This window comes from Tripterygium wilfordii, chromosome 17 (genome assembly GCF_013401445.1).
Source record: "Tripterygium wilfordii isolate XIE 37 chromosome 17, ASM1340144v1, whole genome shotgun sequence".
In the NCBI taxonomy this organism is placed as follows: Eukaryota; Viridiplantae; Streptophyta; class Magnoliopsida; order Celastrales; family Celastraceae; genus Tripterygium; species Tripterygium wilfordii.
Genome location: NC_052248.1, coordinates 10052570 through 10159456, shown reverse-complemented (window position 1 = coordinate 10159456; position 106887 = coordinate 10052570). Strand labels below are relative to the sequence as shown.

General features: G+C 36.2%; 5 protein-coding genes and 1 non-coding gene across 13 annotated transcripts; 5 read left to right on the top strand and 1 right to left on the bottom strand.

Moving 5' to 3' along the window:
* Positions 1-14305: 14305 nt before the first annotated feature.
* LOC119983221 lies at positions 14306-14412 on the bottom strand. Its single transcript, XR_005464570.1, has one exon. It is a non-coding gene; the product is annotated as a small nucleolar RNA R71 (small nucleolar RNA).
* Positions 14413-37368: 22956 nt separating this feature from the next.
* On the top strand, positions 37369-43145 carry LOC119982827 (DNA-binding protein BIN4). Its single transcript, XM_038826404.1, has 11 exons — positions 37369-37519; positions 37602-37651; positions 39304-39553; positions 39668-39729; positions 39871-39924; positions 40383-40500; positions 41935-41981; positions 42067-42093; positions 42296-42371; positions 42495-42634; positions 42753-43145. Exons 2-11 carry the CDS (start codon positions 37637-37639, stop codon positions 42855-42857), a joined length of 894 nt encoding a protein of 297 aa, XP_038682332.1. The 5' UTR covers positions 37369-37519; positions 37602-37636; the 3' UTR covers positions 42858-43145.
* A 17123-nt stretch (positions 43146-60268) lies between these two features.
* On the top strand, positions 60269-63436 carry LOC119983013 (probable E3 ubiquitin-protein ligase RHY1A). Its single transcript, XM_038826653.1, has 3 exons — positions 60269-60653; positions 61605-61792; positions 62714-63436. The coding sequence occupies exons 1-3, from the start codon at positions 60426-60428 to the stop codon at positions 63147-63149; spliced, it is 852 nt and encodes a 283-aa protein (XP_038682581.1). The 5' UTR covers positions 60269-60425; the 3' UTR covers positions 63150-63436.
* A 954-nt stretch (positions 63437-64390) lies between these two features.
* LOC119982921 (probable protein phosphatase 2C 63) lies at positions 64391-69159 on the top strand. 4 transcript variants are annotated; one of them, XM_038826524.1, is made up of 5 exons: positions 64391-64830; positions 65488-65861; positions 67527-67763; positions 68136-68421; positions 68997-69159. In XM_038826524.1, the coding sequence occupies exons 1-4, from the start codon at positions 64572-64574 to the stop codon at positions 68403-68405; spliced, it is 1140 nt and encodes a 379-aa protein (XP_038682452.1). In that variant the 5' UTR covers positions 64391-64571; the 3' UTR covers positions 68406-68421; positions 68997-69159. The 4 variants fall into 4 exon arrangements, 3 of the variants coding, with proteins under 3 accessions (XP_038682452.1, XP_038682451.1, XP_038682450.1); XM_038826523.1 differs by having other exon boundaries at positions 68955-69159; XR_005464531.1 differs by having other exon boundaries at positions 64392-64830; positions 68136-68542; positions 68955-69159.
* A 2071-nt stretch (positions 69160-71230) lies between these two features.
* On the top strand, positions 71231-73100 carry LOC119982836 (zinc finger SWIM domain-containing protein 7). Of its 2 annotated transcripts, none has more exons than XM_038826412.1 (5): positions 71231-71386; positions 71523-71550; positions 71638-71755; positions 72568-72675; positions 72753-73100. In XM_038826412.1, exons 1-5 carry the CDS (start codon positions 71326-71328, stop codon positions 72852-72854), a joined length of 417 nt encoding a protein of 138 aa, XP_038682340.1. In that variant the 5' UTR covers positions 71231-71325; the 3' UTR covers positions 72855-73100. The 2 variants fall into 2 exon arrangements, with proteins under 2 accessions (XP_038682340.1, XP_038682341.1); XM_038826413.1 differs by having other exon boundaries at positions 71234-71386; positions 71650-71755.
* A 20233-nt stretch (positions 73101-93333) lies between these two features.
* LOC119981649 (thiamine biosynthetic bifunctional enzyme TH1, chloroplastic) lies at positions 93334-99650 on the top strand. Of its 4 annotated transcripts, none has more exons than XM_038824724.1 (10): positions 93334-93399; positions 93844-94149; positions 94365-94439; positions 95241-95316; positions 95405-95480; positions 96249-96383; positions 96572-96636; positions 96753-96880; positions 97314-97570; positions 98853-99650. In XM_038824724.1, the coding sequence occupies exons 1-10, from the start codon at positions 93355-93357 to the stop codon at positions 99382-99384; spliced, it is 1695 nt and encodes a 564-aa protein (XP_038680652.1). In that variant the 5' UTR covers positions 93334-93354; the 3' UTR covers positions 99385-99650. The 4 variants fall into 4 exon arrangements, with proteins under 4 accessions (XP_038680652.1, XP_038680650.1, XP_038680651.1 ...); XM_038824722.1 differs by having other exon boundaries at positions 93351-93399; positions 93826-94149; XM_038824723.1 differs by lacking the exon at positions 93334-93399 and adding an exon at positions 93430-93565.
* Positions 99651-106887: the final 7237 nt, after the last annotated feature.

Here is a 106887-nt window from a genome sequence, read left to right as displayed (position 1 = left end):
ACTCAAACAACATCTCAGTAGTTCATCATTAGTATAAACAGAATATAGGCATATAAATGTCTCTAAAAACCTGAACAATATACACACACATATATAAACAGGAGCGATCAATATAAACAGATTGTATAAACAAGAACCCATATAAACAGATCCAAAAGAGCCAATATAATCATACAAACATATAAACAAGAACATACAGACAATATAAACAGAGGTCATCTAAACAAGCATCTGAGCCAGCAACTTGAACATATAGAACAAGTAACATATGAAACCTGAGAAATCATAGAAACCAAGGAAACCAAGTCGGAGAGATGCAAAGTATGAATGAAAGATAGAATCAGAGAAAAATAGAGGGATACAAAGATGTGTGCCGAATATTACCTTCAAGAGTTAAAGGAGGAGACACTCTTTTCTCTTCTTCTTCTCTTGTTCCTCTCTTTTCTTCTCTTGGCTTTTTTTCCGTCTCACCTCTCTTTCTCCTCTCTTGATGGTCTGTGTTCTCCCGCTGCTCTCCTTTTTTCTTTTTCCTCTTGGCTTTTTTGTTTCATCTTTTCCTGCTTGTTCTCCTCTTTTTTCTCACACGAAAAACCTCTCTTCTTCTTTTTCCTTCTTTGCTCTGTCTCTCCTCCTTTTACACACTTCCCCCTCACATTTCTCTCTTTTCCCTGCAGCTTATCTCTTCTTTTCTTCTGCCGACATCCCTCTCACACGCCACCATCTTAACCACACGCCATCTCTGTCTTACCTCTCTCCCTCAAATAAAATAAAAACCAAAAACCCTTGTTTTCTCCTTTTCTTTATACACGACACTCCTTTTATTTTCTTTTTTCTTTTTTTTTGTTTCCTTTTTCTTTAATTCCAAATCTCCTCTTATTATTATTTATTTTTCTATATTTTCAAATATCTTTTTGTAGGGTTTTGATTTTATATGGTTTGGGCTTGAGTGGGTAATTAGGTCATTTAGGCCAAGATTTGGGCTTACTTGGGATTGGGCCTTAAGTTTTGAGTTCATGGGCACACGGGCTTTTAAACAAGGGAAATTATCGAGGTTCTATTTTCCTTGTCTTAATGCTATTTCCGATTTCCGATTTCATATTTTATTTTTTTTGTTGTTATTATTTTTGACAGGACGAAAATCGGTTACTACAAGCATCATATAAACTGTTTCATTCAACTCTCCATTTAGAAAAGCATTGTTCACATCAAGCTGTTCAACATGCCAATTATGCATGCTAGCTAAGGCTAGAAATAACCTTATTGTAGTTATTTTAACAACTGGAGAAAATGTTTCCAAATAATCAAAACCTTTGCATTGGTTGTATCCTAATGCCACTAGTCTAACCTTATCTTTATCCAATGATCCATCTGGATTGAATTTAGTTTTATATACCACTTGTATTGTTCGATACTTTTTATTGCAAGAAATACTTGCAACTCAATACCGACGGGTTTATCCCAATCGCAAGTGTACGTGCCAACTGACAGTATAATAGTGAAAGGGGTCGAATCCACGAGGACTGTATTAATTACCAGCTATAACTACCAACAATAGTGTAAATTAAATTCAGACGCTTCTAATATTAATCTAGCAATAAAATTAAGCTAAATATCAATGGATGAAAAACTAGCTTGGGTTTGGTTTGCCAACTACCTCCACCTGTGCACACATATTAATACGCAATCACACAATTTAAAAGTTTAACAATGTCAATTGAAAGGCCTTGGTCCAGCTGCAGTCAATTAGATTTCCCTAAACAACGATCCTGACTTTGGTCCAGTTGCAAGATCTTTTCTTATCAAAGGAGTCTTGGTTGGTCTATCCTAAGAGTTTCCTAAGACAAGCATAAGCACTAGGAAATCGACAGTTGCACAATCTAGGATAATGGTCTATTACCCAATCAATTATGTCCTATGTTCCCAAAACTTGAATCTTACGCAAGTTCTTGTTACTTCGTCAAACACCGGGTCATGGTCAGCCGAATATGTTTAACTAACAATTCCTAAAATTATGATGTTGATCAGGCATGCATAAAAATAGGAAATAAGCAATCAATCCAGAGAACAAAGAATTAAACTTAGTCTGATTGTCAATCAAATCTGTGCACAAGGTTTATGGTAGAAGAATCACCAAACCCTAGCTAGAAAAGAGTTTAGCTACACATAATCATAATAAAAATCATAAAGATACTCATCAACAATGTTCAAATCAATGGAAGAGTAGAGATTTGCTGAAGAATTGATATGCCCAGCTTTGATGTTGCTTCTCCTCCTTCCTGCCGACACCCTCTCTTCAATATTTGGTCTTCGGCTGCGCAAAGTAAAGTCCCCTCTTTGTCTCAGCTTAACACTCTTTATATAGTCTTTAGCAAGCCCTAAACTGGCCCATCTATTCTTGCCACGTCAGCAACTCAATCACACAAGTCTGATTCCCGCGATTTGCGGCCGCACAGGTTGCGAACAGGTTACAAATTCTATCCAGTAATGAATTTATTCTCCAGCAGTACCTGTTCATAAAAATACCAATATGGGCAGTATTTTGCACTAATCAACATAGAAAAATAATACTTTTAAGCCCATAAAACTAGGTGTATTTTACACCTAACAAAATCCCCCAAACTTCAACCTTGCTTGTCCTCAAGCAAGCAATCAATCACGAGAAAGTTTAAATCATTTAAGCATCAGTTGAAAAACTTCAATCAAGAATTGACACTACAAGTACTCTCTCATTATTGCAATGCAATATTGACATCTAGTAGAAAACTGCACAGCCCTAACTCTGCTCACAACCACTTTAGTTTACACAATTATTCTCACACACCCTCACCAAGGTACACACATAATATGTAGAAGAAAATTTTCACTCTAGTGTATAAGGGTGGTGTTTACTCTCTTATGAATTCATACCCTGTAGCCATATGTTTGCATGTCCACCAACCTTACTTCACACTAAAATTCTCATTCATTGAATCAGAAGGACTTTATTGGGATCACGAAACTTGGCTAAGGAAGGCTAAAAAATGCACAAAATCAATATAAATTGGATTCAAACTAAAGTCATCATAATCCAATCACAATTAAGTTTAATGCAACAAGGATAAGCTTCAAGGAATGGCATAGGCTAGATAAAGGTATGGTTCAAACAAACAAAACATGTGATGATCATGCCATATATCACAAAGTCTCAAAAATAGGCATCCATCATAAGACTAATCCTAACTCCATCTACCCAACCCACATAATAGAATAACAAGAGCTTCCACTCCTCCAAACTAACAAGTCAAAGTATCACCAAAACTAGTTAGATTATCATCATATCAACCAAATAAAATCAGGGCAAGGTCCCGTCACAAATCAAATCAAACATCTCCCTCTGTTGAGCCTCAAATCTCTGCTTTGCCTCCTTGTTCCTCTTTCAACTTCTAGTATCCATAGATAGATCTTGAGTCACGTGCAAACCTTATTAGAATTTTGTTTTCTTGAGAGACTTCAGCTTCTCTCTCTTTTTCTCTCTCTCTCTCTCCTTTTTTTTTTTTTTTTTAACTGGCTGCTTCAGATTTGAGTCGCCAATTTTTGTGTGAGCTTCAGGTAGCACTTAGGTCGCAAATAGGTTGCAAATTCCCCAGAACTCAATTATACGCATCTTTTAATATTCAGAACTGCTTCTTTCAAACACCACACTTAAACTCCTCATCATCTTGTCAATAACCTTCAAAACACCTCAACCATAGCCTCATGATGGAATTCTATTTTCATGACTTATATGACACAGACATAATACATCAAAAAGATGGGAAAGTTTATCACAAGAGAAGAATATGCAATCAAAGGACTGGGAGTAAAAGTAAGGTTCAAGGTAGGCCAAAATTTACAAAGAATGCCTCCATCACTTCCAAAGAACAAAAACATAGTATGTACTTCAGATGGTCTAATGCAAGTTCTAGCTATACACAGTCATCAAATTCATAGCACACAAAATTTCTGCAGGCTCCTCACAAGCTAAGTGGTGTTGCAAATAATTTGTAAACTCAGCAGACATTCATTGCAAAAGGTCATGCAAATAATCACACCATCAGTCTCAAAAGCACTTCATAACAATTAAGCACAAGTATGCCAATTCTCTTCTCAAAACAATTTCAAAATTTTTTTTTTTTCAAAAATTTTCGGCAAAAGCAAATTCCCTCTCCCCCAAACTCAGATTTGACATTGTCCTCAATGTTTAAAAAGAAAGAACAAAAAGAAAATTTACAATGACGAAACCAACTAACACAATTAAGTGAAGGAAAAGGAAGAGAGACTTAGCTGATTCAAGTTGTCAAAATTATGCTTCCCTTCCACATGGGTTACCTCCCATGAAGTGCTAAATTTATTGTCTTCAGCCGGACATAGTCTTGAACGCTGTCAGAGATCAGTTGAGTGGAGATATACCACTTCATCCACGGTACTTTGTACATTTTCCCAATAAGGCTTCACTCGATGGTCATTAACCTTGAATGTGTGATCAGAATCTTGATGTTTTAACTCTAATGCACCACGAGGGAACACAGCTTGTATCACATACGGGCCATGCCATTTTGATTTGGGCTTTCCCGGAAAAAGTTTCAACTGAGAGTTGTACACCAGCACCTTCTGCCCAACAGAAAATTTTTTCCGCACAAGCTTCTTGTCAGAGTGCCTCTTGGCTCTCTCCTTATATAACTTTGCATTCTCATAGGCTTCATGCTGCAATTCTTCAAGCTCGTTTAGTTGCAAGCGACGCTTATCTCCAGCTTTGATAACATCTTTCAGATGCAGATTCGATCGCCTTTGTGCTCCTCCAGTGGGCTTTGCATCATTCTCCAATAAAATCGGGTGCATACACCTAGATGTGTTAATCCCCTTTATGTCAGCGATGGTCCACCCAAGAACTGTCTTATGCTTCCTCAAAATTTGGATCAACTTTTCTTCCTCCCCCAAACTTAGATTCGCAGCTACTATCACCGGTACAGTGTTGTTCTCACCCAAATAGATGTATTTCAAGTGACTAGACAACTCCTTCAGCTCCAAATCAAGAGCTTTAACACCATAAGGTCGGTCCAACTGGAATGCTTGGAAGGCCTCCTCTATATGGTCATCATTCTCCAAAATTCCTTCAGAAATTGTTTTCTCATTCAAACCAGACGCCACCACTGCTTCAACTGGATCAATACTAGTAACCTGAAACACCTCACTCTCAAGATCATGTATAGTATCACTATTAAAACAATCACTATGATCATCATGAGATTTGAGAGCATCAAACACACGAAATTCCAATTCTTTGTCATTCACCTGCATAGTTACAGTCCCCTTTCTCACACTAATATTCATGTCAGCGGTAACCATAAAAGGTCGTCCAAGAATAATAGGTAAAGATGAGGATCTAGGACTATCCTCCATATCCAACACAACAAAATCAGCAGGCAAGATCAAGTCATTCACAGTTACCAAGACATCCTCTAAAATCCCCTTGGGTCTTTTGACACTACGGTCAGCTAGTTGCAGTGTTATAGAAGTCTCTTGAAGCTCTCCTAACCCAAGTTTTTCATAAACAGAGTAAGGTAACAATTTAATGCTGGCCCCTAGGTCCAGCAATGCCTTTTCAAAAAATTGATTTCCCACTTTACATGGTATGGTAAAATTACCAGGATCTTTAAGCTTTGGTGGGAGTTTATTTAACAGCACAGCACTAACTTCTTCTTTCAAAGCAATTTTTTCATGTGCAGCAAATTTTCTCTTCTGAGTACAACATTCTTTAAGAAATTTAGCATAAGATGGAATTTGTTTAATAGCATCAAGCAATGGAATATTAATTTCAACCTTACGCAAATTCTCAAAAATATCTATTGCCTTAGAATCAGTTTTCTTTTTGGCAAACCTTTGCGGGAAAGGTGGAGGATCTCTTTCCCATTCTTGTATCGCCACTGGTGCAGTTTTGCGGCCCGTTTGTACCCTGTCTGTAGCTTTACTGCAGTTTGTAGACTCTGTTTGTAGTTGCTCTGTCTTGTTGATTTGCTTGCCACTTCTGAGAGTAGTGAAAGCTTTCAATTGTTCTAGTTGCCCAGCTGGGTTATTCAAGGGCTGTGAAGGTAACTCTCCCTTCTTTCTTTCACTCATCTCCTTAGCCATTTGTCCCACTTGGGTCTCCAACTTTTGAATGGCTTGAGTTGTTTGCTGCATGAATTGCATCATTGTGGTCTCCAAGTCACTCCTCTTTGCTGGTTGCTGTGCAGGAGCTGCTGGTTCAGTCAAATTTTGTTCATTCCTCCATGAGAAATTTGGGTGATTACGCCATGGGTAAGCTTGATTCCTCATGTTAAAATTTCCTTGCCCCAAGTAATTGGCTTGTTCTTGGTCCGTCATAGAAATCAATGGACAGGCTTCAGTCACATGGTCATTATTTGAACAAATAGCACATACAATAACTGGCTTTGTTGGCATCGAAGCTTTCACGTTCATTCCCTTCATGGCTTCAACTATCATGTCAATTTTTCGATTGATGTTTCCCATCTCAGCTTGTACTATAGTGTCAGCACTTACTTCGTACATGCCTTGCTTCCTTATTGAGCTTCTACACCGTGTAGAAAATTGTTGCGAGTCTTCACTCAATTCTTCGAATAGCTCCATCGCTTCCTCACTACTTTTCCGCATCAACACTCCGTTACAAGCTGAATCAACCTTCATCCTATTAATTTCATTCAACCCTTCATAGAAGTGCAACACAACATCATCCTTATGTAGATTATGAGTTGGGCAACGAGTTAGGCGGCTCTTGAAATCTTTCCAAGCCTCATAGAATAAATCACCATCTTTTTGCTGAAAATTTTGAATTTCTCGCACCAGCTGCTTGGTTCTATGAGCTGGAAAAAATTCCCTTAAGAACTTAGTTGCCATCTGCTCCCATGTGCCAATAGTACCTGCTGCAATAGAGTTGTACCACATCTTGGCTCCTCCTCTAAGAGTGAAGGGGAAGAGTACCAGTTTCAGATTATCAGTAGACATCCCTGTCATGTGTTGAGTTCGACAAAGATCAGTAAAATCCTTCAGATGTTGGTGTGGATCTTCATCAAACCGCCCCTCATAATGTGGTACAGAATTCAGCAGTTGAGGCGACAGGCTGACATTGGCAGCTCCCGTAGGTTGATATGTAATACATGATGGCTGGGCAATGTTCTGCGGAATGTATCTATTCATCATGGGTATACGTGCATTACCCCCAGCATTCCCAGCACCACCAGCAATTTGAATTGCCTGATTAAGTGGATCTTCAGCCATGCTTCTCTTAAGAGACAATTTTGTATCTGCACACGAATTTTTTTTTTTTTTTTTTTTTTTGAGGTAAGTTTCAGTAGTAAAAAGAAACTAAAGAAATAAATAAATACACACTATTGCCTTAAGAAACAACCGATAATAAACTTAACAGTCCCCGGCAACGGCGCCAAAAACTTGTTCGATACTTTTTATTGCAAGAAATACTTGCAACTCAATACCGACGGGTTTATCCCAATCGCAAGTGTACGTGCCAACTGACAGTATAATAGTGAAAGGGGTCGAATCCACGAGGACTGTATTAATTACCAGCTATAACTACCAACAATAGTGTAAATTAAATTCAGACGCTTCTAATATTAATCTAGCAATAAAATTAAGCTAAATATCAATGGATGAAAAACTAGCTTGGGTTTGGTTTGCCAACTACCTCCACCTGTGCACACAGATTAATACGCAATCACACAATTTAAAAGTTTAACAATGTCAATTGAAAGGCCTTGGTCCAGCTGCAGTCAATTAGATTTCCCTAAACAACGATCCTGACTTTGGTCCAGTTGCAAGATCTTTTCTTATCAAAGGAGTCTTGGTTGGTCTATCCTAAGAGTTTCCTAAGACAAGCATAAGCACTAGGAAATCGACAGTTGCACAATCTAGGATAATGGTCTATTACCCAATCAATTATGTCCTATGTTCCCAAAACTTGGATCTTACGCAAGTTCTTGTTACTTCGTCAAACACCGGGTCATGGTCAGCCGAATATGTTTAACTAACAATTCCTAAAATTATGATGTTGATCAGGCATGCATAAAAATAGGAAATAAGCAATCAATCCAGAGAACAAAGAATTAAACTTAGTCTGATTGTCAATCAAATCTGTGCACAAGGTTTATGGTAGAAGAATCACCAAACCCTAGCTAGAAAAGAGTTTAGCTACACATAATCATAATAAAAATCATAAAGATACTCATCAACAATGTTCAAATCAATGGAAGAGTAGAGATTTGCTGAAGAATTGATATGCCCAGCTTTGATGTTGCTTCTCCTCCTTCCTGCCGACACCCTCTCTTCAATATTTGGTCTTCGGCTGCGCAAAGTAAAGTCCCCTCTTTGTCTCAGCTTAACACTCTTTATATAGTCTTTAGCAAGCCCTAAACTGGCCCATCTATTCTTGCCACGTCAGCAACTCAATCACACAAGTCTGATTCCCGCGATCTGTGGCCGCATAGGTTGCGAACAGGTTACAAATTCTATCCAGTAATGAATTTATTCTCCAGCAGTACCTGTTCATAAAAATACCAATATGGGCAGTATTTTGCACTAATCAACATAGAAAAATAATACTTTTAAGCCCATAAAACTAGGTGTATTTTACACCTAACATGTATCCAATTAGTTTTAATAATGCTTCCATTTCAATTCTCATGGCTTCACACCATTTTTCATCTCTTGATGCTGTTTTGTATCCTGCTGGTTCAGAATGTCCACAAATGTTATTAATGTACATGATGTGTTCTATTGAAAAGCATTTATTTTCACTGACATTATTCATATACTTATCTTTCACAACTAGAGTGTTTATATTATAATCATAGTCCTGTAGATATACAGGCATTTTCCTAACTCTCTTTCAAGGCTTTTCAGTTTCATTTGAATCCCTTATTTCTTTAGACCTTGGATCACTTTCATTAAGTCTTTCTTGAGTAGATTCAGGATTATAATTTGCTGGACTACTTTTCTTTTGTTCATTTTTAAGGGGAAAATAATTTTCAATAAATTTAGCATCCCTTGAAATAAATATTTCTTGAATTTCTAAATCTTGTACCTTATACCCTTTGATCCCCAACTGATAACCTAGGAAAACGCATTTTCTATCTCTAGGATTGAATTTAGGATCAAAAGGTTTATTGTCCTTGGCTACACAGTAGTATCCAAATACCCTAAGGTAGCTATAATCAACCTTCCTTCCATTCAAATACCATGTAAACTTGATATATTTAATAGCAGATTGTAAGAAGAAGGAGATGAGAAGTTAGAGAAGAAGGTGATGAGAGTAGGAAAAATGGTTTGAATTCATTGAATGACCAAAAAGTGACTTACAAAGAGTCTGAGAAAGACATATATACAGCTGAGGAAGTAATGATCCTAAGAAAAACTAGTCGTTGGAAGCAACCAGATTGAGCCAATAAAAAAGAAACAACCAAACAATATATTACATGGGCCGAGATGGCCAACACAAATAAAGACAAAGACCCAGATTGAGATACTAGCAATAGGTCATAAAACCAGCCCAAGAACACAAGCCCATATTAGAAAACAGAGTTAGGGCATCTTTTTCTTCAACATCTTCTCCTTTGATTTCAGAGAAACTTCATCTTCTGCTTCAATTCCAGTCAGTTTAGGGATGTTTCCTTCGTCAGTTTCAACAAGATTGGAGAAAAGTTGCAGTGAAATGAAGGATTAGGGGTTTAGAGAGTGAAGAAGAGAATGAGAGGTCTTGTCTCAACATTTGGGGTTGTTTTAGTTTTTAGAGTAATGATTTGGGAGATTTAAGTGAATAATGCTTTATATGGGTTTTTTTTAATTTTATAAAATTAAAACAGGGTCGTTTTATGCTCATCTGTTAGTCATACGACGGTCAATAGATGGAAAGACCAGTGATAACAAGAAATCAAAGTATAAGGGGTCCAATTCCTACGAATTCAAAAGGAGGGGGTGCATGTAGAAATGACTCTTACTACATGGGGTGTCTGTGACATTTACCCTTAAAATAATTAAGACAAGGGAATCGAGGCATGAGACTATTGGATCAGAGAACCTTTTTATATTTATATTTATATTTTTTTAAACTTATGAGGTACCTTAGACGAGTAAAGTGGGCCGCATAACGTGGGTCCAAAAAGCACGGATACCATATATAACGGGCCTTTTTAGATCCCGCCAAAAGTAAGTGATATTGATTGGGTAAGGAATTTCATCCCTAATGAGCCTGCTCGGTCTGGCTTGTTTAACATCTTGTGTTGTGCTGGCCTGACCCGTCACATGGCCTGCTTGCCTATGTAGGAAAAGTTTTTGAATTTTTTTTACAGATAAAAATGCCCCCAATAACAGGTATAAACAGTGTTTTAAATAATCGATCAAACTGGCCAATCAGATCGGTTGTACCGGATACCATAGGTATCTCCGATTGATTTACTTAATAAACCGCCTAAATACCAGGATTGGTCAAAATAGATCAAATACCGATTTTACCGACGGTATTTCAGTTACAATACCGAATGTTCGATAATTTCATCACTGATTCACCGTTAAATGAAATCTCGATACTTCCAAAGAGGCAAAGATCCTAGGAAAATAAGCTACAACGACACATCTGTCTTCATCTGCAAGTTCTTGATCTGTCTTGATCTGCCTTCATCTACATGTTCGATCATATACTGAAACGTAAATAAAGATTTTGGGGAAACGTTTTGCATTTGCAACATTTGTATCGGTCTAGAAAAAGACTGTGTTTAGACCAGAATGACCCTTAGTTGACGTCTGAGTGTGAATTGGGACCCGTCGTAGCCCAATAGCACTACAGCAGCTACAGGTGCATTTTCTAGGAGTTAAACTTCAAGGGCTTTCTCCTTCTCCATGAAAGATTAGTAGCAGCAATTTTCCTTATCTAAGAACGTCCATCAATTTCGTTTATAAGGGATGAGGAGGCTTCACGATGTGTATTGAGGAAGATATATATATATAAGATTTTAACTCGAAAATTGTAACAGATGACACCTAAATACACTTTCTACAAGGGCCCAACAAGTTATCAAAAGAATATAAAACGAACTAGAGAAGAACTTGCGCGTTGCTGCTGTTTTTTTCTTTAATTTTATTATTTGTCTGTTATTTATGCTTTTAGCATGAAATTGAAACATTAATTGTTTATTTGAAATGGAGAGCGTTTTGAGTGTTGTCCGTATTTTGGAGGTTTTATTTGAGTCCTAAACTGGCCCATTTTTTAGCATTAGTGTTGGGCCGATTTGATAAGTTGTTAAAGCCATATCCAAGTTTTTTATTCCTTTGTCACCTTGTGCAACATGTAGTTTTTGAGAATGGATTTTTTTTGTTATTTCTTTTAGTTCTTTGGTTAAGGTTTGTCTGAATTTTGACATATGAATGTGTTAAGAGTTTAAATAGGGCTTAATATTTTGTTGTTTTGCATATATCCTAATGGTCATTGATATTGTAGTATTGAAATGATGTGTTTGTTCGACTATGTGCAAGAGTTGGATCAATTTGTAGACTAATCTACACATCATTTTATTTATTACTAAAGTGTTGTAGATAACAAAATGTCTATCTAAGGACTTGTAAGTATTTTTGTTAGAGCAACATAACAAAATGACTATATGAGGACTTGTAAGTAGTTCTCCGGTCTCTATTCGCAACAGATTTTTTGAATTTGTAGGCTTTTTTTCTGCAATGATGACACGGTTGCTTTGTTGGCAAAATATTGTGAAGAGCTTCAACGTTCTTTAGACAAAATGTCATATTTTACGTCTTCTATTTACACCTACATTATAGAAGTAGTGATTGCAAAGAATGTGATAAGGATAAGGATTGTAAATTGTTAGTGGTGGGTACTTCTTCAGGTGTTGAGCTTAAGTCTGTTAGTTTTAATATTGATGATGCTAGGGATGCTCTAGCAAAGATGGTGATCATTGGTGAGATGTCATTCAGGTCTGTAGAGGGTGAAGGGTTTAAAAAGTTTGTGGAGTCACTCCAACCATTGTTCAAGGTCCCATCTAGGATAATGATAGGTATGATAATACCTATTATTTTTGGTAGAAATTTCCCCCTCTTAAGCTTCCTTTTGATAAATAATGAGTATGTTTATGTGTTGATTTGTATTTTTTATAGGTTAATTGCGGATTGTAACAAAAAGTGGTAAAAAGGGGGCTGAAATAAGCACGACTGGAGAAAGAACAAGTGTTCAAGCCGTTCTGGGCGGATTTTATTCACGCCGAGGCCTCATCATTTGCGCCCAGTCCAGGAGGAAGAGATTTTTGGGTGAAGAAGTAGGCCTAGGCTTACGCCTAGGCGAGGTGCGCCTAGGCGCACCATTTATGCACGCCCAGGATAATTTCACTCGCCCAATCCAGGTAGCAGTGATTTAAAGTGAACTTAACATACGAGACTGTGCCTAGGCACACGCCTAGGCGTGAATTCAACACGCCTAGGAGCACAAAAACAGCTTTTTTGGGCCAGCTTTATATCACGATTTGCCCTAGCCGCAACGCATTGTGGACACTTCGAATAGATTTTTTGGAGAGCGAAAAGAGAGGGGAAAGGTGATTCTTGGAGCTAGGAGGAGAGATTCTTCAGCCCAACTTGGATCTTCTCAACTCATTGGGTTTATTCATACTTTTCTCATCTATCTTCTTGTGTTTTTCACTCTCTATGTGTAGCTAAACTACTTGTACCAAGGCTAGGATGAAGCCTTGGGTTGAATGATTTGTATTTGACTTTGATTCACATATATAATAGTCGATTACTGGGTATAAATCTTGTGTTTCTGTGCTTGATTGCAAATTCTTCATACTCATTGTGTTTGATCACCACTTAGGGTTTGAATGAAATTGTTTGTTGAATCTACTTAGATGGTAAAATGTCAAGTAGGTTATGCTTCATGAAACTCATGATTATGAATGCGTCTCCCTTTAATTAGGTGACGTTTGTATGAATCCTTATCTCCATGGAACTTCATTAATTCTTATGCATGTTTAGACCAATAGGATGGCTAAAATGTGTTAGTAACATCCAACCTAGACCAATGAGATGGCTAGTAATTGATTTTAGGGAGATTTGACCTAGGTGCGCTAATACCGACCTAGGTACGGGTTCGTTATTCCCGGATTGCTATTTGCGTGTGTGAATCGATTTTGTTACAAATCAGTTACCCTTGGTTGATTCCGAAGCCTTGGTGCTTCTTTCTCATCTTGAATCTTATTCCATTTCTTTTAGCTTGTTTAGTTATAAATTGCATTAGCGTGATTTGCATCCTCATTCCAAGAAAACACCAAAAATACTTTATTATTCGCTTGTTTTTAGTTTAATTACTAAACCAAACAAACTTGAGTTGAATTTTACTTTGTTTACATTGTCCATACATACATACAAGTATACATTTGGATTAGACATAACTCCGTCCCTGTGGATTCGACCCTTGCTTATCATTGTGCTATAGTCGCCGACTAGTACACTTGCTAGTAAGGTTAATTTAGATTCAACAAGTTTATGGCGCCGTTGCCGGGGATGGTTGCTTATATTTGATCCATTTTAGTTTGTATAAATAGATACTTAGATACTTAGTTTAGTTTTTATTTAATTGATAATTAACGATCCTTATCCTATTCCTTCTTGTTTGTAGTTCATGCAAGGAAGACGTTCTCAAGATACAGAAATTCTTCATATTGATCTACACTTGGAACGTGCACGAAGGAACAAGAGAGATAAGGACCCTGTTGGGGAGCACTCTCTCACTCAGTCTATTTCTCGTTCATCCAGCTCTTGTTCATCTAGTGACAACACTTTGGGAGAACATTCTGAACAAGCGAGTATGGCTGAAAATCATGAAGAAGTTGACAATAATGCAAACATTGCAAATGCTCCTGTCACCATCGTGAACTACTCTATGCCACAATTCTCTACTAGACAATCATGCATCGTCTATCCTACTATTCCTCCAAACCTCTTCTATGAGCTTAAATGTCATGTGATCAACATGCTTCCATCCTTTTCAGGAGCGGAGAATCAAGATGCCAGTGATCACATTGATAGTTTTCTGGAGATTTATGACACTCAAAAAATACAAGGCATATCTGAAAAGTTCATCCGGTTGAAGCTATTTCCTTTTTCTCTTAAGGAGAGTGCTAAGATTTGGTTCAAGACTCTGCCAGCAAATTCTATCACTTCTTGGGATCAACTCTCCGCTAAGTTTATTTAGAAGTTCTATACTCAGTCAAGAACACAGAGGTTGAGAGATCAGATTTTCCATTTCAGGCAGAACAAGGGAGAACCACTCTTTCAAGCTTGGGAGCGATATAAAACTCTATTGATTGGTGGTCCCCATCATCAATTCTTGCCATGGCAGATTATCTCATACTTTTATCAACATCTGTCTGATGATTACGGCCATCGGTTAGATGCAGCTGCTGGAGGAAATATTATGGCTAAGGAACCGACAGAGGCCAATGAAATTATTGAGACTGTGGTAGCAAATTCCTCACAATGGGATAGTCGTGATCCTAATGTTCTTAGACACACTATTTATGAGGCTAGTGCTTCGAATTTAGAGATGGCATCTGTGGCTAGGAAACTAGATGCGGTAGTCACTTTGTTGAGTAGAAATTTGGAGCCATGTGGTATTCGTGGAGGCACCGATCATCCTACTCATGTATGTTCTAGAAGTGGAACATTTCCTGAAGCTGAAGCTAATGCAGTTCAACCTTTTCATAGGCAGCAGAATGACCTATTTTCTCACACATATAACCCAGGATGGAAGAATCACCCCAATTTCTCTTATGCTTCACTCCAGAACTTCAACCAAGGGCCCAAACCTTGGCAAGCTCCACGACAAGCACCACCTTCTCAAGATGCAAGGAAGTCTACTGTAGAGGACCTTATTTCCCAACTTGCTCAATCACAAGTCACAATGCAACAGTCCTAAGCGGAGATGAGCAATTCAATGACTCAGTTGCAACAAACTGTTTCCAGTAATACTCAACCCATCTCAAAGCTGGAAATGCAAGTAGGACAACTCGCTAATGCCTTGAGTGAAAGACAGCTGGGAAAGCTTCCAAGTCAACCTGAGGTAAATCCCAAGCAGCATGAAGATGCTAATGCCATTACTGTTTTGCGAAGTGGGAAAAAGGTGGATAACAAGATTGAGTATCAAAGGCTTGAAGGTGAGAGTCATGATGAGCCTACAGTGGTGGAGCCAAGTGCTTCCACCATACCTCATGTTAAGAAGGAAAAGCCGGAAGTAGAAGAGGTTGTTCCAAAAGTGCCTTTTCCATCTCGTCTTGCACCGGCTAAGAAAAGCTAGTATAATCAGGATATTTTTGAAGTTTTGAAGAAAGTGGAGATTAATATTCCACTCATTGAGGCAATTAAGTCTATTCCCGCATATGCAAAATTTTTGAAGGAGTTGTGCACTAACAAAAGGAAGATAGGTGATCATAAAGAAGTATTTCTCTCTGAAGAGACAAATGCTATTTTACAAAAGAAGCTCCCACCCAAATTAAAAGATCCGGGTAGTTTTACCATTCATTGTATTATTGGAGAGAAAGAAATTGAAATGCCCTTGATGGATATTGGTGCAAGTGTAAATATCATGCCCTATTCTGTTTACACTACTTTGAAGATCGGTGAGTTTAAACCAACTTCAGTCACTCTCCAATTAGCGGATCGCTCTCTAGTGCATCCTTTTGGGCTAGTTGAAGATGTCCTAATGAAGGTGGGTGAGTTTGTTATTCCGGTGGATTTTCTAGTGCTTGATATGGAGGGTGAACCTAATCCGGGAAAATATGTACCACTTATTCTAGGCCGCAGTTTTATGGCAACCACCAACACCATCATTGATGTCAAGATAGGAGTTCTTACTATGACAGTTTTTGATAAAACTATTCAGTTTTGGCTCTTTGAGGCCATGAGACATTCTAATGATGCAAAAGCTTGTTTTTGGGTGGATGTGGTGGATAGAAGAGTTGACATGGAGCTGCATAGAAATGATAAAACCATTGCTTTGGAAGTTTTTCTAGTGGGAGACAGTGAGAGGACTTTGGACAATGACACTCAAGAAATCGTAAACATGTTTGAGGCTTCTCCTAGTTATCAATACAAGTGGCATCCGACTTTTGAAAATTTGAGGGACTCTCCAAATCTTGAGAAGCTAGCACCATCTATTGTGAGTCCGCCAGAGCTAGAGTTGAAGCCTTTGCCCGCACACTTGCGATATGCATTCTTAGGTAACTCTAAAACTCTTCCTGTAATTATTTCTTCTGATCTTTCTCTCTTGGAAGAAGAGAAATTGCTCCGTGTTCTCAGGGAATATAAGAGTGCAATTGGGTGGACGCGGATATCCGTGGCATTAGCCCCTCTATGTGCATGCATCGCATTTTGATGGAGGAAGGAACTAAGGCCACTAGAGAAGGACAAAGAATATTAAATCCCAACATGAAAGAAGTTGTCCGGGGTGAGATTTTGAAGCTCTTGGATGTAGGCGTTATTTATCCTATTTCTGATTCCGAGTGGGTGAGCCCAGTTCATCTTGTGCCGAAGAAATCTGGGATTACTGTAGAAGCCAATGAGAACAATGTGCTTATTCCTACTCAGAAGGTCACGGGATGGAGAGTTTGTGTTGATTATCGGAAGCTGAATTTAGCTACCCGAAAAGATCATTTCCCCTTACCTTTTGTTGATCAGATGCTTGAGAGACTAGCAAGGCATGAGTATTATTGCTTCCTGGATGGTTATTCTGGCTATAACCAAATTGCCATTGCTCCCGAAGATCAAGACAAGACAACTTTCACTTGTCCATTTGGAACATTTGCTTATCGTCGGATGCCTTTCGGCCTTTGCAATGCTCCTGCAACATTTCAGCGTTGTATGATGAGTATCTTTTCTAACATGGTGGAGCGTTTCATTGAGATATTTATGGATGATTTCTCTGTCTTTGGGTCAAGTTTTGACAATTGCCTTCAAAATCTGTCTTTTGTGTTGAGGAGGTGTGAAGAAACCAATTTGGTTCTAAATTGGGAGAAATGCCACTTTATGGTGCAACAAGGAAATGTGTTGGGGCATGTTATCTCCAAAAATGGGATTGAAGTTGATTCGGCTAAGATTGAGCTTATATCGAAGCTTCCACCTCCAATCAATGTGAAAGGAATTCGCTCTTTTCTGGGACATACAGGGTTCTATAGGAGGTTCATTCAAGATTTTTCTAAAATTGCTAGGCCTTTATGCAACCTTTTGGCCAAAGATGCAGTTTTTCTATTCGATGAAGCTTGTATGAGGGCATTCAATTTGTTGAAGGAGAAACTTACCACCGCTCCAATTATGATGCCTCCGGATTTTTCTTTGCCATTTGAAATTATGTGCGATGCTTCTGACTTTGCCATTGGAGCGGTGCTTTGCCAACGAGTTGACAAGAAGTCTCATGTTATATATTATTCAAGCCAAACACTCAATGATGCTCAAGTCAATTATACCACCACCGAGAAAGAGTTGCTGGCCATTGTCTTTGCCTTGGACAAGTTTCGTCCATATTTGGCACGCTCTAAAGTGATTGTCTATTCTGACCATGCAGCATTGCGGTATTTGTTGTCAAAGAAAGATTCCAAGCCAAGGCTCATTCGTTGGGTACTTCTCCTCCAAGAGTTTGATTTGGAGATTCGGGATAAGAAGGGGTGTGAGAATGTAGTTGCTGATCATCTCTCTCGGCTCGCTATCAAGGAGAGTGGTGAAAGAGATATGGATTTCAAAGCGACCTTTTCCGATGAGCGTTATTTGAGGTCGAGGAGGTTCCTTGGTATGCAGATATCGTTAATTACTTGGTGAGTCGGAAGTTACCTCCCGGCATGACTACGCATGAGAAAAACAAGTTTCTCTCCTCCATCAAATATTACTATTGAGATGATCCTTATCTATTCCGGTGTTGTTCTGATCAGATTATTAGGCGATGTATTCCAATTAATGAGCAAGAAAGTGTTCTTCACTTTTGCCACACTCATGTTTGTGGAGGGCACTTTGGGGGGAAGAAAACTTCTGCCAAGGTACTTCAATGTGGATTTTATTGGCCATCTTTGTTCAAAGATGCTCATTCTTTCTATTTGACTTGTGATCGATGCCAACGAACCGAAAATATTTCAGCAAGAGATCAAACGCCATTGAACAATATTTTGACTATTGAGTTATTTGATGTGTGGGGGATCGACTTCATGGGTCCATTCCCCAACTCCCATGGAAATCTATATATTTTGTGGCGGTCGATTATATGAGTAAATGGGTGGAAGCTCTACCGTGCAAAGCCAATGATCATGGTGTGGTTTTGAATTTCTAGAAGAATATGATTTTTGCAAGGTTTGGAACCCCGAGAGCTATTATTAGTGATGGTGGATCGCATTTTTGCAACAAGCCCTTTGAGAAATTGATGAAAAAATGTGGGGCCATTCACAAGGTTGCTACACCTTACCACTTACAAACGAGTGGCCAGGTGGAGATATCGAACCGGGAGATCAAGCATATACTTGAGAAGACGGTTTCTTCTAATAGAAAGGATTGGAGCATTAAGCTTAATGATGCTCTTTGGGCTTATCGAACCACTTTCAAGACTCCTATTGGCATGTCTCCTTACCAGTTAGTCTTTGGGAAGCCTTGTCATTTACCGGTGGAGCTGCAACATCGAGCATACTGGGCAATCAAGGTTCTGAACTTTGATCTCCAACAAGCTGGCCATTTGCGGAAGTTCCAACTTAATGAGCTTGATGAGCTTCGGAATGACTCCTATGAGAATGCTAAAATCTACAAGGAAAAGACCAAACTCTTTCATGATAAACATATCTCAAGGAAGGTATTTGAACCAGGTCAAAAAGTCTTGCTTTATAATGCTCGCCTTCGATTTTTCCGGGAAAGCTTCGATCAAGGTGGAGTGGTCCGTATGAGGTGATTAAAGTTCTTCCTTATGGATCTATATTTATCAAGGACCCTCACACAGGTTTTGAGCAACAAGTAAATGGTCACCGCCTTAAGCCCTATTTCGAGACCTCTTTTGATATGGAAAAGTACAAGTTGCGTTTGGAAGACCCTCCATCGCTTTGATTATCTAAGGTGGTTTCGTTTCTTGATCAATTTGTTTTTACTATCCTTTTAAGTGTGGGGTGGGTGGTTGTATTCATCTGTTAAGTTTTGATGCTTGTTTGTTTAATTCTATAGGTACCGCTACGTCTGGCTGAAGACACTAAACTTAGCGCTACTTGGGAGGCAACCCAATGAATCATATCCTTTTTGTGTATCCTTTTGTTCTTCATCATTCCATTTTTATTGGCAAAATCTTGTGTGGATGCTAGTTTGAATGTGTTGGAATCTGGCTGTAGGAAAGTTAGAATTTCTAGGCATTATGTTTACAGCTAGACTGTTTTGGGCGCTCGTTTAACACACCTAGGCGAAGCAAAATTGTACCCCGCCTAGGCGTGAATCCTACACGCCTAGGCGTGAGTAAAAAAAAAAGTGATTATATATAAACTGTACATTCATTCACACACCCACGCCGAGTGCCTAGGCTTACCTCTCCAATCCTTGCCTACGCGACAGTCTAAGCGCCCCAGGTATGTAATCGTTTCTCCCACATCTGGTCTTTTGCTATCTTTGAGTTCTAATCTTACTCTATTCTGAGTAAGAACTGAAGTGAGAGAATTGATGAGTTCGATAATGGCATATCCTAATTTTTGGAGTTTAGGGCTAAAGTAGGGGATATCTTGGTTGATTTGTCATTTTGAGTAACCTAGGAACTGTGTGCTGCCTAATATGATGTGTTTAAGTGCCATTTGTGGGATTTTGGAGCTTGAAGTTCGGGTTGCCATGGCAACCCGTGCGTGTTGGAGAAGATGAAGTCACGCCTAGGGGTGGCTCCTGCACGCCTAGGCGTGTTTCGCCTAGGCGTGAAACATCCACGCCTGGGCGGCCCAAGTCATGCTCAGCTTCTGTGCTTCTGCACTTTGATTCTGCCATTTCTGTTCATCTTTATGTGCAGTACTGAGTTTATGATTCTCCCTGCTATTCTTAATTGTTGTACTTTTCTTTTGCAGGAATTATGCCGCGACAAAAAATTTTGGCGACCATGCGTAAGAAGCGCACTTCTCAGTCTACAACACCACAACCACCTCTTGTAGCAGAGGGGTCTACTTCTGGTGCAGCCATTGATCACTTTGAGACTGCTACTCTTGTGCCTGAGGTGTATTTATTAGCTGATTTGTTAAACACGATTGGGAAGAGAAGTGAGCCTCTCGGCCGGCTCCGCCAGTTTTGTTCTTCCATTGCTACCTCGGATGCTTCTGCCCATGATGTCCCGGTTTACCCAGAGCTGGTGCGTGCCTTCTACCGCACCGTGCAAGCAACAGGGACTGGCACATACCAAGCTTTATTACCTTCAGGGATGATTACTTTTTCTGCTGCAGATGTCAGTGCCAGTATTGGACATCCTACTTCCTAGCCTCCTGATAGTGGTTTCCAGCCACCTATTCCTTCTTACCAGCTGGAGAACCATGATTGGATTGTCCACTAGTTTACTGGTCGACGGGGCAAATTTGTTAGGAAATCTGCTCTTCCGCAGGTTATGTATCTCGTGGACCGACTAGTGCATGGAAACTTATGGCCAACTGGGCATCAGAGTGAGTGGAGGGAGGATGCATTAGAGATTCTTTATTGTATATGAATTGGTACTTGGTTTGATCTAGACTACTATTACATTCTTCCCTTTTGGCTATTCGTAGGAGCGTGGAGGATACCAAAGTCACAGTGAAGTGGCTCTTTCTGTCGCGGATCATCACTTGCTTGCTGACATATCTCCAGGTGCTCCCTCAGTCTATGCAGTCTATTCCTCTTCCCTTGGAGGTGTATGATTTGAGCAATTGGCGTATTAGTATAGCTCATATTCGCTCTATCCCCGCTGGGAGAGCTCGGCTAGCCCCTGGTGTTCAGCATTCAGAGGATGAGGATGAGGAGGAGGAGGATGCCGTTGAGGGTGATGCTGATGCAGATGCTCAGGATACTTGGATCAAGGACATGAGCGACCAGCTGACTCGACTCGAGCAGAACTTCCAGTCTCATGCTGAGTATGTCCATCAGCAGTTCCAGACTCAGGGTCAGCAGATTGCAAACGTCTTATCCATGCTCCAGGAGATGCGGCGTGACAAAAATCTCACTTATGTTCGCCGCAAGACCTCTAGTGGCCCCTCTCAGTAGTTTCTCCTACAGGTTGTATTGTTTCAAGCTTGTCCTTCATTTTATGTTGTTATGATTCTTCCTATCTTATGCTTTGCGGACAAAGCTTGTTCTAAGTGTGGGGTGGTAGGGTACTCTTATTTGTGAGCTATTGAGGTCATGTACTATGGATGATGCTTACTTATGGTTTTCTGTTGAACTGAACTGGGATGGACTCCATTATGTTTCATATCTGAGTTGTGAACCCATCTTGTCCCCTTATATGCTTGAGGAATCATTGATGCCTACTTGATTACTTATGAAATTGATTCACTTGCACTGAAATGTGGTGGGGTATGACTTGGTTGGGTATATGTGTTGAATGTGGACTTTCTCTTAGATGAGCTAGAGCATCATGTCAACGATATCATTGGCACTAGTTATTTGTGTACAACTTTCTATGTATTAATAAAAAATAAATAAATAAAAAATTAAAATTGATAAAGATCATGTTCCGCTCATGTGTTTTTGCTGAGTAACCGGGGCTCTTGTCTAACCAACTCGAGTTTCGAGTAAAAAGGTGAGGCAATCATGATGAACATACTAGGCTAGCTTAACTTCGAAACCTTTTCAACTCGAGAAATTGATCCGAGGGGTGCTTTGTCATCTAATGCCCTAAACCAACTGGTTGGGAGTCATTGGTCTAGAACTCGCTACATGGGTTGTCTAGAAAGTTTAATGAAGTGAGCATTGCACGGTCCTAGATTCAAAATAAAAATAAAAAAAAAAGAAGAAGAAGAAAAAGAGAAAGACATGTAGATAGAGCAGTATGTTTATAAATAAATGTGCATTGGTATCTTTGCTTGGTTGTTCTTGGGAGTCTTGGAATGTGACTATGTTTAGCATGTATAAACTCTTGGAAGTCACACTTTTATGCATTTCCTCTTAGCACTGCATGCCATCTAAAAAGATTAATTGGGTAGGCTGAGAATTTTCCATGAGTATATAGTGCGGATGAAGTGTGGGGTGTTTGATCTCTTGAGACCTAAAACGTTTGTGGGTGTCGTTCTTATAAGCCCTCAGGAGACAAAACTCCTCCACTGGGGACACCTAGGGGTTTAACGGCTTGTTGCATATGCTAAATGCAATCGCGATTCCTGCGTTAGTGAGTTAGGATGTTAGTTGGTAGATGTACTTAGTTTAGTTTTATTTGAGGACAAGTAAGGTTTAAGTGTGGGGTGTTCGATAGGTATGATAATACCTATTATTTTTGGTAGAAATCTCCCCCTCTTAAGCTTCCTTTTGATAAATAATGAGTATGTTTATGTGTTGATTTGTATTTTTTATAGGTTAATTGCGGATTGTAACAAAAAGTCATAAAAAGGGGGTTGAAATAAGCACGACTAGAGAAAGAACAAGTGTTCAAGCTGTTCTGGGCGGATTTTATTCACGCCTAGGCCTCATCATTTGCGCCCAGTCTAGGAGGAAGAGATTTTTGGGTGAAGAAGTAGGCCTAGGCTTACGCCTAGGTGAGGTGCGCCTAGGCTCACCATTTATGCACGCCCAGGATAATTTCACTCGCCCAGTCCAAGGAGCAGTGATTTAAAGTGAACTTAACATACGAGACTGTGCCTAGGCGCACGCCTAGGCGTGAATTCAACACGCCTAGGCGCACAAAAATAGCTTTATGGGCCAGCTTTATATCACGATTTGCCCTATCCGCAACGCATTGTGGACACTTCGAACAGATTTTTTGGAGAGAGAAAAGAGAGGGGAAAGGTGATTCTTGGAGCTAGGAGGAGAGATTCTTCAGCCCAACTTGGATCTTCTCAACTCATTGGGTTTATTCATGCTTTTCTCATCTATCTTCTTGTGTTTTTCTCTCTCTATGTGTAACTAAACTACTTGTACCAAGGCTAGGATGAAGCCTTGGGTTGAATGATTTGTATTTGACTTTGATTGACATATATAATAGTCGATTACTGGGTATAAATCTTGTGTTTCTGTGCTTGATTGCAAATTCTTCATACTCATTGTGTTTGATCACCACTTAGGGTTTGAATGAAATTGTTTGTTGAATCTACTTAGATGGTAAAATGTCAAGTAGGTTATGCTTCATGAAACTCATGATTATGAATGCGTCTCCCTTTAATTAGGTGACGATTTGTATGAGTCCTTATCTCCATGGAACTTCATTAATTCTTATGCATGTTTAGACCAATAGGATGGCTAAAATGTGTTAGTAACACCCAACCTAGACCAATGAAATGGCTAGTAATTGATTTTAGGGAGATTTGACCTAGGTGCACTGATACCGACCTAGGTACGGGTTCGTTATTCCCAGATTGCTATTTGCATGTGTGAATTGGTTTTGTTACAAATCAGTTACCCTTGGTTGATTCCGAAGCCTTGGTACTTCTTTCTCGTCTTGAATCTTATTCCATTTATTTTAGCTTGTTTAGTTATAAATTGCATTAGCTTGATTTGCATCCTTATTCCAAGAAAACACCAAAAATACTTTTTTATTCGCTTGTTTTTAGTTTAATTACTAAACCAAACAAACTTGAGTTGAACTTTACTTTGTTTACATTGTCCATACATACATACAAGTATACATTTGGATTAGACATAACTCCGTCCCTGTGGATTCGACCCTTGCTTATCATTGTGCTGTAGTCACCGACTAGTACACTTGCTAGTAAGGTTAATTTAGACCCAACAGATAACAGTAGTTAGGAATTGTATGAAAATTTATGTGGAAGAGAGGGAGAGATTGAAAAAGGTTTTAAGAAATGAAATGGTGTGTATAACCACTGATACTTGGTCATCAATCCAAAACATCAACTATATGTGTATTACAGTACATCGGATTGATAGTGACTGAAACTTGAATAAAAGACTCATAAGCTCTGTTCAAATTTGAAGTAACAAGGGAGAGGTAATTGGATTGAAGTATTGAAAAATTATTTACTGTAACCGTAGATAATGCAAGTTCTAATGATACAGCTCTTAGGCACTTGAAACTTGTTTGTAAGGATTGGAAGCACACTGTGCTAAATAATAAGTATATGTAAATGTGTTGTTGTGCGCACATTCTAAATCTTATTGTTAAGAATGGTTTAGATGAGAATGATGAATCCATTCTAAGGATTCGCAATGCCGTAAAATATGTGAGGTCTTCATCAACTAGGTTAAGTGCTTTTAGGAAGTGTGTGGAGAAGGTGAAGGTAGATTGTAAGCAATCTTTGTGTTTGGATGTTGACACATGATGAAATTTCACATACTTAATGTTAGAGGTTGCTTTGAAGTATGAAAAAGTCTTTAAAAGGCTTGGGATGGATAATAGACGTTATTGTTAGTATATTAGTGAGTTTTGTGGTGATGGGGTAAGTGCAGGTAGTGGGAGGCAAGGGAAAGGTAAAGGGCACAGGAACATTGGGCAGCCTAGTGAACAAGATTGGAAGTATGCTAGGGCACTTGTGAAGTTTTAAAACTTTTCTACCAAATGACTTTGAAGTTCTCTACTTCCCTTCATATTTCTTCAAATACATTTTTCATTGAGATAGTATCATTGCATAGTAGACTATTGGATATGTGCAAAGATGATAACATCGACATGAAACTTAAGGTGGAACGTACGAAAGCAAAATTTGACAAATATTGGGATAACCTGGATAACATGAATTTTTTGTTGCATGTGGCTACTGTCTTGATTCCACATTATAAGATGACATATCTTAATTATTGTTTTGAGGAAATATATGATTCATTTAAGAGGAATATTATGTTTGCGAAGGTGAAAGAGATATTGACAAGATTGTATAATCACTACAACAATGGGGTTAACGGGATAAAAGATAGTCCTACAGAGTTTCAACCACCTTCAACAAACATGAGGGTGGATGATAATAATGATGATTGTGTGAAAATGTTTGCCTCAAAGGTGGCCATGCGTATGAGAGCCGATGAGAGTGTGGAGAATATGAAAGAAATTGGGAAGGTATTTGGAAGAATCTTGTGAGACTCTTAATGAGAAATTTGATGTGTTAGCTTGGAGAAAGATCAATGGCAGCAAATATCCTATTCTTTCCCGTATGACTAGAGATATGTTAGCTATTCCGGTGTCTACAATTGCTTGAGTCAACTTTCAGCATTGGTGGTAGGATTCTAGGACCATATAGGAGCTCATTGTCTCCAAAGACAGTGCAAGCTCTCATATGTGCCTAGAATTTATTAAGGGCAAAACCAATAGCAATTGATATTCAAGCATATTTGAAGGATATTAAAGCTATTGAGGAAATTGAGAAAGGTATTTAATTATGTATATTGTGTTTTATTTGTGTGTTTTCATTTGAATAACGATGAAAGAGCTACAAATTTTAATTTTAACAGAAATTGGTTTATCGGAGTTCACCGTGGATTGTGAGTTTGTGACTACATCACTTGATCTTACACCTAGTAATGCTTGACATCTTCTGTGTAAATGGTAACTTATTCTGTTTTAATTAATTGCAATGCATGGTGACTTGTTGTTCTAATTCTAATGTGTATTTCCAAATTTTTTGAGATGCTACTGTAGAGAGCTTTTGGTTCCTGCTGGCTACTGGTAATCTAATATGACTCTTGCTACTAGCTACTAGTAATCTGGTATGATTATTGGCTGAGAAATGAGAATCTGATGCCTATTGTTGTTGTTAATCTTGTTGCTTGGGAATGGTTGATTTCAATGCTTTGTTTTGAATATTTTGTTATTTAGTTTGGGATTAATGGTATTGTCTAAGACTTGGTTTGGATGTTGGATTATTGGTATGTAATATGTCTAAGTTAATACTCATTTAGTATGTGATATGTATTGTATTAGACTTGATTTTAATTTTGGAATGTCTGAGTCTCGGTCTCACTAAGACGTACTTGTTAATTTGCATTGTCAATTTATATTTTGTAATGCTTATACAGGTAACCCGTTTTAACCTAACCCTACCCATCTGACCCGAGCAACTTGACTTGACCCTAACCCAACCCTGTCCAGGTACAGTTAAGGATTACAAAGAGATAACCTATAGTTTGAGTCAGATGATATCTTTAGCCAAATCCGACCTAAACTGGCCCGTGTACAGGCTTGTGCATGTTCGATTACAATGTCGATTTTGTCTGAGTAAAAAAATAATAATAATTTATTCTTGTACCATATGTTAAGAATGTCTGTAAAATTACTAATATATGTACAGTGACAAGATTCTGATTGTAAAATATTATGTGTGAAAAATAAGGTCTTGATGATATTTTTAGATGAACATTATTTGCATCCCGTTTTTTACTAAGTACACCCCATTAACCCTTTAAAAACACACTAGAGTGGAGTGTACTTAGTAAAAAATGGGGTGCAAATAATATTAATCTATTTTTATGGTATAGTTTAAGGCTGCACATGGGTCGGTTTTGGGAGAATATCTTATCCGACCCATATAGGTTCGGATTACACTTCATCCTACCCTTAACTGACCTTAGATTGATACGGGTTGGGTCGGTTCGATTTCATGCGGGTTTGGGGTCGGATAGATATGGGTTAGGGTCGGATAGAACATTAGACCTTGTCATTTTGTCAACCTATGTTTATAAACAAGCAAAACAACTAATAATGGCAATAAAAATTCACATTTACACATTCCATACTCCATACTCCATCAACTTGTGTTTAAAAACAAGCAAAACAACTAATAATGACAATAAAAGTTCACATTTACACAATCCATACTCCATACTCCATCAACCTGTGTTTATAAACAAGCAAAACAACTAATAATGGCAATAAAAGTTCACAGTTACATAGTCCATAGTCCATACTCCATACTCCATAGTTACACTTACACACAATCCTAATAAAAGTTCAACATGTTCAAACACATATTACAATCTCATAAAACAACAAGTACAAACTCTGAAAAAATATAAATAACATGAACAAAAGAAAATAACATTCTGGCCATGCTTTGATGCTTCAAAGAAAGCTCTTCATCTTCAATTCTTCACCAGTTCACCTATTGTAAAAATCATTTATTAGAGTTGAAAGTAGTAATTACTACTTATTGGTAGTCCATAATGACAACATAAATCAATTTACCTTGCATTGCTTACCACACATTACGTGTCAGGAAGATCACACTCAGTTGTAGGTTCAAGCAAACCCATTTCTAGGGAAAACAATATAGAATAAGTTAATAGTATACATCCGACACATTAAAACAATTAGAACAAGAAAAAAATATTGAAAGTTAGTTACCGTTTTCATGTTCTTGTCTTTTTTCAACATCATCCAACTCAGCTTGAATGTCAATGGATAATGGTTTTGCCCTCAACCAATTCTGAGCACTTATCAGAATCTCCATTGTTTTTGGTGAAAGCGAGCTTCTGTATGGGCTAATAATTCAACCACTAGTACTGAAAGTGGTTTCCGAAGCAATTGTGGATACTGGTATGGCTAAAATAGCCCTGGCCACTCGAGAAAGTACAGGGTACTTGCTGCCATTTAGTTTCCACCAAGCCAATATATCAAAATTTTCATTATAGTTCTCACAACTCTCTTCCAAATACCTTCCCACCTCAGTCATGTTCTCTGAATTCTCAGCTTCTCTCATTCTCATGGCTACCCTTGAAGCAAATATTCTTACACAGTCTTCTTCATTATCCTCCACCCTCATGGATTTACTAGGTGGCTGAAACAAATCATCACTCTCTGCCAACCTTGTCCCATCTTTAAAGTGATCATACAACCTTGTCAAGGTGTCCCTAACTTTATCCACCATAAATTCCCTTTAAATGAATCATAAATCTCCTCAAAACAATATTTCAAATATTTCAGCTTATAACGAGGGTCAAGGACAGTAGCGACATACAATAACCAATTCACATTGTCCAAATTATCTCAATATTTATCAAATTTTGCTTTCATTCATCCAGCCATAAGTTTCATGTCTACGTCATTGCTTTGGCACAAGTGTAGCAATCTACTATGCAATGAGACAATCTCAAGAAAAAAAGTATTTGAACTCACTTGTAAAGAAGTAGAGATTCTCAATGTCATATGGTAAAAAAGTTTTAAAAACTTCACAAATGACCTAACATTTTTTCAGTCTTGTTCATTGGGAGGCCCAACTTTCCCTTTTCCTTTTTTCACAGTTGTTGCACTTGCCCCAGCAACCCCAACAGCACCTCCAGCAGCCCCATCACTAGCATCTCTACTGCCAAAATATTTCAAGAATCTCCTATCATCTTGTTCAAGTCTCCTAAATGCTTTTTCATACTTCATAGCCACATCCAATATCAAATAAGTAGAATTCCAGCGATTATCTACATCCAAGCACAAAGATTGTTTACAATCAATCTTTACCTTCTCTACACATTTCTGAAAATTAGCCAACCTAGCCAGAGAGGACCTAACATAGCGAACGACATTGCGAATCCTTGAAATGGACTCATCATGCTCATCCAACCCATCCTTAACAATAAGGTTGAGAATGTGTGCACAACATCGCATTTGCATGAACTCATGACCTAATACAGTCCTCTTCCACTCCTTAGTGACTATTTTCAAGTGCCTAATTGCTGTATCATTTGCACTAGCATTGTCTACAGTGGCAGTGAATAGGTTATCAATTCCCCAATGCAATAACAGCAATTCTATGGCCATCCCAATCACCTCTCCTTTGTGACTTGGAATTTGTACAAAGTTTATGATTCTTTTGTTCAAATTCCAATCACTATCAATCCAGTGAGCAGTAATGCACATGTAGTTAATATTTTGGATTGATGTCCAAGTGTTGGTTGTGATGCACACAATTTCATTTTTCAATAATTTTCTCCAATTATCCCTCTCTTCCACAAATATTTTCATACAATCCCTAGCAACTATCATCCTAGAAGGAGGATTGAATAATGGTTGTAATGAATGCAGAAAATTTTTAAACCCTTTACCCTCCACACTCCTAAATGGTAATTCATCAATGAGAACCATTTTTGCCAACTCCTTCCTTGCAACATCATGATTAAATGTGACAGCCCGGAGGTCACCCGTACTAGTACCATCTTCCTTCTTAATAGGTTTCAAAAGAAGAGCCTTTTGACCTTTAGGTAATTTTCTATAAGGGGACTTCGTGCACTTGTTAAAATGAGTTTTCAAGTTTGATATGCCATGTGTTTTCGAAGAGCACAAATATTTAATCGAACAATAATGGCATTTGACATATTCGGGTGGACCTTCAATGTAATTATAATGTTTCCAAACCCAGGAAGTACGCTTACCCTTGCGTCCGCTATGCTTCGGAAGGTTGTCCCCCTCCTTGTCATCATCCTCTTGATTTTCATTAGCTGACAGTAGGGTTGGGTCTCCTTCAGCACCTAGATTTTGAACAATTGGATCATCAGTCATGACTACATCAACAAAGACAATTGAAACATCAATTACAAACTTAATTAACATGAATATAAACAAGAAATAAGAGCAACATACAAATGAATACAAATTTAAGACAAAATGAAACTTAAGTTATGCATAGATCAGAATTTATCAAAATAAACACAGAAATAATAGTGAGACCCTAATACCCTATCACGAATTTCAAATACATAGGAAGCAAACCATTCAATGGGGAGAGGTGCAGATACCATGCTCTGTATCCAAGGGCTTGGACAACGTACAATGGTTTTGTCTCTTCCCTAATACACTTAGAATTTATAACAGATTCGCAAGTTTGTACATTTTGTAATGATTTTTGCCAAAGCATGTGAACCTAACCCAGAAGGCTAGAACTTAGAATTGTTTGTCATCAAATTTCACCTTTTATTCCCCACAATTATAAAGAGAGCAACTTTCTCGTATTAGCATGAATAGCAGTAGGATTTTGAGATTTTCAATAAACATGAATAGCAAACATTTATGCAGGCCAATAGAGAAAAACAAGTAAATCAACAATTAAACAATTAAATAAGTAAACAACCTTGAGAAGCAATGACAGGACTTGGGGTTGGGGTTACGACAGTGCTTTCTGGCATCAACTCACTATGGGCTTACGCCTTCTCCTATGACATCGTTACTCATCCGTGGCCTTGAGAGACTTCGATATTCGCCTTGAGACTGACTTCGTGAGAGACGGAGAGTGAGAGACTGAGAGATCGGAGAGTGAAAGGGATGTCGTGAGAGTTTGAGTCTCTGAGAGAGTGAGAGACGGAGATCTAGGGTTAGGTAAGTTATTTGATATTTCTATTATTTTATATATGTACACTAAAATCATAAAAGGATGACGTTTAATGTATATGAGGTCGGATCGGGTTCATACGGATCGGTTTAGACTACATACATATCCGATCTGTTTTATAAATGGGTAAGCTATTTCAACCTATACCTGAACTGTTCTTTGCGGTTTGGGGTCGGATTTACTATGGGTTGGGTCGGATTAATGGTTTGGGTCGGGTTGGTTACGGGTTTTGTGCAGCCCTAGTATAGTTAATGCGCTCCACAACTAGGCTTACGGGATATGGATCTAGGTAACTGGGAATGTACGGTTAGTCACCGTACCGTGTAATGACCCCAGTAAAAATTTGGGGTGTTACAAATTTTGACACAATATTTGGACAATTTCAAAATTATTGTTTAATGGACAATATTGAGACAATTTCATCTTTCATTCTCAAAATATCTTCACTTTTACATGGTCAATGAAGATGAAGAAAATTCAGTGATTGTGAAGGATCGTGCTTAACACAAGAGGGGGTGAATTGTGTCCCCATATTCTAATTGGAATCCCTTTTACAAATTCAAACAAATTAACGACAATTAACAAATAGCACAAAAATTTGGACTCTAATGATTATACTAATCAATATTCAATCCAATGTAAGATGTGATACAATATGGTAATGATCAAATATCAAATAATCAAGAATTGTTCAAAACAGATTTTTCAAACAACACACTGCGTACAGATTTTGCAATACAAATTTCACCTATCAAATGATGTCTAAATGCAACAAAAATTTATATGCAATGTCATAACACCTTGATAAACACTATATCAAAATTTCAAATTAAAATTCAAATATTAAGTTAGCCTGCTAATCCCAAACAGATTAGGGTTTTGTGAAAATCCTACAATATGAAACAAGTAGCAAATAGGAGGAAGTAAACAAGCAAAATCAACACAACGATTTATAGCAGTTCAGAGACCCTTCTCCTACGTCTATTACCTAGATTCACCAACCTAGGATTTCCCAACTCCACTAAGGTGTGGTTTTAAGAGACTCACAAAACTCCTTACATAAGTGTTCTTTGAACACCCCAAACTCAACAACACAAGTTCCCCTCTCAAGGGACTTTGTACAGTGGTTGAAGAGCAAGGTTCACACAAGGCTATTTGGTGTGTAACTCTCTCAATACAACAAAGACCTCATGGGTATGGATGAAATTTAGGTTTAAGGAGTGCTTTGGTATACACTCAGCCTAAAAGGATATAGGAACTTCTCTTTGCAAAAGCAAATGTAGTGAGAAGACCTTGAATATAGTGGCTCGGTTGGAGAAGATTTTCAGTAGCAAATGGGTGCATGATTCACAAGTAAAAGCTTGATGTAGCAATAGCAAGGTAGCTTGAAGATTGATGAAAGTAGTAGCAAGAATTTCTCTAGTTTTTCTCAATAGCTTCTCGAAGTTTTTCCAAGTGAATCTCCACCATTGGATCAATCTTCAATCTCTCAATCTTGGCCCTTAATATGTTTGAATTAACAAATCCTAGACATAGGATTTCTAACCGTTGCCCACTTCTCCAAAGGTGAGAGCTTGGCACATTTTGATATCAACCATTGGATCTACATGTACTTGCAAATGTTGACCATTTAAACTCTCTTTAATTCTCAGCCAGGGATGCACATTGTACTATGACATATTGTCCCTTCATTTTTTGCTCCAAGAATCAAGTAAGATATTCTTTTACTAAGTCTTGTTTGGTTGCAACAATGGAATCCCCATAAAGCTCAAGTCTTGAATAAGAGAATGTCAAACAAGAAATATAGGTGATGTGGCCTCTTCTCCTCCAAGTATCTTTCTTCTCTCCTACTTTTCTTGACATTCACAAAATGGTGCTCCTGCACGTGTTCCGATCGATCGGACTTGGTCACCGATTGATCACGAATCAACTCTATCATAAAAGATGAAGTGCTGCCATCCACTTCTGATTGATCGGGAACCCAAACCGATAGATCGGTTTTCTACTTGGGTATAGAATTTTGCACATCTTAATTTCATGCCTTTTTGACTCTAATAACTACTTGAATACCTCCCATATGACCCCAGTGCTTAGCCCTAAGGCTCGTTTCAATCATCACTCAAGTCCTTAGTGGTAAGTTGGTGAAAATAGGATTTTCCATAGTTTTCTAGAGCGCCAAGCTCATTCTTAGAAACCGGACTTCAAATCTCTTGAACATACTGAATTCTGAATCATATGAGACAACAATGATGATTAACCTACAAGGAAATAAGAGGTAGAACTCCTCAATTGCATGTAAGCTCAAAGAGCTTCATATGAAGATCATAGGTTAATTATAGTTAAAAAAAAGCTCAAAAAATTCATATTACTGCATGATAAATCATTTTATACGTATTAGAATGCCCATTTAAAATTTCATAACAATCGGAAATCATTTGGTCACTCAACAAAGCAAATAGGTCACATATGCACAAAATTAGGATAAACCTAGTTTTGACGGAATTCAGACATATGACCAAATATATATGTGATGCACTTAATTTCTCATGATTATTGTCCTAGAACATATATTAGACCTTCATGTGCATTTGGTTCAAGTTTCAAGTCATTTGGACCTAAGTTAGTTAAGATATGATAATTGGAGAATTGATATTCTAACTTAGTCCATTCTAGTTCATTTGCAATTCTGAATTTTCAGCAATATATCAAGCATGAGTTACATGTCAAATTTACATAGTATTAGGCAAAAACCTCACTTAAGGCATGTGATAATGTAAGATAATCAATGAGATACATTCATTCAAATTCAATTAACATAAATCAAATATTGCTTTAATGTTTCAATATCATTTACAAATGATTTAATATCATCAAAATTTGACATGTAGGACCATATGTCCAACATATTGATGACGCAAACATGGTTCAATTTTGGGATTTGGTTGTCCAACAATTATTTAGCACTTCATGATGGGTTTTTTTTAACATTTTCATTATATGTAAAAAATGTGCATGATATAATTGTATAATATTAAAAATATTAATATTCATGTGTATAAAATATGAAACTTTTAATTATAATTATTTATATTATTTTTCTTTATTTTCTAAATTATTTGTTATTTATTTCAATATTTATTTACATATATTACAACTTAAATGTATTATACCTCTGTAAATAATTTGTCACCACATTTTCAATGGCTTTATACTACCAACAAAAATATAACCAAACACCATCAACATTTCAGGCAGCATATATGCTATCATTATTATTCAGCATATTTACTACCACAATATAATTAGAATATATGCTACTGTTAAAATTGTCTGTCAAACGGAGACATTGTCTCGGTATTCCAACCAGGATATGGTTGTTTGGTTAGACATGAACATATATGCTACTAACTAGCATATATGCTGGACAAAATGGCTTACCAAATGCAACATAAACATGTTTATGAATAGGAAGATGCTTGATACCCCGAGATGTGGGGATGGGGGCTGAAATGGTTTTTCCGAAATTGTGTGGTATTTTAATAAAAACAAAATACCTCATAAATAAATTTGTAAAAAACATAAATATAAACTCTCGTGCCTCGGTTCCCTCATATTAATAATAATATTGTGACATTTCATGAGAGGTTGATATTAATTTTTGGGCGATTGAGAATAAGTTGACATCCCAATCACTTATGATTTGACATCACAATTTATGAATTATCATTTTTTTTGAAAGATCTATAGGCCACACACACTAAGTCATACCCGCCGAAGGGTATGAAGGCCACCATACCCCTGGTGAAAATGGAACCATGGACCTCAAGGTCTTGGATAGACAATCTGACTAACCAAACTACCTCCTATTCTCATTTATGAATTATCATTATTCTATTCATCTCGGTACACCATATCAGTACGTGACATGACATATAAGAGCCACTAAATATTTTCTCATTACTTTTCATGGAGAAGCCCCACAAAACCTACGCGAACGTAATAACGTACAGAAATTGTCGTTAACCTCTAAATTTAACGTATTTCAAATTTAGCCCCAAAAGTTAATATATTGAGTGGATTTTGTAATTATGGAAGAGAGACAAAAGCTAGCTCTACTGCTTCCCCACGGAGGCTTTATTAATATTTTCCAGACTTAGTGCTTAATTCATATCCAGTACCTTCATTAATGTCCTTAGTTATCTTTTTGATAGTAGTTGTATAAGTGAGAACTTTTGATTACTCCACCTCTCTTATTTTATATGCATTTGGATCTTTAACTAGTCATATTTTGATCTCATCATAATATTTTGCCTAATTCAAAGTCTAATTGATTTTGATTAAATCAATTATTAATTGGACATGCTTTTGGAGTTAACTCACCCTCGCGGGATTGCTACCCTTGTCCCGTCTATTGTAGCACGTGTGTCACCCATAACACAAGGGGTTGGTTGTCGGCATGATGACTTGACGTCATCCTCACATTCCTCCAGCTTATTATCGACAATCTGTTCAGGGTTTGAAACTCAACCGTGGAGTTTCAATATTTCTTCTTCTTTTTTTTTAAATGGGGAGGGGAATTCGAACATTGGTCATCAACATGATACACACCATTCTTACCATTCCAACCGGGGACTCGGGTGTTCAATATTTCCTCTTAAATACGTTTTGTTCAAATTGTTATATCCTCCTAATCTGCCTCAAATGTTATTGTAGTTAAACGGTTACATTTACACCTACCAACTCATACTCCAATTATGTGTTGGTAGACCACCTTAGTGAGAAGTATGAAATGATATGATATCAATGGAGAAGCAACTGCTTAACATTTTTTTACAAAAAAGAGAAGCAACTGTTCTTTGTTCAACCCCAGTAGTTCATCCCACCTGAAGTAGTCAGTGACACTGCATCATTTCCAAGTTGACAAATATAGAAAAAGGTGATGACGACTCATGATATATATATATATATATATGGAGTTATATAAAATGTGAACTGTATAGATTACAATTTTTTTCCCTACAAATTAATGGATCGTGATGTGTGTGAGGATGCCACAATTTCTGCACCAATAGTTTGTTCATAACCCAATTCATTAGTTCAAACTTGGCAAAATTTGATTTGCTTAATTAGATTAGACAGTATCTATGTAGTGTAGCTATCACCTTTTGTGTGGGTGGTTGAGAGGCCACCATGCTCTGTCGAGCACTAAATTAAGTTTGTTTTCAAGAAATGAGAGATGAGAAAAGGTTTGGTCTAATCCAATCCACTTGAAGTAGATCTGTCATGAGCTGAAGGTTGGGATAGTTTTATCATTTAAAATCACCCTAAACTAAAGTGTTTCACTTCATCTTATAAACTATATCATTTTACTTTAATCAAGAGATGTGGGAGTTTTAGTCTTAACACTCTTCCATACTTGTGACTTGGTTATGTGAGACCTAATAATTAAATTTTACGGGGTCAGGGTCCTTGTGGTATCCCTAACCTTGTGGATTGATCTATACACAAAAGACATCTGAAAAGTCCAATAGATGACCCAAACGAGTAAAAGGTCTAAATTCGAATACTCCAATATCTTGTTACAAATATTCTATATGTTTCTCTATTTAATCAACATAAAACTAACAAAAAGAGTTTATTTACGCACCTTTTTTTTGCAAGTGTCTCTTACATACCTTAATTTGTAGGGTAACACACACCAACCAGACATACTATCATTATATTAATGATTGTGGGCCTTGTGGCCTTTTTTGCATATCGGTCCAAAATCTCTGAAGTATCCCTTGACTCGTGCAGATTTATTAGCAAGCGGGCCATTCGAATTGGACCGCCCACATACAAAGTGGCCATAAATTCAACAGGCCCACAAAATCAAACAAACTCACGACCAATAATAAAACAAAAAAAAGCTCAAACGACCGTGTTGAAACGACTGCGTTTTCAAGCACGCTCCCATTTTCCAAACGATCGTGTTGTCTCTAATCCAGTCACTGTTGTTGAGACTCGTTTGGTATTGCGCTAGCTGGAGTTTTTCTATACGCTCCTACCGTTTTCCCTCGCTACCCCTCACGTCTTCTTCTCGATCCCCGATCAACGTCGTCTCCCAACCTCTCCTTCTTCGTCGACTACGTTGAAAGGTAATCCGTGTGCCCTAGTTTTACGATTCGTAGGTTATTCTTGATTCGTTTCATCTCTTGCTTATGTTGGTTCTATTGGTGAAGAATTTATGCTATCCGCAGTTATGCTTAATTGGTCTATGTCGTTTTCAGTGAGGAACGTCACATTCCTTGCAATTCCAAACTCGTTCTGTATTAAAAAATAAAGGAGGACGTATGACAGTAAAATGTACATCGCGTCACACTGGACAACTCCAGTGCCGTTTTTACCAAAACTGCCCTTTCTAATCTTAAAAGGGAAATATTAATAATATATTAAAAAAACCCCTAGTTCCCCCAGCGTGACTCCTGCGTTTCGAAAGGATCCCTCAATTCCATCGAGCCAAGCTCTTACCGACAGTGTGATTCAGGTAAATCGTAGATGTTAATCGAATTTCAGTTTGGTTGGTTGGGTAATTCACGTCTACGGATCTATGCTGATTTTATGTTCGTTCGAGTGTTTTAGTCTTCGTTTTTCTCGCTCAGATTGTGTTAGGGTTTTTATCACATCGTCTTCGGTTTTCTCGTTGTCTTCTATTACTATGTATGTATGGGTCCGATTGGTCCGAAATTGTGTGGTATTTTAATAAAAACAAAACACCCCATAAATAAATTTGTAAAAAACATAAATATAAACTCTCGTGCCTCGGTTCCCTCGTATTAATTAATTATTCTAATTTGTTACCAGACTCCTTTTTCGACCGCAGTTCTTCCCTTAAGTACCCCCAACGACCGCTACCACCACCACCTCCTCTCCCGGCACGCTCATCCAAGCTCATCAATAATCCGTGGGAGGAGGCAACTGGCAGAAAGCAAAGATGGCTCCTCGGTGATCTACGGAGAAGCAAAAAGCTGCCAAAGGTAATTCTCTTCGATCTTGCTGCTTTAATTCTCTCAGATCCATCTGATATGTCTTGTTTCCTTTGTTTTGATTTTTGTTCAGGAAGCCAGCTTGAACTTGAGTCCAACAAGAAGGCCATGTCCATCTTCATGGTTTTCTCCTTTTATCTCTTACATCTCTGTTCAATTTAGTTCTTTAAAGCATGTATGTTGATTTTATTTTCCCGTTTTTATTTGGAGTCAGTTGGTAATGATTTGGTACTATTGCTCTTCTATTTATTTTTTCTACTACAGTTTGGAAATGCTATTATGCTCTGAAAAAAGCAAAAAGACAAAGTAAAATTGTGAATGGATTATGTGTTAATTAGGAGAATCTTCCATCTACTTCTACTATCATTATGTTCATTGTGATGGTTTATTCATCAAATTGTATTAAAACAATTATCCTTGATTTGCATAATTTGTAAACGCTCACATGCTTTTCTTCTTCTAGCTGAGAAGCTTTATCCTGTTATAACTAATGTGTAACGTCTGTTTCAGAATGAGACCTCCGGTTAGAGTTAATGGGACAAAACCCCATTGCCCTGCCAATGGGTTAAACCACATTTTTGTATCCTTTTTTAATATGGCACTTATATTTATATCACTAATAAAGGGGTAAATTTATTTTCAGTCAATCCAGCAGAAACTACCTGGAAAATAGGTTGTTAGTAGGAATTTGGTCAATGTCAATGTGCATTTCAGTAGATCAATATCACAAAGCTAAGTTGTAAAATAAATGTATGCAATCCATCTTTTAATTTGACAGATTTTTAATATCAAACTAGTTGATCTGGTTGTGAAAAAGGAAAAGGAAGCAAAGACGAGGGAAAAAGAAGATACTCCATTTTTTGTTGCACCATGTTCTAATTTTTTACAGCAAATCAATGGACGAAACTAGAGCCAGTTAAAAAGTCAAAATTTTAAATTTTATTTGAAAACCTGTTTTTCCTGCATTCAGTTTAACTAGTATTCTAGTTTTGACTTCGGAACTGGTAAGGATTTTTAGAGGGTTCTTGTTTACTTTGACAAGCCAGGCTTCTTGTGTTAAGATTATTTTTGGATTTTGGGGAGGTAACAGGTGCATAACAATTAAAGCTAGGATTAATAAGAACTTTGGTTTTAGTTCTGAAGTTGAAATTTATCAATGTTTCATAATTGAATCTTAAAGGTTTTGTATGTGCTCTAGCGAATGTAGACCTGTTTTATTTCTCCCTTGTTTGTCCCTAAAATGTGATTGGTTTGGTTTTTTTTTTTTCAAAATGCATTTTGAGCCTATTCTCTTAAAAGTCTCAAAACATCAAAGAGGCATTTTGGACATTTTGAGGCCAAAACTCAAAACACGGAAAACAGAAAATTGAAAAAGGACATAAAACAGAAAATGGAAAATGGTGTTGCAAGCCAAATGCATGCTAAAACTTTGGTGTAATGCTATTTTTTTAAAAGCTGCTGTGATGCCATTGATAGGAACTTTTTGATGGTATTAGCCTCTCTATCTTGTAACTTGTTTGGTTGCACCTCCTTGGTACTCATTAATAATACTCTTTTTGCATTCAAGAAAAGGTATTCCTTGCTTGTTCTACCACAAATATGGTTCCCTGAATTCAGTTGCCAAATTAATCTGTCATGATCTTTTTACGATGAGATAGCAGAACTTATTTGTGATGCTGTTATATTGTTTTATTTTATCATGGATTTTAATATCAAGAGAATGTCTAGTTTTCCATCATTTTGTGCTGAATGTATATGCGTTTGTTGTGAAACAGTTATCCGATGAATCCGTGAGGACATTATCGCCAGAGCCTCAGTCTTTTCCTAATAATAGCCCAAAAACTAAGAGAAAGAAATCTCAGTTGAAAGAGACTGGAAAGAGTGTGGGTCCTATTCTCATTGACAGTGATGAAGCATCTTCTCTAAAGAATGCCTCAAAACAAATATCTCCAAAGGAATCACTAAATGTCGACTCACAAACAACAGCAGAAGAGAAGAATAAAGACGATACTATGCAACAGAAAGGTATGTAATGGAGCGGCAAAGATGAATGCAAAATCTGTTTTCATTGATGTGACAGTTAAGGACACAAAGTAATTCTTTCTAGTCATTATGCACACTATTTTGACAATGATTCAGGAAATGGAGGTGATTTGGATATTGCTGAAGAAGAAACATCTGAGAAGCGTATTGAACCTCATGTAAGAGTGACTGTAAAATTCATGCTAAATAGAGCAAACAGGAAGGAAAAAAAAGATGAGAGAAGATGATATAGTAGTAATCGTGATAGCTTTACTAGTCTATGATCCATTGATTTGCCTTAACAACTCAAAAAATTACAGGTTTCTAACTCTAGGTTGCCGCTAGTGCTGTCTGACAAGGTTCATCGTTCAAAGGTCGGATTTTTCTTCCTTCATCATGTGTTTCTCTCTCTCTCTCTCACACACACACACACTGTGTCAATCAAGGAACAGCCTGTTTTTCTCTTGATGTTCATCAAGGTAGGTATGTCTTCTCTTGTTGTTATCAAATAGTTGAGCTTTGACCAGCAGAAGATCCAAGGAGTATCCCTAGGAAGATACAATTTATGTGCTGCCAGTTGTCTTTTTTACTAATTATTAGTCGTTGCCGCTCCATGAAGGATTATTTGCATCTCTAGCATTACTGTCAAATTTTGGGTTACCTTATCTTTTGGTGTCTCCCTCTGTTTTTGATTGAAAAGCCAACTGTTGGCTACTGCTGCAGCAGTTCCGCCCTCATCATTTTATCTATCTATACATCACATGAACACACAATGCCTCTCTTTCTCTCTCTTGTGAGTCGTGATTAACCGGGGCTTTACTGGGGTTTGCAGGCACTTGTTGAATGTGAAGGCGAATCCATTGATTTGAGTGGCGACATGGGGGCTGTAGGACGAGTAGTGATCCCAGACAGCCTGTCTGGAATTCAAGAAATGCACTTGGACTTAAAAGGCATGTTTCATTCATCATATGTTGCTTTATTGGAGAATGTTTGTGACTCTTCTTGTTCATTAAATTGTCATTTCCATATATTATTGGAGACACCAGATAGGTTGACCAATCTCTGTAACTAATAAAAATTCAGGAATGGAAATTTTCTCCTAAAATCACTTTGCATGATATCCAGAGATGTACTTCGACTCAAAAGCGCTCTTACTACACTTAATGTTAACTATACGCCTCCTACTTTATTTTGTCATTATTAAGCCCTCCAACCTTTTATTTGAAGCAAAACAAGCCGTCAATGTCGGTTCCATTAAAATTCCGTTAATGTTGGCTCTTCCTTCTCTCTCTAAGAACTGTTATTTCCTCTCTATTCACTCTCACCACTACCGTAGCCATGATGATACCCCTCTGGTATTGCAGCTTGAATGCATCAGCCTCAAATGCAATTACCTTTACTTTCTCAATCCCCGAAATCAGCAATACCTTGTTGCTTCCATGATCTTTTGACAATGCCTTTCCCATATCCATCAAAATCTTCTGGAGGATCTTGGCATTTCAAAATCAATACTTGATTTGATTGTTAAGTTCCAAGTATTTTGCTTCAATTTTTCCTCATTGATTTCACTTATTGCCGATTTGGTTTTTGAGGAACAGTTGGAAAAACAGAATAACTCTAATTCACTTTATCTTTTTCTCTATTTTTTCAATTGAATTTCGTGACACATGAAGTGTTTGGATAAACAATAAAAGCAATTCAATTGTTTTTTCTCTTTCATCTGGTTCACTTTTAATCTAATCTACATACATATATTTTGACTTGTTCAAATTCATAAAATTATGTGCAGTGAAAAACTGTGTGAAAATGGGGGAGATGAGAGAGGAAATATATAGAGAAATATTGTCAAGAAAGGTTTAGAGAGAGAAGAGAGAGCGGAAAGAAGAAGAAGTGGAGAGAGGAGAGAAAAATAAAATTATTTATAATAAAATGATAGGTAAGCATTTGCCTGACTGATGCTAATGGAATTTTAACGGACCTGATTGCGAGGGCTTATTTTGATCCTAGCAAATGGTAAGAGGGCTTACTATTGCCATCATAAAGTAGGAGGGCTGAACTTTAATTTTGGGTATAGTGAGAGGGTTTTTGAGTTACTTTTTTTTTTCTTTTTGAATATAGCTTTTGAGTTACTTATCCCTTCACTCAATGGTGATGATGGTTGGTTGGAGAATGCTTTGCAGCTCTCCTATTCCATTGTATTTACATGTCCATATGTTTCTATTCAAGGCACAAGATATCTCAACGTTTCTCTGTAACTACTTAACTTTTAGATATCTCAGCATCTTTAGCCCCATCTTTTATGTGCCTCGATGGTTCTGATAATCATTGCTCGCTGGCCTGTCTATCAGCTACTGCTCAGTAGTTTGAATTTTGGGTTGTTTCAGGAACCATATACAGGACAACAATACTTCCTTCCAAGACGTTTTGTGTGGTACTTCATCAATCTCCATTTGGGTATTGCACACGGTATTAACTGTTTGAATTATGTTAATAGCATAAATCTTTTTTCCCTCCAGGTTAGCTTTGGTCAGTCTGAGGCAAAGGTTTCCAACTCTTTACCTATTCCTTTGTAGATTATCTCTTTCACATTAGAGGCTCTGCATGTTCACTTTGTATATGTAATTCTAGTATGTGCTTTTCGCATCATTCTTCTTTTTTGCTTCATTAATTTCTCGTACGGTAGCCGGAAATCATTGAGGAAATAACAATATTCTTTGTTAATTATGATTTGCATCTCTTAATCAGATAGAGGCTGTCATGAATGATTTCATTCAACTGAAACCATTGTCTAATGTTCATGAAGCTGAAACTATGATTGAAGGTCAGTATTATTTTTGGGTAGTCTACTGTGGTCTTTTGGTTCCAATAATTAATTAGTTTGCGTCACCCCTTTGCCTTGGCTTTTTTGCGCTTTCCTCGCATTCTGACTGCTTCATACCAACAGGGACACTGGATGGTTTTTCATTTGATTCTGAGGATGAGGCTGAAAAGATACCTAAAACTGTTTCTCATCAAACTGATACCAAGGAGGGTCTTGAAGAACAAGTCAATGGAAAAGGCAAACGAAAAGCCGAGAAATCATCTGTATGCTTCCAGATTTTCCATAATTCGAAGTGTTTCTTCAATGAATTCTCAAAACCTTGATTTTGTTGTAACTACATGGTTTATCTATTCTCATCTCATGGAGGCTGGATGGATGCAGGGGGTGACACGGAAGAAAAGCAAAGTGGCTGGAGGGAAACAACAGCCAGTGAAGAAAGTGGTGAAGAGAGCACAAATATCAAAGAAAGCCAAGTCCAAGAAATGAGAGACCAATGTGTTAATGGTTTTTAAATGTGCTATAAATGACGAAAGACTTGCGCTGAAGTGTTTTTAGTTGAGGAGAGGAGAGAAATCATACAGGGATAGATAGTTCTACTGACCAGGATTGCGTTTTTGACAAGAAAAATGGCTTGTTCCACTTATTTGATTTTAGAAATTTATCATCTTGCTAGAAGAGGATATGTGTATGCGCCAAGATTTTATGAATTTCTAATTAGGTCAATGAAACATTTCAAATCAATAAAAGAAAACTCATCTTGAGGTTGGCTTATTAGTTCATGCTTTCAACAATTATCCGCTCCGTACTTGGCTATCCGACGTTTACCGTGGGCATAATAATTGGTACACCAGAGGTGCCTCCTTCACAATCCTCTCATACTAGGGAAAGGTTCTCTCAAGTCTCCATGCTCTAACGCCCACACCAGATATGGATTGAACTATCTCACGACGTTTCGAACCCAGCTCACGTACCGCTTTAATGGTCGAATAGCCCAACCCTTGAAACAACTACAATTAAGAGGTAACCTCAAGTAATTTTGCAAGTCTCTTTCCTCCGTAAATATCAAGCATGTGGCTTATTCTGTGGGGGCTGAAGAAGGAGATCAAGGATGTCACCAAGGAGAAAGTCAAAACAAAGACCAGAAAAGGAAAGGAAGTGAAAGAAGCTCTCTAAAAACTTGCTCTAAACTTCTCTCAAGTTTTTTAAGCCAAATTTAGCTAAACACAATTAATCTTCACTCCTACGAGCCGTCGCGAAAGAGGAGCCTGCCCCCTAGAAGAAGGAGCTACCAAGAACGAGCACCATCTGGTGGAGTGCTAGAAGGAAAAGCTCTTTCTAAGCAAGTTCCTTCAATTCTCCTTGTGGAGAAGTGGTTCCAGTTGAAAAAGACTGTAACTGCTGAAATTATGTCATAAGATTGATATAAATAGGGAAAAACTTATTGTTTTGTAACCTAATTTTAAGAGAAAAAAAGGCAGTTGAGAGACAGCTAGAAGGGGTAAGAGCAACCTTAGAGACTAAAATGACCTTCAAACTTTCACAAACGGATCGATTAAGCCCTGGACTTCTTTTGGGCCTATTTGAGCCCTTCAACTTACAACTTTGGCTCTTATGGTCATTTTCTATTAAAAACTGCTTACGTGACAATTTTTTTTGTGACATGTCTATTAAGCTAAGAAAATAAAAAATGATGTGTAAATTATATGGTCCATGATATCAAGCCCAGTGGAGCCCATTGAAGCCCATTGAAGAAATTATTAAGAAATCAAAACCTAGATACAAAGAAACTCTAAAAAAAGTCAAAATCAAAAAAGTTTCGTTTTGTGCCAAACATTCCATCTTCTTCTCGCGATCAACCAGTTGAAGAAATCTTCTTCGCGTGATCAACACTAGCAAACCGAATGTGTGTTTTGGGTTGATTTTGAGTTGGATTCGAGGATTTGCTTAGGATATTTGTCTCAATTTGGGGTTCGCTTAATTAGTTTAGGTTCGCTTAATTGATTTGGGGTTTCGATTCTGTTTTGATTTTAGTTTCGATTTGCGTTTATGACCCTCTAGATAGACTATATTCGTGATTTTGTTGGCATTGAATGTGTTTTTCACATGTAGAAAGTCCTTTGTTGTATAATGTCTACCTCTGAAATTGTGGACATCGATGATAGCAGTGATGTCTCAGATGAGGAAGTACCCCATGAAGACAATTCATCAAAAGAAGATGAGGAAGTTCTTGTTGTTAGACAGAAACTACAAACACAGGAGTTATGAAGTTAAGTGTGGGAGAAATCAATATGTTGTGAAATTGAGAGAAGGGACATGCTCTTGTGGTGCTTGGGAATTGTCTGGTATCCCCTGCCTCCATGCAATGCGCGTAATACATGACTCTGGAGGTAAACTTGAAGACTACCTAGACTTATGGTACAAAACTCATACTTATTTTAGGGCTTATCATATACCAATTGAGCCAATTCGTGGAGAAAATGTGTGGCCAAGAAGTGAGAATGATGCTATACTTCTACCAAAGCTAAGAAGCATGTTAGGAAGACCCAAAAAGAAGAGAAAGAGAGAACATCATGAAGCCATACTGAAGACCAAGATGACAAGGGAAGGGAAAACAATGACTTGTCGTGTCTGTAAAGGCAAGGGACATAATTCAGGGAACATGAATTGTCCTGGAAAAAGTGGCTCAAGCAACATTGGTACAACTACAAGTGATGTTACTACCACTTCATCATTAGTGGTAGGAAGGGAACCTACGCAGGCTTCCCAGACATCAGTGACCTTGCCACCAAAGAGGAGATTTGGCAAGCAACTTACAATGAGACCAAAGATCACTACTGGTGGATGCAAGAAAAGGAAAAACAGTTCAAGGAAAGAAACAACAACAACCTGTCAGCAGTGGAGTGAACCCTAAATATGTGAGCCCTTACCATGCAGAGTGCAAGCCTAAGAGCAAACCATACAAGAGGACAATGCTACATGGTCTTGGACTATACATTAATCCAAAAACTGGAAGATCAATCCTCAATGTAAGTTTTTCAAGTATATGTTCATGTGTCATGAAGTTAATGTATTCTGACTAATGCAATTTTTTAAATTTATTTTGTAGCCTGAAACTTCAATATCTAGAGTCGTTGATCGTGGAACTGCAAAGAAGAAACCTTCTCAAGATGGACAAAGTGGGCAACAAGAGTAGCATGTAGTTCTACATTATGCCTATGTATTTTTAGATCATGTTTGTGATATGTAATATTTTGGATCTTATTTGGGATTTGCTTGATGTGTGACCGGACCTCTATTTTCAAGTATTAATACCATTTAATTAGGGGGTTATAGTATCTAAAGTAATGTATTTGTGTTTAAATAAGTTAGTTTTACTCTTATGGTTGCCTCTCATTGGTTTTGTAGAAAATATGACTAAATCGGCGAAGTTGGAAACTTTCAGGACTGAAGAAAGTGCATAGAGATGAAGAATTGTCCGGACACATTCATTGGATGTTTGGATAGTTGAATCCAAGGGCAAAAAGGTCAAAGAATCTTGAAATTACAACCAAAAATGGAAATCTACACAAATTGTCCAAACACCTTATAATCTGTCTGGACAGTTGGAACCAAAAGATTTAATCGTCCACACAGATTTCTCCATTGTTCGGATAGTTGCCCGATTTCTGCATTTCTAGAATAGTGAATTGAGCTGGGTTTTTGGGTATTTATCAAATGTAACCAATGGGAGAAAGCTTTGTAAGGGTAAATAGGTAATTACGCTTGTAAAAAGAGGGGAAAACCCCAAGATTTAGATTTTCTTTCTCATTCATTCACTTTTGAACATCTAGACACCATTGTTTTTCTCTCTCTTTCTCTCTCTAGGGTTTTATTTAGTTCTTGTGATTTTGTTTGTAAACATTGATTTTCATCTATAAAATTGATGTTTATATCCATTATGATGAGTGGCTAAGTTCTCTTTCTAGTTTCTAGTCCCGAATGATGGGTGTAAGGTTTCGATTACTCAAGGTATACTCAAAGAATCATAACTTCGATTTCTCTCTTTTAATTTCGTGATAGTTTTGTGATTGGATATATGAGAATGACATATTTGATTGTATTCTTGGACTGTCTAGTCTAGGGATTGCACCTAATGTGTTCGATTGAGAATTGTTAAACCCATTGCATGATTTCCTTAATTAATCGAGTTTTCCATTGCATAGCTATTAATTATGTGTATTGATATGAGGTTTTGGGTTAATTTAGGGATGTGCATAGGAGAGGTATGGTTAATTGATCTTTGAGTGTGAGACTAGGGTGTTACCCAAGTCGAGCCCCAAGGGAGAACATTAATGCATAATTAGGTGCTTATCCCTTTGCGTTCATCGTAGATTAAGAGACCCGATGACCTACATGTATGAATTGAAGTCTTATATCCCAGTTCTCTTTGCATATGCATGATTGATAGTATCACACAATGCATTGTGTATGGTTGTGTGTGTTTGCAATGATACCTTGAGTATGAGAACCGAGTAGCCACCGAGAAGAATTAAAGACTATGTTTTTAATTAATTGTTTTGAATCCAATTCTCACTTATTTTGATTACAAAACCGCTCATGCTACCGAGTCATTCGACCCATTTCGTTTACTTGCTTTTATTTGATATTCATTGTGTTTATTAGTGTTAGCTAATCATTTGCATAACATTCACCACTAAATTTGCATTGCTTCCTCGTGGATCGATACTGGACTCACCAGTTTATTACTTGTCGATACCCTACACTTAGGGTAAGTACACACACACTTTGATGTCGGTCAATGTGCTGATGTTTGTTATGGATATCATTTTGTTACGAATATGCATTATGAAGTTATGGATATTGTGGATGTGCTAATGGATTTTTTGTTTGTTATTGGTAAGATTATGTAAGGGCCTTTTTGAACCATTTTTTCAAACATCAAGGGCTTAAATGATTTATTTTCTAAAGTATAGGGTTATCTTTGAATTAAAATTGATGGAATAATACAACATTAAGCAGCATACTTAATTTTATTATCTATACTTTATATATAAAGCAAAGGCTCTAACAACAGTTGATATTATCTTGACACCTGGATTGCTATTCTTCTTAGTTGATGCCCACGTGGACTCTTCACTGCTTCCTATTTCTGAATCAAGCACATACCGTTTGTTTAGCTAAATTTCCCACATGCCAAGCCAAGAAAAAACAGAAAAACAATAAATACAAAAAAATGAAACGTCTTGTACCTATCGTGCTTCACTGATTCTCTCTCTACGAGATCTTCTTTTGCATCGATTGCGTAGGTAAACCAATATTATTGTCTCCTATTTCTTAGTTCTGATACTTATAGATATTAATTCATCCGATTACGAATTGAAGGGGTGGTAGAAGCTAGAAGGTATTAAAGTAAGGGGATCTGGCACTCCGACAGGTACGATGTATCAATAGAAGAATATGAGACAATTACTTTTACTTGAAGGGGTGGTAGAACCCTAATACGTTGATCTGTAATGTTTAATTTGTGCATTTTCTGTAATTTACAACATGTATTAGGTTTTGATAATATTAATTTCTCGATGTATCTTTTAGCCTATTGTGACAGTATGGTGTTCGCCTACAATTTTTAAATATGAAATATAGAGGCATATGTGTAGGTTTTAATTTGCAATTCAGTAATCTATGCAGTTGTCATTTCAATTTAGTGTGCAAAGCAATCCCTTTTTTATGATATTGCAAAACTCAAAAAAAAAAACAAAAACATACCAGCGCATCTCACGGGATTCTGACTAGTTAATAAATAGTAGACTAAAACCATCATTGTTAGACCTAGAATCTCGTATTGAGACCAGGATTAGTTTTGTTTAGGGTTTAGGGTTTAGGTTTAGGTTTAGGTTTAGGGTTTAAGGTTTAGGGTTTAGGTTTAGGTTTAGGTTTAGGGTTTATGTTTAGGGTTTTGCTACTATACTTGTTTCTACATGCTTCGTTTCTTGTATTTTATGAATATGTTTGGCGGATATCACTACACTCCCAAATCAAATCAAGTAAGTCAAGTCTTCAAGTCAAATTGGTGGACTTTCAAATCAAGTTAGAATTCTCTCAAATAAAGTCGACATCCTCCAAACCAGTTTTGTAAGCTCTTCAAATCAAATCTAAAGGGGTCTCTATCAACTTCTCAAACCATGTTGGTGACCTTCCAAATCAAATTAAAAACCTCCAAATTCAATCAAAACCTCCATAACAACAAATCATTTAAAGCCTCCAAGGCAGAAAATCAAGTAATTAAAGACCTTTGCAGCACCAAATCATGTCAAGGACTACATAGCATCAAATTTAGTCAATCCTCCAAGGCAAAAAAAATAAAGTAAACATCTCCGTGACACCAAATAAATTCAACGCCTCAACGACAATAAGTTTAAGTCGACACCTTCAAAAAGGGATCAAATCCACTTTGAATTAAAGCGGTATCAAATTCGACTAAGTCAAAGCGATATCAAATTCAAAAAAAAAAAAATCAAATTCAAGTTCAAACTAAATCAAGTCTTTCCCAGTCATTAATCAGAGGATAGCGCACAGGAAGAGTGCAAGTCAAGAAGTGAGAAACCTATTTCAAATAAAAGTTGTTTCAATATTTTTTGCAATTTTAAACTATGTAAGAATTATTGTCAACAAATTGAATACACAATAAATAATATATTTACTATTTAATATATAGCATATAGTGTTATATTATTTTTTGGATGGGTAGATTGGGTACAATTTAAGCTCATTAGTTTACAAGCCCGTCAAATGAGCTCAATTAGTTAACAAGTCATTAAACATTAAATGAGCCCAATAATCATGATAAGTTTTGAGTGTTTGACTATACCACTATGGAGATGATAAGCACAAGGTTCCTTGACAAGCTTTAGAAAAATACTAGCAGTCTAGAGTAGATCAAAGTCGAAGACTTTGGAAACATTGTTACCGAAACTCCTTCCACCAAGAACTCATCTGAAATCGATAGTAGTGCTTAGTCGTAAAGATCGATACCAAATTGGCTGTGTACGTATGAAAGCCCAATCATTCAAATTCATCAACAAATATCATCAATTCATTATAGTAATTGAGGTTGATGCCGTCATCGATGTTGAGGCCTTGAAAGGAGAAGCACTGACCGTCGCCGTCGAATCACATACTCACCGTCATCGTTGTTGATGTAGATGTCTTTAATAGTAATTCACTAAACTTGTTGATTTTCTTGTAAACCGTCGGTTCACAGTTTTCTTGTAAACCTCTGATCCAACCTCGAGTCACATGGCTCAACTACTTATGTGGTATAATTTGAGCAAAAAACGTGATGACCGCCGATTCATGATTTTTTCGGTTGGATCGATAGGGTTTTGAAAACTATGCTACCATCTAAATCAAACGATATGGAAGAAACACATTATGGATTTATAGACGATAAAGTAGAATCTAAGTCAAATTTCACCCCATCAAACTTGAGATGATCACACTTTCTACTCAAAGTCGTCAGAGAAACTTATACAAGTGATCATGACTAAGGCAACCACAACTAATACTGAGGATCCCGTGTAAGATTTGACTCTCATTATTGGAAAGCTCATAAAATCCTTGAAAGAAAACGACAATTACTTAGTTGTGCTCTTAAGCCAATTGGAATCTCAAAGTCTAGTTGGAGAAGGCAACCGTGATGTTTGTTTTCTGTAAGGAACAAACATCCAATAAGGGCAAACCTTATCGAACAACAATAGCAAGAGGCACACGATTGGGTGACAGCTCAAAATATTAAGTGAGAAGTTGCTTCAACATGGCATAAGTCAACTCAATCTAAGTTTTATTTTTTCTTTCAATAACACCGTTTGATTCGGGTGAATATGGTGCAGTCGTTTCATGAATTATTCCCAAAGATTGAGCAAAATAGTTGAATTCAAAAGATTCATATTCACGACCTCTATCACTTCTAACTCATTTAATTTTTCTACCGAATTGATTTTAAACCTCTTGAAGAAAATCTTTAAATTTTTCAAAAGCATCACTTTTATTTTTCAACAAGTAAACATAAGTAAAATTTGAAAAATCATCAATAAAAGTGATAAAATATCTATTTGCTTTATGAGTTAAAACACATTCAAATTCACATGAATCAGTGAGGTTAAATAAAGTAATTCAGTAATTTTGCAACACTTTTATGAGGTCATTTTGCTATCTTAGCTTGACTAAAAATTTCACATTTTTTTAAAAATCTTTTGTCATCTTTGGCAATAATCCTAAACAACTCATGGTTCCCACATATCAATTATTAATATGACACAAACACGCATGCCACAAATTAATAGGAGATAACATACAAACAGAAGCAAATGTTTTATTATCATCGACATTCAACTTAAACATTCCACCACTAGCATATCATTTTCCAACAAATAAACATTTCCTATTGATTACAAATTTCATCGCCCCATGGACCCATTACAACCTTGATAAAGACTTCTTGATTCATGAAGTTACATGTTCTTAATAGTGTAGAATGAAGATGTTTAGATTTATCCTCATGACAAGAGATACCATAGGTTGCATGAATCATAGGAATATAAGGGCATGGCCTATGTGGTCGCTACATGATTGTCATAGAACGTAACGAATTTTTCGAGTTCGAATGTTAGGAATAACAGGAATTCCTAGTAAAAGTAATTTCGATATAACCAAGAATGAAGTATTGAATAGGTTAGGGAAATCGACTATCAACATGGATGATAATTGGAATTAGTATGCCAAAGGAATAGAGTAACATTGGTAATGGTGAAATTAGACGCCCTAGCGTTTTCTCTCTTGATTTAAGTTACCGACTTTGCTTGCTTACATTTTGCTTCATAGTTTGTTAATTTAGTTTAATTACATCATCAACTTTCGATCTTTCAAATAGAATTTAGGGTCATTCATAATTGGTACTTAGTGAATTTCATTCAATCAATCCTCGTGGGTTCGACACTCTACCTTTCACTATTACTATTTGTTCGATTTGTACACTTGTGAATTTGCACAATTGATGACATCGTGGGTCGTGGTGCAGATTGCATCAAAATCAATTAGGCTCCGATACGTGTACGATCCCCAAATTTGCAATGCCAAACCGCTATGTAATTTCCTTGTTATTTTTACTCCAATTAATAACAAGAAATACAACTCACTCGCTCTCATCAAGATAAAGGAAATTTACCTATATAAGAAAAATTCAAAAATAAAAATGAATTTGCTTACATAAATTCAGAAATAGATTTATTCTAGTTAGTTCAATCTAATAATTTATTAAATCAAAAAAATTCAACAAAATATATAAAAATAAAAGAGGTGCTTCATCGAGAGGGTCTAGCCCCGCTCTATTCGAATAACATATTTTGTTGTACCTCTTAAAAACATTTTGGCCAATAATCTCATATCGTTAAGTTTTTTTTTTTCATTATTCGCATTACCGATGATTCAATAATATGATAATTGAGTGGTCTGTACTTAGTAGTTTGTCTCCTTTCAAACTATTTTTTTAGCATCATATTTAATGAGTCTTAAATACATTTTCGTTGAATTGGTGTCATAAAATTAAAAAAATTTGTTTGTCTAGTATGATGATTTTTGTATGGATCTTAAGAATAATTCATATGAGCATATACAGATATATATCATATCAAAATCACACCATGGCATCAAAATCACACCATGCCATTCTCCTAATAAAAGTTTCTCTATCACCTTTAGGAAGAACAACATGATTATGATCTCCATCAATAGCATCAATGTAGTTTTTAAAATGGTTTTATAGTAATGAAGAATCTTGGCAGAAATTTCTTCAAATTGACTCTCACTTGACTTAATAATGTCTATTGACAATAAATAGACATTATGCAAAATTTAGTGGAAAATCCTTCTAACAATTTTTCCAAATTGTTGAAAATATTCTTGCAATAACCTATCACCAACAGCCTAACCTAGAGCCTAACCTAGAGTAAAGATAAACATACTAAATACGTGACTGTTGGCTTGTGGCTTTGGAGGATGTGGTTAGTAATGAAGAAAGCAATAAGAACATGTTTGAAGAGCTTATCCATCTTAAAATTGACATTAATACTCTTTATCAATTGTTTTCTTGGATGGAGTCATTCGAGAATGAGGTAAAGGAAACAGTCGGAATACTGATTATGCTTATCTAAAGGGCTAAAATTGAGATTGTGATTATTGATGGTTTTAGTAAAGAGGTTGTGTTAGATTCACATATATAAATTTTTATTTTAATACTATTAGAGAATATTAATTAGTATTTTTATTTTATTGAAATATTAATGTTTAACGTTCATTTACTTATTATTGTTATTGTGGAGAAGTATTATAAATTTGGGACAAGTTTTATTGTAATAAAATTGTGGTTACTTATTATTGTTAGGAGTTTAGGTTATAAATTTGGGGTCTCAAATTTGAGACAAAATTAGGATTTCTTATGGGGTACGGTGGGGCTCAAATTCAGTCCATGATCGAGAACCACCCATCGAATTTAGGGTTTCCACAGCCATCCAAGCCCCTTTGTTGATCAAATTTGATTATGGATGTATTTATAATGTTGATCCAATTTGGTTTTCCACCAGTTCTTGTTCAGCTATCGTTATAAGGGCTAACTCTTTATTAAGAGTACAAAGGTTTAAATAACTCATTTCTTAAAATACAGGGGTTTCATTGTCCCAAAAATAATAAATTTCAAAACATTCCAAAATCATGTAAGTCATATATTCTCAATTGCATGAAAATTTTTGGACACATGTCCAAATTCAATGGCCAAAGACACGTGGCCGTCGAGTAAGCAAATAGCAAATTATACAAAAAAATACATTTCATTACTTAACTGCCACATAAGAACAATTATAACAGAAGTTAGTATGAGGGGCCACTTTGGCCCATTGTTACAAGTAGAGGGGTTTGGATTATTCAAAAAAATAAGAGAACTCAATCGAGCCGTTTTGTAAAGTATAAGGGTTTTTTCGATACTTCTCCCCTATTATTTTATTGGTATTTGTTTTTTTTTTTTTGTTGTTCTTGATTCCTGGTGGTTATTTTCATTGGCTTGATTTGTAATTTCTTAGGCTACTATTGCGGCGCTAGATTATGGAATGAATTGTTGGGACTTATATCATTTTCAAAATAATTAATAACACTAATATAATAAACAACAACAATTAATTTAACTAATTTAATATGTTAAAAAATAATCTTTTTCTTTCCCATTACCTTTGTTTTTTTGATAAACGTCGTCTCATTGCAGAAGGCTTACATATCTTTTTAGGGGCAGAGCATACAGTGTTGCCCTTACAGTAGAAAGCTTTTTGATCCTTTTAGGGAGAGAGCAATCAACTAGATCAATCATTTGTATTTTGCGCACCTCCTTAGATTTTTTGTAATTTTTGATACGCTTCCTTTTTGTGGACTTTTGTCTTTTTCGTAATCCGGTTGTTTCAAGCTAATAGCTTCTTTGTACACATTTCAAGAAAACGTAACTCTTTATCTCTGCCATAAGATGTGTTGATGTGCACTATTTGCACTCCGCACTTTACTAAGTACACCCATTAATATTTTAAGAAAAATAATCTTTCAACACCCCATTGACCCTACCATTGTCAACCCCAAATTTTTATATATTTCTTCTTCCTCTAGCATACCCTAAAACCCAACCAAGAAAACATATAAACAACCACAAAAGGGAAAGCCTTTCATGTGCTCGGCATAACCTCTGATGACATTCTCTTCTATAATTCGTGTTTCATGCACTTCTCTCTCATCTTTTTTCTGGATAGGACAAGTAAAACCCATTAAGGGTACATATTTCCTTCTGCACCCCCACCACAAATTACTCCTATTTTGAGTTCTTCATGAAGATGGGTTTGAAGAAAATGGGTTTTTAGAGCTTGAAGAGTTGTAGAAGTTCAACTTCTCAAGTAATTTCCCTACAACAAGCTCTTTTCGTTCTACTCTTATGCTTTCTCTACTTTTGGTAGTAATGTTGATGGTGGTTGTGACAATATTGGCTGGACGGCAACAAAAACTAGTAGCTTTGCAACACTCTCAGAGAAGATTCAACAGAGGAGGAAAGGGAAAGTGGGTTGCAGATGGTGTTTTTGTGAAAAAACACAAAAAAGGTTGTACTTAATATTGTTATGTTTTTATCTAGAGTTTATTTAGATTGTAGTGTACTTAGTTAAAAACAGGATGCAAATAGTTCTAATCTAGTTTGTTTCCACATGTTGATTCTAAATTTTTGTGAGTTAGAAATAAATGAAAGTAATAGAAGTAATAAAAGTATGAGATTATGGAAAAAAAAAGGAGTAGAAACTCCTATTTATGGAGAATATAAGGTAATACTGTTAGGACGGAACTAGCATTGGACATTAGGGGGTGAACTTAGTGCGTGGGTTCGGGCAACGCTCTCATGATTTTTTTTGGATTCTATATAAATCACTTGTTGACATTAACATAAAAGTAAAATATCACATTCATAAATTTGATAAAATGTTTACAATTGTTTTTTTTCTGAGTTCTCATGTTTTGAAAATATTATGTTAATATGGCAAACTACTCGCAAATGTAACCCACCCCCCCCCCCCCCCCATAATGAGTTAGTGCAACAGTGCCCTAAGTCTTTCGTATCTTCACGACTTGAAGACTGGTGTATTAATCTTGGGCTACTAGTTGCTAGAGTTGCGAGCTTTCATATAGTGCTTGTTTGGCACAGCGGTCCACAAAGTGGATCCGCTACCGATCCCGCTTTGCAGAACCGCTGTGCCAAACAACACAACGAGTTCAGCGGATCCGCTGGCTTATGGACAGCAGATCTGCTAGCAGTTTATAAGCTCTTATTAGGAGCTTATAAAGACGTTTTCACCTTGAATATTTTTTTAAATTTTTTTAAATTATGGGGCCCAAAATCATTATTTTTTAAACTTTGATAAGAATTAATGTGGGCCCCATAATCGTAATAATACATATATTTTTCTACTTAATATTATAAAATTATTTTTTAAGAAGAATTATAAAATTAAATTTGATATTTATAAAAAATTAAAAATACACATTAATTTACTAATTAACATTTTCAGTTGTAATATTTACTAATTAATTAATTAATATTTACAATTTATTTTACTAGTTAACATTTTCAGTTTTAATATACAAAAATCTATTATATTTTATTATTCCCACTTGTATCATATTATAATATTTAATTAATAAAAAAAATTTCTTAAAATTAATTTAAATAAGAATTATATTTATTAGATTAAATTTAATATAAACTTTTAATATAAAAATAAAAAATATAATATTGTAATACTTTATTTCAACAGTTTTTCCGCTAGCGTCAACTTTTACTTCACCAAACACCTCACAACATATTTCACAACTTTAAGCTCAACTTTTTTTTCACAGCTTTTTCACTAGCATTGAAAATCAATCTTTCCGCTCTACCAAATGGACCCATCATGTTTATTAAAGCTTGGTCCATATGTCATGGCTGTTGGGCTTGTTAATTAGTTAGTTCATGAGCCTCTGTTTGAGTATTTTGGTCCAACAGGAATCAGCTATGTAAAAACTTTAATCATTGGCACAATATGCCAATCCGGTACTTATTAGTGTACTTTTGGATATTTAGGTCGAACAAAAAAACACATGGACATAAACGTACTCTTGGGATGATCATTTACCTTTATATCCCCAACCTCTTTCTTTTTTCTCCGTCTTTTTTTTTTCTCTTTCTTCTTCTTCTTCTCCCCTCTTTCTCTCTCTCTCTCTAGATCTATTTTTTTCGCAATTTAAAGCTTAAAAAACTTTAGATTTATTGTTTCTTTTCTTCCTTGTTTTTATTTAGGTGTAGATGTTGGGTACATGATTTTTGTTCAGGATTTCCTTGAGTTTATAAGTGCTAGATCTGAAATAATTAATCTGTCAAGTTCTGTAAAATCATTTAGACATGTTCATGTTATTGTTTCATAATAAACAAAAACCTTGTCATATTTCTTACTAGAGCAAATGACCTTAAAAAAATACACAATCTATAGTACATGGTTTTGCATTACAACGTCAATACATTAACATGATAATATAGGTCAATATTAGTCTAATATTATTTCTTGCAACAGTAACATCATGATGTTATTGTTTGAAACACTAACATGAAATAAAAAATCTTAAATCCAAGGGCGACGGTTCGCTACATCACCACCGGTGTTAGGCTCCACTCACTGAGACGCACAATGCCCAGCCAAATTTTGTCCAAAATGACCAATGGAAAGGAAGACCTGAAGCTAGTAGGTTTTGCTCGCGTAATGTTAATGTTTCAAACAGTAACCTACAATCTCATATCTGTAATAATATTGAAACGGTAACATACGATCTCAGATTTGTATGATCTTAGATTTGAACTCAGATTATGATCTCAGATCTCATATTACAATCTTAGATATCATATTACATCTCAGATCTAACAAGATAAAGACGAAAACTAATAAAATAAGAAGAAGGATAATAAAAAAATGAAAAAGATGATTGTGGAGATGCGATGGTAGTGGAGGTGCGATGGTGGTGGACGGTGGTGGCTGTGACAGTGGTGGAGATGGAGAGTATGTGTCTTAGATATATGTTTTTTTTTTTGGGTTAATTACAATATGCTCAACGAAATGTAGGGGTGTTTTCATTTCACTCACCCAATGATGTTCGCTTACAATTCACTCAGGCAAAGATTCAAACGTTTGTGATTTCCTCACTCCGTCAACGGAATCGTTAGTCAATTGACGGTCAACACTGACCTGACCGTTCAATCTATAGGTGGACTATTATTTACTGATGTGACACTTCTTTTTAAATTATATACGTATTCGATATTACATTAAAATATTTTATTATATTATAAAATCTAAAACCCTAAAAAAACGTCTAAAAGAGGAAGACGACATTTGCAATTACCCTAGCATTCATTATCCCTTTCACTAGCCACTGTTACACCGAATTGATAACCAAATCTCACTAGCCTGTCTTATCCTTTGATTTTGCTAGACCCATCCAAATTTGTTGTTCAGACTTTGTGATTCAATACTTGGAGATGTCACGTCCTCAAGACCAATCTGGTGTCGGGTGCGTTTGTTTATCGATATGTGATTTTCAATCGAATTGGTTGTGTTGTGTTAATGGTCGACATATGATCCCATAAAGAGTTGTTTATTCTTTTTATTTACATGTTTCAGAGTCTTTTATTGGCATAGACCAGATTATTGGCATATTTGTGGGTTCAACTTGCGTCAATTATTGGTATGTTTGTCTTTATTATAGGTCAATGAGAAATCATGCTACTCCTGATCATAATGTTGGTGAGCCAGAATTTAGTGACAGTGAAGTTGAGGCATAGAATGTTGCAGGGGGTGTAATTGGTGATGATGATAGTAGTTACTTGCATATATTATTTGTTCCTCATATACTAATCCAATGAAGACCTGATTGGGAATCTTTCAAGCATGTAATGATGTTGATCTAATTCTTTTTTTTAGGCTCAAGCCAATGCTGCTAGAAATAGAGGCACTATCAACAACAGAGAAAGGGTAAGGGTAAGGGTAAGGGGAAGGGGAAGAGGGAGAGGAAGTTTCATACATCATCCAAGGAAAACAAGAGTTTGTTAATGGTTAAAGAGATGTTTGATGGCTGTCATGGATGATATGTTTTTCGGGCTACTCTATTTTAGTTTCTAAGTCTATCTTAGTCATGGGTTTGGTGGCTGTATCAAACTTCTTAATTTTCTAAGCAATTAATGACGAATCTGTCTATGTCTATTTTTGATGTGTATTTACTAGGTTTAATACAATATGCTTGAAATTTTTTAATGACGAATAATGTTACAATGTGCTAGAAAATATGCTAGAAATCTTGGATATGGTTGATTTGCAGTGTTAAAGTGATTAATGAAATAGAAATTCCACATTAGTTTTTAAAATTTCTTTGAAAAGAAGTGTCATGTCAACAAATAATAGTCCACATACACATTTAATGGTCAGGTCAGCGTTGACCGTCAATTGACTAACGATTCCGTTGACGGAGTGAGGAAATCGCAAACCTTTGAATCTTTGCATGAGTGAATTGTAAGCGAATATTTTTTGGTGAGTGAAATGAAAACACCCCTATCTTTCGCTGAGCATATTGTAATTAACCCCTTTTTTTTTAAAATTCATATCTATTGGAGAAGAATGGTAAATATAATATTATGTAATTATTAACTTTTAAAATAAGTACTTATGTGGAAAAAATGTACTTATATGGAAAAGAAAATTTTTGTTTGACTTATTTGTTCAACATTTATCAAGTGGATATTAAAATGACATTTTCGGTTAAATCATTTTACACACAAAGGGGGGCCAAAGTCTTATGAATAAGTTTTTATTTTCTTTATATCTATATCATTACTATTAAAAAAAAATTAAGGGGCGGCCGCCCCAGCTCTACATAGAATCATAGATCCGCCCATGAATACTGCATGGACGAAATTGTCCCAAAAAACTAATCGTTTAGAGTTAAAGTAATGAATATTTTGGTCTTTTCAAATTGCAAATATTCATTAGATAATTATATATCTTGAACACAAGGAAGGGCCGGGCCGGCCACTAAGGCAGCGGGCCGCCATACCGAGTACGGACCTTGCCGAGGCGGATCTTCCCGGCCCACAATACGTACTTGGGCTCCGTTAGTGAGATACTGGTCAATAGTAAACCGACCTTAACATTTAGTCATGCTAGTCAATTGAAAAAAGTAGGGCTGTTACTCGTATAGTAAATTATCCATTGGTATACCATTATCGACGTATTGGTTATCGAAAATAGCAAAAGACTGGTATACCGTTACCAATTGTTCGGTACGGTAAATTTACCGATGACTTCGGTAACGATAACGGTAAGCAAAGTTCAAAACCGGTAAATTTCCCGATTACCTACATATATATTAAATATATATTAATATTATTTTTAGTTTTAGTTTTATTTAATTATGACTATTAGATTGATCTAATTTAATCTAGACCACTGATTTTTTTAGTGTTATCATTTATATATCACTCGTAACAATTTCATTAACTTTAAAGCAGTGTTTGTTACATAACAAAATGCTTTGTTGGTATTGATTATAGCCTTTGCTTCTCTCTTTCCATTATGGTCTTTTATCTTTTATTTATCTTGTTTCTTCTAGCTTTCCTGCTGTGGAGTTTAAAACACTTCGGATACTAAAAATATTATAAATTAATAAAATGAAAGATTTTCTGTTATAGATTGTTGGAATAATATTATGTGAATTCTCCTTTCTTTTTTTCTCCGATTGATAGGTATTTTCTCTTATTCACATGTAGCACAATGATCCTTCTCATTAATCTATCAATTTTATTATTGGTATTGTAGGCAAGATGAAAGTGTTATTGTCTTATACAATGACTCTTAAGCACAATGTTACTTGTTGCTTTTTTTTCTTCTCTTTTTTAAATAGGTTTTAAGAATTGGTAAATTTACCAATTACCGACTTACCATTACCGATCGATCGGTATACCGACCATCGGTATACCGACTCTTCCGGTAACGGTAACGATAATATTTTTTTTAAATAGGTTTTAAGAATTGGTAAATTTACCAATTACCGACTTACCATTACCGATCGATCGGTATACCGACCATCGGTATACCGACTCTTCCGGTAACGGTAACGATAATATTTTTTGAGTTACCAAAAGAATTGGTATGGTAACGATTTTCCGTGATTGGTAATGGTAACCGTACCAATAACAGCCCTATAAAAAAGAGTCAAAACGCTCTTAATTTCTTCAAACTGCTCTTCTTCGAAACCCAAGCTTTTTTGTAGGCCCAGGGAGACCACCTTCCGTAGGTAGATTCTCAGAAACTCTTAACTGATTTTCCTATGTGCTTCATGTAGCAAGGTTTGTCGTTGATTCAGAGAATCGAAAGAGAAGGTTGGGTTCGCTTGGGAGATTTTCGTTGCATGACGAGCGCATCAGAGCTGTTTTACAACCGGAGGTCGCGCGTCGGCCGAGCCGATCTCGATCTAGGGCTCCTTTCCTCGCCTACCAGTCGCAGTTTTCTCCAGAATCACAACCGTCGAAGTCATACTCATCATCATCAACATCATAATCGCCAGGAGCAAGACGGCTGTGACCCTCTCAGGCATCCCCCACAAATCCGGCATGGTTGCCCTCGTGGCTCCCTCTCTGTAAGCTGTTCTCGGCCTTCATTTCTTTGTGGGTTTTTTTTCGCTGAGAAAATGATGGAAAAGAAAAATCAGGATAAGGATAAGGTGGAAGGAAATAAAAAATTATATACGAACCTACTTCAACCAACGTATAATATCGAAGTATTGTAGGTTAGATGCAGCCACTATCTGTATATTCTGCGAGGGGTAGTGTTAATTCGTAAGATATTTTTCAATCAGGTCACGAATTTCATCTTAATGATGAGATTGTGTATTGCTTTATTTATTGTCCCAAGACCATTGGGTATATTGATATTGATTCAATTTTTTTCTTAACACCCTTACTATTTAGATATAGAATTCTAATATTGTTGTAATTATGTGTAGTAAGGTTGGAGCCCCTAGATGATGGAGGCTTTGGTTATTTTATCTTGGGAAGAACATTAGTCGAGCTTATGCATGCTCGCAGCACGTTCTTTGTTGATATGGAATAACTTCACATTATACAGAAGAGCCTGAGTGAAAGTCATGTTATGTCGACTATAATCAATGCAGGTTGCCTAATTAGTTATGATGTTGTTGTTAGTGGGCAAATTAGTTCTTTATTTGTCTTGATTGCTTTGTGAGTGTATCCAATTTCTCTTCCTGATTAGAATTGTTCTATGATTTGTCGAATTAGAATCTTCGGTGAAGCTTGATTTCTGCCTTCTAAGAAATGACTAAAGTCATGTTTGTGACTGGGGGTCTTGAAAATGGAATTGTGCCATCTGAGGAATTATTTTTTTAATGCTTTTGTCATTTGCTTAAAGTCGTCTTTTTTTTCCCTGCTGTTTCCTTCTATGAAATCTCTTCAAATTTCAAAAACCTTTCTTGAAAAGATCTTGTTATTTCCCTACAAGAGATGCACAACATTTTTCTCCCCTAGTTTTATTCCTAAATTGTTTTTATTGTCATTGTATTTCGCGTGCCCAGGAGCGTACATCCATTCGATTTGATCAAGACATCAGCCAGTTTCCATCAACCAACAGTGTCAATATTCATAACTTAAGCAGCACAAACAGGCCAAGGTTGAGTGGAAATGATAGGCTTCCCGGTGCTGTGCTGCTTGCAAGGGCTAGGCTTCTTGAGAGGTTGAGAGGGGTATCTGTTTCTGGAAATAGGTTTGTGCTTATAGACTTATTAAGCTTTGTCCTTTTATGCTCTCAATGGGCTGCTTCATGGATATAGTTTCCTTATAGTGTCATATTTTTCTGCTTTATTATGTAATGGGTGGCAATCGGTGATGCTTATGATAGTTTTTTTTTGGTTTTGGATGTGTTGCTTCTGGTTGTGTTATAATATTATATTACATAGTATTAACTCTTGAGGAACATGATTAGTTAAAGCAATATTTTGAACTAATTGTCTCCTTTATTTACGTGAGGCATTAGCAAAAGTCATCTAGTATTTGGCTTTTAGTATGTGATTGTAGTGTTAACATGGATGAGTTAAAATTTGTCTTGAGAATTTTTGCCCTGATTAATGATTTTTCCTTTGTTAACTTATAGATTTTTGTTCTTTTATTATTTGAGCCAACCCACGGGCGAACATGTGACCCAATGGTAGAGTTGCAGAGGTGCAACTTTAGAGGTTACATGTTCAATTCCACATATAATGCGATGCTAAGGTTTGTTTACATCTTGCATGCCTTTTGCACAGGTGTTGTTTACCTATTAGTATTTGAGCCAGCCTTTTGTTTTCCCTACAATAATTGTGAAATTGAGAGATTGGTACTTCACTTTATTATAACTATTTCCACTCATGCTGCTGCTGCTTCTTCTTTTTTAGTTATTGTTACTAGTGGTGCTAGACTGCTAGTGTTGCTATGCAAAGATGGATATAATACTCTGCTCATAGAGTATATGACTATATGGCTTTCTATTCTGTGCTGGTTTCTGTCTTGTTTGAACCATATATAATGATGTCATATCATATGTTCTAATATATATTTGTTGCTCATTAATACTGGTTTTATAGTCACTTTTGTTACTTGTTGACCGTTTGATTTTAAGGTAGTGATTTGTGGTTGTTGTAATTCTTAGGCGAAGCAGCAGGGCTTCTTCAGATGTGTCTAGAAGGGAGCACATGTTTGGTGATGAACTGAGGCTTGTTGGTGTGGGGGACTGGGGAACTGAAACAGGTTCACCTGCTCGAGGTCCTCCTTCTTCTGACTTGACATTTCAAGCAGAAAGATTCCCCTTTTCTGGGGAATCATATCAGAAGAAACCACCTGGTCTTAGTAGCGACGCCATGGACTGTTTAGACGTGGAGATTTTTAACAGTCTGGAGAAGGAAGTTGAGAGGGAAGCGTCCAGGGCATCGTGGGATTGTAGTATATGTCTGGAAAGTTTCATGGAAGGGGATGAGCTGATACGCCTACCCTGTGGGCATAGGTTCCACTCTGCATGCTTGGATCCTTGGGTCCGGACTTGTGGGGATTGCCCATATTGTCGAAGAGATATAGTTGTGCATACATAATCAAGAAGTAAAGAGAAGTAGAGAACATAACAAATCCTTCCCTGGCAGTTTTTTCTTGTCTTTTTTATAAGTTTTTAACCTTGTACCATCCCAGCTTTGTTTCATCGTTTCTACTGGTGATGTTTTCGTGTATTCAGATAACCCTGGTAAACAATTGACTGTCGTGTATTGGGGGTTCTATGTTATGTTCACACATATATATACATAATACTGGGGTTATGTGATGAATTTAACAAATGCGATTTGCAAAGAAGAATTCAACAACTTTAGCCAATAATATTTATCAAGATTTGATGCGAATTCGTGTACTTTCGTATCTTTTGAAATATCGTTTATAGAAGAGAAGTAGAAAGTCAGTCTCAAACCAGCAGGCATTTTGATTTTTGACAGTGACTATCTTCGGCATAGTTTGGTAAAATATTTTGAAAGTAGTAGCATATATGTTAGCAGTATGTTAACAGAAATTGTGGTAGTAGAAATGTTGGATAATAGTAGATATGCTGCATGAATATTTGATAGTGTTTGGTTGAACTTGTGTTGGTAATATTTATATTGTGTAGCATATTGTGACAAATTATGTATTGGGTATTATGTATTTTAGTTGTAACAAAGACATATCAATGTCTTTATACATAAAAATTAATTTATAAAATAAAGATAATTAATTAATTAATGGAGTGAGAGACATAATGGGAATGACAATGAAATATTATACACATAAAAGGAATAGAAATGAAAATGTTAATAAAATTATTCAAATTGATAGTATTTTGAAACTAGCATAATATGCTAATAAAATTACTTCGAATTACGTGCATCGTTATGCTCGTTTGGTTGGCCTCTAGCATTTATGTTCAAAACTAGTATAAATGCTAATAGAAATGTCTTACCAAATGAGGTTCGTCAATTCACAACAAATAAACAAAAAATGATGGATATGTTCCTTCTCGCATTCACATTGAGTTTTGGTCTAACTCACCATGTCGTCAAGTGTGAAATTTTTATAACGGTCTAAGTTCAAACTCATGTCCGCAATTCGAAGAGCAAACTTGTCATCCATGGTTACCAAACAATATTGTTGAGCCTGTCGTTCTTGGTCTTTTTCATTCGCATTATTTTTATTAATCCAGTCTCTGAATGTAATTAAGATTAAAGTAGGGGTTGAGTTGTAATTACCAAAACATATGTGTTGAACGCGTGTCGCGTGGTGTGGAAAGTGATATTGCCGGGGCAGTCAGCGGTATGTGTTGTTTAACGCGGCATCTCCTTCACTTTCTCTCCCACTTTCTGAGTATTTTTCTCGGCAACCAAACACCAAACAATTAACAATCAAACCATCCACACTTTCAAACCAACATATACACACCGAAAGAGGTCCAACAAGTTACAGAAGAAGCAAACGGAACGCGTTTGAACATAATCATGTTGCGATCCTGTTACCGGCCGTTGGAACGATGCTTGGGAAGGCGAGGCGGCAGCGACGGGCTAATCTGGCACTCTGACTTGAAGCCACATGCTTCTGGCGATTACTCGATCGCGGTGGTGCAGGCCAATATGTGTCTAGAAGATCAGAGTCAAGTCTTCGCGTCTCCCTCAGCAACTTATGTTGGGGTTTACGACGGTCATGGTGGTCCAGAAGCCTCCATATTTGTTAACAAGCATTTATTTCCTTTCATGCATAGTAATTCTCTTACCTTCTCTTAAACCCTTTGAAGCAATTTGTTTGTTTGTGTGTATATCAATATATGTATCAGAATTGGTGTATTGGGTGTATCTAAAACTAAATAATGGGGAAGGATTTTACGTGTGTGTAAAATAAGGGTTGCCATTGATTGAGTTGGTTTCTGAGATATAGTGATTGAACAGTTTACAGAGCGTAATTCTACATGCATCAGTCACAGTTACATTTTTTCCTTGATATTCTACTGTTTTCTTAGCTAACAATTGTAGGGCTAGGGTTTGCTTTATTTGTTGTACTGCCTGTATTGGTGGGTTTAGTTAGAATTTTTGCCTTTCCCTGGAAAGGAGAAGACATTTAATCTGATTTGAATTTATGATTTATTGTATACAAACTCTGGGTGATAATGACTCAATTTAGCATGATGGAATTATCTGTGTGAATGAGTGGGATTTCGAATATATTTTATTTTTTTGTGATCTACATTAAAATTTTTTCTAGGATATGAGTTCTCTCTCTTTTTTCACCAGGGTGTCACTATCTTAATGTAGTTCTATAGAAAAAGTGGACAATTCGGTGCACAATCATAGTGCCACCAGCTGCAGAAGGGTACTTTAAGAATCAATTTTTTTTTCCTAATTGTTTCTTTTTTTATTGTAGAATTTGCTACAGAGCAAGGAGGATTATCTGCTGATGTGATAAAAAAGGCATTCAGTGCCACTGAAGAGGAGTTCTATCGATTGGTAAAACAATCATTCCCTATAAAGCCACAAATTGCTTCAACAGGATCATGTTGTTTAGTTGGTGCAATTTCAAATGATGTTCTATACGTGGCTAATCTTGGGGACTCGAGGGTGGTTCTTGGGCGAAAAAATTCAGGGGATAAGAAAAAGCCAGTGGTGGCAGAGCGCTTGTCGACAGATCATAATGTTGCAGATGAAGAGGTGAGGAAGGAGGTCGAAGCACTTCACCCTGATGATTCACATATTGTGATGTATACACGAGGAGTTTGGAGAATCAAAGGCATAATCCAGGTAAGATATGCCTTTTCTTCCTTATTTGGTGTTGTAACTGATATTTTTTGGTTAATTATGGGTTAAAGTTTATCTTTATTGGAAGTCTGTTATTTCAGCATTAATAAAGTTTTGTAGTTCAGGTGATTAGGTGTCCTTTGGTTCTTATAGAGCTGTGTATATTTTCATATTGACCTTTTATACTTCTCCCTCATTTTTTCAAATCCATGCCACAACTGGACGCATGTCACATGCAAGAGTATTATCTATGTTCTATGAAGCACATTTTTTCACCCTTAAGCAGTTTTTCTGAACTTAAAGTTGGAGCATTCAGGGTGGCTCTAATATATAGGGGACTGTTGCTTATGTGTAATATGTGTAAGTTCATGCGGTGTTTGTTTGGCAACAACATGCAACATCCTTGGTGTATCCCCCCCCCACCCCCCCGTTTTCCCTACCTCCTATTATGTCTAGTTTTTTTTCTTAATGATATGAATATCCCATGGGCAGCATGGTCTGGGTTTTTAGCGGCATGGCTCATATGCAACCATTGCCATGATCCCATCACAATTGGCCTTCTTAACATTTTGAAGTTTTGTCTTAATAAAGAAAGCATGAGAAATTTTTTGTATGCTTTGAACAAGTATTCTGCTGGCAATATTGTGTATAGGAATATGCTTCCAGATGATGTATCCTTTCCACTCCTTTGCCTATTTTTTTTAATGATTTCCTAGTGTAATACTTATGGGTTAACGTTGCATCTTGCTTTTCCTCTGAGAAAGTGTACTAGCCTACTAGTGCCCACATATGTGGGCTTTTATTTTAATATTTTGGTCCAAAGGAAATTTTTATTTCCGTGTCTCATTTTGCTGCAGTAGTGCAGTGAAATTAATAATTTGAATATTGTGTCACTTTAAAGACATGGCATCGGAATACAAGAAACAGTACAGTAGTTTAGACACCTGATTAGCATGCTTGAGAGTTGAGACTGTAATTTTTAAAGGAGGAACTTCTATTTTTTTCATCTCGATCATAGATATGATGAATTATAGAAGTCAATATGCTACAGAAAACCATTAACCTAACCAGCGTAACATATAAAGCATTGAATTTGTGTTAGACATGATTAAGAAGACAATTTCTTTGAAATCTTTGAGGTTGACTGTCCAGAGCAAAGATGAGTTTTCATTTATTTTTAGTGAACATTCATTAATGACAATCTATATGTTCCCTTCTCAGTTGATAGGCTGTATCATGGGGTACAACCGTCAATGTTGTCTGAGGGTTGTCTTCCACACTCTTCCAGGAATGTATTATCTGCCTTTTGATCTACCGTCTCAGGCAGCAAAGTATAGAAGTGTGTCATCCATGCATGGGATGTACGAAGACCCCTGAAGCATAACAATAAAGCTTATGTAACTCCAGGGAGTCTTCATCTTTTTCTTTTTCTTTTTCTCCTCTTTGTTTTTTTCTGTGTTTATTTGTTTATTTGTTTTTTTTTTCTCTTTTTGGTTTTTTGGTTCTGTCTGCGCTCTGTTGGGCATTTTGGTTTTTACATTTTAATCTTAATACCAATTGTATGCTCCTTGCTGCCTCTTACTTTGTCTTTTGATATACGAGATCATGATCTTAAAGATTTTGACAGAAAAAGTTGCTGATATAAACTCTTCTCTTTTTCTATTTCAGGTATCGAGATCTATTGGGGATGTTTATCTGAAGAAACCCGAGTTTAGTAGAGACCCAATATTTCAGCAATATGGACACCCTGTTCCTTTGAAAAGACCTGTGTTATCAGCAGAGCCGTCAATCCTTAAGAAGAAGCTCACTCCACAAGACCTATTTCTGATATTTGCATCTGATGGCCTTTGGGAGCAATTGAGCGATGAGACTGCAGTGGAGATTGTTCTCAAAAACCCAAGAGCTGTGAGTGTGTCTATTAATTATTTTTTCACATTACGGCTTTGTAATAGATATAGGCAGCTATGAAGCAAGGCAATTTGTTGACTTGCAATTTTTTTACAGGCTAAAAAATCCCATAAAAAGGAAATGGTTCATTATCAATATCTTCATAATTTGAACGTTTCTCTTGGCCTGTGATAAGCAAATATCTATGGGAATAAGTTGAAGTGCAGTCTCTCTGTTTGTGCTAAAGCAGACCGTTTTTTGGATCTTGGAGATATAATTTATAATATATGTAACATTGTTGGTTGAAAAATATTCCGATGCTCTTGTACCTTATAGAACCTAGGCATAGTTCAACAGTTTGCATAACACTAATCCATTGGATGTTTGCAGGGGATTGCCAAGAGACTGGTCAAAGCCGCTCTAAAGGAGGTTGCAACGAAGAGAGAGCTTAGATACGATGACATAAGAAAGATTGATAAGGGAATAAGGCGTCATTTCCACGATGATATAACGGTGATTGTAGTTTATCTGGATCAGCAGAAAAGCTCCTGCCTGGGTAAATTTAAACGTAATGCCATTGGCAGCACCAGTCCACCTGTTGACATTTATTCCTCTAATGAAGATGAAGCAGAGGCCGTACTGCTTCACTCACTCACATGAACAAAAGAAGCATTTGGTAGATCACAAACTGACCTTCCATGGATTGATTTACTATTTTTGAAAGAATATAAAAGCTAGTTAAAGGAATTGATGCGAGAGGATTACCATTGTGCATATAAAGATGTAGTGATAAATTGGTGAGTGCTGATAGGACAAATACTGAATTAGACCCTAAATTGAAATTGAACCACAATTTTCTGTACTCGGTTCCTTGTTTGTTCCTATTTGTGTTGGTTGATTGTCAAGAAAGTGTGGCACAGTTTTGGACTTTTGCTTTACTTTTTAACAAAAGATTTCATCTCTTGTGAAAATCACAGTATGAACCTCTGTAACTGGTAATCACTGTTTATATATGTTGGTCTAAGGCTGTAGAAGGGTGTGGTAGACAATAGAACTGCACCTAATTAAGGCTGCTTGATAATAGTTTACTTATTTATTTATAGTAAGTTAAATCACCTGCTTTTGGCTCTTGCATTTGTTGGATTCCCTTGCTCTCCCTTGAGTATAAGTCTACTTAATTGAGCTTTTTTTTTTTCTTGTCTATTACAGTGTTACTGAGTTCATGATGCTGACACATGTATACCCACCCAGGAGTGGCGATTGAATTGGATGGAATGAAGTTGACTGTTTATTCCATTTTGGACATTCTTGTTTCGCGTGGGAAAAACACTTCCATTTTAGTATTCTTTGCACAACTTTTTGTAAGGCAAAATTTTCATAAATTTAATAGTTATGGTACCAATTGTACTTAAAAGCACGTTAATCACAAAATTAGAAAACTAAGTTGAAATGATTTGTTGGTGTGTTACACCTAATGTAACGTTAGTGGGTTAGGAATTCTTAAACACTAATAGAAGAATTATCAAACTGAAGATCAAACACCATATAACACTAAGATGTATCTAAATACCATTGTCCTAGGCTAATCCCAGACGGACTAAACAAAAACATAAAGTAAAATAACACACATGGATTTGCATTAAGATTATTGGTTTCCCCTTCATCAAGAAAGACCATCTCCATCAGATCTAGGAGCCCCATCATTGTGAACTAAATATGTGTCGTTGTAACACACTAGTAGAACCGGTGTTGTGAAGAATTGATGAATACCCACACCGGCCCATAAGGCCCAAGGTAGAACTACAACCCAGAAAACCGACTTACCAGGTGAGGGTGCCTTGGATCCTTATAACCTAGAGTTGGTAGCCCTATTTTTTCGTTGTGGGATACTCATCAAACCACCTCCCTTGGACAGCCGACGTCCACGGCGGCTACGCTCGCCTGGCGGCTTCGCTCGCCCTTCAAACAACAGCCCTTTCCCGGACTGCAGCCCTCTCCGCAAACGCGGCTCTCTCAATGAAAGCACCAATGATGAATACCCACACCGGCCCATAAGGCCCAAGGTAGAACTACAATCCAGAAAACCAGTTTACCAGGTGAGGATGCCTTGGATCCTTATAAACTAGAGTTGGTAGCCCTATTTTTTCGTTGTGAGATACTCATCAAGAATCCACGACAGCTGAACAAGAAGAACCAGATTTCATCTCCATAGGAAATGGTATGGTGAAGAATTACCTTCTACATTTCTTATTGAACAGAACAAAGATTGTATACTAGATCTATGAAACAACAACAAATCAACAAAATTAAAAAGTGTATGGAGGAGGAAGAGATGGTTGTCTCCTCCTCTTAGAGATATGTACTACAAGACAAACTTTGGTTGAGAGAAAATTTGAGAGAGAGGAGCTTTGGTCATTAGGATGGCCTAATTTATTTTCTATATTGATTAAAATGGATAACTACAACTAAATCTTTATCTCGACATTTAGATTCCGTTTGGTGGATTATGCTAGCTTAAAAATTCCACCACCAAACAATCAAAGTACGCTAGCTATCTTATATGATTCAAAATTAGAAACTCTAAAATGAAACTTATTTAGAAACTCTTAAATGAAACTTATTTCTACACTTATTTTAGCGCACAAATCTCTCCTCCGATTTTTCTCAAATATAAACTCTGTTAATTTTTGAAAGTACCACACAACTTATTTGTTAATTTTGAAAGTACCACTCAACTTATTCAACACCTTAACTTATTTTTGACAAGTTATAAACTAGTTTGTTTTTATCAAATATAAGGCCGATTTGGTAGAGTTTTTTTTTTTTAACTCTAAATTATAAACAATGGAAAAATAAACTAACTTATAAATAAGCTATGAAATAAGTGTGAAATGTTTGGTAAAATTTATAACTGATGCTAGTTTATAATTTATGAAAAGTATATTTTTGTTTGTATCTATTAATTTTTATCATGTTTATTTAATCATAAATATTTATAAGTATAAGTATAATTTATAAATTTATAATTATACTTTATTATAAGTATAATTTTAATTTTAAGGACTTATATAACTAAATCAAACGAAATGGATTATTCTAAGATAACCCAGTATATATAAAAACAATATATGAATACCTCATAATGTTTTGATTATAAACTTATGAATAATGCTTAAGATCCTAAAATGTGACCCTCATTTACTCTCAATTAATGTGAAGCATTTGATGTTAAGTGGGTTCTATGTGTTTGTAATAAATGATTATTTCACATGTCACATAAATTTAGAGTAAAATGAGAATATTATTTTGAGTGGAAGTAACAATACTCTAAACTTATACTCAATTTTTTATAATAAAAAGAAAAAACTCAATTTTTAATAAAAAAAGAAAAGAAAAATACGTGTACTGAATTTACTGAAACACACATATAAAAGACCCGAGTAAAATGGGCCCGTCGGAGCCCACACCACCAAGGGCAAGGTACCCTTGGCCAAGAAAAGAAATATCCATTAGTGTGTTGAATGCAAAGCAGTTTCCGTTTGGTTGCTCGGAAAGAAAACTCGTTCACAGAAAATCGAGGATGAGTGCGAGCAGTTTGGTTGCGGAGACGGTGTGGAAAAGCATCGACTCAAGTCGGTCAGGTTTTATTTTCAACTTTTTTGGCTTTTCAAATTCATTTCACGGTTTTTTATTAACTCTCTCCATGCATAATTGCTTTGTTTTGCTTTTCTTTGTGAATATGCGAAATCGACTGACAAGAAGTGTGAACGGATATAGGGACAGTGACGGAGGAGCAGCTCTCGATGTCAGTATTTGGATATTCTCTGTTAATTTATTTTGATTAAAGTGGTGTAAATGGTTTATTTTTTTAGCTAAATTGATGCTGAAATAGTGAAATGCACAGCTTGAATTTCTTGTTCGGGAAGAACTTTGAGAGAGCGACGAAGATAGTGGATCAAAGAGGTGTCAAGAAGATTTCCGGTGAGCCTAGCGGTCGCTCTGTCTTTCAGGTTGATTGAATTCTTTTCTTGTTTAGATTTTGAATCAAATTACTAGAAGGGCCTAAAGTACAATGAATTGAATTGGGTTGAATTTGTGATTGAAAACTAATTGGCCTATAATGCTGCTTGTCAGAAATCCAAGCCCCAAACAACCAACTATATATTATTGTCCGCTTTGGGATTCCGGTTCCCGTGGATACATCGTATTAACCTCATGGGTTTGCTCCTCCTAAGCCCAACTCACTAAGTTTTGGGGAAATGCCTGGTTGATTGTAAAGAGGTGGGTTTGTTCTTATGAAGAATGAATAATCCACACATATTTACTATGTGGGATAACCATGCTTCAACTTTAGCTTAAATGTCGAAACATCTAGTGTTACAATCTGGAAGGTGTTGCTCTTTTGATTTTTCTTACTAATTTGTCTAGAAAGATCAATGTATAGAGAAAATTGGGTATTCGCATACATAGAAGTGGCCAATGTTGTCCTTACACAGCAAATTCTGGTAATGAAGTGATCCTTGTTAGAAAGTTTCAATTGTTTCAAATGGTACAACTTTTTGATGAGCAAGTTGGGAAACGAGTTTCAAGACACTTTTCTAGCATCTCAATGTTTAAATCATCTTTCATCGGTTGTAAGAAAAATTACTTGTTTTGACTTATCTTAGTGAAAATAACTCAATTATCTCCTTAAAACATGGATGTATGTGATATAGACTGTAGGATTAGAAAACCGAATGGGATCGAGAATTCCTTTAAGTTCAGATTTCAGTTTTGGTGGATGCTCATTTTCTTGACACGATTTTGTTTTTGGTGTGCTAAGGTTGTGGGAGAATCTAGGAGGAAGGAGGAGTATTTGTGCTTCCCTGAACACTATTGCGCTTGCTATTCATTCTTCTATGACATTGTCAACAGAGGAGAACAACTTAGTGTAAGATTTTATTGTTGCCTGTCAATTTTTCTTCTCAATTCACGCCATGGTACATAAACTATTTTTCCCTCTTGTAGTGTAAGCATCAATTGGCTGCAAGACTTGCTGCGTCGCTGGGGATATGCATTGAAGTTAAGGTTCCGGATGAGCAGCTAGCACAGTTACTTTCTACAATCTGACTACTCCGGGTTGAAGCTAGTTTCTGAATTCAAAGATCAAAGGCAAGTGCCAGAAAATTATAGTTCAAAGCCTTTGTCACGTTGGGGTTTTGCATGAAAGGCCTCTAGCTCCCGGACGCAACAATACTGAACTTGTTAAAGCATATTTGGCAAATTTTGGATGTTTGTGATTACGCTTTCTTGGACCTCTACAGAGTTTGCTGACAATTTGTACATACAATCGAGGTGATTGTGAAGAAATTATGTTTTATTTCTTTGTAATATAAACGTTCACAGATCAGGGAAGATAAAGGAGACAGGATGGGATTTTCTACAGGATTTTCTAGATGCTAATCCTAAGAAAATTTGAATTTGAATTTTGTAGGAAATCCAGTACATTCATTCTCTTTTAACTTCTTCCACTCTATGGGATTTTGTACAGGATTCTGCACATAACTAAAGCCCCTGCAGCAAATTAATCACTATACACTATACACTACACACTATACACTATACAGTGGAACAAGTTATAGATGATAAAGAGTTTGGAGAATACTTGTGTATATTTCTTAATCAAAGCTTTGAACATGAGGTATTCTATATATACAAGAATTAGTGCAATTGTGAGAATGGGAGATAGCTTGGTTGGTCAGGTTGTCTGTCCAGAACCTTGAGGTCTATGGTTTTACGGTAATACTACACATCCCTAAAATATACATCCCTAAACTTACATAACTAGGTGGCATGCCACCTAGACATGTTGACAAAGCCATTTAAAAAAAATTGAATAGCTTACCTGTAAAAGAAAAATATAATAAAAGCAAAAGAAAATTTTTTAAATAATTTCTCTCTCTTCGTGTCTCTCTCTTGCCTCTCTCCCCATCCTCCACCCATCCCCTCTTCTCTCTTCTCTCTCCACCTCTCCCCCTCCTCCTCAAGATCCATGGCATCAACGACCTTCTACTCAAGATCCATGGCATCAACATTGTGACTCGGGTTTCCATCGACAACCTCCTTCTCAAGCTCTTCCTTTCGATTCGGCTTTCCATCTATTTTTCTCCATCCCTTACCGTTAATGGCGTCTACCAGCAAATTTGAGCCTCCAACGATGCTGTCTAGGGAGATCTGGAGACCTACAAGAAGAAGAAAAGACACTTGATGTTTCTTGTTCAACATATTCATCTTCAACATCGAAGATCTACAAGATCGCTTACTGTTTCTTGTTGTTTCACCCATTCATATTGTCGATCTGGGCTTATTTTAATGATTGAAGTGTACAATGCCTTATTACATTATTTTGAAGGGGCATAGTATTTATTACACTGCCCAGATTGGACAGTGTAAAAAAGGCACTGAGTCAATTTGTTTGTGTTTTAGTTGTCATAGAAAATGAATTGAAATTATTGTAGATGGAATTTTCATAGGATTTTATACTTTGACTTCTTATTGCTCATTGAATTTAATTAATTACACTGTCAATATAATTAATTACACTGTCCAATAGGACAACGTGATAAGAAACTGTATCCATTTGAGTCGAAGCATCTAAATAGGATATTGCCTTATTACATTGTCTAGTTACAAATAACGTGACTAATCATCATTTTCCAAAAGAGATCTCGCACTAAGGCACTTTCTTTATTTTGGACAACGCAAACAAACCTTACATTGACTTATTACACTGTCAAAATAATTAGTGACACTGTCCATTAGGACAGCGTAATAAAGAACCGTATCTATTTGAGCCAAAACATCCCAATAGGATATTATGTTATTACATGTCTAGTTACTAACAGCGTGACCAATCATCATTTTCCAAAATAGATCACAACACTTTCTCCATTTTGAACAACCCAAACAAACCTTGCAATGGCTTATTACACTGTCAATATAATTAGTTACACTGCGTAATAAGAAAATGTATCTATTTGATGTGACGATAGGAGTGGTCTTTTATGTACATGTGTAATTGTGACTGATTCATGTAGAATTACGTTCGACAACCTGTTCAATCTCTATAACTCAGAGACCAACTCAATCAATAGCAATCCTTGTTTTACATACACGTCTATGCACTATTGTTCAAGAACAATAAACACAAAAACCAAACTACACATATTGATAATTAATAAACCAAAGAACACCTGACTATTGAGACTTGAATGGGAGATGAAAGGAGAGAAACGAAAGCATTTGGCAAAGGAGAGAGGACATGATGGTGAGGAAATAGAGAGTGAAGAGTGAGAAGCGGTAGAGGAGGAGGAGAGAGAAAATCGTGCTCTGGAAGCGACGGGAAGGATGCGAGTGGCGACGGCACGACTGAGAGAGGAAGTCATGGTTGGTGAGTTGGGCGATTGAGCTTGTAGAAGCATCAGTGGCAAACGATCTGTCATTTGGAATTGAAAGCGTCCATGAAACGTCACCCTTGTTGTGAGAAGAAAGAGAGAGAAAGATAAGAACAAGAGAGAGAAAGATAAGAGCGAGAGAGAGGAGAGAGACATGTGAGAGAAGAAAAAGAGATTAATAAGAAAAGAAACTCCTATGAGAGAGAAACGTGAGAAAATATACAACTTTTTTTATTTTTATAATTTAATATAGGTGACATGTTAAGTTGGCATGCCACATAGATTAGGGAAGTTTAGGGATGGGAGAATTAGGGACACATATCATTTTCGATGGTTTTATTCTCATCAGGGGGGTTTGAGATTTGGGTAGTTTTCCATCCGCTGTGGTGGCCTTCATGCCCCTCGGGCATGGCTTAGCGTGTGTGTGGCCTGTGGGCCTTTCAAAAAAAAAAAAAAGAATTAGTGCAATTGTAACCCTAATTCTATATAAGGTAACATCCCCTCAAACTAAAGTTGGATTGACATAAGCCAAGTTGAGTTTGGAAACAAGAGTGTGAAAACGTCCAGGTGGATGAACTTTGGTGAAGAGATCAGCAGTTTGAGCAGCAAAATTGACAGACTACAATCGGAGAGTGGCACGAATTAGATGATAACGTACAAAGTGACAATCATTCTCTATATGTTTGTAGGGGTCACCATTTGGCCCGCGGGCCCAGGGCCGGCCTGGACTCGTGGGGCAAAGTCCGACCCGACCTAATGCCTTGGGCGGGCCTGGGCTACATTTCTGGGGCCCGACCCCGCCCGAAGCAGACATCACGGGCCAATTTTGGCCGGGCCGGAAGCCTGGCCGGAGGCTCGGTCAATGTCTTGCATGTTTATGTATATATATGTATGTGCTTGTGTATATATATATGTTATGTGTGTGTCTATATGTTCTACATGTGTATATATGCGTGTTAGTGTGTGTATATATGTTCTGCATGTGTATATATGTGTGTGTATATAGGTTCTGCATGTATATACATATCACACATATATATCTACATATATTAGCACACATATATATCTTTTAAAATACAGGAAAAAAAAACAACCAAAAAAATTTAAAAAAAATACCCAAGGCCCGACCCTAAGGCCCGAGTTTTATGGGCCCGGGTCGGGCTTGGGTTGCATTTTCCCAATCAAGCCTGAGTCTGGCCCGATGCCGAGCCCTATACATTTGATGTGCTCATGGAAAACATCATTGTGAGCAATCTGAATAGCACTCTGATTGCCACAATGAATAGTCGTGGCAATCGAATGAACCACATCCATATCAAAAAGGAGCCAGCGAAGCCAAAGTAACTCAGACGTAGTGTCAGCTAAAGCCTGATACTTAGATTCAGTGCTCGAGCAAGACACAATAGACTGCTTCTTGATGCGCCAAGAGATAAGAGAGTCCTCAAGAAAGAAACATTAACTTGTAATGGAACGACGATCTGTAGGATCCCCTGCCCAATCAACATCAGAGTAGGCACACAATGTCAGGGAACTCCAAGCAGAAAAATAAAGACCATGAAATAGAGTACCCTTAACATAGCGAAGAATTTGTAGAACAACGACAAAGTGAGTAGACATTGGAGCAGACATGAACTGACTACATGATGAACAGTGTAAGTAATGTCAGGACGTGTGATAGTGAGGTATATCAGGCTGCCAACCAATTGTCGATAAAGAGTAGGATCACTGAGTAAAGTTCTATCTATTGGAGTAAGAAGAGTGTGTGCCTTAAGTGGAGTGTTAGTAATTTTGGTATCTGTGATTCCTGCACGAAAGAGAAGATCGGAAGCATACTTGGCTTGGGACAGAGCCATCAGAAATGGTAGTGATCTCAAGACCCAAAAAATGACTGAGGTGACCAAGATCTTTCATCTCAAAGTATTAATGAAGAGATTTCTTGAGAGAGTTAATGCTAGCAAGATCATCACCTGTAATAATCATATCATCAACGTAGAGCAATAGAAAGATGAGTCCATTGGCAGAACGGCGAATAAAAAAGAGCAGAGTCATAGAAATTGCCGACAAAGTCAAACTGTTGTATAGCGTGACTAAATTTCTCAAACTAAGCATGTGGTGCCTATTTGAGATCATAAAGAGCCCGTTGGCGACGACAAACCTGCCCTCTGGTATGAGAGTACCCGGGGGATGGCTATATATAGACTTCCTTATGAAGATCACCATAAAGGAAGGCATTCTTGACATACATCTGAAAGAAACTCCATTTTCGAACTACAATAAAAGCAATAAGACTGCGAAAAGTGGGTAGACAAGTAAGTAGAGCAAAAGTTTCTTCATAATCAACAACAAATTCTTGATTAAAACCTTTTGCAATAAGACGAGCTTTATAACACTCACTAGAACCATCGGAGCACGTTTTGATCTTGTAAACCCATTTGCAACCAGTAGCAAATTTACCGTATGAAAGATCCATGAGATCCTAGGTCTGAATTATTGCCAAAACATCAAATTCCTCTGTCATTGCTTGCTGTCAAAAGGTCTTAGACTGTGCCTTACAATAGGATAGGGGTTTATGGAGAGATATAAGGGCATAAAAACAATGAAAATCATATAAATGAGATAGAACAGTACTTACCCGAGTGGAGCGACGAACATGATCATCCTCAGAGGGAGGAGGGACTTGCTTGGAGGATTCGGAGCAAGACTAAGTGTGATAGGCACGTCTAGGTAGTCTGTGAGGCTAGTAGCTCAATAGGGACTGGTGTCTCAGAGATAACCAAGCAAGAAGAACGAGAGAGGTTAGGATCTGTATCAGGAGAGAAAAGATCACAAGCAATGTTGTCAAAAGCGCGTCACACACACGCTTAAAGCGAGAAACGAGGCAGAGTACAGGGCTCGCGCCTTGCTTTGGCTCCGCTTCTGTCGAAGTGCAAGGCACATGAAAGTGCACACTTCTGGTTAATAGGATTTTGGGCATGGGTATGGGCTTGGTTGATCCGCAATTTTAATCCACCTTTGCAACCCTAGACTTTTGCTCTCACTCTTGTGACTGCCAATCCTTCATTCTCGACTGCGTACAAGAGATAGAGAACTATCTCTTGACTGCAACTGCATGATTCTCCTCCATTCTTGACTACAACTGCTAGTGACTGTCCGATTCACGATTGCGAACAATTCTGTCTGGTTGTGATTGCTAGTCAACTGCTCTGTCATCGTGTTGATTGCGGCTCGTGCCTATTGTAGTCTAGTTTAGGTATGTGAAATGATGTTGTATAGAGTAATGTTGGATTTCTATACCTCTATTCTCTAACAATATTATTTTATATTAGTGATTATTTTATCTCACAGTTGTGCGGTCATGACTCATGAATGTATATGCTTTTATATTGTTGTCATGAAGCTGTTGTGTCAGTTGTGAACTTTGCGATTATTTTATGTATGCTTTGGTTTTGTATTTATTTTATGTATAATTGTGATTATTTCATGTACATGTTTTTATATTACTATCATGAAGCTGATGTATCAGTAATGCTATCATGACTCATATTTTGATTTGTGATGAGCATATGATCATTTTGTGATGATGCTGTAATTTATTAGAAAGTGTTTTTATTAAAAATTTAAACTCGATATTTTATTTTTAGATTATTGAATTTTTGAAAGAATGGTGCTCGAGGGGACATCAGAGGGTCTAGGATCATCAAACTCAACCCCTAACTCCAATCAAAAGGATTCGGGTTGGAAATATAGTTTATATAGGAATTCGAAAGATGCTTTCACGGTGACTAGTCATTTTTGCTCAAAAACATCTAGAGGAGGCATTTATCAACAAAGGGAACATCTTATTGGGAAGTCAAAAAATGTCAAAGCTTGTAATGTTAGACAAGAGATAGAAAACTACTTGAACACAAAAAAAATGTCAAAGGCCGCAACTTTTGGGATGATGTTCATGAGACAAGTAGAAAATGGGGTCAAAATGAGCATGAGGCAACCCAATATCAAATATTCACGTGACAAAGAATTACGAGAACAAATTATTCATCATATAACTAATTTTTTTACCAAGCATGGTTTCTAGAGGAAATTGGAGAGAAAAATGTTATTTAGGTGATAACCGTAGATGGGAGCAACTATGTTGCAATTAGTGAGTTTTGAGGAGTTAAAACTTAAATATTTACTCTATTATTTCAATTTAATTCTTAGTTGAATTTTTTTATAACTCTTTTTTTGAATCTTATTTAATAGGAATGTTTTTGCAGCTCAAAGGCCACACTTGTATTGAACTCCATATGCAACACATTGTCTAGCTTTTATGTTGGAAGACATTGGAAAGATCAACAAAGTGAAAAAGAATGCATCAAAGGTAATATTTTTGGTTGTTTACATTACAATCACATTGGAGTGTTGAATTTGGTTGTCAGAGAAATGAGAGTATATTTGAACATACAACTTTCATTTAGTACATTTAAGTTTTTTTCAAAATTTAGTCATTTCATAATTATTATTACTCTTGAACCATATTCATACTAAGAAGAGAAATCAACTTGAACATCAAAAGCTTCAAGATTTAGTATATGTTAAATATAATCAAACTCTCAAGGCTTGATATGAGGGATTTGGTTGATCATATTTGTTTAAATGATATTGATTATAGCAATGAGTGGTTTGGTTGGAGAAATTATGGAAGATGAATCGGTGTTTAAGAATGATAGTTGACATGGAATGTTGTACAACAAGCATCAGGGGGTAAGCCTTTGTTGGGGAGAGTTTAGGTGGAGATGGATTTTGTACCATACAATATATACATGTGTAATGGCGCCAATCCCCATTCCTTGGTATGAATGTTTAAGTTAGTCATGATATAATAGCATTCTATATTGAGAACAAACCACTGCCTGTAAAACACTGTTTGGCAAAACAAGAAAAAAAAATCTATTAGCTGATACTCCTTCCTACCAATTGTTTCTACAAGAATAAGAAGCTTAAGTTGTCTAGTGAGCTATTTCTATGCACTGAAAGATCTAGAAGAAAGGGGACCTTGTTGGTCTGCCCTGTCTTCTTCTTTTCCTTCCAGAATGAAGAAACTGCTGGGCATCAATTGATTGTTCTGGTTTGGGTTTGAAGCGTGTTCCTCAATTGTTGCATCCACAACTTCACCATGTTGTTCCATCAATCGATTGTTCCGAGTCATGTTTAAACCATGTTCCTGGATTCTTGAATCCACACCTTCATCAAGCCGCCTCATCAATTGATTGTTCTGCATTACAGTTGAAATGGGTTCCTGGGTTTTTGCAGTTACACCTCCTTCAAGCTACCTTATCCTATCCCTGATTTGTGTAGAGTTTATGGTGCAAATTAATCATCAAATTCAATCACCCACATACAACATGTAAATAATTTTATATGGGATTGGAGTACTTACTTTACTTTCAACGGAACAATAGATATATGCTTCATCAGTTGAATCTGCTTCCAGCTTCCATCTACACACGGCACAATACTTACCAGGTTTGTCTTGTTGAAATTTACGTTCTTCTCGTCTTCTTTGTCTCAGATAAGCAATTGTGTAGTGATTAATTTTGTATTTCTGGATCTCAGATGTTCCAACCAAATGCCTTAAATCTTTTCGAGTAATAGCAGTTTCACGTAAAGCTTCGAAAACCTAAAGATTGAAAAAAAAAAAGGAAAAGAAATCAATTGAGAAAATTTACAGAGGCACAAACCAAAACAGAGAGAGTAGTTTCGAAGAAAAAAAGACTTACCCGAATACTCCGGTGGTTTTGATAGCGCGTTGAATGCTTATGCTTGCAAGATTCGCAGAAAGTTGAACCATTACAGCCCAAGCAAATGTAGGTACGACTTTTTTCCTCATGAAACTCACAGGGCTCGTAAAACGAAGCTTCAACAAAAAATAGCAATTACTGATTCCCTAGTTCTCTCTGAATTTCTTCTTCCATAATGCGTCAAAGATCCTAATTGATTACTTCAGGGTCTATATCCAGATATCAGTTTGTATTTATATGGGTTAGCTAGACGTTTGCTTCAATGGAGAATCAACGAACTCTTCAAATTTTTTTTTGTATTCAGATTTTAATTTCTTCTAGTATTATGATTTAAATTTAGGAATTCACTGGTAGCATAGTCGGCTTAAGAAAGAAACGCAACCCAACGGTCAAGAAGTATTGGGGAAAACTTTTTGAGGGTGTTAAGAGTTCTTAGAGACTTAGGATTTAGAGTTCTTACCAAGTATGGTTTCTAGAGGAAATTGAAGAGAAAAAATGTTATTTAGGTGATAACCGATGATGGGAGCAACTACGTTGCAATTAGTGAGTTTTGAAGAGTTAAAACTTAAATGTTTACTCTATTATTTCAATTTAGTTCTTAGTTGAATTTTTTTATAACTCTTTTTTTAATCTTATTTAATAGGAATGTTTTTGCAGCTTAAAGGCCACACTTGTATTGAACTCCATATGCAACACATTGTCTAGCTTTTATGTTGGAAGACATTGGAAAGATCAACAAAGTGAAAAAGAATGCATCAAAGGTAATATTTTTGGTTGTTTACATTTACAATCACATTGGAGTGTTGAATTTGGTTGTCAGATAAATGAGAATAAATTTGAGCATGCAACTTTCATTTAGTGCATTTAAGTTTTTTTCAAAATTAAGTCATTTCATAATTATTGTTACTCTTGAACAGTATTCATACTAAGAAGAGGAATCAGCTTTAATATCAAAAGCTTCAAGATTTAGTATATGTTAAATACAATCAAACTCTCAAAGCTCGATATAAAGGATTTGGTTGATCATATTTGTTTAAATGATATTGATTATAGCAATGAGTGGTTTGGTTGGAGAAATTACGGAAGATGAATCGGTGTTTAAGAATGATGGTTTGACATGGAATGTTGTACAACAAGCATCAAGGGTTGGGGAAGCATGAGTCAACACTAGAAGGCATTTAAGTACTTTTAATTCTAAAATGCTGCAAATTGATGAGGAAAAGTTTGACATTGATAAGGACATCAAAGAGGAGGAAGATATTGGTAGAAAAGATTATAATGAAGGTGTTGAGTCCGATGAAGAGGTGTTCAATGAGTGATGACGACGACCCCGTGAAAGATTAAGGATGTTATCCTAGACCATGGCTAATAGACTAGTTGTTGCTTAATTAAATTTTTTTGTTAACTAATTATTTTATGTTTAACTTTAATATGTGTTTGACTCTTTGTTATTTGTTTTATGTGATTTGTGATCTCATATCTTTATTATGTTCGTATTGCAATTGGTTTGGAATTGCACATAATGATTATTTGATTTATCTTGAATTTGTTTTTGTGATGAAATATATATAACTTGTTATTATTACTAAATTTATTAAATATTTTATGAATGTTGCGCTTCAAGTCCTTAAAGCGTGCGCTTTGCTTTTTGAAACAATGCGACACTGATCACAAGACATTCATAAAAAGAAGAGTAGAGGAGGACATATGAACTTGGAGATAGAGGCAAACGTAGTGTCTTCTTAGAATATTGATAACATGATATTTTACATATTTTTATCCTTAACTTTGCACTTGTTTTTCTCTCTTTTAATTGAATTAAGCATGGATTCTATGTAATTTCTCATTGTTTTGATTTTTCAGAATATTTATGAGAAAAGTGATGAAAAAGGTCTTCTTTGGATTTAAAGGAGTACCGGATTATGCTTAGGTCTAAATCTTTGGGTTGGGCCTTGTGATGAAATTCAATAATTGAATCTACGAAGAGATTGTTTGCTTGAGCCCATCAAAGAACAAGGAATTGGATTTGAAAGTACGAATAAAAAGATGACACGTGCATTCGTAAGCTTTTGGAGCTATGGTAAAACCAATTTTTTATTAACTCAACTCACCTAACAGCACCACAGTTTTGAAACTCACCATACAACACCATGATAGGTCAAAACACAACACAATGCCAAATGCACCCATGTATTTTTCTTAGCTTGATGTCATTAATAAAATCATTCCAGAGATATATGGTCTAATTTTTTGAGGTTGAAGGCTATTTTGGTCTTTTTCACTTTAGTGTTCTTTTTAGCCGTTGTTAGAAAAGTGTTCAACTTAATTTGATCATACAATCAGTTGTATTTTCCACCTTAATCACATTTCATAGTTGGACAAACCTGAGTTTAAACCTCCGTTAAATAATGACTAGACTTTTGATATTTGTGTAGCCTTTAAAAGTAATAAAAAATCTATTGTTATTAGTAACTTTACTATTTCACATTAATTCATTTAATTTCTTTCTCAATGAAGTTAATAAATTGAAGTGATGAGTAGTTGTCCTCGACATCAACCGCGTAAATTTTGTTTGAGATGTGAGACCAATAAAAAACAAGCAGTGACAGTCTCTCTCTCAATTCACTCTCAAACTACAAGTTACACAATCTTTTTTAATCAATAATTTTTGTTTTTATTTGGTTGGGGTTCAAATCTCAACAAATACACTAGTAAAAAACAATTGTTTCAATTAATGTATGCTAGTCCACATAGTACACCCTTCCACATATGTGATTACTAGAAATAGTTATTTTAACTGATTTTGTCATGATTTTTGCTTTCTTAAGAAACAACTATAATTAGGCCTGAAGTTGACCTTACAAAACACAAGCTGACCTTACAAAACAACTATAAGCAAGTGAGTTGAGTTAACTCAACTCATTATTTCCAAAAACAATTCTGGTTCTTGTATATACTCAAAATAGGTTAAGGGTGAAACCAATTTCAATAGACACTGAAGCCGAAATAAAAGAAATTGAAAAACTAGAAGAACTTGAACATGGTAACTAACTTCTATCTTCTAAATTTTGGTATAATCTTATATATTTGTGTTTGAGATTATAATTGACATATTCTTTAATTTTTAATTCGGAAATTAGGTTGCCTGAAGTTATTGTTGATTGTTAACTGTGACATTGCTGTCACATAGACATTCAATAGCTTAATCCTTAAGGTAATTAGCTAAAAAATATTTTTCATTGCCATTATACAATATATACTATTTATCTAGTATGTAAACCATTTACCATTATAACTTTATATGAATTTGCAAGCTGACAACCCCATGTGAACTAGTGAAGGTGAAGGATGGACTATGAAGAATCTAAAGAGAGATTATGTTTATGAATATATGTTATTCTATTAGGTTTTATTTAGCATTATTCAGCAATGTTTGGTGAACTTCTATTATGTTTATGTAATTTGTGGAATGTGTCAACTGTCATTCTGCCAATGTGGAGTGTTTTGGATTATGTTTTGAACAATTTAGCTTAGGGTTGTATTTTTGTTTATTTTGAACTATTGTGATATGCGTTATAAGAACTATCTTGGATTATCACTGTATAATGCAGGAATACTTTCTTATTTTGATGATTTGATCTAATGCTTTCTTAGTGGATCTCCAAGGGAGACATCAAATGGGACATCAAAATCCCTAACTGTCAATTTGATGCCCCAAATCACAACACAATACTCTAAAAGGATAACCAAATGGGGAAGCAAATTTAGTGTTCCAGTTTGTTGGATGTGAAAAATGTTACTAGATGAGAGAGAAAAATGAGTAATCAAATGAAAGAGTGAAAAGTAAATATTACTGTTGAAGTGCAACAACTCTCTTCTTCATCTCCGATGCTTCCGTCTTATTTCTCTAATACTTCCATCTTGTGCCTCCGATCATTGCGACTTGTGAGGTTTCATGTATGTGTTCTATCAACAAAAAAAGATCTAGAATATGGGTTATTGTATGGGCCATTTATATAGGTTATTGTATGAGCCATTTATATGGCTATTTTATGGGCCATTTTGAGAATAAAACATTTTGTTTTATATGACTTAAAACGTATATGAGCCATTTTGTTTCTACGAAATTCCAACACTTCATTAAAACAACATTACATAATACATCAAAACAACATCAACTTAAAATCTTAAAACAACATTACATAGCATATTAAAACAAAATGTATTGAAATGACACTTATTCTACGCCATGTAAATTCCACAAATGATCAACAAGATCCAACTAGAGTTGGGAGTGAGTGTAGCTATCTCTTATCTCCCGATGAGTTTGCATACAAATGAGTTTAGGGAGTTCCTGCAAACTCATTTGTATGCAAACTTGCACGTTTGGAGTTGCATCATCCAAATCAATGTTTAGTGCTTCCCTTTCATCCTCAATAATCATATTATGCATAATTATGCATGCTTTCATAATATCTACCAATGTGCATTCATCCCAATATCTTGTTGGCCCACGCACAATATTGAAACGAGCTTGGAGAACTCCAAAAGCTCGCTCCACATCTTTTTTAGCAGCTTCTTATGCCTGTGCAAAATATTTTGCTTTCAACCGAATTGGAGTTGGAATTGTCTTCACAAAAGTGGCCCAATTTGGATAGATGTCATCTGCAAGATAGTAGCCTATAGAATAATTGTGATTGTTAATTGTAAAAGTTATTGGTGACGAACGATCATTTGCTAGAGTAGAGAAAACGAGAGAGCGTTCCATGACATTGATATTATTGAGTGAACTTGGCATTCCAAAAAAGGTATGCCATATCCATAGGTCTTGAGAAGCAACTGCTTCTAGTTTGATTATCGATTCACGAGCATGACCTGTGAACATTCCATGCCATGCGGTTGGATAATTTTTCCACTTCCAATGCACGCAATCAGTCTATTGTTTAATGATATTTGTTGGCACCACGAACAAACGAACCAACATATTTAAGAAAAAAATTAACCCTTGAATTGGAACCATAATTGTGTGCTTGTTAAATGCTTTTAATAGAATTGCTAGATGAAATCATTACCTAGTATTCTTCTCATATTGGTGACAAAATTCTGAATTTTGCTTCTTTGTTAGTTTAGGTTACTTACATAATTCATTACGGCGGAACTATTTTAACCCTCCTCTTTTACTTGTTTCACCCCCTCTATGAAATGACATCATATTTTAATATAATTAATCATCTAAAACCGCATATGATACCTAGTTTTTGTTGGACAGGAATTTTATTCTAGGGTATAAAGAACATTGTCTATTCCATCTGCAACAGATCCAAGTTGTACTGTGATCTCAGTGATTGCTTCGTGCAATTTATCTGGGTCATGAGTACTTGCTTGTCTGCCCCATGACATATATCGAACACCTTGTATGGCATACTTTGAAACCATAAGTTGCCTTTTGTAGTCTTGAACTTTGTCGGTTGCTTTTTTAAGTCTCCTTTTGGTTTCCCTCAAAGCTTCTTGTAGAGATTCGATGGTTTTCTGGGAATCGTCCTCGTATACGTCTTCCCTTATAGGGGAGAGGTTGAATCTGGGATCATTTCCACCTTCATCTTCTTTAGAAGTAGAACCTTCATCAGCTCTAGACCTTTTTGCAGGTGGAGAGTTAGGAGTATCCATCCTTGAAGATTTCTTGAGGAAGATATTGGTTTCTGCTGATTCTTACTTTTGAATATTTATACGAATGGAATATGAAGGAAGTGTTGGACTAAGACTTACTGTCTAGGTCAACATTGTGTTTTTGATGATTGTGTATGATTGTATACTAAAATGTGTGTGAGCATGCTTGCCTTAACATATCCTAAAATGCTAGAAAACATGCTTAAATGGTTATTTGGTTAATTGTTTAATATCTTAATTGTGCATATACACTTAAATGAAGGCTTATGCATATCTCTATGTGAATTTGATATCTATATATTTTTGAGATAGTGCTGGAAATTAAGTTTTGAAAACAAACATACATGGACTAAGTTAGGGCATTAATCTTCTAATGATCATAACTTATCTTAACCAACTTAGGTCCAAATTACTTGAAACTTGAACCACATGCACATGAAGGTTTAATATATGTTCTAGGACTATAATCATGAGAAATTAAGTGCATCACATATATATTTGGTCATATGCTTAAATTCCGCCAAAACTAGGTTTTACCTAATTTTGTGCATATGTGTTCTTTGTGAACGTGGTGAACCAAATGAACTCCGATTTAAATGAAATTTTGTGTGCATCTTAGTTTCATCACTATGAACATATTTGATTTAGTAAAGGTCAAGAGAAAAGGTCATTTACACTGAGTTTGCAAAATGACTTTGAATTTACACTTAGAATTTATCGGTTTCACTATTAGTGACCTAATTGCTTGGTTGAGTGACCAAACGATTTCTTATTGTTATGAAATTTTACATGGACATTCTAATACATATAAAATGATTTATCATGCAGTAATATGAATTTTCTGGGTTGTTTTTCTAATGTAATTAACCTATGCGCTCCATATGAAGCTCTTTGAGCTTACATGCAATTGGGGAGTTCTACCTCCTATTTCCTTGTAGGTTAATCATCATTGTGGTCTCATATGACTCAGAATTCAGTATGCTCAAGTGAATTGAAGTCCGGTTTTTGAGTATGAGCTTGGATCTCTAGAAAACCAAGAAAAACCTATGTTCATCAACCTTCCACTAAGGCATTTTGATTGATGATTGGAACTAGCCTTAGGGCTGTATAATATGGATATATTGGTGCTGCCAAATTCAGAGTTTGAAGTCAAGATTGGAGGGACATGTTTGGTCACGTGAAGGATCTCTTGTCTTCATCAAACAAGATCTTGCACATGCTTCCTTTATTGAGGTCAATGATCAGATTTTTGTGAGAAGACAATTGATGAAGCTAAAGGACAAATGCAATGGTTGAAATTTGTAAGAGATGAGAAAGTATATTTTGCAACTAGACAAGACTTAGATTATGAAGATATTCTTGAAGACTACAAGCTCCAACGGTACACTAATCTATGGCCGAGATTGAATTGTTTTGAATTATGAATGGATCATATTACAACAAGACTTGAAGGGTTAAGATGATCATTTAAAGGTGAATCCAATGGTTGTGCATAAGACAACATTCTTGCTTGCAATTTTTGACTTAAAAGAAGATCTTACTTGATTTTTGGAGTCAAAGATGGCTGCAAGTTGCTACACATTTAAAAGGAAATTGTTGGAGATACCAATGCCAAGATTTGGTGCAAGTTTGATCAAATGGTCAAAGATGACAAAATTGTTGGAGATACCAAGGTCAAGATTTGGTGCAAGTTTAATCAAATGGTCAAAAATGGCTGCAAGTGCACATGACAACTCAAATCTTGCAAAGCTAGACTTGGAAAATAATGCAAGTGCAACGGCTACATATTGCAAGGTTGAGATTTAATGATCTATTCATTCAATGGCCAAGATTTGCACATGTAATTGAAGGTCGAGATTTGAAGATGGAAAAAGATCCAATGGTGGAAATCACAAGAGCTTGGTAAATTATAAAGAGGGGTTCTTCCTCATTCCAACTTGGAGAAGCCAAAATTACATTGAAGAAATTCTTGCTCTCAAAGCTTTCAAGCTAGTTTGTGCCATTGAATCCAAGCTTCTACCCAAGCCACTCTAAAGGCTTCCTCACTATTTTGCTTTTGCAAAGAGGGAGTGCTTCTCATTTGGCTTCTTATTTTCATATTTGAAAATCCTCATTATTCTTCATTTTCTATCCAACCCGTGAGGTGATATTGTGAGTGTTCCTCAACCCCATTTGCTTAGTGCAAACCTTGAGTGAACCATTTATACCGAACACTTGTAAAAGTCCCTTCATTGGGCAAAAACCTTGTTGAGGTTGAGTTTAAGAGAGTGCTTGAAACCCTTGGTTGTAAAGTTTGAAGATTATCTTAAAATCTTCAGTTTTAAGGGTGACCTAAAAACCCTTGTGAGTTTTGTGGAGCTCTTGAGAAAACCACATCCTTAGTGGAGGTTGGAAAATCCTAGGTTGGTGAACCTAGGTAGTAGATGTAGGAGAAGAGTCTCCGAACTACTATAAATTGCTGTGTGGACTTTCTTGATTGCATTGCTTGCTTGTTGATTGATTAAGTGTTTTGATTGCAGAATTTTCTGAACCACTAGTCTGTCCGTGCACTGTTCACATAGCTAAACTTTGAATTTTAATCTGAATTTTTGATATAGTATTCATTAGGGTGTTGTGATACTGTATACCAAATTTCATTGAATTCTGACTTGATTTGCTAGGTGAAATTTGAGTTGTAAAATCTGTGCGCAGTGTGTTGTTTGAAAAAATCTGTTTTTACAATTCCTTGATTATTTGATAATTGATCATTCACCATATTGTATCACATCTTGCTTTGAAATGAATATTGATTATGATAATCATTAGAGTTCAAATTTGTGTGCTAATTGTTAATTGACATTGATTTCCTTTTAAATTATAAAAAGAGATTCCTATCGGAATTTGGGGACACAATTCACCCCCCCTCTTGTGTTAAGTACGATCCATCAGTTTTAAGTTCATGGAAGAGGCTCTTCTTCCATGAAAATAGAAATACTTTTTGTTTGTGGTTTTGTTGAGAGAGAGAGAGATGGGGCCCGTTAGGTGAAGTTTTGACACAAACAATAATATGTGGGTTTCCCTTCTTTGCTTCTCTTCCTCTTTCAGAAGCTCTTTCTCTGGCTATGCTGTTACTGCGCTGGAGAGAATGTGGAAGATTTGTTGTTTTCTTTTTGGGGATTGAGGGTTTTGAATCCCAGCTAGAAGTGCTAGCTACTTAAGCCAATAAAAACAGAAAACACATTCAAATGACGAACTTGAGCACGATAAACATGGAATTTCTGGGTTTGGTTTTGAAAATTACAAGGATTTAGGTTGCGGGTTTCGTCATCTTCTATCACTAATGGCCTCCAATATATGGAGAAAGAGAGAGCAAATCAAGGAAGCATTAAAAAGGCAGTTTGCAGAGTGGGGTGGGGAGGGAGAGGAAGACAACAAATGTGTTGCATAGTCTCTCTCTTAGATTCTTGATCTTCGAGGCTAAAAGAATAACTTTTCATTGGACTAATTTGCCTTTGTTTGACACTTGAGAATAGGCTAGCTATGGACAAAGCAGAACACAAATTACAAGGCCCTACTAAGGCAGTCTTTTCAATTGGGGTTCAAATAGTAAAATGAGGGTGTGAATAACAGCACCCAATTCATTATCCCATTCTCTTATTTTCAATCAAATCATTAATCAAATTAGGTACATTAATTGAATTAAACTAATCTCTGTGTGATCGACGTTGTGCTTGCATACACTATGTTATTCGTAGACTCTTGCACTTGCGAGAATTATTACATCAAATATAACATGAGGAGAGATATGAAGGTGGTTGATAATACAAATTGTTTCTTCTAGTGCCCCCATCAAAATCAATGAACTATAAACCACCTTAAGTGCGTCACCCTTCAAGTTGATTACATGACCTTTGGCCTCCAATGTGCATAAGGAAATCAAATTCTTCTTCGAAGTGGAAACTGTTAGGATGTATGGCACCACAAGAGGGGGGTGAATTATGTCCTTAGTCAAATTTAGACTAGGTCACTCCTTTTTCGGTTTCAATGAATTCTATCAAATTTCACCCTAAGCGGAAGCTAAATACCAAATTAAGTTCTAGTGTATATATATATGAGTCAAGGAGAACAATCAATTTAAACAAACTTAAATCTGGCAACCTAAATATCCAATTTCAAGTATGTATGATATGAGAATGCAATGCTAATTGAAATTGCTGGAAAGTAAAAGAGGCAAGAGATTTATAGTGGTTCGGCTTAACCCAAGCCTACTCCACTCCCCAAGTCCCACTTGGGAATTTCAAACACTCCACTATCGCTTGTTCAACCGAGTCAAGCGTAACTCTTACAACCGATGTTTTTGTAGCTCAAACACCAAACTCTACACACCGTGTGGTTTGTAGCTCACCACACCAAACTCTACACACCGTGTGGTTTGTAACTCACCACACTAACTTAATCAACAAAATACAAGCTCAAAAATGGCTCTAAGAATAGCTGGGTATGAGATAAGTTTAGGCTCAAAGGCTGGCTCTTTAGTAGCTGGATTTGTAAGTGTCTAGGGCTCAAATGAAGCTCTTGAAAAGCTGGAATGGGAATGGTAAGCACAAAACTCAGATTTGAGATTTTTGGTTGCTAGGGTATGTGAAATTTTGAGTAGTGTATCAACCAACGAAAATCAGTTATGATAAGGCTTGAATGGTGAAATGAAGATATAGAATGAAGCCTAATAGGTGCTGGAAATCAGATTGTGCAAGTAAGAAAATGGCTCTTGAGGAAATGATAAGAATCTGGTAAGAAAGGCTCAAGAGTAACAATAAAGCTTTACTTGGCTAGTGTGTATGATCTCTCTTCAAAATCAAGTATGTAATCAAGGAATGAATGAGTGAAAGAATGAAAGCTTAGAAGATGAAGAACACTAGAGAGAGAGAGTGTAATTTTCGGCCAAGTGTAGAGAACCAAGAAACTAGTGTTTGCTTTATAGTAAAAATGAAGTGATGGTCTCTTGAAATTTCAGCCATTGGATTTGGAAGATAAAATCATGGCCTTTAGATGAATATAGACGTTAGAGACACACTAATTGACTTTAGAGAAAGGTTTGTCCTTTAGGTGGAGTAAATCATGGTTTTTGGATGGATATAGACTTTAGAGGCCACCTTGAAAGATACAACAATTGACTTGAGAAAAGTTTGTCTTTTAGGTGGAGTAAATCATGGCTTTTGGATGGATATAGACTTTAGAGGCATCTTGAAAGATACAACCATTGACTTGAGAAAAGTTTGTCTCTTAGGTGGAGTAAATCATGGCCTTTGGATCAAATGAAGATTCAATTTTGGCCATAGGATGTAAAGTAGGAGAGATAAGAATAAAGCTTGAATCTTTGGCCATTGGATTAAAATGTGATTTTGACGTAGAGAGAATATGATCCATTGGATGTGGAGTGTCTTGGTGGGAAAGAGAAATGGTTTTGAAATAAAGCTTCCCACACATGTGAAGAGAAAAATTTGTCATAAGACTTGTTGTACCTCTTGTCTCCTCCTTTCAAATTAACTTTTCCTTCTCTTCTCTTTTGGCTCCAAGTCTTCTAGTTAAGATGTAACTATGGTTAACTTGTCTTCTTTGCCATGTCATCAATGCCATGTCAACAATGCCATGTTAGCTGCCACGTCACTTCCGTCGATTCTGACTTTGACTAGAAAGTTAATTTTACTTCAATTGATCTAAATTAAGCTCCAAGACATCTTTGGCAACACTTGACTTATGTTGACCACGAAATTGACTTTCTTAATCATGTTTGACACTGATTAAGCCTTCACTACTGTTGGTCAAGGATGACATTAGGACCAATTTATGTTTTGGTCACCCTACACACAAATTATACTCAAGACATGCTATGTAAACCCTTTTAGGATTTCTTGCAATTAGTCCACGTTAGTTCAATAATCAAATCGTCAAATAAGCACAATTGAACTAGTTTAATATAAGTCTTGAATTCCTAAACTAATCAAGTAGGCATATGCACCTAGGTTTCTCAATACAATCAATAGATCAAAGTTCAATCAAAACATGCCGTTGTAATCACTCAAACATATATTCAACAGAAACAAATCTCACACCATGCAACACCCTCATAACACCATCATGGAGTCTCACATTGATACTTCATATCCGCTCAATAACATTTTCTTATCATTACCCATACATACTGTTCTATTGATGTAATAATTCTTGCAAGTTCATAAGAGTCTACGAATAGCACAGTGTATGTAAGTACGAAGTCGATCTCACAGAAATTGGTTTAATTCAATTAATGTATTTAATTTGATGTATGAATGAGAATTCATGGAAGAATGGAAATTTGAAAGATGAATTAAAGAAAATTAACAAAAAAAACACAAAAAATTCAGATTTTTGTTACCAAGAGGAAAACAATAGGTGGTGAGTATTGTTTGACTAGAAAGGCTTCGCGGGCGGTGATGGATTCGGAAGAAGAAGAGGAAGAGCCGGCATCTCTGAGTAGATTTTAGTTATGGTGAACTACAGAACGAGTCACTCCCAACAAATTTTTTGAACGAAAACAAACGTTTGACAACGTTAGTTCTGTTGGACCGACCAAAGCTTGCCAGCTCAGTAGCATTTCCATTTCAAGTGATGAATGGGCTTGGGCTCTTGGTCCATTGGGCCTGATGATCGCGAACTCTTTTTTACCATAAACTCTACACGATAGTTCACCGTCCTCTCTCTGCAATTTACATGGCCTACTGTGGAGTTCTCACCAGTTCGCTTTCCTTCATCAAGGTACGGTCACATTCTATCGGCAAATACATGTACTCTGTTTTGGTTGCATAGAAAGTTCGGGAAAAGGAGGCAACTTGACGCGAGAAAACTGAACATTTCTCTAAAAACATACATGTATCATCGGATCGCCAGTCCAATAACACGAGAAATTTTCAGAATTTTCTTTGTTGGTTTCATTTCTACTTTTCTACCTGTTTTGTTCTGTACTGTAGTTTTAGAACTGAAAGTTGAGTTTTTGGTTCTTTTCGTTTTCCCAGCAACCAAATAGGGTACATTCATTCAAAACTCTGATTCATTTTGCGTAAATATATTCGTTATACCCGTTTGATTGTTCTTTTCATTTTCATTCTTGTTCCGATTTTAAAATTTTCTTTTTATATGGATTTTGGAATCTAACATTTATTTCTTAAATTTTCCTGATTTTAGAATGTTAATTTTGACCAGAATTACGTGCCTCTTAGCAATTTCCAAGCTACCACTCTACAATCCAGGCACTTGAGATCACCTTTAATAATTTCGAAAATCAACTCCAGTCGTCATCTGGCAACTGCCATGGTAATTCAAGAAAATGGTGCTTCAGTGGGCAGCCATAGCTCTAAAATGGAAATCCCGCATGTTTTGAGTGTAGCTGGCTCGGATTCAGGAGCTGGTGCTGGGATTCAAGCTGATCTTAAGGCTTGTGCAGCTCGTGGAGTGTATTGCTCTACTGTCATAACTGCTGTTACTGCACAGAACACGGTTGGGGTTCAGGTTGCTCTTCAAACCCTTGAATTCAGTCAATTTGAACCGTAGGAAGAGGATAAAAGTTACAAATTTTGGTTTTCTCATTACATTGAGAGCCTTTTTTGTGTTTAGAACTACATGGTATTTCCAGGCACAAAATCAGTAACTTATGAAGATTTAGTGGCAGGTGCATCCAGATCAACATCTTTACGACATTATTAATGTTTTCTTCTGGTTGTCAGGATGTGTTTATTGTGCCAGAGGATATGGTCGCCAAGCAGTTAAAGTCTGTTCTCTCTGATATGCATGTCAATGTGGTATGCAAAATGTAAAGACTTTATTGTGGTTGCTAATTGAATTTAGTTGCATGAGTTGGTAGATGTTGCACTAGTGAGCTCTTTGAATATGATACATATAAGCAGATGTTTACAGAAACCCATCTTGTGTATGTGAAAGTAGATTTGTATTTGGATAAAAGATGATGAAGTTTAGGGTTATTTACACCTAGGAAGTTTTAGCCCGATGGGGAGGACATGTCCTAAATAGATTATTGCATTTCAAGATAAAATCACTGTTTACTTTTTTTTCTTAATCGTGTTGTCATTTTATCATACGGAGGTTTGGTTAATGACTCCAATGAGTCTAGGGCTCTATGCTTTAGTATTTGCAAGGTGAGTAAGACTTAAAGGAGAGAGTAATGAAGGACGTGTAGAGGAATCGAAAACACATTCCTACTGGATTGGCTGTTGATACAACTAACAGAAACTCCGTATGGCCATTTTTTAAAATCAATGTACTCTCAGTACAGAGGAATAGAGTTGAACATATTAGAGTAACAATTTTTTTGCAATATTTTTATTTAGGCTAAATAGTGAATGGATCAGAAGAACGGTAATAAAATACATCTTTTAAAACCACGTGTAGTCATGTACACAGTGTGCAAACAGAGCATGACAGAAACTGTTTGACTATTTATGAGTTAATGGTACAAAAACTTCCATTGTTGGTTAGATTCCCTGAATGTGCTGTGGAGTATTTCTCTTTGTAGGGCGTTAAAATATGATTTAGTGAAGCATAATTGATAAATTGACTCTAACCGAATCTTGTAATATTCTTAGGTAAAAACTGGAATGCTGCCTTCTGCTGGGATAGTCAATGTTCTTTCCCAGAGGCTTAGGGAATTTCCAGTACGAGGTATGTGGTTGAATAAGACCTCCATAGTGTTTTTTCTGATTGCAGTTCAAATGGCTTTTGAGTTGACCTGTAAGATGATTGAAGGCAGCTTTAGTAGTTGATCCAGTCATGGTATCGACAAGTGGAGATGTGCTTGCTGGTCCTTCCATTCTTTCTGACTTCCGGTATGTTTAAACATTTCAGTATGAAAATTTGGTGGTATTGACAGCAAGGGCTAGTGATTTTGCTGTTATTTTTTGTTAAATTCTTTAGCTTATTGGCCATCTCATTTATTTCTCTTAGCTGTTTTCATGTTCTCTAATCTGCTTTCATTGTTTCTTTAGACACACTTAGTGGCTTGTGGGCACCAGTTCATGCCGTTTTTGGAATTTCTTTCCTTTTACTAGACCAATTTAAAATTTTGTCTGCTCAATTATATTTTATCACTTGCTCGCCATATCTTAAAATTCCCCCTTTTCTTTAATTTGTATTGGTGTTTTTTTTTTCAGAAATTTTCAAAAACTTAGGACTCCCTTCTTTCTTGTTCAATCAAAATTCTTGAAAGCCAATGCAAGTTTCTTGCTGAATAAGCTGCATGAACTACCTTGCAATATTGCTAACCCCTTGAATGTAGACCACCCGCCTCAGATAACACCACAGAACTTACTAAACAACCACCTTCCCAGCTCTCCCCATCCCCACCCCTGAATCCCCACCAACTCTTGGGTTGCCTTTAATCTGTTTTTGCCCAAAGGCTGTTTTGTCTCATGGTACCATGGTTTGTTACATAGCAATGGGTGTCAATTCTTTCTTGAGGAGAAACCAAACGGAATCATTGTCGAGGCAAAGAGGAAACATTGTTATTACTTTTTGTTGTCATTTTTGTTTAAAGTTTCAGTCTTTTGTTCTCTGGTAAATTTTCCGTAGTTAATTTTTTTGGTTCCTATATGCAGAGAGAAGCTTCTTCCAATAGCAGACCTTGTAACCCCAAATTTAAAAGAGGCATCTGCTTTATTGGGTGGTATGCATTTACAAACTATTGCAGACATGTGTGCTGCGGCAAAATTATTACATAAAATGGGCCCCAGGTTTGTGTATGTTTAGACTTCATGTCTTTTGATCTGCTAATGCTGTAAAGAAGTTGCATTTTGAAGTTGTAGTGTATCTGCTTCATGTAGTAGTTTACTGTCAGAACTGATGGATCATGTATAGTGTATATGGAAATCAACTAAAGTTCTGGATGGTTTGCATAAACACACAATTGCTATTTTTTCAGAAATGTACTTGTCAAGGGTGGGGACCTCCCGGATTTATTGGATGCTGTTGATATATTTTTTGATGGTAAGATTAATCTTCTTGGATTATTGACCTTTATTATGTTTCAGTTTCCATACTTTGGCTTATGTTTGAAAGACTTGTGTATATTGTTAGTTCAACTTCTAAATCTGACATTGCAGGTGAAAACATATATGAATTCAAGTCAGCCCGCGTAATAACTCGTAATACCCATGGAACCGGTTGCACTTTGGCATCATGTATAGCTGCTGAGCTGGCAAAAGGTTCTCCAATGCTTTCGGCTGTTAAGGTAATTATGTTTAACTTTTAGTCCTATGTAAACTTGTAATAGTTAAGTAATGAAATTCTGATGATGGAAAGGCCTGTTTACTACGGTAAGTATTCTTTGTGCTGATCACTGTGGAAATATAAGAAACCTTTTGCCACCAAGAAAGGACAGTTTTTTTCCCCAAAAAAAAGGAAATGAGAAGACAAAGTTATCGGATGGCCCTAGGATGCATTGGTTCATGAGTCAATAAATTTTATCTTTTGACTCCTTGCCATGTTTAAGTTTCATGCAGTTTTGGCTTTAAATAATCAGACATGTTTGGTACTTTTTCTGCTTGAATCATGAAGATTCAACTTGCGACTTTTTTTGTCTTTGGCACCATGTCTCTGATGTCATCTTTATCATTTAATTGAATTATAAGCATCCTGGATTTTTCTTATCTAAATCTTTGCAGGTTGCAAAGTGCTATATTGAAAGTGCCTTGGATTACAGCAAAGACATTTTCATCGGAGATGGGCCTCAAGGTCCATTTGACCACTTTGTTAGGCTTAAAACTAGTTCTCACAATTATCATGGGCCTGGGGCTTTCAGTCCAAGCAACTTATTTATGTATGCTGTTACGGATTCGCGGATGAATGAAAAATGGGGGCGTTCTATTACAGATGCCGTGAAAGCTGCCATAGAGGGAGGTGCCACCATTGTTCAACTGAGGTATGCTGCTCAGTTGCGCACATCTTAATTCTGACATATAGTTGGTAATCTCTTAAATGTTGTACAAAATTATACATGCTTAATTTTGTAGATAATGTTTCATAAAATTGTTCAAGTAATCTATTGGGGTTTACGCTCCTTGTCTTTACTTTTGTTGTTATCATCTCGTACTAAAAGAATAGAGCATTTTGCTTTTTGTGGATGCAACTCAAACATGGCAACCATATCTAACCCTTTCAAACCTTGACATTGGATATGCTAAGTTACGGGTTTTGAAAACTTGAGATGCAGTTGGGTTGAAACTTGTGAATCTGATTCAATGAGTGCTGGGCTAGGGTTGAAGGTTTGCCAGCTTAGGGTTTAGGGTTGCCAGCTGCTACTGACCAAAACTTGAGGTAGACAAGATTCCCTACTCTGTTGTTGACTTAGGAGGAGAGAGCAAGAGAAGAGAGGAGGTTTGATCAGGTATTGATCGTAGGTGAGGAGTGTATTCAGGATTACGAGCTCATCAATCTTCTTGCCAAGAAAGATCAACATATATATGCACATACTTCAAAACTTATCCTACTGATATATATCATACACCATAAAAAAAAGAACAAAAAGAACTTACGCCACAGACATTCATACTAAATGACACACTCAAAATTATTAATGCACGTATGATACACCTACTGCTAGTCTAATGGGCCAGATGCTGGGTTTAATTAAATGACTGACCTATTCGGCCATTCATCATAGCTTTTCTGCTTCCATCTATTCTTTGCATTGATGCCTTTGAAACATAAGATGTGGACCTCTAGTGCCTCCAATGAGAACTATTAACATAATTATGCTTGTGTAGGTATTTATATTTTTTTTAGTTACCGTTTATTGAGATTAAAACTTCTGACATACGATAAGATCTGATGCCATATAAAAAAATTTAGAATATCAATATGCTCTATGATTCCCAATTCTAAAAGTATGTATGTGCATAGACTAAGCAATTGTCCCAGAGCTCGGAGAACTCATGCTAGTTCCCTAGGTTTAAATATCAAAACAATTGTCCTCATATATTATTCTCTATTGGAACTGATTTGAAAAGATAGACACATGTATGTGTGTGTGTGTGTGTTATCCAATGCAAAATAGATCATTGTTTCATTTGTGCACTCATTTCCGATGCAAGTGATATATTTTGCTGGTTGTATGCACATATTCATGCAATTACCTAGGACACAATCTGCATGTAATCACACTTTTGTCAGTGATAAAGAAATATTGCAATTTTCTTTTCCAGGGAGAAGGATGCTGAGACAGGGGACTTCCTTAGAGCAGCTAAAGCATGTCTTGAAATTTGTCGTTCTCATAAAGTCCCTCTACTGATAAATGACCGTGTTGATGTTGCCCTCGCTTGTGATGCTGATGGTGTTCATGTTGGTCAGTCTGACATGCCTGCTTGTGAAGTCCGCAGACTTCTTGGTCCCGAAAAAATCATTGGTGCATCTTGCAAAACTCCAAAGCAAGCTCAACAAGCATGGATTGATGGTGCTGACTACATAGGTAGTGGTGGTGTGTTTCCGACTAATACGAAGGCAAATAATCTTACCATTGGTTTAGATGGACTGAGGGCTGTTTGTTTGGCTTCTAAACTACCTGTAGTAGCAATTGGTGGTATTGGTATTTCAAATGCCCGTTCTGTAATGGATACTGGCGTTCCCAATCTGAGTGGTGTTGCAGTAGTGTCAGCTCTGTTTGATCAGGAATGTGTTTTGTCCGCAACCAGGAAGTTGCATAGTGCTCTAACAGGGGTAGCGCCAAAGCCAACATGAAGAGGTATGGATTTTGCTTACCAGGGTTTCGCTGATGTGAAGCGTGTATATGCCATGTTATGGTTTTCTTATTCCCCCAATCAAAATTGGTAGGACAGTAATTTTTCTTCCATGCCAATTTGCGCTTTACTTTTCAGAATATGATTATGTAAAAACCCAAAGTTTTGTCTGGTTTATCAGCCATCTTGTACCCTATTCGCAGTTTATGTTTCCTAGGAAGCACTCGACGTTTTTGAATAAAGAGTTTCCGCATAGGTTTATAGAAATACTGGAGGATTGTATTTCCCTCTAACTGCCGTGTATGTTATGGTGTGTACTTACTGTCCTTTTGTAGGAGCAGTTCACCGTCATTGCATCAAGATCTGTCCCTATAAAGTTTGGGGTCGGTGGCAACAAAGAATAGTAACACTAACCATAACTAATCTAATACTGAGCTCCATAGAAATCTCAATCTAACATGAAAGGAAAATGATTATCATCAAAAGTAACTTCCAAGTTACCGCAATTGATTTTGGAGGTCTCCCTCCACCTCTCTTTGGTTGCGTATGATCTTCGTTTTTAGAACTTGATGATTCTATCTGTCCCCTTGGCCTCCTTATGGGTTCTTGTTATCCTCACTATCAAAATGTGACAATTCTGTTGGAGTGTGTTGCAATTTTTTTTCTCGTCTTTCCTAGGCCTCCCTCGGCCTTGTTTCCGAGGCTCCAGCCGTGTAGTTTGATTCTGATTGTGTGAGAGTACTGCTTCTACCACATTTAGCCCCAGCTCCTCAGTATCATTCTGAACGTTCAAGGGAAATGATTCTACCATATTGTCATGCACATTTAACTTCTTAGGACTTCCTCTACCACGTCACTGTGGTTGATCCTGCTTTGCGTGATGAAGCAAGGACAACAATGAGTCTCCCCTGGTTTTATCTAAAAGCCTTATAAGACTGAAGGCTGCTTTGCACCTAGGTTGTTGTTCATGATTTTCTACTACCAGAAGTTCTGAAGCATGGAGTGAAGCATAAGAATTTCCTTCTGCTCCTTGCCAATCAGATTCTTGATGGGCCGGAGCCTCTTGAATCTCTTTGTTCATATCTGTAGGCTTAAATTTCCACTTCCGCTTCAACTTTTGCAAAGCAAGGGTCGAATCAAAATCAAAATCCTAAGGAACTGATGTTGATTCCATATAAGTAGAACCTGGCTTCTTCCCTGAGGTACTCAATTCATGATTTCGACTTTCATGCATGTCTGCTTCCTGATCACAATTCTTTTCTGGCATTTTCCTTCTTTGAAAGACTCTCAGATGCTCCTGTGACTGCTAGAGCTCTTTGGGAATTTGGGGGATCATGATGCTCCATCTGCTCAAACTGAATCGAACATGGTGGTACATCAATAGAAGATGAGACATTTTGTAAATATACCACCATTTGCCACTTCTCCCAATATTTGTCCAGCTTCATTTTGCCTTAATCCATCCAAAGTGGTCAAAAAATCAATCGCTTACTTCATTTCTTTCTCAATTTTTTTTTTGTCCTCTTCAACATCTTCATCATTTTAACCTATTGAGTAACATGAATAGGTGATTAAAAGAGAATAGATGATTGTAACTTATCATGTTTCATCAAACCATGTTGTTGATGTTGATGATAAGAGAATAATTAGACTAAGCAAGCAACCTAACCTCGCTCCGATACCACCTTTTTGTAGTTATTAATTGCACCAAAGGCATCATATAGAAGCTGCAACTTGTATAGAACAATAGAAGACAAGTGTGCAATTAACTTGCAGGTGCATGACTTAATCATGTATTTTACACATCATTGCCAATAGAGCTTGAGAAAGAAAGTCGTTACATACCGTTGGAAAATGAACCGAAAGATGAACTGGCTGGTACCAATGTCATTCTTCAATGTCATGAAGAGGTAGAGAAAGAAATATTTTTTATTTTGTTTTCCTTTTGTTGGATGAGATTGTTTCCTCCAAATACACCACCTCATGGTTAAATGATATATATGTTTCATGGGCCAACAAGGGAAAGCCCATTATGCCAATCATTATTGGATTCACCATAAAAGGCCAATGGCACAATTAACACCATATGGACAGCCCACTTAAATATATTATCAAATCATGTCCATAAGACTAATAATAGAATCATCATATATTACATGCATAATCTCAACATTAGTCCATAATCTATATGTGTTCAACAATTTCATCAAACATAAATTAGAAAGAGTATTGCAAGTAATGAAACTCCTATCATTCATCTTCATCAAAGTAAAATTGGAAGTGCTGAAGATATTAATATTTTAAAAATAAAATTGAGTGGTTATATTGGTAGTGTATTACCAATGGACACAACACTCTCAATTTCTTTTTCAACTTCTTTGGACACACCTCTCCACCAAAAGATGTGTTATTTTCCTTAGATAAATCATTCCAAGAGATTAGAAATAAATCATCATCTCAAAAACTCTCAAAACTTGGATTTTATCCTTACAAAAATAGAATTTCAAGCACTTGTTAAAGTTCAGTTTTTTTTTTGGCATTTTTGATTGTTCTTCCTTAGTATATAAGCCCGAACATCAAACGTTAATATATGATGCTTCATTGTATCTTAGAAGTGTATTTGCTGCAATCTTGTGCGCAACAATTGGTGGAGGTAAATAACACTTTCAAGGAAAGCGTTAATCGAAAACTAAAATCTCCAACAATCTTAAAGTGCTATTGCTATTGGATCATTGAGAGAATTTATTGTAGATTTTGTCAAATTAGAGAGGTTTGATGCCTCTAATTTCCGTCAAAAAAATGCATTTCCTTTTGACAAGTCTCAAAGTTGTGTATATGCTCACCATCACAAAGCCAACACAAGGAGATGAAGAAACTGTGGAGCAAACTTGTGCAAGGTTAAAATGGGAACAAGATGACTACATATGCAAGGGTTACATTTGTAATTTAATGTTCGATGCTCTCTTCTCCATCTATCAAAGTAAGGACATCACCAAAGAACTATGGGACACATTGGAAACGAAGTATCTTGACGAAGATGCTACAAGTAAGAAGTTTCTTGTTGGTGATTTCATGAATTACAAAATAGTTGATGGTAGATCTATTATAGAATAATTTCATGAGATTATGCATATTCTTAACCAATTCACTCAACACAAAATGAATATGGATGAATCCATTTCAGTTTCTTTTAGGGCTGTGCATGGTCCGATTAATCGGACCATTAAGGTCAAACCATAACCAATCCGGAAATTACGGTTTTGTATATTATGAGTTCAAAACCATTAACTATGGTTAACTGATTTAATTGGATTGATTTCGATTTGATTATGAATTTGGGGCAAGAAACTCTCAAGTCTCAACTTTGTGAACAAGCAACTTTGTAGTTTGAAACTTATCTAGCAGTATAAATTGGCAAGATCAAAGTATCAGATAAGTGACCATCACTAATTCACTATCAGCATTCAACAGTTCAATACAAACAATAATAATATACTACAATACTACAATACATCTCTTATCCTTGTTAAAAAATTAATGAAAATCACAAAAATATTATGTCCTACTAGGCTATCACAAATTCATAGTACATATTACATTCTGCCATTATATTATATAATCCATCTTATCTCAATTCATGAAAATCACATACTACATATTTGATATTTGATACTACAAACAAAGTCCTTAGTCCAAACTCCAAAATCCAAATTTAAATATTCAAAGAGACTGCCTCCCTCTACAGTCAGAGCATGGAATAAGTCAATAGCATAGTCATAGAGTTTGCCAAAGTTAAAATTTGCAAATTGAAACATAACATATCAAGTATTAACAAATAACAGTAAACAAGAGTAAGATAATTCTACTTCTGCCAATGACTACCTGATGCCTCTATGCTTGCCCAAAGCCAAACTTAACCAACCTTGTGTGACTTGCCAATATGCCATAAATGATGAAACAGAGTAAGATAAATTGAAAATAAGTTGATTTTCTATAACAACCATGTAGGTGCAGGTGCAAACATGTCAAATCAATGCAAAATTCCAAATCAAAAACATATATTGTTTCATTATTCATTTTGAAGCACTTGCAGGTGAAGGTGTAATGCTACTAGAAATGCCTCCAGAATTTTTTAATGCTTCAATTTCTACAAGTCCAACTTCCAATACAAGTACAATAAACAATGGTGAAGACTAAAAGCAGATACAAGACAAGTTCTTGAAAATTTTAAGATTTTAAGGAAAAAGTTGAGAATCAATTTGGCACTAAAATAAAGTCTCTAAGGTCAAAATGTGGGAGGTTAATATCAATTACCTTCTTATTGTGAATCAATTGGATTAGTTCGTGAGACTTTCACATCTTATACACCACAACAAAATGGTGTAGCCGAAAGGAAAAGTAGGACCTTGGTTGAAATGGTTAATGTCATGTTATCTAATTTGGGACTAAGTAATGATTATTGGGGTGAAACTTTATTAACGGTTTGTCATATCTTAAATAGAGTCCGATAAATGTAGTGCAACAAGTGAATCAGATGAAATAATTTCAGCACTATTTAATTTAAGTGAGGAACCACTTAATAATGAAAGTGGTGGAAGCTCTCAACCTATAGGAAAAGCAAGAGAGCTAGAATAGCTAAGACTTTTGGACCATATTTCATTATCTATTTAGTTGAAGGTTCTAGAGATGCACTCTCTAGACAAGCAACGGTTTCTTAAAATATAGAACTGGATCCTCTCACTTATGAGGAAGCTATGAAATCTCAAGATATTACTTTCGAAAAGAAGCAATTAATGATGAAATGGAATCAATTACGAGTAACAAAACTTGGAAATTAGTCGATTTACCTAAGGGTTCAAAACCAATAGGTTGTAAATGGATCTTCAAAAAGAAGATGAAGATAGATAGAACTATTGATAAGTTCAATGCAAGACTAGTAGTCAAAGGCTTCACACAAAATGAAGGCATAGACTACTTTGACACATATGCTGTTGTTGCTAGAATAGTAACAATAAGAGTCTTGATAGCCTTAGCATCAATTTATAAATTTTCAATTCATCAAATGGATGTGAAAACGATATTCTTAAATGGTTAGTTAGATGAGGAAGTTTACATGGAACCACAAAAGAGATTTGTTATGCTCGGTCAAGAATATAAAGTATGTAAGTTGATTAAGTATTTGTATGGAAACAAGCTCCAAAATAGTGGTATGAAAAATTTGACAAAGTTATATTATCAAATGGATTTCGGATACACGAATCTGATAAGTTTGTATATAGCAAGTTCATTAAAGGTAGAGTCATAATTATTTGTCTTTATGTTGATGACATGATAATTTGTGGTACCGATCTTGAAAGTATTGAAAATGTGAAGAAATTTTTATCATCAAAGTTTAATATGAAAGACATGGGTGATGTGGATGTGATTTTGGGTATTAAAATCTTGAGAAATCAAGATGGATTAATTTTAACCCAATTACATTATATTGAGAAACAATCATTTTGACTTTAGGAGCGCGAGTTGAACACCTCAGCAGGTTGGAGTGGAGTGCATCTGAAGAGTATTCTAGTAAAATGAATAACTAGTTAGGGGCATTCATGTCTTTTATCTAGATTAGTCAAAGAGTCAACTTAATTTTAGGGCTAGAGGCTTTAATTTCATTTGATTAATTTAAGTTAGCATAAAATGGTAGTTTTTTTGGTCAATTCATTTATGTGTTTTCCACTTTAGAGATTGTATTAGGTCAAATTATATGAACTTAATCAATCATATCAATTTTCATTTGATTTGTTGGTACTTTTGTTTGGATTGGATTCGGTTTGTTGTTCGATTCTTAACCACATGCTCAGCATATTATCATACCAAGGGCACGAAATTCTGAAAGAGATGTTCGAGCCATAGGTGGATCCACTTACAAGGCACGAGGGGCCAGGTCTCTAGTGAGACTAAAATTTAGTTATACTATTATGTATAAAATAATATGGCCCCACTAATAATATCTTGAGGCCCCAATGCCAAAGCAATATATATATATATATATATATGAAGTCGTGAAAATATTTTCTATTCTAACCCATTCTAGCCAAATGATCCACGCTCCCAACCTTGATCTCTATTACAAAAATAAAATAATTAATACTAACAATTAGTAATTAAAAATATATATTTAATAAATTATCCTATACTAATTCCTTTTGAGAAATATCTTTTTTTATATGTAGTTTTGCTTCTGACATCTATATTTCAAAATATCTTCATAATAATAAAAAATCAAAATTTGATATATTTTTGCGTATACAATTTAAAAAATTTTATGACTATAAATTTTATCAATTTTGTGTAGAATTTATTCAAAATAAATGAAAAATGAAAAATAATAAAATAGATAATTTTATCATGAAATTATTCGTGGGAATATTCATATTATAAGAGAAAGATAACTATTATAAATCCTCTCTAATTTGGTACTTGATATTTTTTTAGTTAAAAATAATTAAAAATAAAATTATTTGATATTATAATTTTTACATAAGTGGTTACTTAATATTCATTTCAATTATAAAATAAATAAAAATAAAATTATTTGATATAATAATTTATGTAATTCAGATTTGACTTTGGTCAAGGAAAGTGCCAGCCGGACTCAAAACGGGCCGGGATGAAGGAAAACAAGGGAGACAATAAAGAAAATATCTAAAGATTTTTATTTATACTATAACATATCTAGAGAGAAGAGAAAGAAATCACTTTCAAGAACTTGAGCATATTATTTCTAGATCCAACACTCATAAAACTTCAAGAGCTTCTGAGTGAAAATCAAACATTCTAAGATCTACACCCGAAAGAAAGAATAGATTTAGAGATAGAGAGAAGAAAGAGAAAAAGAAGAAGAAAGAGATTTGTTGGAGAATGAATGATAGGACTAAAATTGTAATTTGACATTTTATGAATACTTTTATGCGTATGAGTTTTTTTTATTGGACTTAAATATTAAAAAATCCTAATATGGGTATCGGACTAGGAATTGTCAACGGGCCGGGTACCCTTCCAATTAGTGAATACCAAAACCGTTTTCATTTAAGGTACCCAATATCAAAACCGTTCTAAAACCATTTAAATTTCCAAAACCGTTCTCAAAAAATAATAAGACTTTTCATGTTATCATAATTTGAATGTATAATCTATAATTGTATTATATTATTTTATTTAATATGCTTGATCATGTTAAAATTTAGCATCCTAATAATATACCTTTATAATGTTATTACTATAATTCACCTTTTTTATTAAACGGTTCGAGTACCCTAAACCCGACATAAAAAGCCAAATCCGACCCTAACCGTAACGAGTTTGAAAATCAAAACCAAAACCATTTCCAAACCCTATAGGATCGATTTTCGGATTTTAAATGGACCGGATATTCGATGGATAGTGTTCGGATCGGTTTTTTTTTGCCATCCTTATATCGGACTGTAATTTGCCCATCAGGAAGTCAATGTAATGG

Excerpts from the sequence above, each read along its gene's own strand:
- LOC119982827 (XM_038826404.1), top strand. Across the intron at positions 39,925-40,382 it reads ACAAGGTTCATCGTTCAAAG|GCACTTGTTGAATGTGAAGG; the intron begins GTCGGATTTTTC and ends TGGGGTTTGCAG. Across the intron at positions 42,372-42,494 it reads AGCTGAAACTATGATTGAAG|GGACACTGGATGGTTTTTCA; the intron begins GTCAGTATTATT and ends TCATACCAACAG.
- LOC119983013 (XM_038826653.1), top strand. The coding sequence starts at position 60,426 with ATGACGAGCGCATCAGAGCTGTTTTACAACCGGAGGTCGCGCGTCGGC. Across the intron at positions 60,654-61,604 it reads GCCCTCGTGGCTCCCTCTCT|GAGCGTACATCCATTCGATT; the intron begins GTAAGCTGTTCT and ends TCGCGTGCCCAG. Across the intron at positions 61,793-62,713 it reads GTATCTGTTTCTGGAAATAG|GCGAAGCAGCAGGGCTTCTT; the intron begins GTTTGTGCTTAT and ends TGTAATTCTTAG.
- LOC119982921 (XM_038826524.1), top strand. The coding sequence starts at position 64,572 with ATGTTGCGATCCTGTTACCGGCCGTTGGAACGATGCTTGGGAAGGCGA. Across the intron at positions 64,831-65,487 it reads TTTATTTCCTTTCATGCATA|AATTTGCTACAGAGCAAGGA; the intron begins GTAATTCTCTTA and ends TTTTTATTGTAG. Across the intron at positions 67,764-68,135 it reads TTCTCAAAAACCCAAGAGCT|GGGATTGCCAAGAGACTGGT; the intron begins GTGAGTGTGTCT and ends GGATGTTTGCAG.
- LOC119982836 (XM_038826412.1), top strand. The coding sequence starts at position 71,326 with ATGAGTGCGAGCAGTTTGGTTGCGGAGACGGTGTGGAAAAGCATCGAC. Across the intron at positions 71,387-71,522 it reads CATCGACTCAAGTCGGTCAG|GGACAGTGACGGAGGAGCAG; the intron begins GTTTTATTTTCA and ends GAACGGATATAG. Across the intron at positions 72,676-72,752 it reads ACAGAGGAGAACAACTTAGT|TGTAAGCATCAATTGGCTGC; the intron begins GTAAGATTTTAT and ends TCCCTCTTGTAG.
- LOC119981649 (XM_038824722.1), top strand. The coding sequence starts at position 93,355 with ATGGCCTACTGTGGAGTTCTCACCAGTTCGCTTTCCTTCATCAAG. Across the intron at positions 95,317-95,404 it reads TAGGGAATTTCCAGTACGAG|CTTTAGTAGTTGATCCAGTC; the intron begins GTATGTGGTTGA and ends GATTGAAGGCAG. Across the intron at positions 96,881-97,313 it reads CAATGCTTTCGGCTGTTAAG|GTTGCAAAGTGCTATATTGA; the intron begins GTAATTATGTTT and ends AAATCTTTGCAG.